Source organism: Chanodichthys erythropterus, chromosome 11 (genome assembly GCF_024489055.1).
Source record: "Chanodichthys erythropterus isolate Z2021 chromosome 11, ASM2448905v1, whole genome shotgun sequence".
NCBI lineage: Eukaryota > Metazoa > Chordata > Actinopteri > Cypriniformes > Xenocyprididae > Chanodichthys > Chanodichthys erythropterus.
The window spans coordinates 24690366-24834544 of record NC_090231.1 but is presented as its reverse complement, the minus strand read 5'-3'; the positions used below and the strand labels follow the sequence as shown (position 1 = coordinate 24834544).

Here is a 144179-nt window from a genome sequence, read left to right as displayed (position 1 = left end):
TGTTCTCCAGGTAAGTGACGCACACACACCCAGCCATCCATGTGATGTAAAAGAAAACGTGAATCATCAGACCAGGCCACCTTCTTCCATTGCTCTATGGTACAGTTCTGATACTCAACGTCCCAACTGGTGGCGCTTTGGGCAGTGGACAGGGGTCAGCATGAGCACCCTGACTGGTCTGCGGCTATGCAACCCCATACACAACAAACTGCACTGTGTATTCTGACACCTTTCTATCAGAACCAGCATTAACTTCCTGAGAAATTTGAGCAACAGTAGCTCGTCTGATGGATCAGACCACACGGGCCACGGTTCACCACTGTTCCTTCCTTGGACCACTTTTTATAGATACTGACCACTGCAGACCGGGAACACCTCACAAGAGCTCAAGTTTTGGAGATGCTCTGACCCAGTCATCTACCCATTACAATTTGGTCCTTGCCAAACTCTCAAATCCTTACGCTTGCCCATTTTTCCTGCTTATAACACATCAACTTCAAGGACAAAATGTTTGCTGCATAATAAATCCCAGCCACTAACAGGTGCTGTGATGAAGAGATAATCAGTGTTATTCACTTCCACTGCAGTGGTCATAATATTATGCCTGATCGGTGTTTATATGTAGAGTCTCAAATGTTTCGTGAACCCTCTAGCACCCCCTTGAGGCTCCCTAGGGATCCCAAGACCCCAGTTTGAAAACCACTGCTCTATATAATAGAAAACATCGATCTCTCCATTTATTTTCCTATGATTTGTCCTATGCAGGGTTGCTGGAATAGAAAACATCTTACTGAGAATATGGTGAAACATTAATCTGCATGACGTGATTTCCATATGGTTGTTTGAACCTTAAACTTTGATTCTCCTCTGTTGTATGTGGGGGTGAGTGTTTGTGTGGGTGTATGTGGCTAACTTTTAGCCTCCGGTGCGACCTCTAATCGATCACGTCTGCTCCTGCCCTTTCATCTGCCGTTTGGCTATAGGCTTGACTGGCCACGTGGGCTTTGCAGAGTTCATCCAAAACGAAGCCCTGACTCAGCAAGTGACCAGAGGGCAGGATACCCGAGGCTGGGAAAGAGCTTTACATTGTGGGATAGAGCCTCAGGATGCACAGACCTGAAGTCTGCAGCTGCCAGCAACCCTGCAACACTGAGGCACTGTTCAGACTCTCCAGGATACTTGTAATTTCTTTCACTGGCTCAGATTTTTAAACCACGATCAGTCTCAGTGAAGTAGGGATGTGTAGTAAGGCGTTTAGGAAAGTAGTTTCCATTATTTGAGAAATTTAAGTCAATATTTGGCTTTGACACTAATGACTCTCATTTGAAAACACTAATGTGGTAAATGAATAAAGGTCGCCTCTATCCTTTAGACTGAGAGACAGTGGAAAGTGAGCTGGCCTGTGCTCCCTTTCACAGTTAGAGGTGTGGTTCAGTACTGTATGTGGGTGTAGGGTTATGGGTGGGTGGAGGTGGGGGTGTAAACCAGAGCTCTGTACTCTGTTCGATTCCTCCTGATCATTCTAAATCCATCACTCAATTTGGGAAGGGTCTCCATTCTTACTCTCATTTGTTTTCTCAAGAGCTGTTTCTTTAGAGGCCTAATATAAATCAACCTCGCCTTTCTTCTTCACCACTGGCCTAAAACTTTGTGCACGTAATAAATTTTGAAAATTAAAATAGATCATTGTTGAACTTTTTTTTTTTTCTTATGGCCCAAGATGCTAATAAGCTCCAGCATCTCCACAACCCTACACATGACAAGCAGTTAAGAAAATGTTAAATATGGATGGATTTATAATAAATTCCTGCCCTTCATATCAACCACATATCTGCAAGTTTTCAAAAAATTACCAATAAGACCATAATATTATGAAATGTCACATTGATAAATACATCTTTAGTATGATGTGATCCAGTGAGCAACAACAGTGGATTAATATTGATTATAATTTTGCTAATTACGTAAATCTGTTTAAAAATCTGTCATAAATGTGTCCTGCCATTTCTCCTTTCCATTTTTCTTCACAAGCCTTAATGTCCTGTGCATTAACAATCCATGTTAAAACCATAATATCATAATATCTGAAAATATAGTGTCAATTTGATTGATAACATAAAATAAATAAACTGAGAGGATAAACCACATTTTCAGTACTGTAAACGTCATTTTACTGTTGACTACAACTGACATGGTGTTTGCCTACACGTCTGCTGCATGTAAATATTTACAGAGTGTAAGATGATGTCATGTCTCGAGTCCCTTGTTCATAATGCTGATTGTCTTTGCTGGGAGCAGCAGACGTGGTACAACTCCAGGACTGTGCGGCCATATCAAAACAGAGTCAGTGATCATTCTGACCAATCAGGGCGGAAAATTGGAGACAAGGGGCCTACATGGATTCTAAAGCCGGGCCAACAAACAGCAACCCACACATAGTAGGTTTCCTTTGCCTAAGAGCCCTTTCAAAGTGTCCTCACAGATCACACTAACAATCCCTATTGTAACAGATCATTGGGAAACAAATGTAATCCCATCAAAATGCAATTATTCATGCTAGAGGGTGGGGTATGATGGGATATGGTTGTTTTCATCACGCCGCCGTGAGGTCTGGTGTGGGGGACAAACTCAAACTGCCATGGAAAAGGGAATGAAAACTAGTCCAAAAAAAATAACAAAACTAAAGGAATAATATGGGTTTAGTACATTTTAAGCTTAATCGGCAACACTTGTGGCATAATATTGTGGCACAATCAATTTGGGTTAGCGAAGCACTTACTGTGGAAGTGAATAGAGACAATTCATAAATGATAAAGTTGACATGAAATCACTGTAAGAAATTATATTCTTGATTTATCACGTTTTTCTTTTGTCAAATCAACTTAGATAAATAATGTGCTTCAGATAAGTTTCTGTTGATTAAACCAATCACCTTCATTGTATTAACTAAATTTTTTTAATTTCAGTGAATTAAAAATTTTAAGGCAGCCAGGTACATTAAGTTAAACTAACAATTTGTTTCTTACAGTGATGGAAATTTACGTTATTTTCTAAATTACTGCTATTGATCTTATTGTGAATGACTGTCATCCATGCATATTATGTATTATTATTATTATTATTTTTTATCAAAATGTCATAACTGAATGTTCTGATCTAATGACATATTTGATGTCTGTTGGACTTCTCCAAATATTTTATTTACATAAACTCTGCCCCTTTCTTAAAATCGACTGCAAGCTTACATTTAGATCTGCCTCCACCCAATAAACAACTGATGCATAGACCTAAGTCCCTGTTGTACATTGTTTCTTTTCCGATAATTGGTTTCACTCGAATTTACATCAAAATATGGAAGAAAAGATCTGCCAATGCTTATGTTTCATTGCGACTTTAAAATAAATAGTATAACTATGTACAAAAAGTTAAAAATGCATGTTAAAAAGATTGCCTTTTCTGTATAAAAAGTGCATGTTTCTCACTATAACCATGATTATTGCAAGGGACAAGTCAATATTATTTTTGTGGTAATCAACATTATGCTGCAAATGCTGTTGATTGAGATTAACTTGTGTTGAACCTGGAAATTGAATATTTAAACAAAATAAAAGGAAGATAAGCTATCACTTACTGTCATCTTCACTGAGCACTCTGACTGTAAGAAACTCCAAAAAAAAAAACCCTCATAAATCTTCATTTCCCAGTATTTTCACAAAGAATAATTGAGGTTGCACAGTCAAGAAAACGAATGCTTGATTAGCTCAGCTGTGGTTTTGCTCTGTGACAGACAGTGGATAATGGGTATTTACAGTAATTACTGCAGACAAACATGTCTGAGCATGTGGCTGTATTGTGCTCGGTCTCCCACAGTGAATGTGTTTTAACGAGGAACAAATTGTCTGTGGATTTCTTAATTGATGACTCTTATATTTACAGAAATGTATTTCCACTGCTCTTCAGGCTCATTTAAATGTGAAAACGAGACGTGAAGTTTGAGATGCTCTGAGGCAAGCCTTCAAGACGTATCGGTATTTTGAAGGATCTGCTTCAACGCTTCTGTTTAGACAAGAGGGATAAAGGCTTTCAGAAAGAGAAATGAAGCTGATGACAGAGTAATATACAGAGTGTGAGTCAGAGAACCAGTTTTTAATCTTCGATGAGGAGATGGATTTATTGTTGATCCCTTGTGCTATTGCGTTAGAAACACCCCTACAACATAAAACGTGCCAGGTGAAATGCCATTATACCCAAAGCTCCTGAAAACTGCAGAAGCAAAACAAACATGCTTGATTTATCACCTGAGAGGAAAGAGCTCACTGTATACACTGTAGAACAAAGTTGGACATAACAAAGCCACATTGCTCCTGACGTTTATCACCCGCTGACTGTTGCAGTGCTGAATGTCTTGATCTGTTTCATTCATTACGTGAGCCTCAGCAGCCACACACCCTGTAGATCAAAAGATTGCAGAGTGAATCAACTATTGTGTAAAACTGTGCTATTGTATATACTTGTATTGTATGTTTGGAGTCACGTATGCTGCGATGTCTGTGTGCTCACTTTAACAGTGCCGACTGTGTTGATGAACAAAATAACGGAATTTTCTCCATATAGTGGAATTCACTGGGGTACGACGGTTAGAAGGTCCAAATTGCAGTTTAAATTCAAAGGGCTGTAGACAATCCCATGTAGCCAAAAAATAAGGGTCTTATTTAGAGAAATGATCTGTCATTTTCTAAAAAAAATTAATATATTTTTTTTATACATTTTAAATGCTCATCTTGCACTAGTTCTGTGATGCACGAGCAAGTGTTGTACCAAGCAAGTGTTTACATGGAGAAAAATCCTGGAGTTTTCCTCAAAAACCATAATTTTTTTTCGACTCAAGAAAGAAAGACATAAACATCTTGGATGATATGGGGGTGAGTAAATTATCATGAAATTTTAATTCTGAAGTGAACTTAGCCTTTAAAGGGATAGTTCACCCAAAAATGAACATTTGATGTTTATCTGCTTACCCCCAGCGCATCCAAGATGTAGAGGACTTTTTTTCTTCAGTCGAACGCAAATTATGATTTTTAACTGCCACCGCTGCCGTCTGTCAGTCAAATAATAGCAGTGATTGGGAACTTGAACAATAAGAGTCGAAGAAACTTCTATAGACAAATCCAAATTAAACCCTGCGGCTCGTGACGGCACATTGATGTCCTAAGACACGAAACGATCAGTTTGTGCGAGAAACCGAACAGTATTTATATAATTTTTTACCTCTAATACACCACTGTGTCCAACTGCGTTCAGCTTCCGGCTAGTGAGGTCTGATGGCGCTCTGACAACGGAAGTGATGTCTTGCGCTCATTGAAGTATATGGGCGAGACATCACTTCCGTCACCAGAACGCGTTTTTTGACCTCACTAACAGGAAGCTGAACGCAGTTGGACACAGTGGTGTATTAGAGGTAAAAATTATATAAATAATGTTCGGTTTCTCGCACAAACCGATCGTTTCATGTCTTAGGACATTAATGTGTCGTCACGAGCCGCAGGTTTTAATTTTGATTTGTCTAAGCAAGTTTTATTTACTTTTATAGTTGAAGTTCCCATCTACTGCTATTATTTGACTGACAGACGGCAGCGGTTGCAGTTAAAAATCATAATTTGCGTTTGACTGAAGAAAAAAAGTCACCTACATCTTGGATGCACTGGGGGTAAGCAGATAAACATCAAATTTTCATTTTTGGGTGAACTATCCCTTTAATAGTGCTCGGCTGGAAGTGTAGATCATGTAGTTACAAAATCTGCTAGCAGGGGCTAACTGGGTCATGCTAACCAGGCAAATTTCGACCCCTTGGTCATGAAAAAAATAGCAAAGCATGACATCTTCTTATTGAGTTTCCTCTCTGTTTCATATCCATGAGATAATTACAGATTGTTCCATTGTTCTGTCTGACCTGGGGATTTTTGTTCTCTTCAAAGAGAGCAGAGAGGATGTTCATGACACACCTCGGGGGAAATGAAGACTTCCTTCACACCACTTTTGGCAATAAGTAAGAAGCCCCAGCCCTATATGAGAAGTGAACAAATGACTTTTGTTTCCAGTGCTTAGCTGAGTTTTTAAAAGGGAAACACTGTGTGTGTCTGTTGTTGGGGGGAGGTTGGCAGAAAGCAACAGGAAAAATCAAGAAAAAAAAAACAAGGTTGAGTCAAGTTGGTGTGCAGGTGCTGTGGAGTTATGAAACACTATCACCTCAGAAGACTGCACCTGAATCTCAGGCTCTCAGAGTAATCATCGAGTCGGTGCAGTGCTCTCTCTCCACTGAGCTTTGTGGTCAGCAACACTTCATCCTCCAACTTGTAGAACTTGGATAACAATTTTACAGTTTCAGCATGGAGTGCTGGCCCAGAACAGAAACCCACTTTTATTTTCACAGAGCTACATTTTCAGTAAAAAGGCAAATGCTTCTAATTCACCCAAAATTTTTGTAGTCTTTTAAATTATATGTAATATTTAAATATTAATATTTATTGTATAATATCTTTAAATAATAATATTAAATATCTAAACATAAATACTGCAGGGACTGGAATAAGTAGTACAGTGACACTTAATATTCAAGAATATTATTGATTTAGGATGAGAACTGAACTGAGCTGGATGATGACATTTTCTGCAGAACTTCTTTATAGATGAAATGAATTCATTAAATAATAACTTTACAACGAAACTAAACAGACTTCAGCTGAACAATGACACAATTTTCTTTTAGAGCTGCTGTACAGCCGAAATGAACACTGTGTGCATCATTGAATCATTTTCCTGTTATCCCTGTAAAGCTGCTTTGTAGCAATCTGTACAGTGCAGAGCAATAAATAAAGGTGACTTGACTGTTCTAAAATTTGTGGTCAGTATAATTTTTATTTTTAAAGAAATTAATTCTTTGAGTAAGGATGCATTCAGTGACTCAAAACTGACAAATTCCTTATGTTACAAAATATTTATATTTCAAACCTTTTTCAATATTGATAATAATAAGAAATGTTTCTTGAGGACCAAATCAGAACAAATCCATCACAGGAATAAAAATGGTAGTGTATGAAAGGTTCTGAATGCATGAGCATTTGATGATTTCAGTGTCTTGGGGTTCGGCAGTTTAGTGGTTCTTTCCAGTGCTTGGTGTTTCTGTTTCGGATAATTGAGATTAGTGAATTGCTCCTTGCAATTGGATTTTGAATCCCATAACTGGAACTTTACGCTCAAACAGGCCTTCCAACTCCCATGACTCCCTCCTCTACTCAGAAAAATTATTGACTTAGTATAACCTATAGATGTCCTCTACAGTCCGAAATGTTTTTATTGATTTTTGGGTTTGAATGAAAACTACCAAAATAAATTTTTGATCGATTGCAGTCATGTTGACATTAGCATCAGGATTTAATTTGGTGAGTATACAATTTTTAGATGGGCCTCTGTTTTAAGTTTCAGTTGTTCAGAAATTTTCCATTTGCAAAAACCTCTGACTGAGATTCTGCAAATTACATATTGACACCCAGAGTAAAACATATTGTTTAGAGTGTGCTTCTGTAACCTCACAGATTCATGTCAGATTAAATATGGCATCTATTGTGACTAAAGCAGGCAAATCTCTGGAAGTGAGCCCTAAAACACTCAACCCCTCTTCAATAATATCTTAAAGCACATGTTCCTTTAATTGAATAATTATAATATAGCTCTCTAATGACATGTTTTTTTCTGCTTTGTGGTGAATAAGCAGAATGTTTAAAGAAACATCAAAGGCAATCACTCCACCCATAGACAAGGCACACCACAAAGTAGAGGAATTATCATAATCAGGGATGAAACCTTTCCTATAGAACAATTCTAAAAATACCCCATGCCAAAAGAAGTTTTCCCCTCAAATTTATTTTTTTTTTTTTTACCTCATGATGTTTACCCTCTAACTTTGGAAATGCTGACATTTTGAGCCCAGACACTGACCAGAAAGAAAGTTTTGAGAAGTGTGTCCTGCCAGTGTGGTGGAAGAATTTAGGCACCCTGAGGTCTGTCACGTCCTCCTGGGTGAAGCACTGCCATGTGGCATAGCCGGCTCACTGAGGTTTTATAGATCCAATTTTTTAATTTCGTTTTTTTTGCTATTTATTTTCACTTTTTCTCTTTCTCTCTCTCTCTCTCTCTCTCTCTCTCTCTCTCTCTCTCTCTCTCTCTCTTTTTGTTGTCATTTTTCCATTTTAACATATTGTAAAATATAATTTGTTCCTATGATGGCAAAGCTGAATTTTCAGCAGCCATTACTTCAGTCTTCACAATACCAGTGTGACAAATGTATATACTTCAAATGCACTGTAAGCTGCTTTGGATAAAAGCATCTGTCAAATACATAAATGTAAAAAAAAAATAAACCTTCTTATGATTTATATCCTGTTATTCACATATTTCTCAACTATATTGTTGCGATTATGATAGTTTGCATCTGTGTTACATAGACCATGTGGTTATTGCACAAATGCACACGAGTATATATATATATATATATAATCGGGTAAAGCCGATTTGGGTTTGGTTATATTAATCATTTCTATCTGGGAGGTTAGCTGCTGTATTTGATACAGAGAGCTCAAGCATTACTCTGTCTGTAGACACACAGCACTAATGAGTGACAGGCAGCTCCCACAGACACAAAGCCCTGCTTATCCTCTTTAAGGCATAAATCCAAATTCATTTGAGTAATCCCTAGCAAATATTCCCCACAGACCTCATGCTCATCAGAGCTTCCGTAGTGATTTCTGGGAGAAAGCCGGTGCATTTGATCTGACCCCATGCCCAAAGCATGCTGATAGACAAAAAGGGGAAAAGTCACACATCAGATGTATTAAAACACATGGGCGAAAGTGAGCTCATGCTATTGCCCATTTCACTGGAAAGACTTTCTCCACATGAACTTTTGGTGTGTGTTTGTGTTTATACAGACGTGTGGGAAGTAAATTATCCTGTCTGCTGTCTCCGAAGTGTGTGTGTGTTTTCTTTGCTTTATTAAGCTTTACAGCCCATAAACCTATAGTTCCCTAGGAGTGCTGGGCTTTGATGGGGTGCTGTTAATTTTCCCTGCTCTCCCTCACTGTTGTGCAGGACTGCGAAACGCCGGTAAAATGACTGGGTTAAGACCTCTCCTATAAAAGCCATTACGTGGCTTGTGAGAACCGGTACGTGATTTACTCCTGGGGTCCCTGTTTATTTCATCCAGTTTTCTCACTCCTTTTCATTGGCATCTACACGACTGTCTGTATATTTTGTTCTGAGACGTGTACCGTATTAATTTCAGCCAAAGATCAGAAGAAATAAAACACAAAAAAACCCAAAGTGGATGGCTGGATGGTAATTTATGGCTTTGTAAATATAGCAACAGATCATGATGTGGTCCAGAGGGCACTGTGGAGCTGAGCTGTTGACAGTGAGCGATAGGATTTGCTGTACCCTCCCATTATTCAAAAATGTAGCCTCCGTGTGCTCTATCAGCTCTGCCTCTACCCATTGGGTCTGTGCTGATGTGGCACGACTGTGTTGGAGTCTGCACTCTTTCCAGGCCATGAGCGACAAGGAGTTTATGATAGTCAGTAACCGTTGGCAAGAGACTGTCCTCCTCCAAAAAATGACCCTATAGGTCGTTTTTTCAAGCACATTATTATGACCTGTATTTACGTTTTAAAGTCATGCGCCCTCTAGCTGGCATAAAAATAATGACAGTGTAGTGTTGCAGTGTGGACTTTTTACACGGTCCCTTACCCGACATTTGTCCTATTTCCATTTAGCAAAACTCAAACTTTATTGACGACTACACCTGCCCCAACCCTAAACCTAAACCCTAAACCTGCCCTTATAGTGCATATACACTTAATGAGCACATGCGTTTCCTGGGATCGAACCCAAGATCGCATGATCACATATTGTTGTATATTGCAATGCTCTACCAATTATGCTACGCAAAACCCAAAATATGATGCCGATAAAAGGGTACAGTGCATTAAAATGAAAGTGTCCTGTTGTCTATAGGGAAGCAACTTTAGTAAACACTCCTATGGGTCTTATTTCAGGTAAGTGACAAACAAGCTATATGGGCGTATTGGTTGGAAAACATGTTGGTTGGCAAAGACCAATTAAATTAATTTATCGCTAAATATTATTGATGTCATTTTTCATAGTTGACTTTAAATTTATCTCACTTCAGAATGAATATATCATGGCAAACAAGTTGAAGATTAGCAGCCAAACAATCTGGCAATTTATTAAGTGATGATCTGTTTCTACGGTGCAGGGGAGCCATAACGGGGGAAGGCTTGGAGATTTTAAGGGCCCTTAACAGTTAGATGGGCCAGCAGAACCTTCAACTTTTCCTGCATAATTTTGTGATTTAAATGCTGTTTGTGCAAGTAAGCTAAAATGAAGATTGTTCCTTTCCTGGACTTGATGATACGAGTGATCTTAAATGTTGGATCCCTCTTAAAGGTTTAGTTCACCCAAAAATGAAAATTATGTCATTAATGACTCACCCTCATGTCGTTCCAAACCCGTAAGACCTCCGTTCATCTTCGGAACACAGTTTAAGATATTTTAGATTTAGTCCGAGAGCTTTCTGTCCCTCCATTGAAAATGTATGTACGGTATACTGTCCATGTCCAGAAAGGTAATAAAAACATCAAAGTAGTCCATGTGACATCAGTGGGTTAGTTAGAATTTGTTGAAGCATCGAAAATACATTTTGGTCCAAAAATAACAAAAACTACGACTTTATTCAGCATTGTCTTCTCTTCTGGGTCTGTTGTCAATCCGTGTTCACGACTCCGCTTCTTCTTCTTTCCTGTTTTACGCCGGTTGGCATCCAGCTTATTGGTGCATTACCGCCCCCTTCTGCCCTGGAGTGTGGTTCACGACTCCGCAGTGACGCTGCTGACGTAAGACGCTGCTGACGTGTTATCAGGTGCGCCAGAGCTTTGTTTACAGTCTGAAGGAGACGCACGCTGTATTCAAGCTACTCTACATTGTTTGTATTTTGGTATTGCTATATTTTTTAAAATGGTGTGTAAGTGTGCATGTCGCGGATGTCCTAATCGGCAAAGACAACCACGGCGACGTAAAAGTGCATTACCAACGCTGACAGATGAAAGGATTCAATGGAATCAATTCAATGGAAAGGATTCTGGAAGAGAAGACAATGCTGAATAAAGTCGTAGTTTTTGTTATTTTTGGACCAAAATGTATTTCCGATGCTTCAAAAACTTCTAACTAACCCACTGATGTCACAGGGCCCAGAATCAGGCACCTGTGCTTCAGCATACTAAACCATCTCCTCCATTAATGTCCTTTTAAACAGAACAGCTTCTGGTAACCCTGTAACATTTTTCTGAGCAGTACCTGAATTTTGAATTGTGAGTATATTTGTGTATATTCGCATATTGTTAAATAAACTTACATATGTAACCTCAATTTTTCTGCTTATCAACTGTCACTTAGGGCTTTTTCTGCTTATAGTCACTTAGGTCTACGAATCACTGACATGTCCACCTAGGACGACAATGAAGTAATGCTCTTTTATTCACTAATATAAAGGCACTCAATGAGAAGAAAAAGGAAAAAATAGGTCATAAACTCATTGTAGGATGGGTAACTGGAGCTCTTCACATAGTCATTGCCAACTTTTTTCTTTTACACACAGACACACACACACACACACACACAAAAAAAAAACTTGAATGGCTGATTGTGGTTAACAGCGGTGGCTTTGCTTTTGATGGAGCCCTGCTAGCTGTCTTCCATTCACAACTGAGTCCATGTCACAACGTGTCCCGTCACGCCTGTCTTGCGCCTCTAAATGTCAATGAAAGTTAAATATTTATCTGCCTAGTCCCTGTTACAGCAACTGTATTGTTTAAGAGCTTGATTGACTTTTGTATTTTAATGTGGAAGAATCTCAGCACTGTGCATTCATCCTCTTTAATGGTTACACTGTATCAAGGCAGAATATTGAATCTTCAATGCTTCAGGATGTTGAACTTCAATTGATCCTATATATTATAAAGGCCTTTGTTATTATATATGTTATGTATATGTAGCTGATAAATTACAGTTTTTTTGGATTGCTTAAGCACGATTTTCAAAACAGGGCCCGTGTTTTCAAAACACTACACACAATTAGCACAAACACACACCCAATTAGCAAAACACTACAGATTCTTTGCATAATTAAACACTCTTGTAAAAACTATACACTTCTTTTTAAAAACCACACTTTGTTACCATATGAAACACACATTTCACATTACTATACTCTGTTTGCACGAGTTACACTCTGCTAAACACTTTTAACACTTCTACTTCCCTATGATTAGAGTAGGCTGCCATCAACAAAGTACAAATATAATGTAAATTCACCAAATACTACACAAGACCAATGTTGCAGACTGAAGAAACTCATTTGTCAACACGCCCAAAATGTTGACATGGAGATTCATAATACTGTAACAAAATGTCACTTTACATATTGTACTGTAAGTTTACTGTAAACAAAAAAAACAAAAACAAAAAAAAAACTAGACATTGTCTCTTCGCCTAGCTGGATCTGGCCAGAGAATTTCATCAACATCGCAGGCAATGTTGTCATTAGCAAGACACCTTGGAAAGAAACGTCTTGAATGACGAATCCATCCTTGCATTGCTGCTACTTCCATCTGGTCACAGGCCTCCTCCATGGCTTGGATGAGGGGTACCTCAGCCTGGAGACGGAGATCATATACCTTCCACCGCCATGCCGAGAAAAACTCTTCTATAGGGTTGAGGAATGGAGAGTATGGTGGAAGATATAGGACAGTGAAATGTGGATGTTGCTGAAACCAGTTCTGAACCAGAGCAGAGCGTTGGAAAGACACATTGACCCAGACAACAATATATTGCATATGATCAATTTGATTTGTTGCTGTTATGTTGTGCAGTTGGTCCAAGAATGTAAGTATGAGTGCTATGTTGTAAGGCCCATATGGGCATGGCGGTGGAGGACCCCATTCTGTGTAATGGCTGCACAGAGTGTTATATTACCCTCACGTTGCCCTGGGACATTGACTATTGCCCTGTGGCCAATGATGTTTCTTCCCCTCCTTCGTGTTCTTGTCAGGTTGAACCCAGCCTCATCTACATAAATGAACTCATGCTGGATCTCCTCTCCATCCATTCGTAAAACTCTCTGAAGAACAGTGTCAGGCAAAATTGTGTAGTTCAGTGTAGATCTAGTATACATATTACAGTACAGTAAAATATAATGAGACAGTATGCAAGATCACACTGCTAAAGTGAATACATACCTCTGCAGAATTATGCCGCAGTCGTTTCACTCTTTTGGAATTGCGCTCAAAAGGCACTCGATAAATTGGCTTCATTTGAATATGTTTTTTTTTTTTAGGATGCGTGCCAGTGTTGATGTTGAGACCTGATGGATATCGTTGAAAGTGGCGTGGTTATTGACAATGTTAGCTTGGAGCTGATTGAGTGTTATAGCATTGTTGGCCAAAACCATGTTTACTATCTCCCTCTCTTGCTGTTCTGTGAACATAGGAGGCCTTCCCCCTTGTCGTTCCCGACCCTCAAAAAAAAAAAAAAAAAAAAAACCAGTATACAATAGTACAGTAATTTCACAGGAAAAGGTAACAGAAGTGCTGATAGTGCATAGAATACAGTACTGTAAGCAGTTACTGAAACCGTGCAGATGTTTTTGATATGATGATATTTTTACAATACCCATTTTCCAGTCAAAATGTTCTTATCACACTTGCCACTGTGTATCGGCTTAGATAGGGCTGTACTCGCAGTCCTGCCTCCCTCAGCGTCAGGCCGTGGTTGACAATGTGGTCAACCAGTGTTGCACGGACCTCAATTGTCAGATTCGGTCCTCTTTGAGCACCTTCTTGTCTTCGTCTTCCTCTTCCTCTTCCTCTTCCTCTTCTGCTACCTCTACCTCCAGCATGGCCTCCTTCTCTTCCTCTTCCTCTGTTGATTCCTCCTCTGTTGATTCCTCTTCCTCCCCTTCCTCCTCCTTGTCCTCCTCCTCGTCTTACTCTTTCTCTGACTCTTTCCATTGTGCTTAAGGCAGATGAACTCACCTGCTGCTTTTTATAGTGCTTATACACCTGATTGGTGTGTCTACAATTAAGCAAACAAGTGTTTGCACACCTGATGACTGTGTTGAACCAATTGGTTGGACGGTGCGGTAATTTGACAGTCAGTGCTTTGGTATTGTAAGGAAGTGACTTCATGATAGATTCTTGTGTGTAGTGTATGTTAAGTGTGTTTAGTGTTTTGCAAATCACTGTGTGTAGAGTTTTGCAACAAGTGGGAGGTTGACAATATGCTTATAGTTGTGCAAATATGGGCTGATGTTTTGCTTCTTGAGTGTAAGGTTTTGCTAATAGTGTACTACTTTTAATTTTAGTGTGTAAGCAATCGTAAAAATTGTAAGTAACTTAATATTCACACATACCCCATGTGGAGGTGCTCATATTAACACGTTACTAAATTCACACCGAGAGCGTGAACTGTGCAGTATTGTGTTCCAGAAGCATCTTGTTGAATGAAATGAAAACCCCTCGCACACATCCCACACATGGATATGTATTCAGTGCCAAAGACAGTGGCTACATCTAAAATCGCATACTCTCTGAGTAGGTACTTCTTTTGAATAAGTAATTATTACTTTGCGACCGTTAAAATAGAATGCTCTGTATTTTAAGAATTGTGTTGCTTCACTGATGATCACTTCAAATTGAAGCTCCTTTCCTGTGACTTCATGGGATAGTAAAGTGTATATTGGATCCTCACTTCAGAATTTTATTGCAAGTGAATTAGTGTTGTTGAAAGAACTGTTTAAATGAATAATTCAATGACTTATTAACTAAAACCGTCACTTGTTTCATTTCTAAGTGTTGGTGAACAAATCGGTTGAATTAATGATTCAATGACTCACTCATAAAGACCATGCCTGCTTCCGGAAGCTGAAAAATCCTGCCTCTGCACGCAGCATACAGAGGTATCGCATCACTGTCCAAAATTGTCTAAAACTCTGTCCGAAAACAGCTTTGTGAGGTACATTCGTGCGCAAACGCTGCCTGCAAAGTCAATGCTTCTGTTAGGGCAGCGAGGCAAGTAGTTAGCTGTCTAAGCTTTCAGATACAGTCCATCACTTATTTATTTAGTACAGAAGTGAATCAGTGTTGTTGAACAAATTGTTTAAATGAATTATTACATGACTCACTAATAAAGATTTTCACTTTGTCACTTGTTTAGTTCCTAAGTGAATCAGAGTTGTTATATGAATCATTTGAATGAATGATTCAATGCCTCAATCATAAAGACAGCCACCTACTACTGGTGTAGCTATTTAACCTGCAGAAAGAGTCACTAAAAACGAATGCATACTGACAGCCTATCTGGATTTCACAAACACAGACAAGTGGAGTGATACAGTGCAGTGCTGTTGGATATTATATACATTAAATATATAGCATATATCAACGTACTAAAACATACTTCTGTTATGCCTACATGTAAAAATAATTGAAATTTGTTTTTGCTGGAGCCTTATGACTTTTATTATAGCATTTTATCAGTGACCCTCTAACAAGGACAACACAAAAATGTCTTGTGTGAAAAGGTGCAGACTTTTCAGCAGAGAGTTTCTTTGAGCAGTGGACAGGCATTGACAACAGTGAATGGGTCAGAGTAAATCGACCTCCTGTTGATGCCCGGAGACGTCTCTTTAGCATCTCTACAGGAAAAGAAAGCCAGTCTGCCACTGGACCCAAAGCTAATGCTGCCTGCAGCTATTTGCAAGCCTCTATGTGAATGTGAGAAAGCAGAGGTGGTGGGGGGCTAATTTGACAAAGTAAAAGCAAATCATCTAAGAGAGTGAAAGGAGCAAGTAAGAGAAAAACCTGTGTGTCAGTGTGTTTTCAAACTATTGACTGGTCGGCCAGCAGGGGGCTACATTGGGAATTCCCAAAGCATGCTGAAACACATCCTCTCCTTTTTCATTCTCTTTAACCTCAGTTCTGTTCACCAGCGATCTTTTTACTTTTATGCCCTTTTCTCATTCATTCTCTCCAACTCTCACTGACCCTTTCTTTGGTAGTAAAATCACAGTGCCAACTTGAGTCATGTAAACTTATAAAGTCTTGAATCATAGCAGGCCTGATCATTACTTAAAGTTTCAATTTAGCCTGATAAATTAAAAGAATGAAATATGTGCATGTCCTCGTTTGTTCCTAAATCTAAACCTCACTGTCCAACATGGGCACTTTAACTCAGACTAACCTTGTACACAGGCTGTCAACCAACTCCTGCAATGCCCATAACAGAATTCACATACCACAAACCTTTTGGCAGCAGGACATGTGTCATAAATTATGTTCATAGATGGACATTATTTTGCAATCTCCTCTTAATAAAATCTAAAGGGAAATGCATGGGGTTTAAAAGGACATTACACTAGAGAAACGGTAAGACATCCAGTAGACATGTAACGCAAACCGGATCTTTAAAGGGTTAGTTCACCCAAAAATGAAAATTATGTCATTTATTACTTACCCTTATGTCGTTTCACACTCGTAAGACCTTCGTTAATCTTCGGAATACAAATTAAGATATTTTAGTTGAAATCTGATGGCTCCGTGAGGCCTCCATAGGGAGCAATGTCACTTCCTCTGTCAAGATCCATAAAGGTACTAAAAACACATTTAAATCGGTTCATGTGAGTACAGTGGCTCAATATTGATATTATAAAGCGACGAGAATACTTTTGGTGTGGCAAAAAAACAAAATAATGACTTATTTAGTGATGACTGATTTCAAAATAATGCTTCAGAAAGCATCGGAGCATTATGAATCTGTGTGTCGAATCTGCAGTTCGGAGCGCCAAAGTCACGTGATTTCAGCAGTTTGGCGGTTTGACACGCGATCCGATTCATGATTCGATACACTGATTCATTTATGCTCCGAATCTACCTGAAGCAGTGTTTTGAAATCGGCCATCACTAAGTAAGTCGTTATTTTGTTTTTTTTTCCGCACTAAAAGTATTCTAGTCGCTTTATCATATATTAATATTGAGCCACTGTAGTCACATGAACTGATTTAAATATGTTTTTAGTACCTTTCTGGATCTTGACAGAGGAAGTGACATTGCTCCCTATGGAGGCCTCACTGAGCCATCGGATTTCAACTAAAATATCTTAATTTGTGTTCCAAAGATTAATGAAGGTCTTACAGGTGTGAAACGACATGAGGGCAAGTAATTCATGACAGAATTTTCATTTTTGGGTGAACTAACCCTTTAAACAGGTTTTGTGAAAGACAATTAGCATAAATCTGTTATTAAGCCATATGTGAGGTTTTTTTTTTTTTTTTTTTGGGCTGAAATGAAATAGAAAAAAATTGCTGCAGAATATAATACTCACCCTACTATGACATTTGCCATTTAGAGACATGGTTAGTCATTAAAGAGGAGCCTAATTAGAAGTTTATTCAGTCTATATTTATGGGCTTTGATTGTGTCCACTGCTGGCGTATGGAACATCGGGTATTATTTTTTGTTGTTGGACTTATGATTCATCATGATTATAAAAAATGCAAGTGTTCTTTCAGATGAAACACACACACACACACACACACACACACACACACACACACACACACACACACACACACACACACACACACACACACACACACACACACACACACACACACACACACACACACACACACACACACAAAAGCACCATCCAGTGAGTCGAAGAGAACAAAATCGTCACTTACTGATGAATTGGCACTAAATATCGCTAAGAAAAATGGAAGTTTGCTGCAGTAAGAGAAGCCACTGTATAGCTAATTAGTCCAGTTATGCAATCCCATTGCAAAATCACGTCTTTTTTGAAGCGCATCAAGGAATTTATTCTGTAAATGTGTTTCCATCATGCAAATGCTTTCTTATTGGATAAAAAATGTATCTGAATCAACATGTTTTTTAGTAGTTTCAAAATTTATGTGCATCTTGGCATTTACATTCAATTTTTTTTCTTTTAATTTTTTTTTTTTTGTGATATCCGAAATGTGTAGTAGTTGGAAGCCACCACTGAACCATATATAATGAAGATCAACAAGGTATTAAAACAAATAGGACTTAGGAAAATCACCCTTACTTCATTCCAACCAACTCAGCAGATGAGAGAGTAACTCCAACAGAAAGATGCTTCTGTGGTGGATAAGTGTCTTTCCCATTGTCTATTTATCCAGTAATCTCCACTCACCTCTCTTAATTTTAACCTCCAGAATGGTTCCCTCAGTAGCCTGCTCAGGGCTGAGATGGGCCCTGCCTCCTGGTGTGTTCAAAGGCAAGCATGCTCCTCTAGAGGGGTGTAGGTTACAGTGCCATTCACTTTATGGGTGGTCAAAGGGTCAGATGTACATGTAACCACATAGGAGATAAATCCTTAGCAAGCCCAGGGTCAGATAGGTTGTGATGTATGAGGTGAGTGGGGATGATATCACATCCACTGCTTTCACAGACCACCACGACTCAGACTCATTGGCAACTTATCTAAACAGTGAACGTGGAGCCTTGAAATCAGACATCAAAACAATGAGAAGCTCCCACATGCACTTAAAGACTCAGAAACTCAATGTTTCTGTGACATTAATAGAATATGTCAGGATTATATATGACAACTAAACCATTCTAAATCATATTTTATACAGTATTTTGATTCTGATTGGTTAACATGAATTGCAATGGTCATTTTATTTAAGGATATGAAGTAGTTCCAGGCTTGTTGACGACTTGAAATCAGTTTGTAATGTTCTTACTGCATTGTTTCAAATGAGTTCCAGTGGCGAGTGCACTTTCTAAGGAAAATGTATGGTTTAAGTAGTTTTAGACTTCAGAAAAAAAAAAGATTTGAGATAAAGCCATGTTGTTTAAATGGAGGAATTTATTCAGAACTTATTGAATTGTTGAAAATTAATGCACAACTGAGGTGTAACTGCCACTCATCTTCACATCATATATGAGATGTGCATTCATTTATAATAATTCAATGATCTGTCATCAATAGGGTGCAACGTTTGGTCTCTGCGAGTTAAAATCCCATTTATTGTTTATTTAGAGTAATTGGGTTTTTACTAAAAAAAAAAAAAAAAAAAAAAAACAGATCAGAAACTGGTTGCCCTAAAAACATTAAGTAATGATTAAGTAATGTGAACTTACAGTTTTTTTCGATTGCTAAATGACAGTGGGCACAACTGGAGTCACATGTGCAAAACTCTAACTACAATCTGCACAGCAGCAGTTCATGTGGACCAAACTCTAGTTCGTTTTTCATTGCTTGAACACAGTTTTCAAAACTCTACACACTTATCCCATGACTTTAACCACAACCTGCACAACACTGTGGATTTACAGCACTTTGTTCAAATGCTAACACACTGCTGTCAAAACTGTGAACCACACATTCAAAACAGAATAGATTTCAGCCTTGTGCCTTTCAAACATTGCAATTTCAGCTGAAAGGCTAAGCAGGTGTCTTGTTTTAGACTTGTTAGTGTTAGTTAACACACACACACACACACACACACACACACACACACACACACACACACACACACACACACACACACACACACACACACATATATATATATATATATATATATATATATATATATATATATATATATATATATATATATATATATATATATATATATATGTAACTCATTACTGTAATTCCGTAAATTACTACAGACTATTGAAGCAAACTGCTAATTTTCATTTACCTTAAAGAATTATGTTCTAAAAATATAAATAAATCATGTGAAAGAATGTCACTCTTTTCTTTAAAGAAAATATTACTTTGTATGAAGTCACTGAAATTGTTCAAACTGTAAATATGAAAAGTTAGTATTTTCTGTGTTGGTGTTTGATGCTAGTGTTTTTACTCTCAGTGTGTTCTGAGTGACAGTGTGTGTTATCTCAGTGAGGGTTGTGCATAGTGTTTGGCTGCACTGAGCCTGTTTTGAGCCATGTGTTAACTGTTTAGCTCAGGTGACTGTTGGTAGTGCAGACTGTAGTTAGAGTTTTGCACATGTAGCTCCAGTTGTGCTCACTGTCGTTTAGCAATCGAAAAAAACTGTAATAATTCGAGTTCATTTAACTTAAAATGTTTTGTAATATTAATTACTTTGTAGTTATTACAACTAGTATATTTAAGTTCAATGTACTAAGCAAGTTAACTTGCCACCAATCAAAATTCATCCATGCCTCCCATCATGCATTGCTGCATGAATAAATTATGAGCTGAATTGTCTTAGTAATTTTCTTTATTCTCACTATTTAAATTTTGCTGTTTTTCTGTGACTTTTTAGTAGTTTGTTTTCTAATGTTCAGAGTTGATCTGTTTATCAGAACATGTTGCTTGTCACCGTCGTTGAGATTCACAGGCTGATTCTTGATGTCTGTGTGTGCCTAAAATATATATATATATATATATATATATTTTTTTTTTGTGATAAGGACAACTTAAAAAAAAAAAAAAAATTGTATTGTAGAAGTTGATCCTCCGCTGTAGAATCACAGTGCTGCAGTAATCAATAATGTAAATCTAACTCAGAGATTGGACTCTAAATGAGTTCAGTGATTCAGATCAAATAATGATTATGTGAAAACATAACCAACACCACCTGATCATCTTTTAACTTTGCTTGTCTGGTTGGTTTTATTGCAGTTAAACCTGCCCAAACAAAATCTAATATTAAAAAGTTAAGGGTCAAGAGCTCAACTAAAACAAACCCTGACCCTTGATGATGATAACTTAAAAATTGTGATTTTCTCCTTTGGTGAAAAACTATAAAAAGGTAAATGTTTGGAAAAAATGTCTGTAGAACAGCCAAAAACAAATGTTCCAACTGCTCATCAACAGCTCCTTGAATTCACACACACCATGACAAAATGGCGTCATTACCTGCCGCAAACCAGTGTGAAGGAGGCGTGGTCAGGAGAAAAACTTCATAATTTAAGTGCATTTAACTTACATTTATTAACACATTCAAATACACCCACAAATTAGTAGAATTTACTTATATTTTATAAGTAATGCAACCAAACCTAAATATTTTAAGTATATTGTAATTATATCTTTAAGTAAATATAAAATCCGGGCTAAGAGTGTAGTGAGCTCTGATGTTGTTAAAAGTGCTAAAAAGGCTGTTTTGTTTTATACATTTTTGCAATATTACTTGAAACTGTCTTTACTAACTGATAAAAGACTATTTATTAGGTGCACTGAAAGGAATAATATTAATATACATCATCTGTGCACGAGGTAGGGCCTTAAAAACATCAGCCAATCGTTTACGCGATCATCGCATAAACGATTGGCCCTCTGGCTTGTCAATCACTGCCATGACGTTCCTTGTGAGAGACGTGTAGAATACTCGTGCACGAGTTTTGGAAGGTGTTCCTTTGAAATGAGCTGTGAAGGAGGGGGGTTGTTCTTATGCATGCAGTCATTTCAAAAACTCAGTAACAGTCTTTGGATTCTCAGTCGATGCAAAAATCCTCTCTATCACTTGTAATTATGTAAATATCAAAATATTTATTCGAGCTTTTCACATTGTGCTGGGTTATTGTCATTCTAAACAACGCTTTTAACCTCGGGTAAGGGATCCAGTGTTATTTAGATCCAGTGTTAGCACCATGCTTTTAACCTGGGGTTGTGAAACCCTGTTCTGGAGCAGGGTTAGCATCGCTTTTGCGGTGCCAACATTGTACAGTGTGAAACGGAGCAGTGTTAGAATGCTCAGCAACCAACATCCAATCGCGTGCCTCATAATAACGTGCTTTGGACAGTCACGGTGTTGTATAAACAGCAGTTTCAGTGTTTGAGGGGAAAAATGTCAAATCACACCAGAAAACGTGACAACTGCAGTAAAGAAGAGTTTCATTCTTACCTTTAAAGTATGAAAAGTCCATTCAGGACTTCATAGTGCAGTCAGTCGGCAAATTCTGCAATATATATTATGAGGATGCGTAATGCTAGAGCCTTTATGTAAACATATCAAGTACAGCGTTCATCAGTGACACTGACACCACAATTATGCAAATAAGGACGTCAACCCAGGGTTTAGGAATGTACAGTGTGAAACGTCAGTTTATAAATATCCAGGAAATATTGTTAACCTGGGTAAAGTATAAGCAGTGTGAAACGTGAAGCAAGAAAACCCAGGATTCCGTTTACCCAGGGTTAACTATTTCAACTGTGAAAAGCCCTATTTTTTGTGTATTTGTATGTCTATATTTTGCAAATTTCTATATGTGCAACTTCAAGTCAATAGTTGTATATTTTTCCAGTATTTTTCACTTGATTAAATCATTCAGAATAGTTCATAGGACTGTAGTTGGGAATGATTATTGGGAATGATTTATCTGTGCATGCTATATCTGAAGAAGAAAAAAATCTTTAATCCAAGTAATAACTTGCTCTTCCTCTGAAATTACTTTGCTTTTGTTATGACATCACTGAGGCCATGCGGGCTATTAGATAATCCTAACAAAGAGCCAAATCGCTAATTATTATTATTATTATTTTATTTTTTTTTAAATCAAAATCATATTCTGCTTGGCTACATTCTGGTGTGTAACCATTTATCTCTTCCAGTCAGTTATTGATGGTTAAAAAGAAGTCCCATCATCATCATCATCATCATTCACCTCAGAGTTGCTTTAGTTTATAGTTTAGAACTCTTTGACAAAGAGGTTTAAAAAAAAAAAAAAAAAAAAAAATCCCTATGCAAACATTAATGGATGAAATATTTCCATAACGAAGACGACATAAAACAAAACTGGGTGTTATATTATTCCTTACTTTTGTCTGATTGTACACTTTTTTTCATTTTCAAGAAAGGCTGATGAGATCTATTTTTAAAGAAGAGGCCAAAAGGTGGTTGTTTGATGCATTGCATAAATTTCTCAGATCTCACCACACTGTAAAATTATGATTTATAAATTACATAGTTATATACTACATGTGCAGTATCTACTTGACACGTCAGGCTGTTTGAGTAAAATGAGCCATAAGCACTGTATCTTTATCTTGATTATTGTATTTGGAGTGTCCTTGGTGCCACTCCTTATCCCCCGGCTCTCTTTGGTCTTTGTGGTAAGTCAAGAAAAAGGCTTCAGAACAAACTTCTGCCTGTTCCTCTAACCTCTCCACTCATGGGGGAAAAAAATAACCAAAACAACAATATTTAGGCTGCAATTATGGGAGAACAAAATTCTATGTCTGACAGCGGATGAAGGATGATGGTTTCGTATGGTCAAACATGCCACTCAGAAGATTCTTCGTGCGCAGACCGCTAAACTAAGAATACACTGAGTCTGGTCTGTTTGCTCACTGCAAACAAGAACACAATGGAGACTTGCTATGAGGTTTACGCTAATTCACTTCAACAAGTATAAATCAGATGCTAATAGGATGTGGTGTTTTTCTGCTTGAGTAGTTTTGTGAGCTTTCATGTACAACAGTAAATAAACATTGACGTTTAAAGGTTGTGAGTGCAACAAATTAAACGAAAGCATGTCACGATAAGTATTTGATAGATCAGAGTGAGAATCCTTTAAAGAAGAATCGTCAGACTCCCAGGTGCCTCGTCTCCCACAAATTATCTTCCTCTTACCTAATGCCTGCAGGGCTAAAGCCCACCTGTAGTGATACCTTACACAGGTACATTCTTTTTTGTGGATTGGAAGAGAACAGAGGGTTGTCATATATAGAGCTGTGTATTTTGTTACATTTACTTTCTCCTTCTGTTGAAGTCAACATGCTAATCAAAATGAGACCAGTTTACTTTCTTAATCCATGTTTCTGGTCTAATTGTGAATAATTCATCTGTGCATGCTCTGGAGAAAAATAAAAGTTTGTCTTTGTAATCTTTAATCCAAATAATACTAATCAATACTTCCTCTGAAATGACGTTCCTTTTCTGATGACATCACTGGGGACATACAGGCTATTGGATAATGCTAACCAACAGCCAAATTGCTATTTGTTCATCATTTTTATGAAAATCGCATTCTGCCTGGCTCTATTCTGGTATGTAACACCATCAGTCATTGATGTTCTCATACAAATTTTCTCGCTTACTTTCTTGTTTGCTCTTTACTGACTTGTATAAAAAAGTCAATCATGGAAATGAGACAGATTTATGGGTCAACACTAATAGCTTTTAACAGAGAATGGAGGAGGGGGCTTTATCCCAGATTAAGCAGTCATTAGCTGCATCTTATCAGATGTTGAGGCATTGTTTAATACATATCTGAGTCTGTTTCTTTTGCCCCTATACCACACAGATTTAACACATATGCGTGCACGCCTACACATGCTAGAAATACAAAGTCTAGGCAAATAGATATTACAAAACAGAGCAGCTACACATATACTAACCACTCTCCCATGTATTTTTTTTATTTATGTGAATGTATTTATATGAGCATTTGACCCTTGTCTAGAGCCCTGTCATGTTGATAGTATTGGAGTTATTTATTGTTATTCCCCTAAACTTCAAGGAGCTTCACTGACAATGTCAAGCTGTTTTTCTAAAACGGAGCTGCTTCTCAGTGCTAACAAACTGAAATGTGCTTGATCATTTATTGAGTGTTGACACTGTTTTGAAGTCTATATTCTGAGGCCAGGTACACAATATCAGGGAATAGTAAACAGACAGTAAACAACATTAAACAGACAATAAACAGTCACATCAGCACCAATTTAACCATTATTTGACCCATAACTTGTGGACACAAGCTTTGATCTCTAGTTAATCCTTTAAAATACAAATGCTTAAGAATTATAACAAACACATATGTAGCCATATTTTCCGTGATGTCTGTGAGAATGCAAGCTGGAAGTTTCCTAATGCCTCCAAGTTATGAGATAACAGATATCAGGGACGTTCTCCAGGGTATGAGCTGAAGTCAAGAGGTCAGGCTTGAAAGGCAGTTATTTCCTAGTTATTTCCTTGACTATTTGGAGTTTCAGTGACACAGTCAAATAAATAGTGGGTGCAACCGCCACTCAAAGGTGCATTGATTCTTGTCATGGATTAAGATTTATGACCTCTGCAGTCAACATCCTAGTCTGGATCCCACATTTACTTCCCACAATGATGGGTAAACAATTATTTTTTTTTTTTAGTTGCAGAGTAGAATGGAAATTGGTCCATACAAGTAGGTTGTTGTGACTTCTACAGTTTAGAAGATCTATAGGTTTATGACCTCCTCAGCAAAATAAATGAGTGTTTACAAAACTGATGTTATCAAATAGAGCTGTGGTGTGCTGTTTTTCTGCATAAATGAATTGAAACCCTCAGATCATCATTATTTGGAGATGTGCTTTGACTGACCGTCAGACATTGCGGTTCCAGTTTTGCACTCTGTTCTCGAAACCCAGCACGGGGTAAATTAGGAGCAGATACGGGCAACCCTGACCTGGCATGGTTCTCCCCAGCTGGAGCCACTGCTGGAAAAGCCATTTCTCCACAACATGCAAACAAATATAAAACAAATGGTGTACGGCCATGTAAAGAGAGGGGGAACAAATGTTAGCAAATATGAGGTCAGAGCCTGAATTATGACCTCACTACCTATTGCATTACGTTAAATTGCGAAACTTTAAACGATCATATGTGCCAATCTTTTGCACAAGGCAAATCTGAACTGATGAAGAAACAGGTTTAAGAGTCATTTCATTTACTCCAGAAGTTTTTACTGGCAAGTATTATATCTGTGCCCCTCCAGGCTTTAACTGCTCATTGGTTGGTTGTGTGACTGATTTTTGGACAGACATCTATGAGTGAACCTTTTGACTATTTTTGACACTCCATTTAACATGTATATATAAACCCATATGCAAGCAAACCATGGTTTTATGGTATGATGTTGCACATTGAGCTACAGTATCTTTGCCCTTTTCATTTAGTGGAGTTAGGGCACCATTTTAAAACCAGAGAGAGAAGTGTTGGCTCACAAATATACGGTAAATAATAACACTGTAGTCAAAGCAAAACCATCTTCCTTTGGGGTTTGATGCATTTGGCTTTGACAAGCTGTACCCCCAGCCAACATTTACTAAAACATCTGACAACACTCTTTCTGAGGACCTTTCAAAATGAAGCTAGAAACTAATGGATTGTAAAGCCCAGTTAAGCTCACTGGATGATTCTTTTCACATGGAGACTTTCTTTGAGCTACTAGTCATATGGTTGACATTGTGTAGAGCACGATAATCTTGGCCTCCTTTTTTAATTAGAGGCAAAATCAGAACCATTGAAAACAACAACAACAAAATAAATAAATATCAAACTACTTTTAATCCACCTCTTATGACATCTTGAATTGATCTTCGATGCTTTAGCTGAACCTAGATTTTAACTTTTATGTGATTCAGAAACATTTTAGCATGAAAATCACATAGTTTTATGAGATTCTTTAATAAACTAGCAAACAGGGAAAACAGTCAAACAAATGAGAGTGCTCAAATGAACCCAAGTCAGGGCTCTTGTCTTAAGACTTTGGAGTCTGAGTCTTATTAACACTGATTAACACTGCCCTCTGTCAATCAAGAACCAGTTCATATTCAGACCTGGTTAAACCTCTGAAATGTGATTGCCTCAATTCGCACGCTATATGCAGGTTTCATGGAGTTCAGGTCACCGAAAGCAACAAATATGAGCTGCATTTTATTGATCATTAGCTAATTTAAAAATAAAAGACTGCAATAGGAGAAAGTGCGGCAACAGCACTGGTAAGATCATTGAGTCTCATTACTTTTAATGAAGATGATTGTGTTATCTATAACGTTATTTAGCCTATAACACATTCTTACATGTTTATTTTTTAGTATTTTCGGAGGAGTTAAATTTATATATGTGGTTTCAACAACCAGATGCATTTAGACCTGTTCAGTTTTGACTGGAATGACCACCTCCTGAAGTGGTTTGAGCGATCGGATTTATATCCGTCTCGAATACGTTTCGGAGGGCATTTAGACCTGATCTTTTCGCGATCGGATATCTATCCGATCAGAGAAAACGCATGAAGTGACCAGGTGTAAACAGGCCCAAAACACATAGAAATCAGTCAAAAGTTCACTGAATTAATCTGACTCATTTACTAAATGTTATTTCTTTGTCATGTCCGACTTGACCAAAACACGTATTGTGTTATGTTGTAGTTTACTTATAGGCTTGTTTGGACTTTTGTTGTTTATTTGATATTTTTTTATTTGAAGGGTTAGTTCACCAAAAATTGAAAATTATGTCATTTATTACTCACCCTCATGTCATTCAACACCCTTAAGACCTTTGTTCATCTTCGGAACAAAAATGAACATATTTTTGATAAAATCCGATGGCTCAGTGAGGCCTGAATTGCCAGCAAGATCTTTTTCAATGCCACTGATTCAAAACAAAAGCTTCGTAAAGCTTCGAAGCTCCATGAAGCAGTGTTTTACTAGATATAGTCAGTATTTCATTTTTTTGCCTCACAAAAAGTATTCTTATCGCTTTATAATATTAAGGTTAAACCACTGTACTCACATGGACTGTTTTAAATACGTTTTTTGGAGCTTTCTGGGCATTGAAAAAGGAAATGATCTTGCTGGCAATGCAGGCCTCACTGAGCAATCGGATTTGATCAAAAACATCTTAATTTGTGTTCTGAAGATGAACAAAGGTCTTACGAGTGTGGAACAACATGAGGGTGAATAATTAATGACAGAAATTTTATTTTAACCCTTTAACCATTTAGGGCCAATGTATTACATGCATGGTGCCTCTCAAAGGTAATTCAAAGTCTGTGTAAACTACTGATCTATAATTGATTCTCTATTATCATTGTTGTAAACAAATTCTGAAAGAATTGTAGCATACTAAATTTATTTCTAATTTATGTATTTTGGCAACAAACAAGAGCATTTCCCTCCAAAATATTTTTTTCCCCCTTAAAAGTTGCCTTGTAAGAAGAGTTTATAGATCTTGTTTGCACAATGTTGAGAAAAGCCTGAATGAGCTGTCACAGTTTTAGAACACTGTAATCACTATATAATCAAACTGCTGTACATTCAATGTAGCCTAAGTGTTAAATATCAGCTGAGCACTTGCAGAACAGATGATAGTACAGTTTTAGGAACAAGACCTGACATGACAGCGCTTCATTATACAGTACAGCGTACAGTTTCATAAATCAACCCGCAGCCCATTCACAACTCTTCAGTTTCACATTGAACACATAAACTCTTTCGACAGCGTGTGTTTACTTGCTCGGACCGTTAATTTAGAGGGAGTGCTGCGAATGCTTCCCATTTCAATGAACTCTGTGCTCTTTTTTTTATGGACGGTCGGACAGTGAGGAGCGCGCACTGAATCGCCCGCAGATGGTCGTCGCTGATTGGTGGAAATATAAACCCCCACCATTTCCCCATCAGCCGGTGCCACTATTGCCGCATATTGCCGTACACACACACACACACACACACACACACACGCACGCACACACACACACACACACACACGCCGACTGTCACAGCTCAGCAGTTCTCTGTGTACCTGCGCTCGCAAACAGAGGCGGTGCACTTTATCCAAATGGACCCGGTGGATTTTACTTGAGGAACGGCAGAAACAGGGCAGTTTAAACAATTAGCAATGTCTCTATATTGCATTGCATGGATTTGCGGATCGTTCTTTTCCCCGTTTTTGAAGAGGTAACAGTAAAGGTGCATGCATGCCAACATGGATTGCCTTTTCCTTTTGCTCTGGAGTTTACAAGTCCCTCTGGTAAACAGCACATCAGTGAGGTTTCTGGCGAGTGTGTCGTTTGGGAACTTTATTAAGGCAGGTGACACACTGATAATTAATTATTTATTACTGTTCTCGCTGTCATTTAGTTAATTGTGGTGAGCTGTTTGCGCTTTTGCAGGCTCTGCAGTTCTGTTGCTTCCACTCTGTGACATCGGTCTCATTTACCGGCGACACCGGCGGCCTCTATCAAGGTTCGTGTCTTTACGCACTGCAATTGTATTTCTATTCTTAATGATGACAATGATTGATGCCAATGCCGCTCTCACGTTCTGGTTGAACCTTACCTGTTCTTATTGGATATACTTGTAGGCTATATAAATATGCTGAAGCATGCTGTATAGATCTGGGGAATTATGGGGGTTTACAGCATAAATATACTCTCAAGATGTGAGTTTCCTGTGCCGGTGGTCGTGCGCTAGCACGCGTACTTGTATGTGTGGGCGCATTAAAGGGATTCCCTAATCTCTTATCTGCCGCGTAATAGCTAGTCACAGAGAATTTGTTTTAATATAATTTACGTCATATTTACACTACCAGTGGAAAGTTTGGAAACACTTCCTCGCGAGATTATGGTTAAATGCTTGACATTAGTTTTGTATATAAATTGTGGCTACATGAAATATAAGTTAATTTATAGCCTATTCATCATTTTCACAGCTTGCACAGGCTACAAATGGCATTGAAATGCTTATAAAGCTCAGAATGCAGAAATATGAGACATGTACATAAGCATCATAAAATAAAGTGTGAACAGTGATATACAGAATGTCAAGAGGTATTATCATTATTGACCATTTCATTGGACACAAGTCTGTGTAGAGTCATCAGTATTTTTGCTCAGATTTTCCTGGAAGAGAAAGACTGACCATTTTAAAAGTGTATATCTGGTAAAATTGTCAGCTTTTAGGAGTTTATAACCACATATAAATAACCACAAAGACAATAGACATGGAATCAAGGTCTCAAAAAAAAAAAAAAAAAAAAAACTCAGCGCCAGCACAGATCCTCAGCAAAGACCACAAGAACCAGCCAAGTCCTCAGCACAGACATATGACCAGCTTCATCTCCATACTGGCTTAGTGAATCCAGTATTCAGTCAAAAGGAACTGGAAGAAATATTTGAATGTTACTGTTCCACAATCTGCAGCCTGAATCATAATCACACATTGTTTGTTGGTCAGAGGAGAACTGGCCTCCCAACTTTTTTTTTTTCTCCATTCTGTAACATGATGGAGTTTAGGTTCTTTGCCACTGTTGCCTCTGGCTTGCTTAGTTGGGGACACTTAATATTCAAGAATATTATTAATTTGACTGCACTGACACTATAGGATGAGAACTGAACTGAGCTGGACAATGACATGTTTTCTGCATGTTTTCTTCTTTATAGATGGAATGATCTCATTTAATAATCAATGATCTTTACAATGGAACTGAACCAACACTGACTTCATCTGAACAATGACACAATTTTCTTTTAGAGCTGCTGTACAGCCATAATGAACTCTGTTTGCATCATTGAATCATTTTCTAGTTATTTTCTAGTTAAAGCTGTTTTGAAATAATATGTATTTTATAAAGTGCAATATAAATAAAGGTGACTTGACAAAACAATCTGTCCCAATTCCTGATGGACAGAACACTGTTGCTGACATTACAATATTAAGTTATATTAGTGAGACTAATGCAGTAATTAACTGATGATGGATTGGTACTGAGTCAGATGATTTAATCTGTGTTTGTCCCCTTCACAGATTACGAATTTACCACACCAGTGCAAGTGGACTCATTTGGAGGCTACATTTCCCATGATGTGTCAAGACATGAACGGAGCAGGAGGTCCTTGTCAGAAACTGGCAGTTCAGTGCACTATCATGTTTCTGCATTTGGCAAGGAATTGCATTTAGACCTGCAGCCATCCCATGTGCTGGCAAAGGGGTTTACCATACAGACACTGGGTGCAGAGGGCATCAACACAGCGACCCTTGACCCTTCTATTCATAACTGCCTCTATCAGGGTTCCATACGAAACCATTCTGAATCCTCTGTGGCTATATCCACCTGCACAGGTCTGGTAAGTGTCTCCTTTTACACTCACTCAGAGATTCACTGACTGCAAAACTTAATGAGCTACATCAATGTCTACTAGTTTCATAGAAAGCTATGAGGCATCCTACCTGAAATGGAACCTCACAAGTGACTGATTTAAAATGTTCTACATGGGCAGCAAACATTTCTGAACATATTTCACCCAGCAAATGTTTTGGTAAAAATATTCAGGTTAATCTTCTGGTTTGAAATTATTTTATTAATTGTTTTCAGTACTGAATGATATCATTTGCTGTGTCCACCATCTTGGATTTTTTCCACTGATCCTCTGGGATTCTCTTGCAGAGCTGCCTTCAAATTTGGCCAAACCATGGCTGCGTCCGAAATCACATACTCTATTGAGTAGGTACTTATTTTGAATAAGTAATTACTTCATGACTGCTAAAAAGTACATTCTATACAGTATGAAAGTGTGTAGTATGAATGTAATTGCTGTCACCTATCAGTGTCAGTGACGTTGCTTCAATGCCATTCACAAATCCTCTCCCGTGGCCTCATGGGATAGTAAAGCGTCCACACTTCAGAATCTCGCTGGATGTTGTAGGTCATCCAGGTACTCTATGCCTACTGTGTACTATAGTAGGGAAGTATGCGATTTTGGATGCAGCCAACATCTTAAGAGGCAGCATAATTAAGTTGCTAACAGGCTTTGTGTCTTGTGCATACTTAGATACTACAATGCCATGTAAGGATGTGGATCAGCATGATAGTTTTTGAGTTTTATGTCTATTAAACTCACTAGTGAGTTTAAGAGAGTGGTTTAAATGATGAATTCGCTTACCTGTTTAACAAAATAAGAATCACTATTCAGGCCTTGTTTTCACCTGGTATTAAGATGCAGTTTGGTCGATCAGATCACAAGTGGACGACGCTAAATACAGGTGTAAACGGGGTGTATAATATTTTGAGATTGTCCACTTTCGACCACTTCCAGAGATAGTTGAAAACGCATTAGACTGGATTGCTTTCGTAGTGGAAACACCAGTAAAAGACCGCCTACTCTCCGCCTACTGAACTAATGCGTAAACATGGGAAGTGCCCTAGCCAGACGGGATTTAAACTTTGTCAGAAGATGAAAAACATACCAAGCACAATGTTCTCTCACCATTTCACAGCGTTCGGTGTGGTATTGTGGCTGTCAGAGCAGAAATGAAAGCTGGTGCTCTCCGTATGTTTTTCCGTCGTCTCCAGGGGCGTTTAAATTGCACAAACTTATTTTGTACATTAGATCAAAACATCTGAAAAAACTCATACATTTACCCACTCATAGACCCACCCCTTGAAGAAATCAGGACAGAAGTGGTTGAAAATAAACAAAAGAAATGGATTAAAACATCAGGTGTAAATGAGGATGTCTCCCTCGCCCTCTTGTGATCCGATTGACCAAAACGCATCTTAATACCAGGTGGAAACATTTGATGACTGAAGCCCTGTTAATGTTTGTTTTGTTTGTTTGTCTTTGTCAGTCTCCTGGGTTTATACCTTTTCTGCTTCTTCGGCTATACGGGTACTGATTCTACCGTGATCTCTGCTGGTAAAACACAACAATAAGTGTGTTCCATTGTTTAATTTTGATTTCATTTTTTCACAAGAAAAACTATGACTATAGATTTAGCTTAATAATTTTTGGAACTTTTGGAAGGTCCATTTCCATTTTTGATTTACTCATTAAGTACGTGGACGTGTTTCAAGTAGCTGCCAATGTCTCAACATGTTTGAGTTATACTTAGTAAAGTATATATTGTGTCTGCTGAAGCTTAGGAAGTATATAGTGTGCCACTAAGCGTATAGCATATAGTGTGCATGATGAGCTTAGTAAAACAGGTTCACTGGAGCACTGAAGTATGAAGTAAACCAAAGTAGAGACATGGCTTATGTGGGATGGAGCACTGAGATTTGACATATCTTGGGTTTTTATGTTTTCCTTCAGTAAGGATCACGTCTCACCTTGGATAGTGGGCTACTGTAAAATCATCCCCAGCCCAGAGTTCTGCTGATGGACTCTGCCTCCACTCCCTGCTCTTTTGTTCTGTGTTTGCCATACTTTCCTGTCTCCCATGTTCTCTACAATTAAAGACAGAGTGAGGTTTCAGACGCTTGGCTGGCAGCGCTAATCTTTGCATTGTCCTTTTCATTAGTGGTAGCTTCTCCACAATAAAACAGCAGTGACCCATTCTTTTAAAACTGTGTGACAACACAATGTGATTTGGGAGCAATTGCATCTGAATAGACTGCAGGGACTCTTTGATCTACTCCCCCCCCTCTTTTGAAGCTCTTTTTTTGAATGATGGCCCGAGCTCTAGGTGATTCTCTCGACGGTCATAAAGGTGCCCCTATTTCAGATATACAGGACGCCAAACAAGACCTGTGTGTCCCTTCGGATTTTGTGCTTAAATGTACAGAAGAAAAAGGAAATGTCTGAGAAAAAAGGGGTCTCTCACACTGTCACTCTGCCTCTTTCACTCTCCCTTTCTTTGTTGGATTGAAAAAGAATGAGTAACAGAGGACTTTAACCCTTCCATGTCATCTCCGCTTGATGAGGAGCTTTGGATTAAGTACAAATGAGAACCCATTCATCCCTCTGCTGATCCGCAGCAACCCCTTGTGCTGTGAAAGGCTGAGGAGGCAGTTGCTTAGAGGAAGAGAGGTTTTGTGTAGCGAGAATACCAGTCCAAAAGTAAAATCAATGCTTATCTGGATGAGAACCCCCACAGTCAAAACATTCAGAGGTAATGTCATTCATTAGGTTACTGAGTTGATGAAAGCCTGATTTGCTTGTACTAGTCCTTTTGCTCACTGTTAAACAGTGCACAACATAGCAGATGGACAGGGATTCTGTTGTTAAATGAATGAAGAACAGGCGGTCCCGGCCTTTAAATCAGGAACAGAGGGATTTATTTGCTAAACCCTGCCTCATTTAAAGTTTTTAATTACTGAGCGCTCTTCAATTGCTATTATCACTTGCTTCAAATGGATTGTGCGGCCTCAGATTTGACGGCATGATCAAACGTCTTCCATCAAACCCTTAAACAACACACATCATCGTAGTAATGAAATGCTAGTTGATTTGTGGATTAGTTTAGTCATGCGTGCTGTTTCTAGGTTGGTTCAAAATCTTCTAGATGGGTTGCATCTGCATGAATGCCAATCCCACAGTGCAAGCTGCTTCGGTTTATAAAAGCAGATTAGCAGGTGGAGCTTCTAAAGTGGCGCTCTGCTACTTCTTGTTCAGAGGTCAGAACTTCCACCGGATCAAGCTTCAGGGTCACATGGTCGTGCAAGTTCAGAGTTGCTTTTCCAGCCTATGCATAAACAAATCCACATCCTCGGGTCTTCTCTGGGTCACTGTTCCATATGGATGGTGACAGGTTCAAGCCCATCCCCCTTTGAATTGGCTGATCCTGCTTTCTAGACGTGTTTTGACTGGCCGGGCCATCATGCTGCCCAGAACTGGATCTAGTACCACAATGAAAGACTTGGAAATCTTTCATAATACTATTCAACTTGGATTGTTGATGGATGAACTATTCTGGCAGTGTTGCTTTACTTAGTTGTTATGATTTGTTTGACACTTGGGCACTAATTTCTGGCTAGTCCAGTTCAGTGCACCCTTAGACCTGTCAGATCAAGTTTTTAAAGCAGGTAATGAAACAGTAGACTTGACATGTTCTTTATCTGTTTATGTTAACTGGCACCATTGTGTGCTAACAATTAGCATGTTAGCAAACACTGCTGGGTAGGATAACAATAGGTTGACTAGGTTACAAATGTTGGCATTGTGAATCAATTAATTATCTCAGTCAACATTTATGAATGGAATATATATATATATATATAAGAATACTTTTATTCAGCAGTGATGCATTAAATTGATCAAAAGTGACAGTAGAAGACTTTTACATTGTTTCAAGATATTTCTGTTTCAGTTAAATGCTGTTATTTGAAACTTTCTAGTCATCATTCAAAAAATATATCACATTTTCCACAAAAATATCAAGTAACACAACTTTTTCACAATATTATTGTTTTAACTGTATTTTGATTAAATAAATACAGTTCTGTGGACCATAAGACACTTCTTTAAAAATTTTTTAAAACTCTTATGGTCCCAAAACTTTTGAATGGTAACATATGTTCTGCTTTGGTGTTCTCTTTAGCTCTCATTTAGAGATGAACCCAAAGTTTTCGTGATTAGGCCAGAAATGTGAATGTAGGCGCTGTGTTTTAGAGTCTATCAAGCAGACAACTGAGTTTAGTTAATTATCATCCTAGTCTTTTGAATAGCTTGTAATCAGGTCTTTTTAGGGCAGGGGGTTCACTTGATTTGCCCTTTCCTGTATTTAGCTCTTTCCAAACATCTCAGACATTACTTTTCCCAAGTCCCGAGTAACTTATTCAAGCATACCAATCTTATGATCTATTACTCATATTGAATGAATCAAATGAATTTTAAGCCTTCATATTGACTGAGAAGCTGGTGTGACATTAAATGTAAATTCGTGTAAATCATACATTTTGTGTAAACTGTGCAAACGAGTAAAAACAAACGGAAACCTGAATCAATTATGCAATATATACAAAGTTATGATGGGATAGTCATTTTTGCTAAACAGGTTTCCCACAGACTCTCTATCTTTGGGGGTTGTGGTGTTTCATCAAGTCTTTTTGATGGCAAAGTGTTCTTTTATCTTTTATGGACACCCCGGCCCATAGTCGAACCTTGTGGGTGCTAGACTGTCTGTGAATGTGTGAGGTGTGTATGTGTGTGAATTGCTGCTGAAGCACTTCAGCTGTGTTTATTCAGTATAAGACCTGCTGGTTCAAGCTGATGCGCTAACGTGTGGGATTGCACTTAGGGACAGTTGTGATGCTAATTCACTCTGACTGGAAAGGAGGAAAGCTGTCAGTGCGCTCAAAGCTTGGATACACTGCAGTGAGAGTAGAGCACCGGGCCATTCAAACATCAATGGAAGAGAGAGGCTGGGAATTACCATATACAGACTCCGAGAGCAGATCTGTAGTGCTTTTTTGACTCAGGAAATTGTGAGAAAATGCTTTGAGGCTTCCATCAGACATGTTTGTTTTGATGATTGGTACTTATGCTAAAATGATTGCTGTTTGGGGCCTCCCAGTTTGAGCTTTTTCCATGCATCCTAATTAAAACATAGATGCATTGGAACTTTTGGGCAGTGCCATTATAATCCTATATCGAGATACTATGATTCTTTTGATTATGATAAAAGCAGGTCATGTAAATCTGAGGTTTTCAAACTGCGGTCCGGGCCTGGTAAAGGTTAACCAATAAGGGTTAAAAAATAAATGTTTGAATCCAAATACGTAAATCAAGAGATTAATCATGATTTTTCTGGTGAGAGCCATAGTTTTAACACTACAAATATAAACAAATCTGCATATATTAAAAAAAAAGTATATACTTACAACATGTTTGTACATCTAGCAGTACATGTAATATTTTTCAGTTAATATTTTCTCAAGGCATTAGAACAATGACAACATAAATGGAAATTATTCAATGTTTAATTGTTTTATTTTATAGTATCACATTTACATTTTCTCTCACAGTATAAAAGTGTGGTCTTATTTTTAATGGAATTTAATGGGCAAAAAAGGTCCTTTGTCTATTCAAATGTTTGGACTACCTTTACTCACTGATTTAGTCTCTATTGTTGTTTGATTTACAATAATGTGTTTAAAATAGCGACAATGCAATGTATTGAATCACAGCATATGTGTCATGATGTATCATATCATGATGTATTTAGCGATACCCTACACATATCTCTACAGGGGCAGGCCTGGGAACAGTCTGGGACTCTTCCTGCCACTATTTGACTCAGTCCCATGTATTAACCACTCTGAGTCTGCTAGCTAAGAGTCGAAAGCGCTGCACCATGGGAGACAATACTCAGGTGACGTGGTGGACATTTATACTTGTCTGAGTTTTGGGAGGGCAGACAGACAAATTGAAACCAGAGTGAATATATGCTGGGCTTCTTTGTAGTTACAAATGTTCTCCACTCCCCCTTTCATAATTCATGGGGTGTTATGCCATGTTAGCACTATAGGAGTTGCCAGGAGCTATTCCCTGGTGGTCGGTGTGGTGACAGTGATGTAGAGGCTGCTTGGGGATGCCAGAGAGAGAGAGAGAGAGAGAGAGAGAGAGAAAGGCTTTGGGAGAAAGTAAGGAAGGGGAAAGGCAGTCTGGTCCTGTAATAGCTCTTGTTCTCACTCACTTGAAGACCTAAAACTAATGAGCAGTAGTGAAGTGGCTGTCACACCAGCTCTAAGAAGCCATAAATATTATAAGGAATCCCATATCTAATGCCTTAGACCATTTGGGACGGGCATTTTAAAATTCTCATTTCTCCATTGAGGTTTAATTATGTTAGTCAAGCTCATGCATCTTTCTGTGAGTAATAGGGTTATGAAAGGATACGTTTTTGTCATTGACAACTTAGCTGTGTGATATCTGAGGCTTGGGCAGCAGCTTTATCTTTTTAGTTACTTCACTTGTTTAGTTTATTATGTTTACACAATAAACCAGCTTTCTTTGTGATTTTGCTCAAGCTTGCTCAATAGATCTTAGTCAGGGTGGCACCATATTTAATTTTTGACAGATGAAAATGAGGCTATGAGAGATAGATGTTCAGTGTGTTTTGTACTGTAGTTTAACAACATGCAGTTTTGTCAACTGACAATACATCTTTCTAAAAAAAAAAACTTTCAGCAGACAAACACTCAGTCAGTTTCGAAAATGATGGGATCTAGTATACTTTATACAGTACCAATGTAAAGACTCTAAGTCTCACAGTCGTTTTCAATCTTGTAAAATTCAATATGGCATCTAACCTGACTAAGGTCTATAGAGAGATTCACAGTGTCTACACTGGACGTGATGGTTGTCGTGTTGTACCGTGCTGCAACAGCTAAGGCTGTCCAAAGTCCCTTTCAAGGAAAGTCTGTTCACTCGGCGGCCATATTTGCCACGCCTTCGCATAGCTGTTTAGGGCATCCAAGACCAAGTCCTATCTTTTTGAATGGGGGAATCCTGAAATCTCAAAAAACTGCTTGGCGAACTCACAATTAAAAACATATTTCAAATCAGCAATGAAATCTGACATGAGCTGTCCCATAAATGTTGTTTCGTATGCTCAAATAGCATTAAAAAAGTTTATTTTTCAGGCTGGACGAGCCAATGCACATGTGCAATCCTAAGCGTGAGTCTTCAGGTTTCTATGGGAAGCGGAGCCAATTAGAAGGCGGGACGTATTCTGCCATATTGTGCATTGCAGTTTCTCCCATGCACAACTAATAGCAGTGAACCGTCTTTGGGCTGTCTAAACTGGATGTGGCAAAGTGAATGTTGCAAATCCATTTGCCCTTTGTGTCAGAAGTTGCATAAGTTTCTGAAGCAGTTTATTTTGCATAATAATCTGCTGACTGTACACTATCCCTTAGCCTTGCCACGGCCCCCCTTTTTAGAACTCTGGACACCCCTACTGCATTAACTCAACAATGTGCTAACACCACATGCATAACATCTATGTAGAGCATCCCAAAACTGTATCAAAGTTGAGCAGTAAATCTAGGCAATGTCCTCTTCAGTGTTAGTATTGTAATTTTACTGTTGTTCTGAAAAAACCCTGAATAAAAATAAAATAATAATGATACAGCACAGTAGTAATTTTTCAATAATAATAATTGTTGGGGGTGGGGTCAGGTTTTCCTTCTTTTCTTTCTTTAGCTGATCACATGCCTGTTAATTGCAGTTTGAAGACATGCTTTTGGACATTTGTTGTTAATTCAGTCATCATTAACCCCAGGTAAACATAGTCTTGTTGCATATATCATACATCATAATGTGTTTACCTGGGGTTAATGATTACTGGATACACTGTATATATAACTCTGAGTTTAACAAGATTCTAGATATCCCAGTGTTAAGTGCAGTTTGTGAGTTTGTGTAGATCTCCAATATACAAATGCCCCTCAAGTGTCCATTATTTTTCTGAGCGCACAAACACACACTCTCACCCCTCTGTAGCCATGTAGAGTTGATGCTCTGGTCAGATGTAACCCAGTGGTGGAATGCAGATGTGTTTTAAAGCAGGGTAATAAGCAGCTTTGGGTTTCTCACTGCTCCCTTGCAGCCTTTAACAGCATGTAAGCACTTACTCATCTAGATTATAATACCATGGTTGGAGGCTTTAACAACACTCACAGTTTACACAAAGAGATGCTAATTACTTTTCATAGAATCACAGAGACAGGCAATAAATTATTTTCCATACTTGCACTGAAGACTCACTAGTGATGTAGTCAAAGACAGATCTCATGAAACCACATAAAACAGACGATCCCTGTGGTTAAGTCATCCATAGAGAGCTGCTTTGAGGATCGTGGTTTATTATTTAACTCCCAACATCTTATATTCCTTTGAATATGTGAAGACTCCGACTCAGTGAGGGGAGTGAGAGTTAAAAGAGCTCTCATGGTTTCTGTTCGCTGTGAAAATGAACGTGTTTATCTGGCAGCAGACAGTGGCCCTCTAATCTACATCCCTTACAAGTGTTTCTTGAAGGAGATAACTTGAAGTCTGGCACATGAATGTGAAACCAGAAGAAGAGACTGTGGTTGAGTGCTTCCCTTCGCTCCCTCGAGTGTAATAGGCTTTAAGTAGTCAGGTGGTTTTTGTAGAAGGCTGTAGTTAGGGACTTGTGTAATTATGTGATCACCCGTCACACATTATTATAAAACACACTGCAGATCAGTAATATATTCTACAGCAGAAATACCCTTTTTTTTTTTTGTCTGCCCAACCACTTTGACGGGAAATATTTAGCTGAAGTGCTCCCTGAGATTTTAAGTGACTAAATCAATAATTTAACAATACATTCACAAATCCACAGTTCTCTGATGTTGATCGATGGTCACATGACATGCAGGTTAACAAATTACAAACAAATATTTTATGTATTTTATTTTGATTTTTTTCATTTAATCCTCTCTCTCTCTCTCTCTCTCTCTCTCTCTCTCTCTCTCTCTCTCTCTCTCTCTCTCTCTCTCTCTCTCTCTCTCTCTCTCTCTCTCTCTCTCTCTCTCTCTCTCTCTCTCTCTCTTTCTCTCTCTCTCTCTCTCTCTCTCTCTCTCTATCTATATATATATATATATATATATATATATATATATTATGATGTAATCAATTAATCAATTTAATTTATTTTTATGATTTACAGTTATTTAATCAACTCATGAACCCCCTGCAGTTCCTTCATGAACCCCTGTTCAGTAGCATCGGATCTGAATACTGAACCTGAATACTGATCTTAATTTCCTCTTTTAGAATGAAATTAGAAGAGAGAGAGAGAGAGAGAGAAAGAAAATTGATGTTGTGATAATAGGATCCCTGCAGTTCTTCAGTTAGTTTCCTCTCTCATGTCTTCAGCCAGCTCCTTTCTTTCTGCATCCCGTCAGAAATAATGGCCAAAAAACAGATGGCCCCAGATGGAATCCATTTACCCCCATTATCGAAGCAAAGCACCTCCATCTGCTAACTGCTGGACTAAGTTGTTAGATATTTGACAGTAAAGTTTGTTATGTCTCTAAAACAAATGGAATACATGTGTGATAATTGTGTGAGGTGGACTTGCAGTGGTCCTTCAGGATGTTGGTTAAACACATGCTTGCGGGGTGCCGTGTACGGGGAGGGCTTCGCTGCAGGAAGCTCATCTCAAATAATGTGCTAACATGGTTTGTTCAGAAAATGCCAGAAAACAAAATCTGTCAGGTTTTTTGAAAATGCCAGCTTTTGGAGCCATTCATCCCCACTCAACTCTGAGGGCAAGTGAAAATTAGTGAAAAGAAATTGTTAATTTTTTTCTGTCAGTGTGGTTTCAAATGCAAACCCACATCACAGCGTCGGGAGTTGTCCAGTTATTTTTGAAAGCGGTGTTTCATAATTTGTGCAGAACGTGGATCAATGGCATTGGCTTTTTGGTTGTGAGTAAAGTTTTAATGCAAAACTACACTGTAATTCCAATACACTAATAATAGGGTGATTCCGCACTATTATCATCAAAAAAGAATCTTAACCCTGTTATTTAAAGAAAGTAAATTACATGCTGCCCTTCTTTGGTAGATTTGTATGTGGCAGACGTTAACTTGCGTCTTGTGTATAGTCTGTATTTGCATTTGATGTTCTTAATGCTTGAATGCAGATTTCAGTTTTACAGTGGCGCACTCTATGACTCCTACATGAATCAAATGAAACCCACACTCACAGACAGTGTGAATGATAATAGATGTCCTGAGGCAGTGGAATACACTTTTACATCCAATATGGTTATGCTCCACAGTGTCCATTACATTTTTACTAGTAGTGGTAGCCTATATGTTTGATTGTGTGTATTTGCAGATTCTACATTTTAATGATTGCTATAATCGCAGGGCTCAGCAGTGTCCTGCAGTAACGTTTTGCATTTAAGTAATATTTTGCATTTAAGAAATTTTTTTGATGATTTTAGCTAAAGTGGTCACAATAGGTTTTTTTTTATTTTTTTTATTATTTTTTTTATGTGGGGCTACAATAAAATAAAGAATAAAGGACACTTAAAGGGTTAGTTTGCTCAAAAATGAATTCTGTCATAATTTGCTAACCCTCATGTTGTTTCAATTAAGATATTTTGGTAACACTTTACAAAAAGGTTCTTTAACTTTAGTAAATGAATTAACTAACATGAACTAACCATGAGCAATACATTTGTTACTGTATTTGTTAATCTTTGTTAATAAAAATACAGCAGTTCATTTTTTGTTTGTTACTCCACACTGTATTGATTTTAATAATGTATTAGTAAATGTTGAAATTACCATTAACAAAGATTAATAAATTATGTAGAAGTGGAGTTCATTATTAGTTCATGTTAATTAACATTGATAAGTAATGTTAAAGGTGCAGTTGGGAAATGCTAATGTTAGCCTGCTAGCATTGAAAGCACCCTACCTGCAAATCGCCGTCCAAAGCCACGCCTCCTCCAAAACACATGAAAAAGACACACTCATAGCTGCTGTCGGTTAAGCACCACAAGAGATGGTGTTAAACTTCCTCATGTCTCAAAGCACATAACATTACAATAAAAATGAATGTAAACAACGAAGAGAGCTTGTACCTGACTGCTGCAGATTTATTTTGGTGTTGATACTGTTGACATGGAAATGTATAATTCTGATTCAGTGTTCAAAGCATTCTAGAATATCAATGAACACATAGAGCACTCAAATTTGGTCAACGGAAACTCATGCTTGCTTGCTTGATGTGATAACCAATCATTCTCATGTGTCACGCCAGCACATTTGAGTTTCCGCCAGAACAACAATTTTTGTTTTTGCGCGTCAGGCAAGTACAGTTGAGCTTCCGTATACCATAGTTGAGCAATTGAGTGATGTTCACTGATCAATGTTTATATATGTTTATAATTTATAATGTTTATAATATTTATTTTTTGGGTGAACTACCCATTTAATATATTTATTATTTTTAGCAAATATAAAAATACACATTTTTTATGTTCAAAATTAAATGCATTGCAAAGTTTCTGCAATGAACTGATATACTGATGATCACTGCTTGAGTTCTCTCTATTTCTTGAGATCATGTTTGTAGATGTTGGTAAAAACTAACTATCTCACATCAGTCATCTCAGTTTTGTTGCCTTCAGTTAGTGGAAGAAAGCTATTAGCCATGAGAGGAGAGGTCAGCGTGGCTGGAGAGAGACGAGTGCCCTTGTTGCCCTGTGTTTAACGGTGGGAGCAGATGCCCCAGATCATTGCGGCAGCCTGCCATGGTTTACCGCTGTTTTCACAGCATGGGCTTTTGCGGGTACCGCCTCAGCCCTGGGAGTGCCCTGTGTTTACTTTGCCACCTGTGAGACGGGAGGGGTTGGGGCATGCGGGATCAAACACACAGGGGCATGAAGAACACAAGAGGGTTAAATCAGTGACTGAATGCACAGCTATTCTGCAAGGATTTGCCTGTTCGTGGAGGGTGGGATTAGGTAGAATTCCAAAGCCAGACGGAATGTGTGAGTTTCAGCAGTTTGGGAGACAGAGGTTAAAGATCTTGTCTTAAAGAGGGAAGATGACCTCAACTCAAGTCATTCAGGAAGACGCACAGTCCCGTGACATATAGTTACTTTACGACACCGCAAGTCTCTAAATATTATGTTTGAATTTGTGTCATGTAGCCAGTATTTAAGAAAACATTCAGTATTTATTTCATCCCCAAGCCAAACTGACAGGACAGACGGGCTCATCTTTAGCACAGTTTGTTTATTATATCTTCATGGTTAAGTAGGTAAAATATTCCTCACACTGCTCACAATAACCTAGAAACCTAGAGAGAGAGAGAGAGAGAGTCAGCTGCCTTCTCAGAAGTTTGTCTCTTTGGTAATAATGGCTCTGCCAGACTGTATATGGTCCTGGCACTGATGACTAGAGTAACGTGACCTATTTTACAACTGCAACACTTCCCACTTAGCAAAGCCGGGCCTGTCAGGAGGTGCTGAGTGTAGTCATTGTTACTGAATTATCGATAAATTAGTGGTCACATTTTATTTGACCATATACAGAGAGTGCAATTATTGAACAGGAAAGAGACAAAAGTCAATAAATCAACAGAGATACACCTATTTTATCATTTACTCCACTCTAGCCTGTCTGCAAGAGCAGTAAAACAGTCATTGATAAAAAAAATTAATTTCACACATGTATTGTGTGCTGTATGTACAGTGTATAAACCTAAAGAACACAACTTTTTACAAAAATTCAAAATCAAATTTGGACAAACAGCATGATTGCAAAAGTGTGATATTTTTAAACAATAAAATCAACAGAAAATGTTAATATTGAGTACCTCGTATTTTTATGTGATATTCCTTCAATACAATTTTAATAAATTATTACTTTGAAAACTATATCCTACTGTACAATAATAATATATTTCTGTCATAATTTCTTGAAGTTAAACCAAACAAAACAAGTGAAGACCTTTGAGTTTCTAAAGAAGTGAACTCACAAAACAGCTCTGAAGATGAAGTGTTCATGTCCTCATATAGAGAGGCGGCAGACACTAAAAACACCATGCGTGCTTCAGTAGGCTATGTGTAGTAGCCGCTCATTCATACAGAGACGTGCAGAATATGCAGACTTCATATTTAAATAGCAGTCTTTTGTGGTTTCATATTCACAGCCACTAGTTCATATTACGATTTTTGTACAGCCCAACTTTTGATTTATTCATCCAAATTTTGTTGGGACATTCTATTTTTATTCCCTCTGCATTTTCCACATTGCAGAAATCGCAGGGTCCTACTGAATACAATGAAAAGATTCATTATGCAAAACTAAGGAAAGGATGAGACCTGAATGTGTAGTACATGTTTACTTAATGAAGCTGGCATATATTGTTTTTCCTTCTCGCAGTACAGTTCTGAAAAGTGGTTCACCCTGGAATATTACTGTATTTTGCTGGAAACAGCATTGTAGAAACACTCACCCAAACCAAATAAATCTGGAGACACATGTATATGACTTATAATGAAGCAATTAAGCTTTGACATGTTTTATTAGAAATGGTTAAGTATGTGCATGTGTTGGCTTGTTGTGGATGTGTCCCAGGGCACCAATGCGTGTCACTATCGTAGCAGACGATAAGCTTTGTGCTCGCCTTTGACCCCACACCTCATTAATCAACTGCTCATGAATATCTGACCTCCTCCACCTACCTCTCAAACATGCCATCTAATTCAGCTCTACAAGATAAATAAAACTCCCCCAAGCAACACAGACAGACACACATGGACGATAGGAGACTGGGTTATGGGATTTCAATCTTTCAATTAATATTAATGTGATTATTCAATGCTATCTCACGACCAATTCATACGTATTTTACGAAATTCATATTTGTTGAAACCCCAGTGACGGGTAGGTTTAGGGGTAGGTCATTCATACGAATTCATACGAATTCGGTAACTAGTATAATACTCACAATTTAGCAAAAAACTTACAATTTAGCATAAAACGAGATCTCACAGGTGGCTAATTCGTATAAATTCGTGTGACCTCACTTGTACGAATTCATACAAATTACCCATCTCGTAAAATACATACAAATTGCTGTGAGATCGGGTTGGAATATGTTAGAAATGGTCAACCAGGTTTGCAGAATTAAAGTTGTCATGAAACTGAAGTTGTGATAGTCTTTTCTTCCCTATTGTGACATATCTGAGGGCAGGACTTTGTCCATCGGTAATTGATTGGAGCGTCGGAGCATTATTGTTTGCTGTTACTGTGATCTCATGTGAGTGACAGGTTGTCCCACCTTCGTGCCAGTAAACATGTAATCAAGAGAGCCCCCTATACCTATTTGAAATAGTCCCTATACGCTCATTCACTATTCCCTACATTAGTCCACTAATATAGTACACTTGAAGGAGCGAATGAAAACAAGTGAGTGAATTCGGACTCTTGTGTTCTGCATAGTTTGTGTTTGCAATTTAATGATCATTTGAAACTTAGAAAACTGGCAGCTCCAGTAGTAATGAAAAGATTTATCTTGAACTCTGTCATGGAAACTAGCATGTATAAACCTTAAGTAAACAATTTAATAATCAATTAAAAAGACATTTATACCTGTATGATATTACGCTGTAGCTACATTGGACCAGCGGTTTGGAAAATGGATAGATAGATAGATGATTCAGCTGTGAGCACCATGTTCTGGCTAGATGCGGGAATTCATTCGGCATGACCCTCACAGTGCATTATGGGTATTCTCTAGCTGTTGAGCATACATCAGTTGTATATTCGTTATCGCAGTGCATTATGGGATTGAATGAATGCACAAGATAACATCAATCATGGTTTCAGGCACTACAAATGGTTGTCCCTTCAAATAGTGCCCTATTGTCGGTGATTTCGGACACAGCCGAGATGTTGTTGCAGGAGGGAGGGGAAATTACTTTGATTAAAGATTACAAGAGCACATTTATAATAAATACTGAAATGTACCAAAAAACAAGAACTGTCTTTTATACTTGACTTTAATAATAACCACACAGCATGGTTATGTACAGTATAGGCTTCCTCACTTTTACTTCTCAGGTTTCCTTTTCCTTCAAAAAAGGGAGTTAATTAGAGATTTTTAAGGGCTGAGTGCTGTTGAGAGAGGATGTAGATATGATAGTCTATCATACCTGTCATGGCTGGCTTGTGGCAATGCTAATCGTCACTGTAAAACAAGCTGGTGAAAGGTTATGTTGCATATGAACTTTCTTCTGCTCTCTGTACTGAAACATTTGATAAATGGGCAGCTCTTTAAGATGCCTTCAGAAGCCCCGGGCTGCTCTACATCCTGCCATGTCATCATTTGTTTATTGTGTACTGACAGCTGTAACTATGGTGATGCCCGTTTTTTGTGACACTGCAACAGCTGTTTTTTAACCACCGTTTGAGCTGGAGGGACCATGAATCCCCCACAACCAGGAATGTTAAAGTCGATGGTCTCCTGGAGGGCTTTTCTTCCATGACATCAAACTCACCTAAATACCTCCATGCCTTTGATTTGATATATTTTCAGTCCCACATCTGTGTGCTCTGATTTTAACTCAGTCTGGAGGGTTATCTCGAGGCTAATGTGTCCTTTTAGGAATATTCCTGGTTAACTAGAAGCTGACCTCCGTTGACAGCATCTGTTGCATGCTGTTGATTACCACTGAGCACAAGCACAAATACACCCTCAGTTTGTCAAAACAAAACAATAAACATGATGACAGTCGTGTCAACATGTTTGCAATGGAAATCTTTTGGGCAATTATTGTATAATGTGCAGAAGATGCTGTCAATGGAGCTCAACTTCAATATTCCCTTAGCCTGCTGTATTGGAAATTAGAGATGCACAATATACCGGTATCAGTTATCAACCTATATTAGAGAACAATTTTGTAAATATTAGATATATATCGGCCAATACTGGATATTTAGTTCATGCTCATTGCCCCCTTTTTTACATTTAGATTACCTTTGCCATTGTCTAACCCTCACTTAAAGTTTATCTTTAAAACACTAAAATCTCAAAATTTATTTTTATTTTTCATACTGTACACAATAATGTTGTGATGCCAAGATTTATATAGCATTTAAAACATTTAATGTATTTTTTATTTTGAATTTGTTTAGACAAAATCATATAGACTTTTAATAACAGTCATCTAACGAGATAATATAAATTAATACTTTTATTCAGCAAAGATGCATCAAATTGATAAAAATGACAGTAAAGACTTCTATAATGTTACAAAAGATTTCTATTTCAAATAAATGCTCTTTTGAACTTTCTTTTCATCAAACAATCTTGAAACAAATGTAGAAATATTAAGCTGCACAACTGTTTTCAACATTGAAAAAAATAGGAAATGTTTCTTTAATACTAAATCAGCATATTATAATGTATAAAATTTGCAGCCTTGGTAAACATTAGATACTAAAAAACATTATAAAACATTAAAAAATCTTGCTGACCCCAGACCCCAGAACAGTAGTGTATATACCTCTGACATGGAGTCCAACCTCATTGTTTGTTATTATATGGTTAGCTTCTCATAACTCCCTCTTCCTCTGTTCTCTGCAGTCAGGTCTGATCCGGTTCTCTGGTGAGGAACTTCTTATCACTCCGCTACCGCAGCATTTGGCTTTACAACACAACTACAGCGCCCCCTCTGGACATCACCCACATGTCATCTACAAGCGATCAGCTGAGCGTAGAGTGCATTCTGATAAGTCTGATTGGACCAGCGGCTTTAAATCAAACAACCCCTACGAGGACCACCACCATCATCACCGTCACCATGACTACCAGCACGGAAAGCTCCAGAGGCAACACTTCTGCGGACGCCGCAAGCAATGTATGTAAGGAAATTTCCTTTGAGCTATATGTAGATGGAAAGCACATCAAACATGATTTACTTGTAGAATTCGTCAGTATGCGTATAACAGCAAAGCTCTCTAAGATACTTGATTCCAAAAGTTACGGTGTCATTATCGTCTTTTGTACGGAAATGAATGAAAGCTCGGAAACAGCATGTGAAGTTTATGATTGTGTATTTCCTGGTCTGTCATCACCTCTCTGGCACTTTTATCAGGGAGCAAGCTTGGAAAAAGGAAAAGCGGTTATATGAGGCGATTTCCAGTTTTTCTCACTCTTTTTCATGAGTTTCCATACTTTTATCACTCTCAACCTCATCCTAACTACAGATACTCCCAAGCCTCCTACAGAGGATCATTTTTTCATGCCTGATGAGTTCGAGCAGCAAAGCCGGGTGAAACGCTCAGAGATTACATCGAGCAAAGAGGGTGGTCTGAACGTGGAAACTCTGGTGGTGGCAGACAGGAAAATGCTGGAGAAACATGGAAGAGAGAACGTCACTACTTATGTCCTTACTGTCATGAACATGGTGAGCAGAGCTATCAGCAGCATTGTTATTGAGAAGACACTTTGATCCGGCATGTTCATTGCAACATTTACTTCTTCCTATAGTTATATGCAAAGTGTTGTTGTGCTAAACAGGTCTCCAGTCTTTTCAAAGATGGAACGATTGGAAATGATATCAACATTGTTGTCGTCAGTCTCCTGCTACTTGAGAAAGATCCGGTAAGATACATACATACATACATACATACATAAATACATACATGGGTACATACATGTACAGTAAACATCCATCCATCCATCCATCCATATGGACATCAATTAAAACAATGCAAGTCAGTTGTTGATTCAGTAACTGCTCTGATGATTTAAACCAGTACCTTGTCTTTTTTAACTATTAACTAAAAATAACTGGCTTATAAGATTGTTTTTGAAAGTTTTTAGTCATACTGTTTGTTTTTGATTAATTAAAAAGTGATTTGTTTGGGAATCATGTTTTTATTCACTGCAAAGAATCATCTCATAAGAGTCATTAATTCAGGAATCACACTATACTGATCATGCTGTATGATTTTGATTCACAAAAAGAATTGGCTTACAAGAGTAGTTTGTTCATGAATGTTTTTGAGTGAAGTCCGTGAGGACAGCTCAACAGAAAGACATTTCTTGACATTATTATTTGCTTTTAAGTTATCTGTACTTAAACATTTAAGTTAATTCAATGAAAAGACCACATTAGGTCAACTCAATTAAATTGAGTTGTCAATTTCCCCATTACTCAATTGAACTGAGGGAATCACTTTTTCTCAAATCTTTTGAGAGTCTCACCTTATTAGGGTTTACAGTGAATAACTGATACGAAATATGATTTAATTTGCTTTTGTGCAAAATAGTGCAGGAAACACCAGTCACTATAGCTAATTTATTACATTTGATGTGTAATGTCTTTTTTTTTTTTTTTTTTTAAAGAATCCCAGTATTTTTTCCATTTCTTTCAAACATGACAGATGCCTGATCATTCATTACTCTCTTATCTCTCTCACCACCCCTCTGAACACTTCATCTGTCTTGGTTTCACTGCTGTCAGCTGGGCCTGTCTATCAACCACCATGCAGACCAATCCCTCAACAGCTTCTGCCAGTGGCAATCAGGCCTGTTAGGTAAAAATGGCAAGCGGCACGACCATGCTATACTGTTGACAGGGCTGGACATCTGCTCCTGGAAGAATGAACCTTGTGACACCTTGGGTAAGACACTTGACATTCACCATCCAGCAGCAGAAATGGCTCATGTGTTGTGATGTCAGTGGCTAATTGAGTTGCAGGAGGCTGAATTACACAATGGCAAGGTTAGAAAGAGCTTGTGGTTGGTGATGTGTGTCCAAGTCTGCCCTCAGGCAGAGAACTTCACCTGAATGAATCCAAGAAAGCTCAAATCCACTTTGCAGTCAGTTGGCAGTTTTTTCGGTTTTTACTATAGAGGCGTCAGCCAAATGTAATGAATTCAGCTCTGAAGCTCCAAACCACAAGTATGCACTCCTTTGAATGTATGGCAAAGGGGAGAGCACTGCTTTTAAATTGCCTCTGTATGATATGAAACTCAAGCCAAAGCTTCTTCTGAGACCATGCAGTCAGAAAAATAGTCTGAAAGTAATTGGATCCTTTTTCAAATTCTATAAGTTTGAAAACATTGTGGTGTGTTTAGCGATACTTAAATCATCCATTATTGTTTTCATCCAGACCTCTTGGATTGTAATGACTGTGTAAGCAATCAATTTGATTCACGTTCCCAACATGCATCAATGTCATTCATATATCTTCTTCTTCCACCCATGTTTTGCTGTTTCTTTCTGTCTGCAGGTTTTGCACCAATAAGTGGGATGTGTAGCAAATATCGTAGCTGCACGATTAATGAAGACACAGGGCTGGGTCTCGCTTTCACCATCGCCCACGAGTCAGGACATAAGTACGTTCACTCATTATTTCAGGTCCCATACAATTTCAGTTTGGGAAACCATATGCTGTGCAACAGGCAAACATTTTGTTTGTGTTTGCCGGTTGCCATTGTGATAAGGGGAAGTTTATGTTGTTCGTCTGAGACTTTGTTTTTATGACAGCCGCATTTTGAGTCCTTTAGTCCTTTGGCGTATTCTCAACATAAACTGGAACAAAATCTATCCTGGAGAACCACCAGGCTGATAACATGTTGTGGGATTTGTTATTCTCAGTGCTTAAAACATTTTGGTCAAATTAAATGGACACGTGCACCTCCAATGTGCTTGGTGTTTGGGGCAAAATCTTCACCGGCCAACAGTCATTAATCATACATTTATTGAGGAGTGGTCATTATTAAAAAAAATGGCACATCGTGCAATACTGTTCGTGTCTGAATTACGTGACTATAGTGCATGTGTTTATTCTGATGCATTAATTGGTCTGATTCTCAAAGGGCTGATGAAAGTTAGCATGTAAATGTGTGAGTGTGAATCACACATTTCAGTCAGTCAGTAGAATACAGAGATTATTGAAGAGGTTTGTGGGATGAAAGAGCTTTCAGTTATAGAGGTAATGTCTCACCTGACTCAGGGAGTGGTTTCTGTCCTGAGGTTGTACATTAATAGTCTCACTGGGTAAAACTCACAATCTCCATCTCTCCCTCTTTTGTTCCCTCCTTTTTTTTTGCCCCAGTTTTGGAATGATCCATGACGGAGAGGGGAATCCCTGCCGGAAGACTGAAGGAAACATAATGTCTCCCACATTGGCTGGGAATAATGGTGTTTTCTCATGGTCTGCCTGTAGTCGGCAATACCTGAACCGATTTTTAGGGTAAACTTTCACTTCACATATAGCATTATATTCACCATCAGACAAAAGTAGTATATTAGTATATTTTAGAAATTTAATTAAACTATAATTTGGTTTATAGATAGATAGATAGATAGATAGATAGATAGATAGATAGATAGATATGCAATATATGTAAATATATCGAAAAAATGCATGTTAATATACAGGGGCGCACATAACTTTTTTGGTCTGGTAAAGGAGCACCTGATGATGTTGCTTGGTACTCACACTTTGCTCTCCTCACTATCTTCTTTTCTCTTGAACATGGTAAATAATGATAATGATGTTTATTTATTTATTTATTTTTTATTAACATTAATGACACAGGAAACAGCAAGAATATTAGGCTGCTGTCACTTTAAAACAGAATACACGCGCACGGACTGAATATACTGACACATACCCGGTTTCTTTCTCAACTGTTTGCTAATGACATAACCAAAAGAATACTTGCTGAGACCGGTATTTTGACATAATTTTGTGGTATATGTCCATTCAAGCGAAAGTAAACGCGAAAGAGGAATCAATTCGGTGCGCACACTTCAGGTGTGGCACAGATAACAGCTCACGAGTCCTGATTTTGGACTCTTCTTCCGCTTTTAAAATCGTTTGAATGTGTTATAATTGGCGAGACAAAACACATACAAATGATAAACTTTCACTCTATGATGGTTAAATTTGAGTTGAGACCGTTGAGTTTTATCCATACGGATCACGGATTAACTGCGATCCGTCGCACCCCTAATAATTAAAGAACACACTTATTATCGTGATTGCTATCTTACCAGAGATATACCCTTAGCAACACATTGTTAAACATGAGTGAAATACCAACACCAAAACCAGATGAGTAAGTAAAGGTGTCCCTGAGAACCGGTCCCCAAAAATGTTGGTACTCAAACGTGCTTCCCTCCATGTTTTCTGGTGCACATATTTTATTTTTACAATGCTTGCGCACCGGTTATGTGCACCCCTGTTAATATATTACATTATTTCATAATATATTTTGATAAATTATTTATATTTAATATTTTATTTAATATATATACTGTACATAATACGATGTTTTCCCCGTTTGAGATACATATAATAGGGTAATTTTTTAATGCCTGTTTCTATTTTCATATTTCTTTGCATGCATTTATGTTCACAGTACAGCTCAGGCTTCGTGTCTAGTGGATGAGCCCAAGCAAATAAGCCAGTACAAGTACCCTGAGCAGCTTCCTGGTCAGCTGTACGATGCCGATATACAGTGCAAATGGCAGTTTGGCTCAAAGGCCAAACTGTGCAGCCTGGACTTTGTAAAGGTAACCCATAGTTCTTCAAAATATGCTTTTAAATCTGTTTGAACACATGTTGGAATCATCAAATGACTCGTTAAACAATTCAGCTTCAATCAATCTTTTTGACAAAACACAATGCCATAACAGAATTCACAGAGATTGAGTTAATTTGGGGTCTCAGATATTTAAATGTGCTCTAACCTGTAATGTTTGTGTATATAGACGTCATGGTCAACACAAACACACATCGGAGCTTTGGAAAGAAAATTAACTACTGAGAGGAAACCCATTGCATCAAAATCTACTCTAAATCTTCATTCACAGTCCATGTACAAAGGTACAACAAAGATGGACAGGGCCCCCTTTGGCATCCGCTGTAGACTTTAGCGTCTAATGCACACATTGATATGCAAATAGTTATGCTTGGGAAATGAACATTGCGAGAGTCTATCTGTGGGATTAGCTCTCATGCTATGGACTTCCTCTTTGAGAGATCTCTGTTGCTTTTGTGCTCTTCTGAGACCTTGTACGTGCGCTGAAACGAGTCTTGAAGGTCGACCTCGATGGAAGGCAGCTGTACATCTTAATTAAGAATGATTGTGGAGATTAAACCCAATGTTTTTGTTTTCTGTCCCACCAAGCCATCCCATCCTTGTCACAAAGTCGTTAAGATGTAATTAGCCGTGGGAGCTAGTAATGTTAGTTACCCGGTGATCCAGAGTCTAGTGTTGCTAGCTTTTGTAAACCACGACTCTCTCTCACTGTCTGCCAGATGCAATCGGGCCGTCGGCCAGGAGTGGCCGGTCTCCCAACCCCTCATCACCCACTATTATCGTTGTATTGTGGGAAGAAACAAAATGCAATGATAATAGCGTGTTTCTTTTGGGCAGCACAGTGATTGATTTTGACAGGCTTTTTTATTTGTTGGGAAAGTTGATTGGCCGTTGCTGTAGAAACAAGAGGTCAGCGTGGTGAGGTGCAAGCCAAGGAGGTTGAAGGGTTCCCAGCGGGAGCAGGCTCGTCTTTGACTGTGCTTTCTGTATGTTTGTACCCACCAGGACATCTGTAAATCGTTGTGGTGCCATAGAACAGGGCATCGTTGTGAGACCAAGTTCATGCCTGCTGCTGAGGGCACCATCTGTGGACTAGACATGGTGAGTGAGTGTTTGTCTGTTCAACCTTTTTCTGTCTGAACTCACTGAACCACCATTAAGGATGAATACAGACTGACCAGTCTCTCTCTGCATCTTTCTTCATGCACACCTGCGGTATTGTTCCCTGCTTTGTGTAAATGTTCCATAAGGATTGGTCCTGCGTGTCTTTCCACTGGTTGATGGGGATGAGGGTTAGAGGTGCTGATGTGTGGGACTGTGTGGCTTGGCTGGGCCTAGTCCTGCTCTCCAGGTGTAACTCTGGGCTCCATCCCAAACCAGCAGGCTCAAGATCTCCTCGGCAGATACACTCTCTCCTTTACTTTACATCCCCTCTCATACCTTCTCTTTTACATGAAAGAGATCAGTTTAAAAATGTAAACACATTTTTATGCCTCAGATACAAATGATTATCTCACTAATTATAAGATAGTGAGATCTGAGCCAAGTCTAAAATGAGATAGAAAGCCACACTATGAGATATAAAGTTGGACCAATAACCAAGAAAAAGTCATAATCGCAAGATTGTGACAAATAATATAACATTGCGAAATTGTAAGGTTGTAATTGCAAGATATAAAGTCACAATGTGAAAAATAAAGAAAAAATGTGGCAGGTTTTTTTTTTATATTGAACTTTTTTTCTTTTTTTTAATCTGAGGATGAAATAGGTTTTCATACATTACTGATCAAGGTGATGGCAAAAGATGGCCTTTCTTTTTCTTTCCCATTATGCAGTGGTGCCGGAGAGGACAGTGTGTCAAATTTGGTGATCATGGTCCTAGAGCTGTACATGGCCAGTGGTCAGGCTGGTCCGAGTGGTCCGACTGTTCGCGTACCTGTGGTGGAGGAGTCATGTACCGAGAGAGATCATGCAACAGCCCCAGGTAACCAACAACTCAAAGTTTCAGACACTGCACTTCAGACTCAGATTCAGATATTGAGACATCATTTTCGTATTTTGAATGAACCATTATGCATTTGAAGAATAGGGTGTTAAATTCAGTTTGTGTTAGAGAGGAAATCCAGATAAACATGGCATTCGATTGCAAAATAAGCTTTTTAAAATATTGTGCTGTGGCAGGTTGTTTATGCTCATTAAAATTGCCACTGCAGTGAGAAGTGAATGGCACTTGTTCATCATTAGGCTGCCATGAATGGTAGATTATCTGTGAGTGGTGGAAGCACATGTGTTATCTGACCAACTGACCCACTGCGACTCGAGATTACGCCCTGAATTTTGACACTTTGCATAATCTTGGATTAAGTGTATTCTGCTATGTCAAGGGTTTTACTGTTTAGTATTCCCTCTAATGAACGCACAAGGTCAGTGTATCTACAGAGTACACAGACACTTACACTATGTAATGATTGCAGCACCAGAAAGAATGAAAACAGAAGGCATTCAAACAAACAAACAAACAATAAAATAAATAAATACTTAAATAATAAATATATAAAATATATAAATAAATAATAAACATTTGGCATATGCTTTTATCCAGAGCAATTTACATTGCATTTAAGGTATATAATACAAAGCAGGATTGTTCAAGATGTGAGTGTCTGTCAAATGGTAGATGTAGTTTTGTGCATTTAGGTTCAGGTGCTTCCTCTCTGTATGTGGTGGCAGGTTTATTTGAGATTGGGTTTCTGTAGACCGCAGGTGACTCTACATGTGGTTTGGTCAAGCTGATGGAACGTGGGATTGTGCTTCATCAACATCTGGCTGTCTAGAGCATCTTAACATATTTCTGTTGGAATAGGAAATACTTATAATACCTTAGACAGCCAGACCAACATGTCTGACATGAACAGTTCCAGTAAAGAAAGCAAGAAAGCAAGAAAGAAACTATTCAAAGTGATGTGATGTGAGATGGAGAACTCAATTAAAGCCCTGCAAATACCCAGCCCAGAAAGGGTACATATGAAATATTAGATTGGGTACACATGATCTATATTATGCATTGTGATCTCATGCAATGTGCTTATGTAGAATCCTGGTTTTGATTTAAAGATCCTTCTCATAGATGCACAACATTTAGAGATGTTGCAAAATGATTGCATTTGGAAAGCACATTTTTCGGACCCAATCAACTAAAGCTGTTTTTCAATTCAGATTATGCTGTATGGAAACATTTACAATTACCTAGATATCATTACATTTTTGATATGTTGTATTTAATTTGGAAAAAGAAATGGTGAGTATATTTTTTACCCCTCAATAACTCAGGGATAGACACTTTCCAAGTGCTTTCCGTGAGAATGTTTTCTCTCTTTTGTTTTGTTTTTGTCCTGATTCTGTTGGTCTGTATTAGTCCAATGGCGTCTGATCCACTAAGAGAGGCTTATGGGTGCAGCGAATCTGTTAGATGGGTTTGCTTTTAAGGCAGAATTTGCACTATAATCTGAGATTTTGGGGAGGTATTAGTCTCCATTTTCTCTGTTTTTGCTATCAGTGTGACCCCCCTTCGTGGTTCAATAAAAATAAGGGGATATTGTGGCTTTTTATCCTGCAGTCAAGTGAACCATGGGCATTGTAACTGACTTTTCTTCTCATCGAGCGTCTGTTTACACATATTTATGAGGTGCACACCATGAACATCTGCCTGCATTCTGTATGAAATTCAGAGTTCATGTGGATCAGAACATTTTATCTGTATCATTTCGCTCGTACATGATCGAGAACACAAAAGAGGCATTTTGATGGATAAACTTCCCTTACGTCTCTCAGACAGCACCTGCAGCAGAATATGTGTTGGTATGTCTTCTGTGTGTGGCGGTGAGGTTCAAGGGGAATCCCCATACTCACCACTTCAGTATAAGGTCCTCAGGAGACAGCTGCTGAAGCCAAAGGCAAGAGATGTCATCTCACTCAAATAACATTTATCAATAAAAATGATCTGATAAATGCGCTCCCTTGACTGTATCCATACTCAGCTGCCAGATTTACAGGTTTGTGTGTCTTTGATATGAGTGTTTGAGAAATATGTCTCTTGGCAACAGCCTAGTGGAGATGGTTGTTGGTGGGATTGCCTTTTTGAAGTTTTAGTGTACAGGAAATATTGTTAACTAGCAGAATATGGGTAGCATTAATGCACCATTACCAGAGGCCAAAGTTGAAAGAGTAGGATGCATGTATAACCACCCTCGGGACTCCGGAAAGCCTCTAACAAACAAACGATTCAATTTCATTACGTCATTGTTTGGTATTGTTTATTTATATGTGGAGGGCTCTGTTTTAATGACTTGACTTTAAAGTGGATACCTAATGGCTAACAGTGTGGGCATAATGAGGGTTTGATTAAAGATGGGAGTCTTAGTGATGGGTGATGTATTGAGAGAGTGGGATTGAGAAGGATGTGGGTCTAGGTGGGGTTTTTTGGGAGGATTCAGGCAAGCAGACAGACATTGTTTGTGGGTGACCTTGTTTCCTCTAAAGTTTGCACCCGGTGCTGCTGCTCAAAGATTTACTGTTCCCCAGTTTCAAAATAATGCTGCAAAGTCTTGTCATCAGAATGAAAGAGAGAATAATGTTCCTTTTTAATTAATTTGAGTGCAGTTGTTTTAATGTCTAATCAGGAAACCTACACTTATCCTTCTCTTTTCTCTCAATCTCTTTCTGTGCTCTGTGTGTTGTTGTAAGTGCTCTACCATATGGAGCCATAGTAAAACTCTAATAGGATCAGCCTGAAAACCTGCTCCAAAAACAAAAGCAGACATGCACAAACAGCCATCTGACAGGACTGTTAGACTATCATTGATCTCATTGACCTCTCCTCTCCTTCACTCTGTGAAGTTTCAGCTCAAAATACCCCATAGATTTTTTTTATTAATTTTTTTAACTGCCTATTTTGGGGCATCATTAACTATGCACTGATTTTTTCAGCACTGCCCCTTTAAGAGATGCGTTCCCTCTGCCCCATGAGCTCTCGACTATATATACATCGCATAACAAAGTTCACACAGCTAATATAACCCTCAAATGGATCTTTAAAAGATGTTCGTCATGCATGCTGTATGCATGCTTCGAATTATGTGAGTAAAGTATTTATTTAGATGGTTACGTTTGATTCTGTGTGAGTTTGAGGCTGTGCTCTGTGGCTAAAGCTAACATTAAACACTGTTGGAGAGATTTATAAAGAATGAAGTTTATGAATTATACAGACTGAACGTGTTTAAAAATGAAAATAGTAACGACTCTCTTGTCTCTGTGAATACAGTAATAAACGATGGTAACTTTAACCACATCAACAGTATTAGCAACATGCTAACGAAACATTTATAAAGACAATTTACAAATATCACTAAAAATATCATGATATCATGGATCATGTCAGTTATTATTGCTCCATCTGCCATGTTTCGCTGTTGTTCTTGCTGGCTTACCTTGTCTGTGCACAGATCCAGACGTTAAAGGGATAGTTCACCCAAAAATGAAAATTTGATGTTTATCTGCTTACCCCCAGGGCATCCGAGATGTAGGTGACTTTTTTTCTTCAGTCGAACGCAAATTATGATTTTTAACTGCAACCGCTGCCGTCTGTCAGACAAATAATAGCAGTAGATGGGAACTTCAACTATAACAGTAAATAAAACTTGCTTAGACAAATCAAAATTAAAACCTGCGGCTCGTGACGACACATTAATGTCCTAAGACACGAAGCGATCGGTTTGTGCGAGAAACCGAACAGTATTTATATAATTTTTACCTCTAATACACCACTATGTCCAACTTCGTTCAGCTTCCTGTTAGTGAGGTCAAAAAACGTGTTGTGATGACGGAAGTGATGTCTCGCCCATATACTTCAATGAGCGCAAGACATCACTTCCGTTGTCAGAGCGCGATCAGACCTCACTAACCGGAAGTTGAACGAAGTTGGACATAGTGGTGTATTAGAGGTAAAAAATTATATAAATACTGTTCGGTTTCTCGCACAAACTGATCGTTTCGTGTCTTAGGACATTAATGTGTCGTCGCGAGCCGCAGGTTTTAATTTGGATTTGTCTATGGAAGTTTCTTCGACTCTTATTGTTCAAGTTCCCAATCACTGCTATTATTTGACTGACAGACTGACAGAGCGGTTGCAGATAAAAATTTGCGTTCGACTGAAGAAAAAAAGTCCTCTACATCTTGGATGCACTGGGGGTAAGCAGATAAACATCAAATTTTCATTTTTGGGTGAACTATCCCTTTAATACTGCCTTTCCTTGTCTAATGCGTCGAATGGGCTGGCATTATGCAAATATTGGGGTCATACATATTAATGATCCTGACTGTTACTTAACAGTCGGTATTATGTTGAGATCCGAGTGTTTTCCGGAAGTCTTTTAAACAAATGAGATTTACATAAGAAGGAGGAAACAATGAAGTTTGAGACTCACTGTATGTCATTTCCATGTACTGAACTCTTGTTATTCAACTATGCCAAGGTAAATTCAAATTCTAATTCTAGGGCACCTTTAACATAATTTGAAGAGCGCAAGTATGAACTCAACAAGGTTGTGAGAGTGAACTAATGAGTAGATGAGTTTTGATTTTTGCCATGATGATGTTTAATGCCCCCAACATTCTCTGTAGTTCTATTTAGTCACGTGTTAAAGGATTCGTTCACTTCAGAATTAAAATTGACTAATAAATTACTCACCCCCATGTCATCCAAGATGTTTATGTCTTTCTTTCTACAGTCAAAAAGAAATTTTGCTTTTTGAGGAAAACATTCCAGGATTTTTCTCCATATAGTAGATTTCACTGGGGTTGAAGGTCATTTTCCCAAAAAAATAAAATTAAAATGTATATACTTTTTAACCACAAATGCTCGTCTTGCACTAGCTCTGCGATGCGCCATGCATCACGTAATCACGTTGGAAAGGTAATGCTTGACGTAGACGGAAGTACCGATCCAGTGTCTACAAAAGTTAACGTACAAAGTCAAATGCCCTTTACAAAAAAAAAAGAAAAAAAAAAAAGGTAAAACAATGATATTGAAGGCGATTTTGAAGTTTAAAGAGAAAATGAGATAGAGTTTTTCGCCCTTCAGTGGTACTTCTGCCTACGTCGCGCATGACCTTTCCAACGTGATTACGTAATGCGTGGCGGATCGCACAGCAGTAAAAGATGAGCATTTGTGGTTAAAAAGTATATCATTTTTAATTTTTTTTTTTAGAAAATGACCCATCGTTTTGCTAGAGAAGACCCTTATTCCTCTGCTGGGATTGTGTAGAGCCCTTTGAAGCTCCATTGAAACTGCAATTTGGACCTTCAACCCGTTGATAGCTGTTAAAGTCCACTATATGGAGAAAAATCCTGGAATGTTTTCCTCAAAAACCTTAATTTCTTTTCGACTGAAGAAAGAAAGACAAACATCTTGGATGACATGGGGGTGAGTAAATTATCAGGAAATTTTAATTCTGAAGTGAACTAATCCTTTAACAACTGCCTTTTTCAAGACACATAAAAGCAAAAAAACAAAAAACAAACAAACAAAAAAAAAAACGTATGGGGTATTACTGCTGTATTTTATGTTCTAAGATAAAACATGAAAATATTTTGAGCCTGTGTTAAAGGGTTAGTTCACCCAAAAATGAAAATTCTCACCCTCATGCCGTTCCACACCCATAAGACCTTCATTAATCTTCAGAACACAAATTAAGATATTTTAGTTGAAATCCGATGGCTCCATGAGGCCTCCATAGAGAGCAATGTCATTTCCTCTCTCAAGATCCATTAATGTACTAAAAACACATTTAAATCGGTTCATGTGAGTACAGTGGTTCAATATTAATATTATAAAGCGACGAGAATATTTTTGGAGCGCCAAAAAAATAATGACTTTAGTGATGACCGATTTCAAAACACTGCTTCAGGAAGCATCGGATCATAAATTAATCAGTGTATCGAATCTGCTGTTCGGAGCGCCAAAGTCACGTGATTTCAGCTGTTGGCAGTTTGACACGCAATCTGAATCTGAATCGCGATCTATCTTAATTTGTGTTCCGAAGATTAACGAAGGTCTTACGGGAGTGGAACGGCATGAGGGTGAGTAATAAATGACAGAATTTTCATTTTTGGGTGAACTAACCCTTTAACCACAGATCTTATTTCAGGCATTTAACTAAAAACCCATTCAAATGATTCATTAAAATAATATAAAACTCTTTAGAGTTATTTGTTCGATAGGTCACTCTGTATGTTTGTTTTCACTGCAGCTGAACGCACCACCATTACACTGACTTTCTTATTCACACTCTTCAACCCACCAGCAGGTCATGACCCACAGTTTGAAAATGCCTGCTCTAGACAATAGAAGTATATTGTAAGTTTTGAGATTAACAGCTATTCGTTTATTTCACTGTGTGAATTTTCCTCATGCTTACTGTGTTTGATCACTGTACGTTGCATATAGATGATGAGTGATTTTTAAGACTCATCTGTTCTCTCTGTGAGCGGTTTCCTAACCTCAAGTGTGAACATGCAATAAAAAGCTAAAGGCCAGAGACTACAAGAACATGCACAGACACACACACACATTGCACAGTCCTTTGCTTTGAGGTTAGGCTACAAGAGGGTACCCAAGAGTCTTCCACTTTAAAACATGCAGCCGTGCCACAAGCATGCCTCCGCTCTCACAGCCTCAGTTACAGGAGCTGCAGGAAAGATGGTGACTGTCTGCTTCATGTGGCACTCGCAGGCATTCCTGTGGCATTGGGAGGAGGCTGCCGCTCTTCTCCAGCCTCCAGCTGCCTCAGGGTGACGGTTCGAACACAGTCCAGAGCCTGAGAGCTGACCTTTTATGATATCCAGCCTTGTGTGCAACAATTGGTCATTACAGATTTCAAAGAATAAAGATGAATGAATGAATTTTCATGCTGGTCCAAGCAGGTTTATGTTAATGTGGTGGTTGTAATTTTGTTGGATAAGCATAGTGATGTTGTTCACCTGAAAAAACGTTCATAGTAGTGCCTTAACAGAACATAGCCTATTACTACTCTAAGGTACAAAAATGCACCTTTTAAGGGTAGATAAGTTGTGAGGTTGTCCTTTTAAGGGTACTGCCCCAGTGACAAGCTGTTGTATTCCTAAAGTTACATTTTTGTACATTTTTTTTCTGACAGTGTAGTTACCAGCATCCAAAACAAAACATTTTCAACAGGTTTCCCATTTGAATGCAACAGGGATCAAGTTTACTCAGATTACAAAATGTGTAAAGTAGATCAGCACAGCTGTGTGTCAGAATTCAAAATTCAAAAATCATTGCTGTTGAAAACACAAGTGAGTCCAAGTCATGAATGAAATTGCATCCCAAACATTTTATATCTTTTACAGCTGTCAGTTGGGATGTGTTTCAGTCAGACACATCACAGATAACGTACAAAGACATTCTCTTAGTGCAGATGCTAATGCACATCATATGAAATGTATCTCACCAGCCCCTCTTCCAAAAAATACTGAATGGCTGTCATTCCACTCGCATGTTGAATGCTTGCTCAGGCACATCTGTTTCTTCTCTTCTTCTCTCTCTCTTTCCCTGCTTCCATGTTCGCTTGTGCTAATTGCTGGTTGTTTCACCCAAGCCCACAGCACAACGGCAAGTTCTGCCAAGGCCCCAGTCGACTGCACCAGCTGTGTAACACCAAGCCATGCCAGCCCAATGGAGTGGACTTCAGAGCTCAGCAGTGCGCCGAGTACAACAGCAAACCCTTCAGGGGATGGTACTACAAATGGAAGCCATACACCAAAGTGGAAGGTATGGGAGATATTTGGGCCTTTATGCATTAATTACAAGCAAAAGCAAATGTCTCATTACCTCTTTCCCCACCAGTGTTTTTTTTTTTTTTTTTTTAAAGATGCCAGCCACCACCAGCATTTTTAATAATTTTCACAGAACTATCATGGCCTCCAGAATATTTTTTATATGATTATCTGAACATGCAATATATCAAAAGAAATAACAGAGCCTCTGCTTAATAAATAAATAAATAAAAATCTAGCTTCATGCAAGCAACATTTAGAACAATACGCTGAGAAAAGCATGTTTTTGTCAAAAACTACGTCCAGATCAGATTCAGAACAATGATCAAAACACTGATGGGGTAGATTGCTTCCATCAACACCCCCAAAGCTTGCACAGTCCTATAGCTTGTCCTGGGTCAACGTTTTATTCAGTAATATTAGGCAGTTTTGATTTATATGCTGTTTAAGGATCATGTTATTTTACATGTGCATAAGCAATGTTTTTATCGCTTTTTTTGCCTGTGTTTTGATCCGGAGATTCTACACTATTTCAGAAGATGCATAATGGTGCCCCTACCATATATCATTGAAAACATGGATTGCTGGAAATTTCCTTTAAAGGGTTAGTTCACCCAAAAATGAAAATTCTGTCATTTATTACTCACCCTCATGCTGTTCCACACCTGTAAGACCTTCATTAATCTTCAGAACACAAATTAAGATATTTTAGTTCAAATCCGATGGCTCCGTGAGGCCTCCATAGGGAGCAATGTCACTTCCTCTGTCAAGATCCATAAAGGTACTAAAAACATATTTAAATCAGTTCATGTGAATACAGTGGTTTAATATTAATATTATAAAGCGCAGAGAATATTTTTGGTGCGCCAAAAAAACAAAATAACGACTTATATAGTGATGGTCGATTTCAAAACACTGCTTCAGGAAGCTTCGGAGCACAAATGAATCAGTGTGTCAAATCGTGATCTGAATCATGATTTGACACACTGATTCATTTGTGCTCCGTGTCAAACTGCCAACGGCTGAAATCACGTGACGCTCTGAACTGCAGATTCTATACACTGCTTCAGGAAGCTTCAGAGCACAAATGAATCAGTGTTTTGAAATCGACCATCACTATATGTCGTTTTTTTTTTTTTTTGGCGCACCAAAAATATTCTCTGCGCTTTATAATATTAATATTGAACCACTGTACTCACATGAACTGATTTAAATGTGTTTTTAGTACATTAATGGATCTTGACAGAGGAAGTGTCATTGCTTCCTATGCAGGCCTCACGGAGCCATCGGATTTCAACTAAAATATCTTAATTTGTGTTCCGAAGATTAATGAAGGTCTTACGGGTGTGGAACGACATGAGGGTAAGTAATAAATGACAGAATTTTCATTTTTGGGTGAACTGACCCTTTAATGCCTGGAAAGTGTTGTGTCATAAATGACGAAGAATTCCGTCAATGGGGAGGAAAGAGTTAATGGTTGGAAGAGAGCACAGGAAGCCTCTGCTGTGGCTAAAAAATTCCCCATGCATCTTTGTTTACTGCACGTGTGAGATAATATAATATAATATAATATAATATAATATAATATAATATAATATAATATAATATAATATAATATAATATAATATAATATAATATAATATAATATAATATAATATAATATAATATAATATAATATAATATAATATAATATAATAAATATAATATATAATACATATAATATTTTATGTTTTTGAGAGTCTCTTTGCTCAACAAGGCTGCATTATTTGATCAATAAATACAGTAAAAACAGTGATATTGTGAAATTTTATTACAATTTAAAATAGCTGTTTTCTATTTTAATATATTTTAAATAAAATTTATTCCTGTGACATGAATGAATTTTCAGCATAATTTTTTCCAGTCATCAGTTTCAGATGATCCTTCAGAAATCATTCTAATATACTGATTTGGTGCTCAAAAAAATAAATATAAAAAATTTAGTATTATTTTCAATGTTTAAAACAGTTTTACTGTTTAATGTTTTTGTGGAAACGGTGATACATTTTTTTTCTGTATTCTTTGATGAATAAAAAGTTCAAAAGAAAATCATTTATTTGAAATAGAATTTCAATCTAACATTGTAAATGTTCTATAAATATAATATGTCCTTGCTGAATAAAAGTAATGAATTCTTTCAAAAAAATCTCACTGACTTCAAAATTTTGGACGATATATGCAACCTTGTCAGACAAATTCTTACAACAAACCTCTAAAAACATTCATCCTAGACCTTGCCTACTTAGGTTTTAATACCCTCTGATATCTGACTCAGCTAAAACAGGTGTGTTTTTAAATAGTAATCATGCCCATTCGTTTCTGACAATATGTCTTGAGATTGTTACATCAGACAAACATATTCCACCCAAGCGAGTCATCTCACCTAATGTGTGTTGACTGAGCTGTGGATGGATTTGGACTGGAAACATGTAGCCACTCGTTCTGTGAGCGCAGTGCACTGATCAACCTGGTAGGCAGGTTTGGACCTGAAAAGGACCCATTGAGTCTGTTTATGTATTTGGGCTTTCTTATGAGTTAGCGGGCTGGGAGTAAAAAAGGGAAAGGATAAGAACATTTAGATACTACCCTGCCAGTTTTCTTAAAACTAATGAGAAGGACTAGCGAGGAGATGCTGAGCTGTCTCCTGGGGTATCCAGGGGTGTCAGTGGGGTAATTGGAGCTCTGTGCTCTAATCAGTAGATCATGTCTGGCCTTGCGATACTTTCAGTGACTAGTACAGGTGTTAGGAAGCACTTACCCCTGTTTGACTGGGATTTTTGGCATTAGATCAAATTGGATTAACCACTGACGTCTTCTGTTGATAAGTTTCACTTGCCGTTTACTTTTAGGGGAATTAATCAGAATTAAGCTTTTGCTGTTTTTTACTATTGTTTGGTTTCCCTTTCAGCTGCACCTTTAAGTCTGTAACATCATTGTGGTTTTACAGAACTCAAATGAAGTGATTTACTTTGAAGTAAAAGCACAAGAATTATGATCCAGTATGTTCCTGATAGAAGGACAAAAATCTAAATCTAACAGTTCAAACTGTGCTGCTGTATTGAATAAGCCTGAGTCTGTTTCTTCTGACTGAGAAGTGTGGATGCAGATACAGATCTGTGATAGGTCCATATTTTTCTCTCGGTGGGAGAGTTGGATAGAGCCGCCCCTCTTGCATTCCAGCTTTATGGGTCCATTTGTAACAGAGTTTTAAATTTTAGTGTAACATGGGTTTTGTGGGTATGTTCTGTACAACATGGTGAGTCTTCCAGTTGCTTCATGGCCAACCACACACAGTTTACACATGCCCAGTAATTAGCACTAGACAGTAGTTCACATTTGCATTGTGTCTGCTAGGAATAGAAGATGCATGATATTTTAATTTAATTTAATTTAATTTAATTTAATTTAATTTAATTTAATTTAATTTAATTTAATTTAATAATAATATAATAATAATTATTATTTTATTATTGTATTTTATTTTATTTTATATTTTATTTTATTATTGTATTGTATTGTATTGTATTGTATTTTATTTTATATTTTTTATTGTTTTTTATTTTATTTTATTATTTTATTTTATTTTATTTTATTTTATTTTATTTTATTTTATTTTATTTTATTTTATTTTATTTTATTTTATTTTATTTTATTTTATTTTATTTTATTTTATTTTTTTATTTGTTTTTTGCAGCAATTTGTACTCCAGTACTCAAACTTAAACTACTCGACCTACTAAATGTGATATATGGTAATCATTAATTTTTCTGGGTTTGTGCATGCGTCTCAAAGAATTGTTTTGTATTTCACATAAATGTCCACCTGCATTTTGTCTGAAAAATGTCTGTAAGATCATATATGTCCTCATGTGTGAAACTTTATAGCAGCATGCTGAGTGTACCAGTGGACAGATCTAGAAGAAGATCTAACATAAAATCACTCTGGAGCTAATGACCCTATTCATCTCCTATCTAGAAGAGGACATCTGCAAGCTGTACTGCATTGCTGAGGACTTTGATTTTTTCTTTGCTATGTCCAGCAAAGTCAAAGATGGGACGTCTTGCTCTGACTACAAAGGAGGCGTGTGCATTGATGGGATATGTGAGGTATGTGAGGAGATGCGGATTCTGAGATATACGAGTCATATATCTGGCATCACATTTACCACTGATTTTTCATTGGTTTTCAGTTGATTGACATGTGCATTTTGTTATATTCATCAGGCCCAATGGGCTAAACTGAGAATGTCAGTTTGAAAATTTCATTTTAATAATTTTTCTTGTGTAGCCGGTGGGCTGTGACCAGGTGTTGGGATCAAAGGCCGCTCTAGATGCCTGTGGGGTGTGTAAAGGAGACAACTCCACCTGCAAGTTCTACAGTGGCCAGTACACCCTTCAGCACAGAGCCAATGGTAAGGTGCTTGTAGAGGGTGTTCTTTTCATACCTTTCATACCTTCTGACCTTCTCAGGCAAATGTTGTGTTGCTTAACATTTTTTGGAAACCTTTTGATGAATATAAAGTTCTTAAGAATAACATTTATTTGAAATACTTTAAATGGCTTTACTGTCATTATTGAACAATTCATTAAAGAACAATTCTTTAATTAAAAAAAAAATAATAATCTTACTGACCCCAAACTTTTGAATGTATATAATGTGAAGAGCCAGTAAAGGGACTGAATTTTGGGTGGGATTGTAATTAGTTGGAATGAAAATCTTGCAGTATATACAAGTCTGTGGGCCACTTTAGAGCTCCTTTCCTCACTCAGACCTAACAGAAGGTGGCAATGAATTTTTTAGAGCACTTACACAGCAAGAGCTCTGCAGTCTGGCACCTCATCGCTCTCTTCTGACTAAAGTATGTGATAATGCATTACCTCAAAGATGTCTGTTCCCTCTGGGCCTAAAAAATGTATGAACTGCAAAAGTGAACAGACATGGCAAACCTATTTCTCATTTTTTCTCTCTCTTCAGAGTATTATCCCGTTGTGATGGTACCTGCTGGAGCGAGGAGCATCAGGGTGCAGGAGATGGAGATCTCTACCAGCTACCTGGCTGTTCGCAGCCTGAAGCGTGGCACTTACTACCTGACGGGGGATTGGACAGTAGACTGGCCGGGCAAATTTCAGTTTGCTGGCACTACGTTCAACTATCAGCGCTCTTTCAACCGGCCTGAGACCTTGTACGCCACAGGCCCCACTAATGAGACCCTGCTCTTTGAAGTGAGTCACCCCCGTCCCCGTCTGGCCTGACACCTGTTAGTGAATTAGCCATGACAGGGTCTTGGCAAGAGCACCATGGCCATTCGGTCAGATGAAAACAAGGCTGAGGGACAGTGGGTGGGCAAGAGAGATGAGAAACAAATGAGGGAAAGATAGAGAGAGAGACAGAAAAGAAGGCACACAAATGAGTCAAATGGGAGACTAACGCCTCTGTTTGGGATTAATTGCAAGCCAGAGCCGACATGGTCATTGTGACTTTCATCTTCAGTATGTGGAGATTCAAGATCAAATGGTGCGACACTGTGAATGGCACTAAGCTTTGAACTCGATGCACTGTGTGCTCTTACTAATGGGCAGCACAGGGCACCTCTTACATGATGAGTATGGGTTGAGAAGACCTTTGAGGTTAAGTCATATTAGGGGCGCTTCATATATCTGCGCAAATCTGAAGTGCGCAGCAGTATATGCACAGCAGTATATATCCATTATATATCCATTACATTTAGAAATGGATTTGGTCCCACTTTATATTAGGTGGCCTTAACTAGTATGTACTAAATTAATTTGATACAATGAACTTATTGTGCACATACAGATTTTTACATTGTACTTATATTTATAAATACCTGCATGTAATTACATCTGTAATTACTTTCTGTAATTACATTTATAATTACACAGTTGACCCATCCCTTACACCTTAAACCTACCCATACCACCAAACCTGTCCCTAACCTTACCTGTATCCCACCTCAATCATCTATAGAAGTGTTTTGCAATACAATATGAACACAGTAAGTAAATACTTATTTTTGATGTAAATACATAGTGATTAATGCCACCTAACATAAAGTGGGACCATGGATTTTGTTACCAGACCAAGAAGAAAATGTGAGAAAACAACTTTTATGTCTATCTCTGAAAAATAACTTTGCTCATATTGAGGTTAAGGGACAAATAAATTGAGATCTTGTCAAGATTTCAAGTTGAAGACGTTTGTTAAATCAAGATGTAGAGAAAATTAAGTTATGATGACTAAAAAAATAGAATAATGAACAATTCAACAATAATAATGCTGCTGAATATTTTCTGAAACCTTTGTTGTAACCATCATAAAATGTCAAATTGAACTCTAAGTAAGGTGAACAATGTTTGGATGTCTTTCTGTTGTTCACTTACCAGATACAACAAATGCAGACACATTAGGTACGCTACATAAAATCTTTGCAATCATATATCCAAATTTCTTTTGTTACCAACACCTCAAACTGTTAAAAATCAATTTGGTCTTGATAGGATTGCAGGTGGTGTTGTGTAAGTTAGCTGTACAAAAGTTAGACATGTACACTTTCATTTTTCTTCACTTTCATCTTGTATACTGGACTTTGATCTGCACTGTACTCCACCTGTGAGTTACGTGCATGTAGCATTCCCCTTTATCCTACATGCCCTCTGTTCATTACATTTTCCCCAGGGTGGGCAGTGGCAGCAGAGGTCTGATTTGCAGATGAGTTGGCATTAATCTCTCTAAGTATGCTCTGTAATTTAAAAAAGAATAGGAGGGTAGAGAGAGATTAAAAGATTAAGATTTCTGCAATTTAACTCAGTAGATCAGAGAGGCTTGGGGTCGTAATTCGAGGGAAGCAGCTGGTCAATTATGCTTGACTGGATCTCTCAGTCTACTCTGCTTCTTCAGCTTCAAGACCCTTATTGAACTCCAAGGAAAATGCACTTTGTGAATGTGAAATGTGAATGAACACTTTGACTTGGTTCAAGAACTTGTAATCGGCTCAGCAAGGTGGATTGAGAGGCACAAGACGAGACATATCAGAACGGTTCCCTTCAAACTTGACATGATTCATGGAAACACCCTTTTAAGATTAATTTAGGTATTGACATTCTTGTAGCAGTCCTGTAGCAAGCAGATCCGGACTGAACAGAAGAAATTACCCAGGGAAGATTTCCACATCAAAGAAGGTGGAACCCTGGAGAACACCTACCTATTGCGTAATAGCCATGGACCAATTGTAGCTCGAAGCACAAACTTTTTAAGTTCAGTGTATTTTAAAATCCCAAAACCAAACTCCAAATGAACTTGAACTCATTAAGGCTTTTCAAACTGCACTTAACTCTGGGTTATCGTCGTTCTAAACACTGCTTTTAACCCCAGGTAAAGGAATGTTTTACACTTGCAATTTAGAAGCAGGGTTAGCACCGCTTTTTACCTGTTGTTAGAATGTTAAAGCTAGATGCTAGCAACGGATAACCAGTAGTGTGCCTCATATTCACATGCTTTAGATAGTCACAGAAACACTGCACACTGTATATAAACAGTAAATTAAGCATTTGAGAGGAAAAATGTCAAATGCTGGAGGAAAACGTGACAATTTGAGTGAAGAAGAGACCGTTTCATTCTTACCTTTATAGTCCGAAATGTCCATTCAGTATAAACTCAATAGGACAGTCGGCAATACGAGGATGCGCAATGCTAGAGCTTGGTAAACAGGTTGTGTGCTGCGTTTATGACACTGACACCGCGAATATGCAAATAAGAACATTAACCCAGGTTTTAGGAATGTACAATGTGAAATGTCAGCTTATGAATACCGAGGATTAATTGTTAACCCCGGGTAAATTATGAGCAGTGTAAAACATGAAGCAAGATAACCCAGGATTCCATTTACCCGGGGTTAGGATGACCCAGGATTAACTATTTCAAGTGTGAAAAGCCCTATTGTATCAGTGGGCAGTTGTGGCCTAATGGTTAGAGAGTCGGACTTAACCCGAAGATTGCGGGTTCCAACAGGAAATGTATGTGGGGGGAGTAAATGAACAGTCATTACCCACAACTGAGGTGCCCTTGAGCAAGGCACCTAACCCCCAATCGCTCCCCAGGAGCCACAGTAAAATGGCTGCCCACTGCTCTGGGTGTGTGTTCACAGTGTGTGTGTTTGATACTCACTGCTGTGTGTGTACACTTGGATGGGTGAAATGCAGAGCACATATTCTGAGTATGGGATACCATACTTGGGTACATGTCACTTTACTTAATTTATTTATTTATTTATTGGGGCCTGATTTTTTTCAAAATTCCATCACACCAGTATATTTTTTGATTTTGCCTGAAGTATATTGGGGCCTTTAGATGTGGTATCCATGCTCCCATTCATCAGTCTTTCATCTACTAATTTTTCTTCATGACGGGAGGAACTTCTACAGGGCACAGATGGATTCTTGTGTAGTAACCCTATACTCGGAGTGCTTGATAATGAACCTGTCTTGGTGCTGTTCAACAGAGTTCAGTAATTGCCCCAGATTTTCCATAATTATTTAGAATGACTAGGGTGAAAGATAGTGAGGGGACATCTAGCGCGAGAATGGGGATAGAAGCATGCAGTGAAGCTTTTATTGCAACGTAAGACAATATAAGATACAAGGAAGCAGTATTTGGACAGGGAATGATGCTTGCATGTTGAGTTGATATTCAAAATTGTGATTCTTGTTGCATGTTAAGACTGAAACTCTAGACTTCCTATATCAGAGCACAGACATGGTGCAATGGATTCATGTGGGTCTTGACCCTGGATCAGAAGAGCTAGAGTTTCTCCATGTGTTGTATTCACAGTCAGATGGCTAGCCGGATCACAGATGGATCAGAGACCTCCTCCTGAGCCTGATTCTGGAATAGCTGCTCTGTATTCAGTGCCAACTGTAAATCTGGACCAGCTTTGAACAGGCTAGCGTGCAGGGTCTCATGGATCGCTTCCAGGGCAATAGATTCAGCCTTGATGCTTGGAAGGAAAGTGAGCCTAAAAGTTTGCGAACTTGCCACTGTCCTTGGATATATACTTGTTTTAGTTCCACTAGAAGTTCTCTAACCTTCAAACACCACCTTTGTTTGATTTACACAATACCTTCTGATGTTCTGTTGATAGATGCTTTGCCTCTCTACAGGTCTCTTGTATCTCATTGAACAAAAAAACATGAATGCACACATATTCATGCGTCTCCACCCTTAATATAAAACATATAGTCACACTAAACTGAACCCAAGTTTGGCAAGTAAAGATATTTGATGGTTTTAGCTAACCTGATAATCTGAATGGTTGAAGAGCATCTATTGTGTTTATTGTGACTGACTTAAGGCTAATCTTCCCACATCAGCAGCAGTCTGCCACACTCTTCCTGTTCAAAACATTAACTCACTGAGGGTAAATCCATAGTAATTAGAGGTTGGGTGGCATCTGCCTAATCCACTACTTCAGTTTGTACTCTTACTTACGAGAAATTTGGGCTGCCATGCAATTACTGTTGGCATGTGTAAACACTGCTGCAACTCTTCAGTGAGTGCAGTGACCCTTAGTATTCAATCCGTTTTTAGCTGATTTGTTTGTACTTTCTATATATAGTTTGGTGGTTTACCAGTTCCAGTGAATTTAGTGTCATTGCATTTTTTATTACAAATAGTCTGAGGAAAATCGCCATGTGGCAAAGCCTAAGTAAAAACAAAGCTCCTCTTCTTGTCTGAGGGCTTTTCCACTCCATTAGAGTTATCCTCAGGCCGTCCTCAATGGCCCTGGGCACAGATTCAGTGTGAAACCTGCTGAACTTCCTCTGTGGTCTAGTCTTACGTGAATGACTATAACATCTTCTCCAGGAACAGCCACCAAAACTATACTATAACCTAATGAAACATAAACTAACTATTACCTAATGAAACATAAACTTTGATGTAAATATGCCCAGGAAATTAAGTCTCACTGAACACCACTATATGAAAATATTCAGATTCACCCAACCCACAGTTTGGTTGACTTGTGCCATTTTCCAAGCTGACAAGCTTCAGTTCAAACACATAGACAATGTAATTCAAACATCCCTCCAGTGTAGCGTCACTAGGAACACTGTGGTGTCATCTCTCAGTCCCAGTGGAGCCACAAAACAGCACCAGACACTCTGGCACCTTCTCCCTTGCTGAAAAACAAGAACATTAACAAGACATTCAGCATCAAATTCAATTTCTTTCAGATGGAAGCAATAATTTAGGTGTTTGAATGACTGATATCACGCAGATAAATGGTAATCAGACTACAAGGGCTTCGGTGTTGTGCCCTTGCTCCGAAAGACGGAGTATTTAATTCCTCAAATATTTTATTTCAGTTTGTTTCATGAATACCACAGTTCAAAAGTCTGGGGTCAGTAAGACTTTTTTATGCTCTTGAAATAAGGTTCTTATATTTACCACAGCTGGATTTATTTGATAAAAATAAAAGTAAAAATGAGTAAAGGTAAAAAATAGTAAAATTGTGAAGTATTATTACAATATATCTAATAATAACAACTGTTTTCTATTTTAACATATTTTTTAAAATGTCATTTTTTCCTGTGATTGCCAAGCTGAATTTTCAGCAGCCATTACTCCAGTCTTCAGTGTCACATGATCCTTCAGAAATCATTCTGATATGCTGATTTGCTGCACAGGAAACATTTCTTATTATTATCAATGTTGAAAACAGTTGTGCTGCTTGATATTTTTTGTGGAAACCATGATACATTTTGATTCTTTCATGAATAGAAAGTTCGAAAGAACAGCATTTATTTGAAATAGAAATCTTTTGAAAAATTGTAAATTACTTACTCTCCTTGCTGAAAAATATTCAGTTTTCCAACTGTTTAAATAGTAGTGCATACTTGGATAGACAGGAACCTGATTATACTGACCTGTGATCATCTCTCCTCTACAGATTCTTCTTCAGGGTAAAAATCCCGGTGTATCATGGGAGTATACTCTACCCCATCCAGAGAAGAAGCACAACTACACCTGGTCTGTGGTGCGCTCTGACTGCTCAGCACCTTGTGCTGGGGGTGAGTTGATGCCAAATGCACTGTAAATGTTTGTTTTGTTGACTAAAGTGTGAGAGAGTGGAGAGTTTCTGTGCTTGTGTGTTGTTGAGGAAGGAAGTGTATGAGTGTGTTTGTCCAGGTCCATCAAACGCACCTTTGTGAGCAGGACAGAAATACAAAAGTGCGCCCCTCCTTCCCTTCAGACCTCCCAATCTCATTGGCTCATCTCTGTGGTGGTGGCTCCTCCATTCACAGTCAGTTGTCTGAGTGTTAGTGGTAGACAGACAGCACTATGACATGCCCAGAGCACAGATCTCTATCTGCGCTCTCACACAGTTTCATTCATGCTTTTCTTTAGAGCAGACCTCTGTGCAGCCCCTCCTGGCCTCTCACACTGACAGAGGCCTGGCTTTGTTTGCCTCAACAGAAGCCACACTACAGTACTGCCATTCATCCTGAGCTCCCATAATCCCCAGAAAGACCATTCACCGACAATGTGCTTCAAGCTTTCCTTTTCAAAAGATTGCTCTGAGGATGCATTAGTTTATCTCATGAGAAATACAATTGTTAGGAGAGATAGATCTCTATAACATGTCCAAAGAGAGTAGATGCAGAGTGTGTGTACTTATCCCTATATATCTCTTTCTAACTCTCTCTCAGGTCGGGTCTCGACGAAAGCAATTTGTCTGCAGGATCAGCACATGCAGGTCAACTCTTCGCTCTGCAACCCTCAGACCAGACCTGTAGTGGGCTCTCACCTGTGTAACACACAGCCCTGCCCTGCCTAGTAAGAGTCTCTGTGTGTGTGTGTGTTGTGTCTGGCTTCCCTGTGCCATTCTTACTTGAAATTTGGCTACCTCTCAGTTCATGAGTTGAAATTTGAATTGAATTGAAATAGTTAAATTGCAATTATTGGAATTGGAACTTAAGAGTTACAATTCATAGAAAAGAAAGTCAGAAAGTTAAAGAGTTAGTTCACCCAAAAATGAAAATTCTGTCATTAATTACTCAACCTCATGTCGTTCCACACTCGTAAAATCTTCGTTCATCTTCGGAACACAAATTAAAATCCGATTGCTCAGTGAGGCCTGCATTGGCAGCAAGACAATTAACACTTTCAGTTCCCAGAAAGCTACTAAAGATGTAATTTAAAACAGTTCATGTGACTACAGTGGTTCAACATTAATGTTATGAAGCGACGAGAATACTTTTTGTGCGCCAAAAAAACAAAATAACGACTTTATTCAACAATATCTAGTGATGGGCGATTTCAAAACACTGCTTCATGAAGCTTCGAAGTTTCACAAATCTCTTGTTTTGAATCAGTTGTTCAGAATGTGTATCAAACTGCAAAAGTCATGTGATTTCAGTAAATGAGGCTTTGTTATGTCATAAGTGTTAAACCTTTCAAGCTTCATGAAGCAGTGTTTTCGAAATCACCCATCACTATATTGTTGAATAAAGTCATTCTTTTTTAAAGTTTTTATTCTCATCGCTTCATAACATTAAGGTTAAATCACTGTAGTCACATAAACTGTTTTAAAAATATCTTCAGTACTTTTCTGGGCATTGAAAGTGTTAATTGTCTTGCTGGCAGTGCAGGCCTAACTGAGCCTTTTTTAAATTTATTTTAAATAAATCCATAGATGAACAATGGTCTTACGGATGTGGAACGAGATAAGCGTGAGTAATTAATGACAGAATTTTCATTTTGGGGTAAACTAACTCTTTAATGTATTAAATATAAAAGATAATAAAACATACATACAAGACTTAAAGTTACGATGTAACAGAAGTAGCGCCATTCCCCCATCCACCAATTCACAATAACAATAATAACATGCATTTAGAAAATATTCATTTCAAATAAGTTTTTTTTTTTAAGTTTAATTTAATTCCACTTCCTTAAATTCATTTGCAATTCTACACCACATTCATAAATTGGAATGGAATTTAAAAAGCATTCTTAGTTCAATTCTCAGTGGTTTAAACCCAGCTCTCCAGCACTATTGGTGCCCTGGTGTGTCTGTCTGAAATCAGCTGTGGTGGCTTCAGCGTGAGCAGAACTCAACGTAAAGCTCTGAAGATTCACGTTCTTCCTCTGGTTCTCCTCTCTGTTTTATTCCCTAAAGAAAACAGGATTAACATAGCCACCAGACAGGGACTGACTGCTCCCTCACTGCCCAAACTCCAGCTCCAAGCCACAGCCTGCCACACACGCACCTCTTAAATTATACAAACACAAGCCCACATACACACATAGGCATCCCAGCTTTCTCAATAAGGGATATATTCACACAAATACTAGTCTTTCGTTCTGTCTTGTCTTTTTGTTGACTACAGTGAAATACTACTCAAATATTCCAACAACTGGAGTCATATTTATCAAAGACTCACACTATATAATGAGTGAAAAGGGTAATGTTATATTTGGAAATGAGGAGGATAAATGAAAAAAAAGGCACTTAACAAAAGACATGCTTAATGATCTTTTTGCATGGAAAAAAAAAGAGAAAGAAAAGCAGGGACTGTCTCACGAGGGACCATGGGAAAAACATTCTCAGCCTAGGTGTCAGAAACCTCCTCTGGGCTCTGGAGACTATGAAAGGAGCTGCTCAAAACAGCCTTTCTCTGGGAGTCTCAAAGCTGAAGTCAATCTGCCGGTCTATCTTCCTTTTGAGAGTCCTGCTGCCATTCTTACAAGAGCAACACTCAACTTGACTTGATTTACTGATCTCTTGCCTTACAGAGGCATCTACATACCCAGCATCCTTCACTTGCAAGGGTGAAAGGCATTGACACACCATTTTGGCACTCAGATAACAAATCACCCCTCCTGGCTTTCCTCCCTCCATCCTTCTCACTCTCTCTTTCTCTCTGGCCTTACATCGTGTGAAATGTTGGCTGCGACCGATTATAATGTGCAGGCTATGGCGAGGCGATGTTAAAAGGGGAAATCAAGACCATATGATTGTTTCCTTACAGCAACAAGCTCTAACCGATTTGGCTTGTCCCATTCAAACCCTGACAAATAGTCCAATAACAGTGTAATTGAAAACAACGGCAAGGGTTGACGGGAGAGCAGCATGTCTGTGGCGGTGCTGGATATGTGGAGACAGACTGCACAGGTTTCCATCACTCACCACCAATGTCTGCCTGTAACCCTATGACGCTTTAACTTGTTGAGCAGAGGTACTTTGATTACCGGTAGAGATTACCAGTGATCCCAGACTCCTTCAGTTGGCGTCACACCTCATTGACATCATCACCATTCTTTGGGTCACACAATGAGTTAGTTACCCTGTCGTACCTACATTTGAAAAGCTCTTAAAGGGTTAGTTCACAAAAAAAAGACATTTCTGTCATTAATTACTCACCCTCATGTCTTTCCAAACCCGCAAACCCATTTTCAGAACACAAATTAAGATATTTTTGATGAAATCTGAGTTTTTTTATCTCCCATAGAAAGCAAAGAAATTACCACATTCAAGGTCCAGAGAAGTAGTAAAGACATGGTTAAAATAGTCAACGTGACAGTGGCAAAAAAAAAAAAAATGACTTTATTCAACAATTTTTTTTTTTTTTTTTGTTCATACAATGAAAGTCAGTGAGCTCCAGTGTTGTTTTGGACCACATTTACTTTCATATGTGAACAAAAAAATGTTAAAACAAAATACCTTTGTTCTGCAGAAGAAATAAAGCCATACAGGTTTGGAACGACATGAGGTTGAGTAAATGATGACTGAATTTTCATTTTCATACATTTAAGAGCTTTTCAAATAAAGGTACAATGGGTTATATAAAAGATATATCTTAAATGGCCGTCATCTCTTGATGGATTTTTTTTTTTTCTCTCCGTCTAGGTCATACTGTAAAGTGTGTTTATTGTTCAGACAGACAGGTCCTAAATCCCACACTTACTAATGACCTTCCCCACTGTATGCAGAGCCGAGTCTGTTTCCCCCGCATACTGAATGACATCATAGCCTTATGATAGTGACTTTAAACTCCTGAATCATTATTTGTTTGAGGCATTATGTACTTTGATTTATGACTGCTGAAAAGAGGAAAACTAAAAACAGGGTGCAGGAAAGGGAAAATAAATAGACCTTTGGAAACACTTCCAGAAAAATTATGGGCATGCATTCAAAACAGGAGAGAAAGACAGAAGCTTCTGCTTATCTTTCCAGCAAATATCTTCACTGTTGACAGGTCTGCCCATGTTTTATTATGGAGCAAGACAGACAGCATCCCTGTGGGGATTGAGCACATCTAGTTGACCAGGAATCGAGCGCTAATCTCCAGACTATGGCCTACAGGACTCAGTCTGACGACGTGCTTCCTGCTGCAAATGCTGCTTCTGTGAAGCGTGGAGCACGGTGACTTCAAACATGGGCCGGGTCCAGAAGCGGCCAGCTTGATTTGTTCCCTAAAATGTCATGAAAAGATTAATGCGCATGCCTTAAAGACTTTTGCAGTGCTTTTCTTAAAGTTTCTTAGCTCTGTTGTATGATTATATGTTTGCTTTTGTCTTCAACTGGCACTCTTCAAGTGCAGACAAGCCTTTGCGTTGATACAAAAACATTTATTTCGACGAAATGCTGTTCTATTCATCAAAGTATCCCGAAAATGAATATATCATGGTTTCGTTTCCCCCAAAATATTAAAGGGATAGTTCACCCAAAAATGAAAATTTGATGTTTATCTGCTTACCCCCCAGCGCATCCAAGATGTAGGTGACTTAGTTTCTTCAGTAGAACACAAATGATGATTTTTAACTCCAACTGCTGCCGTCTGTCAGTCAAATAATGAGAGTGGATGGGAACTTCTACTATAAGAGTAAATAAAACTTGCTTAGACAAGTCCAAATTAAACCCTGCGGCTCGTGACGACAAATTGATGTCCTAAGACACATTCGCTTAGTGAGGTCTGATCACGCTCTGACAGCGGCAGTGATGTGTCGCGCATATACTTCAATGAGAGCGAGACATCACTGCCGTTGTCAGAGCGTGATCAGACCTTACTAAGCGAATGCTGAATGCAGTTGGACATAGTTGTGTTTTAGAGGTAAAAAATGATATAAATACTGTTCGGTTTCTCGCACAAACCGATCGTTTCGTGTCTTAGGACATCAATGTGTCGTCACGAGCCGCAGGGTTTCATTTGGACTTGTCTATGCAAGTTTTATTTACTCTTATAGCAGAAGTTCCCATCCACTCTCATTATTTGACTGACAGACGGTAACGGTTGGAGTTAAAAATCATCATTTGTGTTCTACTGAAGAAACAAAGTCACCTACATCTTGGATGCGCTGGGGGTAAGCAGATAAACATCAAATTTTCATTTTTGGTTGAACTATCCCTTTAAGCAGCACAAAAGCAGCGTATAGAATGGTTTCTTAAGGATCATGTGACACTGAAGCTTAGGAATTAATTACATTTTAAAATATATTCACCTAGAAAACAGTCATTTTAAACTGTAATAATTAATCAAAATAGAAATACAGCCTTGGTGAGCATTAAAGACTTTCAAAAAATCTTAGTGACACCTGATCACTGAATAAACCAAAGACTACTGTAATGAATAACAATAAAGACAATTTCCAATATCGTCCAACTAAACATAGCTAAAGTTGTTAATGCACATGCTTTGGTTTGTTTGAAGTGATATTTTTAGCAAAAGAATTCAAAAAGTCGAGTGGGTTTAGGAAAATACATGGTTCTCTCAGAGCTCTTAAACTGACAAATGCTTCCAAACCAAAAGCATTCCACAGAGAATGCTAAAAAGTGATGTGGAATAAGTATGTATTATGGGTGAATCATTTTGGGCAGACATGGAGAAAATGCCAGCAAAATCAGACCGTATCCGGAAATGTGAAGCAGTCCACAGTATTGTCCCCAAAGATATGTCTCCTTTAATTGTATGGCTTGAAATATGCAAGTTATTGAAAGATTCCAGAAATACAAAATTAAAACAAGAGCCAGCAGTGGTTTGCAGTGAGGCACGGCATGTCAGCTCTTTGACCAATGACACATTGTCATTTATGTGGCAAGGAGAGCACGAGAGGCAGTGAAAAGGCATATTGTGCTGTGGATCGTGTTTCTTTCCTCAATTAAAATAGCTGTTTAACCATCTCCCTCCAATTTGTCAGATGGCTGGAGAGCAAATTAAAGGATTTTTCTCAGCTCCGTGGCTCAGGTCTGTGTGAGTGGTTGGGTGGAACCGGGTCTTCTAAGAACTCGACCCGGGGCGTCTGTCCGGTGTTGCGGCCACGGCTCTCGTCATAGCTGTCATTTGCTCTAATCTCTCCATGGCCTGCCCAGATCTATTTTAAAGCCTCTTTTTATCCACAGCCAAAAGAAGCAAGGACATAGTTGCAATCTGAGCACTGGAAGAAAGCTGCTGTGGCATCACTGTTGATTTAAAAAAACATTTTTTTTTGTCTTTTAGACATAATTTTGTCAGGTCATATCCTTTAAGTATATTTTTTAGTCCACAAAAATAACATTTTATTTGATGGAAAAGTGCAAACAGAAACCAAATGTACACATTTTACTCTACCATTCTAATAAGGTTTGGGGTCAGTCAGATTTGATTTTTTTTTTTTTTTGAAAGAAATTAATACTTTTGTTCAGCAAGGATGCATTAAATTAATCATAAGTGAAAGTAAAAGCAGTTATAATGTTACAAAAGATTTCTATTTCAAATAAATGCTGTTCTTTATAACTTTCTATTCATCACAAAATCCTGAAAAAAGTATCACAGTTTTATTAGCTGCTGAAAATTCAGCTTAAGCATCACAGGAATAAATTACATTTATTTTATTATTAATTATTTTAATAATTTTCATTAATATACAACTATTTTAAATTGCAATAATATTTCACAATGATACTGTTTTACTGTATTTAATTAAATAAATGTAGCCTTGGTGAGCAAAGAAACTTAAAGGTTTTTTTTTTTAAGTTTAAATTATACTGACCCTAAGCTTTTGATTATTATATTTGGTTTTATTAAGGCAATATTAGATTAAACATGCATCAACATTTACAAAAAACATGAAAAATGTCCTTGTTTACATTTACATTTACATTTATGCATTTGGCAGACGCTTTTATCCAAAGCGACTTACATTGCATTATACTATACATTTGTATCTGAGTATGTGAAAACCTGAGCTGAAATTACTTTAAATACATTACTGAAGAACAATATTCCGTCAATTCTTTATGCTTTTGTAATTCCTTTTCCGTGTATCGCGTTTTAATGTGCTACAGAAAACGTGCATTCACAATGTGACTACAAATTCTGACAGATTCTTTTTTTTTTTTTTTTCAAATAGTGTCCAAAAGCAAATTTGACATATTGTGAGTATTCAGAAGGAATTGATCAATTCCAGCTGTTGTTCATCATATTGCTGCAGTGAAACGGATCCATCTATTACAGAACTTTGGAATGTCTAATTTTCTTGCAAAATCTGTGTTTTGTAATATTTTGTCATGTGAAAATTGCATAATTATAAACCATATATCTCAAGATGTCTGCATCCATTGATAATGTTTAAACTCTTAGGCTGGAAACATAAATAAGTTCATATGCCTATATGAGGCCACAGGGAGAGGGTGGGGTGGATGCAGACAGATGTATGTGGTTTCTTTATTAGTCTTTCCATCGTGTTGTTTACAGAGTAATCAGATTGGTCATAATCTAATGATCATCACATTAGGTAGATTTTTTTTAATGAAGCCCTTGTGTGTATTTGAGTGTCAAGTACCTGTGTCGTATGGATGCAAAGTGTCCTCTTCCATGTTAAAATATGCTGAAATGTTCGAACACAATGTTCTCTTCTGAAGGTCAAATCATTTGTCTTGACAGTTGGACGACAGGCAAATGGGGAGTGTGCAGCAGAACATGTGGAGGCGGGCAGCAGACGCGAAACATCCGTTGCATGAGGAAGGTGACATACCAGCGTGAAGAGGTGGCGGCTCACTCCTTATGTCCAGTAATGGCTCCGGCTCAACTACAGCCCTGCAACACACACACATGTCCTCCAGAGTGGAGCACTGGCTCCTGGTCACAGGTATGTTTACATGAACATGCAACCTACACAACAGGATGTCATCATAAGGTACACAACTAAAGTCAATAGAGGAAGAAATGAAACTCAAATACATTTTACCAGGAAAATGTTTGAATAGTTGTGAAACCCAACAGTCACAGTGCAAAACAGTTTTTGCAAATTCTGCTATTCTTTTGTAAAATCCCTAACAAAAGCCAGGTTCTGACATTAGCAGTGGGTTGAATTCTGTGATGTTCTGTGGAATGAGCAAGATTGTCTCACTTTAAAACATTCCATCCTGTTAGATAAAGTTACAGAAATCGGTATGATATTATAAAAAATTAAAAGATGGTTACAAAACATTAAAATTAATGTCAGGTTTCATGTTCACTAAACCTTATGTAATCTAACTCTCATTCCTTCCATGAGGCTAACAATGAGCAATTTTAGCTCTTTAATTTGATCCTGTTCATTTTCTTGCCTTTGTAAAAATAATCAAGTTATAATGAATAAAGTATAGTTGTTTGAGCTTGACCAGAACATGTTTCTGAAATTCTGCTATACCCTTTTATAGAAATACCTACCTAAAGTGTATTCAGTTTTGAAAAGTGCTCGAAATACACTGCATAACAGCAATGACCCAAATATGAGGTGAAGATTTGAGATGCCCAGAACAATATAATGCAAAATCATTCTGTATGTCACATTAGTGCTGAAACACTACTGCCCCCTGCTGTTATTGCACATGTAACACATTGTACTCCATCCCTCTCACTTGCATTGCTCAGGTTAAGAATCTATTCTGGACTTCTAAAATGACCAATCATATCGCCTCTCGCCTCTTTAGATAAATTAGTACTTTAAACATGGTTTAATCTAATATATTGCAATATCTTTTCTTGTTGTTTTTTGTTTGTGTGTGTATATTTGCAATAATATATTTGTGTACACTGAACTTGATCTTTCCATGCACACACACACAAGCCACAGAGAATGTCGAAACACACCACCAGAGTTCATTTCATCATTAGCAGCAATGTTGAATCCTTAATCATTTTTTTTTCTTCAGTCTAATCTTATGCAATAGGTTAAATCATAAATCAGTGTTTTGCATAAACAGTTTGAGATCTTTGAGAAGATTTTGCAGTAGTAGTTGATATTGACTAAATTCCTCCTAAAGGTCAGGATGAGTTCACACCGCCTGTCTCCAGAGTTCATTTCAACTCTTGTTTGAGGTGAACTGCATGCCACTGTGACCTTTACAATGTTTAAACTAACATCACTCAAAGACCACACGAGGGTAACTCTCTCTCTCTGTTTATCTTTCTTTCCTTCCTTCTCTCTAGTGCTCGAAGACCTGTGGGCGAGGGTTGAAGAAGCGCAGTGTTTTCTGCAGGAGCACTGATCCAGGTGCCAGGGCTGTGGTGGTGCCTGACAGCATGTGTAAATTACACCTGAAGCCCAAAGCCCAAGAGACATGTGTGCTGAGCCGCTGCCCCAAGAATGAGCGTCTTCAGTGGATAACTACCACCTGGGGAGAGGTAAGACCCCTCATAGGAATAGCAAAGGTTATGGAGAAGCGCTCACACAAACAGACAGTTGCACATATATTCACCCATTTAACCCTGATGCAGAATCATTAATGTGCACCATATTCAGTCAACATACATGCCATTACTATATGACTGGAAAACATTGCATCGAAGGCTATGTCTGTATAAATTCGGATACATTAAAGGTCCCGTTCTTCGTGATCCCATGTTTCAAACTTTAGTTAGTGTGTAATGTTGTTGTTAGAGTATAAATAAAATCTGTAAAATTTTAAAGCTCAAAGTTCAATGCCAAGCGAGATATTTTATTTAACAGAAGTCGCCTACATCGAACAGCCAGTTTGGACTACATCCCTCTACTTCCTTCTTTAATGACGTCACTAAAACAGTTTTTTGACTAACCTCCGCCCACAGGAATACACAAAAAAAGGGGGGGGGGGTCTTGTTGCGCTTCCACGGAGAAGAGCAAGAGTTGCGTTTGTAGAGTGTGTTTGTCGCCATGTTGTCGAAACTGTGTTATTTTCATCCCGCAGTCCAATCACCTTTGTTTGGCCTTCCCAGGGACGCTGTACTTAGAGATCAATGGTTACAATTTATGTTTAACTCGGTTCCCGAAAATTATAATTGTGGTATCCTTACTGCAATAGTTAATGTTGGACTGCAGTGCACATAATGGCCACAAGAGGGGACTATGTTTATGTATATGGCTGTTTTCCGTATGAGGTACTCTTCTGAGTGAGTGCTAACGTTGTACATTTTCTGTCGCTGCTTGTGGAGATTAAAGAGTTCAGTCTCTCGGGAATTATTGTCTTTTGTGTTCATTCGGCACAACACCACAATAATCCACATGTAAAACTATGTGCAGCACACGTTATGGTAAGAGGCGTGACCTTTCCGGGCAAGGAGCGCTAAGCTGCTGTCGAATCACAACACAGGAACCGCTGGCACAATCAGAACTCGTTACGTATTTCTGAAAGAGGGACTTCATAGAACAAGGAAGCCATCAGCCCGTTTTTATGACAGTGGAAACAGCGGTATACAGATAAGTAAATTATGTGAAAAATTCTGTGTTTTTTTACACGCGAAACATGAACACATGTTATATTGCACACTATAAACACAATCAAAGCTTCAAAAAACATGAAAAACGGGACCTTTAAAAAATGTACTGTGTTTTTGCTTCAAAATGGTCTTTGTTCATACTACCATTTTCAAAAGCTGCTCGTCCGCACTGAAATATCGGAAAACGTTTAAATCATCTTACTGTGCATATGTAACTGTTACTGAGAGACCAGACATAATAAAGTTCTCATGCTATTCCTCTGGCATGATCACTTTATTAGCAAAATATCCCACCTCTTACTGGTGTTTCCAGTAATCGCAATTTTATTGGTGCACAATCATTCATGTCCAACACATGCCCTCATATTTTGACTGATGCAGAACAGCAATTACCATTACATTTTCTTTCATTTTTGAGGGGACGTAATATGAAGATTGTACCAAGTAACATTTATCTTTACCAACAATGTGCAATTGAATAGCACATAGCACAAGAAACGCTGTATCTTTGTGGACAGAAGGCCAAAATGTACAGAAAAAGATGTGTTTTCAAATCTGGATGAATGTTGATGCATCCTAAGATGCACAATATAATTTGAGCAAGTGGTTAGAGCAACATCTGTGCATGAATATCTAAAAACAAGCATTTGATTCCAGACAGCTAAGTGGCACTCTCCGCTCTGCATTTGCACTTAAGTGTCTCTCTCTTCTCCAAACTAGCAGCACTGTTGGCCGTTGCTATGGAGGCATGAGCCGACCTTGTATCAAGGGGTCAGCGGAATATTTATGTTTATATACGTTATTATCTGATTGTCTGGTTGTTTTATGCAGTGTTCGGCCTCCTGTGGAGCAGGAGTAAGGAGAAGAGAGCTGCATTGTGGGGAGAAAGACTCCCAAGGAGGCTACACAGAGTTCCCTACAAGGAGGTGCAGGAACCTACGGAAGCCCCAAGCAGACCTCGAGCAAGCTTGTAATAACGGCCCTTGCCCAGAGCCCCCACCACCCCTGCTCCTCCAGCCTGGTCCAGACAGGGGCGGCACTTCTTTGACTTTGGGCTGGTATTCCTCTCCTTGGCTGCAGGTATGCACAACGAGCTCTTTATAACCAATCAGGGATCTGTTCTGTTTCTATTCTGCCAGACCTTTAAGCTTCCTGTCCTATCCATGTGTCTTTCAGTGCACTGTGTCCTGTGGCGGTGGGGTGCAGACACGGAGCGTTCAGTGTCTGAGACAGGGGCGTCTGTCAGTGGGCTGTTTACCTCATCAGAGACCCATAAGCTCACGAGCCTGCAATACTCACTTCTGTCCTGCTCCAATCCCAGTCCCACCTCCATCACCCACACTTAAAGGTACAAGCTGGTTTGCCTTTGAATTTACGTTTGTTCATTTAGAAGGCACTTAAATCCAAAAGCAACTTCAGTGTACACCACTGTTCAAAAGTTTGAGATCAGTACTTTTATTTATTTATTTTTTTTTAAAGAAATTAATACTTTTATTCAGCAAGGATGCATTAAATGGATTGAAATTGCCAGTAAAGGCATTTATATTGTTACAAAACATTTCCATTTCAAATAAGTCTTTTGAACTTTCTATTCATCAAAGAATCCTGAAAGAAATGTCATGTTTTCCACAAAAATATTAAGCAGCACAATTATTATTAATGATAATATTAAGAAATGTTTCTTCATCAGCAAATCAGCATATTAGAATGATTTCTGAAGGTTCATGTGACACCGAAGACTTGAGGAATGATGCTGAAAATTCCCATCATGAGAATAAATTACATTTTAAAATAAATTCAAATAGATAACAGTTATTTTAAATTGTAATAATAATAATAATAGTAATAAAATCTTGCTGACCCCAAACTTTTGGACGATAATGTATACATTTTATCAGTTTTCCTGAGAATCAAACCAGTGAAGTGAGACAAAGAGAAGTGAAGTGTGAGTTGAGTTTTATTGTGAATGTTGGCCGTGGTCAGCGAGTAGAACATTGCAATCTAGAGTTTTACAAGAGCCTAGATAGGTCTTGTGCTGGAGATTCAAATAGGAACAGCCTGATCTTCTTCATGTCGTACGTAAATCTGCATGACCAGGCTGTTTACACAGTGTGAAGTGAAATGTAGTTAATCTGCTCCCATTGTTAGACTCCTCCCTTCCTTTCAGATTCAGAATAGCACACAGCCGGGAAATTGATTTGCCACAGAACATAGTCATCACCTCTTTGCAGGGACATTATCAATTGTCCTGCTTATAACAACAATGGTGTTGGCTCATGGATCAAACCAGCAAACTTCGGTTGACACCTTGAACACTACACGACGCCACACCACCCCAACTTTTACCTCAGCTGTTATCTCACTTAACAGTACCTGCAATGCCTGAGTAGACATACTGATGAATTTGTTATGAACTCTCATATCTTGTTCTGTAGCTTAACTAGCAGAGCATGATGTTAGTAATATCATGGATTGGATTCTCAGGAAACATATATACTGATAAAATGTTTACCATGAATGTACTTTACGTTGCTTTAGATGAAGCATCTGCCAATTGTGTAAATGCATGTATATTTTCTATAGTGTTAAATGTTATTGTTGCCTTGATTACATATGTATCATAATTATCAAGCTTGATAAACATCACTGGTGTTTACACTTATTTATTATGTAGTAGTAAAAACAATGCCCTTTTTTTTGTTGATTTAAGACCACATTGTAAGGTCAAATGACAATGTGTGCCACTATTTATCAATAATAAACTGGCTTACATTGTGTGATTAAACAATATTGTTTAAATTAACAAATCATGATTGCCATGTTTAATTATAGTGATATTGAGAATGTAAAAAAATCTTTCTCTGGTAGCACATGGCACATAACACAGAGAACAGAAGCGTTTGCATAATTATTTATTCTCATGGGAGAACTGAGTGTGAGGGCCTTCAGAGAGCAGGTCAGGTCCTTATCAGTATGCCAGTGCAGTAATTCCAAGTGGTTTGCAACATCGCCACAATGTCTCTATTTAGAGTAAACAGTACTTACAAAAACACTGAGTACTTGTGTGCACACTGTTGTTTTTAAGGCTCAAAATAAATAATAGTCATTATGTGTCTTCCTAATAACAGAAGACCAGCCTTGCATCGACTTTTTCAGCTGGTGTCATCTGGTGCCTCAGCATGGTGTTTGTAATCACAAATTCTACGGTCAACAATGCTGCAAGTCCTGCTCTGCCAAAAGACAGTAAAGCAGAAGATCTTCACTTCCCACAAGCCTCCTCACTGACTCTTTGAGATCTGTAAATCATTGTGATAAAGATGACCACTACGGACAAGTTGATATTTGCGAGATGTGGCACAGAAAGAGGCATTCCAGTGGAGGCATTCCTTGGACTGATGAGAGATAACGAGAGCCTGGTATCCGAGGAACTCGAGAAACTCTGTACATTGGACAATTGCACCAGATTCTGGCTTCATCGATGACGTATCATAACTAGAATTGTGGTTCTTCAATTACCAATCTGCAGAACATTTATTTTGTAAATACACTGTAAAAAATTGTGCTGTAAAATAACGGTAATCTACTGGCAGATGTAGTTGCTGGTAATGTGCTGTTAATTTGCAGCCCTCTACCATAAATTTACAGTTCTCCTTTTGTACAGTATGTTATCGTAATACTACCATGGAAATGAACTCATTTAATTTGGGAAACTGATCGCTTCAAACAGTTCGAGTTTAAAAACTAGTATTTATACAGCGTTAGTACTGTGAACTTATTTCATTTGAGTCAGCTAAAAATTTCTTAACTGCAAACACTTAATGTATAATAGTGAAACAATTAAAAACATGACTTTAATTCATATCTTTGCAGCTTGTCTAAGCTAGCAATAGCACACATATGTGTTAAAGTACTTAGCAAACAGCTTATCGCTGCATCAGAAGCGACAAAGTTACTGCCTTTCAGTAAAGCAACATGCAGCATAACATCAGTGTTTTTCAGCTCATCACTGACTGAAGCACAGGCTCTACTCTCCAGCATAACGATAAACCCCCAAATTAATTAATTAATTAAAAGATCTCTCCTATATCATTTTGAACAAAAACACAAAACACTTCAGTTCACTATTTACTCTCCTTATCAGTTATTGACTTTGCATAACTTTTTTCTATTAACTTTCACTAACATTTCCGTGAAATTAACTTGTTTCATATAGTAAATCTGACTGTTACGTTTGACAGAATATTACTCTTTTATCCTTTATTTTATGGTAATCTACTGTTAGCAGGGTTGGCAGTAAATTGCTGTTTTTTTACAGTATGTTGCCGTAAATTAATTTACAGTTGATTACTGTTAAATTTCATTTCACTCTGTTTTTTTTTTTAATCTTACAAATTTAACCCTTTTAACCCCACAGCAAAATCTTAAGTTTTAAATGAACACTTGTATGTCTCCACGCTACTAGTGTTAGAGTAACACTGAAGCAGTGTTGAAGTTAATGAGATAATTAAATTATTAAGTGATAATTGAGAATTAGTGATGAACACCTGCTGTTAACAAGCAGAATCACTGAAGGAAAAGAAAAAAGACAAGCAGAAACACAATAACTACAACAGACTTCCAGCCACAGCCTTAGATGAAATCATCTGAGGATAAAAGACATTAAATCTCTCAAGATCTCAGCAGAGGAGGATTAAACAACAAAAACAGCATTACCAGCTTTACTTAACTTACTAACCAGATTGACTTTATTTCTGTCAGACGTCTACAGAAGTTCATATTGAGAATAATCAGAGCTTCAGATGTTGTTTTATTGTTTCATTTAACGTTACCACGATGGAGATCTGTGTTTGCTTTCGTTGGGCTCTTGCATGCTGGGAGTCATGGATTTTTGTACCCAGCATGCATTGCAGCATGAAGCTTATGATTGCCACTATTGTTGAGATTCATATGCCAATTGTTGATGTCTGTGTGACTCTGAGTGATATAGTAATTTAAAATGTTTTTAAAATAGTTTTCAAAATCCTTCATATTATCTGTTTGTCACAACACTGATGGATCTCATGCTGGAGAACCACAGGGATATCATAATAAATAAAAATAAATAAAACAATCTAGATTAGACTTTGATGAGATTAATGAATCTGGCCAATAGATGGTGAGTTTGACCATTAATAATTAGCTAACCTCATCTGATCACATTTTCTTTTGATTTTTTTGCCACAACAAATGTGTTTTAAAAACACTGTTACAGCAGCCAAGGAAAAACTAATGTTCACTAGTCAAGGGTCAAGAGCCCAACTAAAGCAAACACTGATCTCTATCATGGTAACGTCAAACGAAACAATAAAACAACATCTAAACCTCTGTTAGTTCTCAATATGAACTTCTGTAGATGTTTGTGAAGCTGGTAATGCTGTTTGTGGTGTTGTTTAATCAGATCTTGAGAGATTTTATGTCTTCTTTTATCTTCAGTTCTTTTCTGTTCTTGTTGTTTCTCTTTTCTTCAGTGATTCTGCTTGTTAACAGCAGGTGTTCATCAGTGTCTGAATTCACACATGTGTTCATTCAATCTGTCAAGTGGACTACATTAGTGAACTAATATAGGTAATAGTGAATGAGGGTATAAGGTGTGATTTGGAACACAGCCTCCGAGTGTCGACTTTGTGCGCTGTTAATTCACGGTATATTGCTGTAGGCTACTTTCTTGAAAAATGTCAAATATTAGCCAGAATGCATTGTTTTCTACGGTATATTACTGTTTTAATGTAAAACAGCACGTTACTGTCGAAATCTGTCAATTTTTTACAGCAATTTTTTTACAGTGTATCTCTCTTTGTTCTCTTATAACTGGAGATGTGACCATTGGTTAAAGCCATTAAGAGTTCCCTTTCGAAAGGGAACTGTGTCAGAATGCTATAAGGAACGCCTCCGTGTGAACCAGTGAAACACTTATCAAATCACAGCAATGGCATTGACCGGCGACAGCCCATGACATCATCAAGGTGTGACCCGAAAGTATAAAAGGGGTGCCTAGAGAACATGTCACCCTCTTTTCATCTTCAGGGACTGTTTTGTTTGAAGCACTATCATTTCAGGTTACACATGTAACCATGGTCCCCTGAGAACAGGGAAACGAGACACCATGCCTCCTTGCTGTGCCTTGGGGCCGCATGCTGAACAGTCCCCTTCATGTTCTCTAGGCACCTCTTATATACTTTCGGGTCACACCTTGTTGATGTCATGGTCAATACGATTTGATAAGCATTTTAGACAATGGTTCACGCAGAGGCGTTCCTCATAGCGTTATCAGGTTACATGCGTAACTTGAGACATTTTTCCATCATCAGCTCATTTATATGCTACATTGAAGAGCACCAAATGAACATTGGAGCTACTCTGGTTAATGTGCACACCTGAAGTACACTAGAAGTTGTGTTTGCTATTTGAGCACCAGCCGAACCCATAAAAGAGTATGTTTACCAGCAGATCTGGACAGAACTGAAACACTACATCTGTTCCACTCCACTGCTTTTTAACAGTTTTTCTATGTAAACACATACTCAATCTTTGTACGCTTTTTTCCAACGCCTCACACATTAGCACCTCTATAGCAATATTATTATTATTATTTTCATTTCAAAAATAGTAGCTTTCAATTCTGCTTTTTAGATATTTTCAGTTTTGGTTGCAGCACATTTCATAAAATCCTGTTTTGAGATGTTCTTTTTTTTTCTTCTTTTTTTTTTTTTAACTCTTCATTCGCACTGCATCTCACATTTTTCTCGTGTCTGCATTACACAATGCCTGTAATCATTTAGTCTAAAGGTGCAGTCACAGTAGTGAAATTTCTTCAAAATTTTGCAGCAAAAAGTCCATTGTCATGTTAAAACTAAGCACCTTTCTGTTGGTAAATACTCTGAATCCATGTTACCTGTTTCGAAAATCTGTGTGGAAAAATCTTTTCTCGCAGAATTCCTGATTGCATGGATTCCTTATGAAATTACTAGATTTTGTCTGCGAAAATTTGCCGAACAATGGTAAATGTGACCACACCCTAATGCTGCTTAATACTTTACATGACTGCTTTACATTGAATCAATGAATCTGTTGAATCAGTGAATTAGTGTTTTGGATGCAATAAGTAGTGTAGTGCACATTCTCATTCCACTGTGACCTTTTTTTGTTTTTTTTTTCAAAACAACCTACAGTGAATTCAACTTACCGTACATCACAATCTTATGTTTACTTCAGTATAAATCCCCTCTACTCTTGTATGTTTACAAACTAACTTAATCTTTTCCAGTGGTCAAAATCCTCTAGTTAAGAGAGCACCTACATTCCCATCATTCAAGTTTCTGATTTTAACAAACATTAACATGCTCCAATTTTCTCTGTGGAGCTGCTCTGACCTGAAAGTTGAGTCACAATCTCATCGGATCGCCACAGAAAACGAAAGCAGACCAGATAGATTTATCATTAATGAAGATCAGTGCTTCTGCCGAAATATGTAGTGGGTCCATTGGCGGATGAACTATGTTTGTGTATGAGTGCCAGTATGAGTGTGTAATTTGTGTGCAGTTCATGCAGTGCTGTCTCCCACACGGAGTACAAGAGGGCTGTGCTTGTCCCAGATGAGTGTCAAAGAGAGTAAAGAAGGTTGCTCTGTCACTTTGGAGGGACCAATTAGTGTGCAGGAATGAGTGTCATGTTCAGGAGGAGGAGGAGGAGCAGCTAACAAATCCAAGCCTCTCAGGACTTGGGACCTCATCTCAGTTTACTTTGTTAGTGCTCTTCATGTCTTTCTGTTTCTATCTCTCTGTGTGCTGTAGCTGTTGGGCTACTGTCTTGAGCTTAACAGAAGAGTGAAGTCTCACCTTAGTAATCTTTGCACAGGGTTCAGGAATGACGGTCCTGCTCTACCAATAAATATTGGAGCAGATGGCACATGCGGTATAGCACCAGCACTCATTCTGTCCTCGTTTCATTCCAAACACTTCATTACCAATCCCCACTTACTTGAAGGGTTATTTGCATACACTAATAAGTGCAAAAGGTCACTTTTAAAAGTAGATGTTTTTTTTTTTTTTTCCTCCACCTGAACCAGGGGTACTTTGATTTATTTTAGATGTATAACTTCTGGATCTCCATAAATGAACTCTTGGTCTTTGACAGTGTGTTTCATTTGTTCCTCACTCGAATTTAAACGTGTTTCTAATCATGAACAAATGGAAAAATACATTGTTTAGCCTTGTTGTGACATTATGTATGTTGTACAAATGACAAGTCATGTCTTTCATCACTGTCTGAATTGAAAAATTGTGTAATTTATTACTATGTCAAAATAGTTCCTGGGCTACAGTGTTGTCTGGAGAGGGGCTGACTGTATAATAGCACACTGTAAGTGTGATATTTAATATTTCCACTGAAAGTTTTATAATAAAAAGTATCTGATTTACTGTTTTCCTCTAGTGAGGCTTTTTCCTCTATAGTGCTTTTGCAACAGCGGGTACAGAAAGCCCTTGAATGATGAAAATGCTGCAATATTTAAGGAATGAAAAATGATATGCTGTCATCACAACAAATTACTATGAACATCAAGCCAGAAGCATAGTGGATTTTAGACAAAATACTCCCTAGCATATTATCGACAAGGAAAACAGACTTGTTCTTGTGCAAATATGAAATGTTATTTAAAATGTGCCACTAAGGGACAGATGGTATAATAATAATAAGCTATAAACACATGAAAAAACCCTCTGATACAAATAGCAATGTTTCCCAACCAACCGTAACGTTAAATACCCAAAACGTTCATATTCCACAGTTTCCTCTTTGTATTCCAGGCGAAATGTTCCTGTGTGTACTAAATGCCCTAGTAAATCACATAGAGTTTGCTTAAATCCTCCCTTGACACCCTTGAATATCTATTCCTCCTCATAATACGCATACATTTGTCATTTCTTGTCATATTTCTTAATTTCCTGTGTGTACAATTATTTGAGATAATTTCTGACAGCATCGAGAGACTCGTAAAGGAAAGGAGCAATTCCTCATCCGTGTCACTGGATGCACAGACACTGATTATGAAGACTGAATACCAAGCACGTCTGTGGCATTTCTCTATCCTCTTGTGCATGGTGCATACTCTCTTTGTTTCTCTCTCTCCTTGCCTGCTCACACAAACATGCACACAGTCTCTTCACTCTTTGGAATTCTATGTCACTGTGTCACTTCAGCTCCGGCAGTAGCTATTTGCTTCTTTGGAGTACTCCTCAATTCTGACAGGCTTTCTAATCACATCTTAACAGGGCACTGGCCATGAGCGCGCTCTCTTTCTCTCTTTTCCAGCCTTTAGATGAAGTGAGAGCTGTCATCTCTTCAAGACATATCTCCAATCATCAGCTAAAGGGTATCATCCAGCATTCACTCTGTGCCCTTGCGGAGAATCCAGACAATAGATCACTCAATGGGTGAGCAGGATGTACAGGATCGAATAGAACAGTGATTCAGTCAGTTCTGATCATGGGACGGCAGAGAAAATACTAAATACAAATAATAAAATGCAAAAAAAATCACACAATTTCGACACACGTTCCACTTCACATAAGTTTTGTTTGAGTTTATTATCCAAACAGTGTCCTGGCATTAATTCATAAATTCATCTCTCAATAGCAAACAAACAAACACATAAACAAACAAAAACATATTGGTAGTGTCAGGAAACCCCGCCCACATGAGGTATCATTAAAGGTGCCGTAGAACATGTTTTCAAAAGATGTATATAAGTCTAAGGTGTCCCTTGAATGTGTCTGTGAAGTTTCAGCTCAAAATACCCCATAGATTTTTTTTAATTCATTTTTTTAACTGCCTATTTTGGGTCATCATGCGCCGATTCAGGTTGTGGCCCCTTTAAATTCTCGTGCTCCCCGCCGAGAACAGCATAAACAAAGTTCACACAGCTAATATAACTAGGGATGTCCAGATCCGATCACATGATCGGAAATCGGGCCCGATCATGTGGTTTCAGACTCGATCGGAATCGGACATTACCTCCCGATCAGGACTCGGATATATATGTATTAGGGGTGCAACGGTTCTCTGTAAAAAATCGAACCATACGGTTCTCCACTTACGCACTTGCACTGCGGTCCATCTCGAATGACGACGCATCTATTGGTTAATATGGTTTGTTTAAAATAGCAACGTGGAATACAGACAGAGTTCAGATAATGTATGTTTCAGTCGATGGATGCGCAAAACGTTACAACAACGATAATCAGAAAGCGTGGACAAAACAGTCACTCTTTGTAAACTGTTAACTGCGAGTGCCGTCTGCTCTAATGTCCAGTCATTTACTCCGTCATCACCCGGGTGTTGACACACGTTGCTGTCTGTATTTAAACTAACTCGTTTAAGCCTTGCTGATTTAAACCTTAAAGAACAAGACGCGAAAGAGAACTCGCACGCGCTGTGAGAAGATTTCTGTGCGCTCATCCGAAGCGCGCACACGCTTATTCCAGTCAGCGCGCAAATACTGAGTTCTCTTTCACGCCTTGCGCTTCGGCGGCCACATTCATACAAAAATTATGTCAACATGCCCGTCCTAGCGAGTATCCTAGCAAACATAGTCGGTTATGTCTTAAGTGAACGTATATTAGCCGAGAAAGACAGCGCATGTGGAACAGTAGGCTATATGTACTGGATCGTGCATGTCTTAAAGGGAAAACAACTATTCCTGCTGCCTGTATTTAATGTTAAATCAAACAACAAATAACAAAGAAATTACTCACTGCTCTTGACTGAATAGTTTTTGTAACTTCAATAATGATTAATCTTTATTTATTTTATACAGTAAAGATAATATGCAGTGATATTTTATATTTGATTACTATTTGAAAACCGAATACCTGAAAAACCTGAAAAGCACTGTTCCTGGATCTGTTTTTTTGCTCTTCTTTATTCTTTTTTATGTAGGCTATTAAGTATCGGATCGGGACTCGGTATCGGCAGATACTCAAAATCAAATGACTCGGACTCGGACTCGAGGGCAAAAAAACGTGATCGGGACATCCCTAAATATAACCATCAAAATGGATCTTAACAAAGTGTTCGTCATGCAGCATGTTCGTCATGCATGTCTAATCGTGTAAGTACAGTATTTATTTGGATATTTACATTTGATTCTGAATGAGTTTGATAGTGCTCCGTGGCTAAAGCTAACATTACACACTGTTGGAGAGATTTATAAAGAATGAAGTTGTGTTTATGAATTATACAGACTGCAAGTGTTTAAAAAATGAAAATAACAACGGCTCTTGTCTCCGTGAATACAGTAAGAAATGATGGTAACTTTAACCACATTTAACAGTACATTAGCAACATGCTAACGAAACATTTAGAAAGACAATTTACAAATATCACTAAAAATATCATGATATCATGGATCATGTTATTATCGCTCCATCTGCCATTTTTCGCTATTGTTCTTGCTTGTTTACCTAGTCTGATGATTCAGCAGTGCACAGATCCAGATGTTACTACTGGCTGCTCTTGTCTAATGCCTTGAACATGAGCTGGCATATGCAAATATTGGGGGCGTACATATTAATGATCCTGACTGGTACGTAACAGTCGGTGTTATGTTGAGATTCGCCTGTTTATCTGAGGTCTTTTAAACAAATGAGATTTACATAAGAAGGAGGAAACAATGGTGTTTGAGACTCACTGTATGTTATTTCCATGTACTAAACGTGTTATTCAACTATGCCAAGGTAAATTCAATTTTTAATTCTAGGGCACCTTTAAATCACTCCTTGTGCTTTGATAAATTTGATAATTTCCACTTCTGGGTAGGGTTGCACCAGCCGTTCGTAAGTTCTTTCTTAAATTGGAACGTAAAGTCGACACTAGTGGCTTAGTAACTACTAGCTAGTTTGTAACTAACTCTGTACTTTATTCGGTTGCACCATTTATTAGGTCGGAACCGAGAACATTTCCTATAACACTAGATATACCTGTACATCAGAATAAGAATGGCACCTACGCTAATATCTGTCTCTCTGCTTATCCTGAGGTTTGCCGGGTGCTGGATCCAGGCCGTATCCAGATCAGATGGAGAACCTGCGCCTGGACCTGACTACAACGTAGCCCAGGAGACAATGGGCCTACAGACCCAGTTCTGGCTGCATCTATAATTCAGATTTTTAATCCCCGTATCCGCTTACATATATTTATATATAATCTATTTTTAATCTCTATAATAAAAATTCAGATTTTGATCTCCATATACATTTACATATATTATATATATCTTCCAAGGGGTTTTTTCCCTCCTAGGACTTTTTTCCCAGTGCTAGCACGCTGGGTTTTTCTCCTAGGGGTTTTTTTCCACCCCTGGAAGTCAGCCGACACTGGCTTAATGTAGCACCATCTTGTATATGTTACATATTACCACGCTTGTTTGTACAGTTTATTTTTAACCACTTCCCTTTTTTCTGTGCTTCTAATATGTAAAGCTGCTTTGAAACAATTACCAATTGTAAAAGCGCTATATAAATAAATTTGACTTGACTTGACATTTGTTCTTAAGGCAGAACGTAGCTAGTAGCTCATAAGGTCTCCGTAAAGTAATGCGTAGTCGCATAATATGACGTTTACCTTCAGTGATCCTTCAAATACAGGAGCAGAAGTTGTTGAAATTCCATGAATTTCAGTTTATCCTTCATTCTGACTTATTTTGCCTCACGTAGCTAACAGTAAAAATAAGTTCCCATTAAATATAATAGCCTAGGCCTACTACTTAATCATAAATTTTTTTATATGTAAATAACATTCAGAAACTGTATTTGAAACGAAATGAATAAGGATCAATAAATAAATACTGAAACAACAACAACAACAACAACAAAAACAACATAAGAAATTACATTTATTGATTATGACTGATTTTATTTGACATGCACAACACGGAGTGATAGGACCGATGCACACAGCGGCGCGCTGTTTAACGGGTTCGTGTTGAAGAGTGTCTAACAAAGTAATCATGTTCTCTCTCTTAAAATTTAAGAGAGTTTAAATGTTTAATATGTGTAAAGAATGAAGTCTGTCAGGTAAGACAAGAGCTTATTGATGCAGTTCAGTCAATCTGCTATTTTATTCCAACCGTTATTCCTGATAGGAGGCTTCCGTAAATATTTAGTGTATACGTAGAGTTACACTTCAACTAAGTTTAATGGTGCAACACAAAAATATTTAGTCGTGCGTAAGTTGTAACTTAGTGCCCATTTACGTCAAAACTAGTCTACGTTGTAACTTGCGCACAGCTGGTGCAACTGGCCCCTGAAGTCGTAATTACGAACTTATCGTATTCAAGTTTCAACACGAGAGGGCATTGTTGTGCAATTTTTTTACCTAGGAAATTCGTATTTACGATAATTCTGGAGCAAGTGAAGGCAGCACAATAATCAAATATGGACGAGGAGAGACTGTGAAAGTTTCTAATCGGATATTAAGCTATTTGAAACATCCGATTAAGTTCCAATAAAAATGGATCTTGAGAAGCATCCAGAAGTCATGAAAATTCAAGGTATGTGTTTTATGCTTAATATGGCATTAGAAGAGCGAAAAGGCGCCAAAATAGAGAACTGAAGTGATTGATTGTGTAAGCTGAAGCTCGCGCATGATGCTTTTGTGGCATCGCGTAGTTAGTTTGTTGCGCCGGTGTCAAGTACTTTGCTTTTGTTTGACATTATGCAGTTCAGTTCACATCAATCACATTCATTTTGGTATTATGCTGGTGCACACTTCGTCTCCAATTAGGGCTTGATATTATGGAGATATATCACAGAGAATCGACATGTCCGCACAGTTATCGGATATATGGTACGTGCAAGTTGAAACAGTCGAACCATAAGTCGACTATTCCTGTGAACAGTCCATAATGTCTTAAGTGAACATAAAAAAAGCTGGGAGAAAAAATCACAGTGTATCTCAGTAAGCCTATATTGGTTCTGTACATTAGATCTTATGGTATTTTTTATGGAATATTGCATTTATTATAAATGATTTATTTTTTTAAATGTGTGTGCACTTGTAATCTTTAATCAAAATAACTTCCCTCCCTGTTTTGATACTGTGAAATAGGAAAATTTTGTACATTTTACTGTTCCAATAATTTTTATATGAGACAATATAAATATACTGCCCTAACAAAATCCACATTTTTTTTTAAATAATTTTTTACTGTACTTTACTATAATGATTTTTTTCATTAACCATCAAACTTGGCATATGACAATGCACACTGAGCCCATTTCACAACACAGTTTCTTGGCAACCACAAAGTTAAATTTGTTAAAGTGGACAAGGCCTTGAAATATGATGCACTGCCATAATGAAAGCCAAATTTTGAGCACTTTTTACTGTATCAGCCTTTTTTATGGACCCTTGAACTTGGCAAATAGGACAGTTCACACAGCTTTTGACCGTATCACCCACCCCCATGTTCATTGTAAAGTCTGGATCCTGAAGCTAAACCACTCTGATCTAGAATCACATTTGCATTCAGGAACCATATTCACAGAAGCATCTCTCTCTATGTCTGCTCTTCTATTCCCATTTCTTGCTTTTTTACACACGTGTGCGCACACACACACCCACTCACACACACCCTTTCTCATTGCCTCTGTGGGAGAATTTCAGCGTAGGTTATTTTGGGAGGATTAAAACGTCAGTGTGGGTTTAGATGGCTGTGATTGTGTCTAGGCTCAGGAGCGGGGCTCATTTGTAGCTGTCAGTCGGCATTGGCCTTTTCTCAGTAATGTAAAGATGGCAGTCTCTGTTGCCCCGTTTGTCGCTGCAAGAGCGATCTCGCAGATTATCATCTCAAAGGGACTGATAGCGGCTTGCTCCACCTTTGTGTGGCTGCCTCTCCAGCTGAGCGGAAGACCCCCGACCCCCACAGTCTCGACTCCTGGAAGCTCTGTGACTTTGAAAAGTTTTACTGGTGGCATTAAAACCCTGTCAGAAAGTCTATATACGGGAGATTTGTGGAATGCCACCCACGTTTTACAGGCCTTTGGGGGGAAAATAGGGCTGGATTATAGAACTTGACATCTCATAAAACCTGCACTGTGGAGATGGTTTTGTGGTAACATCTCAATTAAGTAGTTTTACTAAAGGCAGAAATAATAGGTCTAAATCAACCCAATTACACTGAATTATACCAACAACAATATTTTAACTGTCAGTTCAGGTAGAAATACAGTTGCTTCCTGTTACCCTAAACAATTTACCAACATTCCTTCCCCACTGGGGTCAGTTGGACACCAACAATTTAAACTTCCAGAATAGTATTTATTTATTTATTTATTTTACAAAGGTATATGTGTCAGGTACCTTGTTTTTCTGTTTACTTAAATATCCCTTTAAATAAACCACTCCCACTAGCCCTGCCCCGCCCCATCCCTTGTTCATCCAGAATATCTATTGCATTTGCAAATCACCATAAAATATCACTGATTGACATATAATTTTTGGTGTTTTAATGGCTTTATATTATTATATTATACAATTTCTGTTATCAAGGATAGTAACATGTATTATGTTTGGGGTCAGTTTGACACTCCCTTGGGACCACCCCACAAATGAATGGTCTCAGGATGCTTCACTGTTGGCACGACAAAGGACTTATGGTAGTGTTCACCTTTTCTTCTCCAGACAATACATTTTCCAGCTGTGAACAGTCAGAAGGGGCTTCATCAGAGAAAATAACTTTGCATCAGTCTTCTGCTGTCCCATCCTTGTAATTCCTGCAGAATTCTGGTCTGTCCTTGATGTTTTTCTTGGAGAAAAGCATCTTTTTTGCTGCCCTTCTTGACACCAGGCCATTGTCCAAAAGTCTTCACCTCACTGTGCAGATTCACTCACACCCACCTGCTGACAATATTGAGCAGCTCTGCACTGGTGGGGACACAAATCTGTAGCTGACACTTCAGGAGCAGACTGTTCTGGCACTTGCTGGACCCTCTGGGACATCCTGAAGCCTTCTTTACTGCAGAACCTCTCTCCTTGAATTCTTGATGGTCCTGGTAAATGGTTATTTCAGGTGCAATATTCTTTGCTTGCTGCAATTTCTTTGCATGTGAAGCCATTTTGATGCAAGGCGATAACAGCTACACATCTTACTTTAGGGGTTAACCTTTGCCAACACAAAACACCATGATAAGAAGCACTTCTTCCCTCCTTTTATAGAAATAGTCTGCTCTTGTTATCCAATCAGAATGCTGGAGTGATTTCACCTGACTAGTACTTGTTCACATTTTCTCACGTGCTGATGATATGATTAGTGAAATTATGCTAGCTGTAGCTTGTCATTTTGTGCCAGGGTTTTTGAGTTTCTTTTTGGCCAATGAAGCTTTTTGCAAATATGTAAAATTGTGCACAATAATCTAGAAACAACGTGAATCAACTGAAGCAGCACACTTTGAAAAAACACAAAATTTATGTCACTGCCAAATAGGGAATCGTGAGAAATTTTCCGGTCCTGGTTCCGGTTCCAGTTCTGCCTGACGATTCCGGTTCCGGTTCTGGTTCCATTAAAATAATTAAACAACTATTAAAAAATAGTAGTAAGGGAAAAATGCACAATACTCGACTCAAACGGTCCTTTTTGTGTAAAATTAATTTAACAAACTGTTAATCTCAACAAATTGGCTAACACTTTACAATAAGGTTCATAAGTTAACATTAGTTAACTACATTAACATGAACTAATAATGAACTGTATTCCTACAGCATTTATAATTAATCTTTGTTAATGTTAATTTCAACATTTACATTATTAAAATCAAGAGTTGTATTTGTTAACATTAATGCACTGTGAAGTAACATCTCTGAACGGCTGTATTTTTATTAACATTGACAAAGATTAACAAATACAGTAACAAAGGTATTACTGATGGTTAGTTCATAAATTAACCTTATAGTGTTACCACAAATTAGATAAGATGCTTTAACAAACATGTAAGATTCAGACAGGTGAAACAGAATATTTTTGTAAGTTGGATTCATAAAGACTTGTTTCTGACAGAATGATTCATTGATGGACACATTTTTAACAGTAAATTTGTTGCCACCTAGTGGCGTAACAATGCAATCGATACAGTCGTCACTTTCAGAACAGAAGGTAATTTATTACACATAAACATCAGCGTTTCTATCTAAATAATAAACTTTTGTATACTTCTGTTATAATTGGAATAGGCCTATTTGTCACACAGAAATAATGATAGCCTACTGTGCTTTTGAAAATACTGTTTGTGAAGCTGTTTATATTACAACTCTCTTAAGATCAACGGCAGTGCAAACGCAGGTTTGAATGTCGCGAATTTTACTTTTGTCAAAGGTTTAATATACAGGGGCGATCATGTGGGTGATGAAATCGAGAACGCGATCTTTTAAAGATTAATCATGCAGGTTTGGGCACGTCTCTTTCTTTCTCTCTCTATTGAAATCTTGCGTAGGGTAGAGTGGGGGAAAAAAAGTCGTAGCTTGTGGGGTAAAACGCCCCCCAGAGGGCATAGTTTCTCTCTATCATAATTACTATAATATCATATTTCTGTCTATCAAATCCTTTGTTTTACACTTAATGCAGTATAACTAGGTGGTAAAATCAGAATATTTAAACAAAATTAAATAAAATAAATAAAAATGACCTCAAGTGAGCATTAGGCTAGCTTGATAGCACAGTTGGCTCACTGATGGAAGGTGGTTAGGTGACCCAATGAAATTGGGTGGCTTTTAATGCATTTATTGGATATATTTCACTACATAAATATACAAATTTATAAGTTTAATATTTATTTAGGGTTTTCGGTTTGTCTTGGTGATAGTGGTGAACAAATACATCAATTATCAATTGTTAAAAATTTGGATATGTTGGATATTCCTCAAAAAAATATTAAAAATATTAAATATATAGGCCTATACATGTTGATACATTATTTGCCTTTTACTTTTAGAGATTAAAAACTAGTCTGTTCATTTTGCTGTTGATCTATGAAGCAAACTGGTTGGTAAACAAAAGGGGGCATTTTACCCCACCTTGGGGGGCGTTTTACCCCAGCGCTGGGGCAAAACGCCCCCTTTGTACAAAAATATTTTCAGTCAAAATACTAATTAATTATGAAGGCTGAGCAATTTTAATATTTGGTGAATAACTCCTGCCATAGTCACTCAAAACCGGGATGGCAATTCTAGTCACATTTATGTTTTGTTTCACTGTAATGTCACATTTTCCTTAAGGGGGGCGTTTTCCCCCACTCTACCCTATATGAGTAGCGCGAGGGCTTTTCAGTGCATTCATTGCTATAATATTCATGATGTGAGACGTCTCTATGAAAGGATACGCTCCCCGCACTTCGACCACCCATCACACCAGAACTGTTTTCGGAACCGAAACTTAGAAATCTTGCACGGTTCTGGTTCTTTTCAAAAAACACTACCGGTTCCGGATGAGAACCGGTTCTCGGTTCCCAACCACTGCCAAAACTTCTGTACTCAAGTGAGGAACAGGACCATAATAAATTTCCAGTTTTGTAAGGCAATGTGTCTGCTTGTGGTTGAGAGACAACAGGAGGGTCAACACTAGGAGTCTCATGCTCATCTGAGGAGGATGCCTCATAATCAGGGTATTCCTCAACATTATTATCTGTCTCAGGCATATTCTCCTATGTGTCACTTTCACTGTCAAAGAACTGACACAAAAACTCATTGACAGAAAACTATCAGTGGTTCTCCCAACACTACAGGTATGGGGCCCCTAAGCGTGTTTTTGAAGATTATAAAATTGCATGTTATAATGACCTCAATATCATCCAATACAACCAAAACAAATGCATGGAAATTTTTTATATTTCTTATGTTTTATATAGCTAATTGAGCCCTGGGTCAAATAGACCCCAAAGATCATACTGATACTCATACTGTAGCAGTTTAAGGAATACTTCACCGCTGGCAAAAAGGGTTTTTAATAAAACTTGGCTGCTTAGAAAAAGAAAAATTGAAATCGGTCCTACCTGACCACAGAAAACTTCCATACCATTTGACTTACTAGAGTCAAATACCATCTTGCTTTAGTAGGAAATACTACTTAGCAAAATTTTAGTCATAATGGTGTCGACTTGTATTGTTTCCGGGGGCACGAATACAAAGAAGTTAGAAGTTACTTTCGGTTTCCAGTGAAGGATCCAGTGTGTTGTAGGCGGTGGCTTAAGGCTGCAAGAATTAATCAATTCTGCCCAACCAAATTCTGTTAATAACTCTCTGTCGATCTGAAATTTTGGTCTGTCTCTCACACAATGCTATTGTATGATGCGCAAAAAGCTTTTATCTTGGATTTTTTTTTTTCTCTATGATTTTTTTTTTTTTTTAAGCTTAAAAGCTCCAGTTTATTCAAATTGCATAGAAAAGATCATTGAAACAAATTGTCTTCACATTTTCTACTTTTGTGTTTCACAGAAAAAGCAAGTCGAGGGGTTTGGAACAACATGAGGGTGAGTAAATGATGACAGAACTATCCCTAACAACTCCCTAACAACCGCACATTTTCACATAATTTGCACAGACAGAGATGAAGGAGCTTAATGTTTTGTGGCACTGAGATTGTATTCTCATCTTATCAAATTATAAAGCATGATGTAGCCCGTCACGTTGACTGAAATGAAATGGACTATTTCTAAAATTTCCTCTCCGCTTTGCTTTTTTGCCCCATATTCCATTGTGAGACTCCAGTGGGAGATGCTGTTCACCGAGCACAGCATGATAAAACACAATTACAATTATTATTTATCTTATTAGCTTCTAATTGCATGTCTCTTTGAGATTTTACAAAGTCCTAATGCATTCCTCCCTTCCCAACTATAGACGGATAAATAGTGGAGCAATGGAAGCGCAATGTTGGCACTTCAAACAGAGAAATCCACAAACACCCACTTCCCTCACTTTTCTGAATAATGCATTTTTCAGTGGTTAAGGGCAAATTTACTGCAGCATGTCTCTGTACATCTCCTCCACAGATCATTGATTAAAATTGTAATTTATTGGGGTTTTTTTCTGTAAGCTATGAATATTATTGATCTGAGTGTTTGTTGCTGTGCTCTCTCATCTATCTTCCTTTGAGCGACTTGTTCAGATTTTGCTCCCCTTGAAATGTAAGAATTGATTACAATTCCTATAGCAGCAGACAGCCGCTGCCTCCTCTTCAGCCTCGCTGACCTTGGCGCAGAGAAAAAGATGCTAGCACACGACGAGAGGAGCGTTCTCTATCCCCAATTCTCTTTCTCTCTCTCCTCCACTTCAAGGCTATTGCGATGCATTTCATGACTCTTAAACTGTCGTAGTGTATTACCTTAAAGACCACCGGCAATCTGAAGTCCTTCCTTTTGACACTCCAGAATTAATCAATTTACTGCCAAAAGCAGCTCCATTTCTTGTCAGTGTATTTCAAGGCGCTGATGTGCCCGATATTGTAAAACAGCCTCGTACCTGCATGCACACACACATACCTACCTACCGACCAACCCTTTTCTCTCTTCTTGCCTCCCCTGAGATGTTGTGTGTTGGAGGACATCGATTTATTTTACATAGTAATACAAACAGTGGGAGGGAACAGGTCACCTCAGCTATTGCCACCTGTGCGTCGGTATGAAGCACATGGCACAGGTCAGTGAAGCCCTTTCTGCTTGAGTGGCTGCTGCATATTTCATAGTACGCGTGAAGAATGCCAGCCGTCCCTATAGAACGGAGACATTCTAGTGGAAGCAGAAGGTGAAGCAGCACTGTTCCGCTTGACTCCAGTAGAGGGAGGTGCTTACCTGCTGTTGAGCTGCAGGCTTTGTCTCTGAGGACAAGGAACCAGAATTAGATTCCTTCAGGGATGAATATCAGAAGCGATGAGCATTTAAGGAGGATCTGCATTTGCAAATGTGTAGATTTAGAGTATAGCTTTCTTTTCTGGTACAAGATCTCTGGACTGATGTATTCCTGTTTGACCACAAATTTTGGTTTAGATGCATCAGATTTAGATCATTTCATTATAGTTCTCCTTTACATATTCTGGTCAATGACACAGAGGTGTATCCATGATAATGAAAAGCAGAAATCTAAATTAAACACAGAAGTTACTCTGAATTTATGTTGGCTTCATTAAAACTTTAATTCGTTTTTCATGAGTTCACACATACATATAATCAGATAGAGTAAAGTGTATGCGTATTTGGTGTGTTGTCTGAGGGGAGGACTCTGAGCTCAGAATTTAGCCTGAACCCAGAGTACCCCCTGTCTGGGATATGAACAGTCAAGAGTGAGGAGTTAGGGTGGTGTATTGATGCTGGAAAACTGATGTGGGACAGGTGGGTCGGGCTATATATAGGCCTCCTCTCGTGCTGAATGGGTTGATTATCTGAACCTCCCGAACTTTTAATTATACCAAACATGTCATGTAGTGTAAACAACATATTTTCATTATATAAAGGACTTTTTTTTTTTTGTTCCAAATATTAATCTTCAATCCATCAGTTTTGTTACTTTTAGACTGCCAGTACCCAATACCCAGTAAGGTTTTAGAGAGTTAGTGCAACCCAAAAAATGAAAATTCTGTCATTAATTACTCACCCTCATGTCGTTACAAACCCGTAAGACCTTTGTTCATCTTCGGAACACAAATGAAGATATTTTTGATGAAATCCAAGAGGTATATGATGCGTAAGGTCCAGAAAGGTACTAAAGGCATCGTTAAAATCGTCTACATGACTGCAGTGGTTCAACCTTAAAGGTGCCCTAGATTGTTTTTTTACAAGATGTAATATAAGTCCTAGGTGTCCCCTGAATGTGTCTGTGAAGTTTCAGCTCAAGATTTTTTTTTATTAATTTTTTTAACTGCCTATTTTGGGGCATCATTAACTATGCACAGATTTTTTCAGCTTGGCCCCTTTAAGAGATGCGCTCCCTCTGCCACACGAGCTCTCGACTATATATACATTGCATAAACAAAGTTAACACAGCTAATATAACCCTCAAATGGATCTTTACAAGATGTTCGTCATGCATGCTGTATGCGTGCTTCAAATTATGTGAGTGAAGTATTTATTTAGATGGTTACGTTTGATTCTGTGTGAGTTTAAGGCTGTGCTCTGTGGCTAAAGCTAACATTACACACTGTTGGACAGATTTATAAAGAATGAAGTTGTGTTTATGAATTATACAGACTGCACGTGTTTAAAAATGAAAATAGCAACGGCTCTTGTCTCCGTGAATACAGTAAGAAACAAAGATAACTTTAACCACATTTAACAGTATATTAGCAACATGCTAATGAAACATTTAGAAAGACAATTTACAAATATCACTAAAAATATCATGATATCATTGATCATGTCAGTTATTATTGGTCCATCTGCCATTTTTCGCTGTTGTTCTTGCTTGCTTACCTTGTCTGTGCACAGATCCAGCCGTTAATACTGCCTTTCCTTGTCTAATGCGTTGAACATGGGCTGGCATTATGCAAATATTGGGGGCGTACATATTAATGATCCCGACTGTTACGTAACAGTTGGTGTTATGTTGAGGTCCGAGTGTTTTCCGGAAGTCTTTTAAACAAATGAGATTTACATAAGAAGGAGGAAACAATGGGGTTTGAAACTCAATGTATGTCTTTTCCATGTACTGAACTCTTGTTATTCAACTATGCCGAGGTAAATTTAAATTCTGATTCTAGGGCACCTTTAATGTTATGAAGTGACGAAAATCCTTTTTGTGTGCAAAAAAAAAAAAAAAAAGACTTTATTCAAAAATATCTTCTCTTCTGTGTCATTCTCATACGTTGTTTACGTCCAGTGCAGAATGCAGACTCATTATTGGCTGGCTCCTGTGTCAGCATCACATGCATGTGTCGTGATGCTCACGTGTGCAGCTTTGGCCAACACTGAGCGGACGTAAACCCGGAAGCCTTCACTTTGCTTACTGCATCACCTGTGTAAGGATAATGACAGGGAAGAGAAGAGATTGTTGAATAAAGTCATGATTTTTGTTTTGTTGCTGTGCACAAAAAGTCGCTTCATATGAGTAAGGTTGAACCACTGCAGTCACGACGACTGTTTTAATGTCTTTAGTACCTTTCTGGACCTTGAAAGTGTTGATTATATTGCTGGATGAGTCATGTACCCAGAATTAAAATTTTTGGGTGAACTAAGAATTTAAGAGGCTTTTACTTCATTATGATATTATCAGGACAGTTATATCATTGACATTTTTTACTTTATTTCTCTGTAAAAATATCAAAATAAACTTTAATTCAGATACTGAAAAAAATCACAGAAAAAAAGTGTATTGCAAATGAATTTTTAATGTATTTTTAAATAAACTACTATATGGGGTCAATTAGCCTTTTGACGAGCCCCGCCCCCCTTAGTTACTGTTGCTTTGTCCGACAAGCCGTGGCGCTGTCACTCCACATGCAGTGAAAAATACATCGCGGAACAAAGAGGATACCGACCACACATCGACAGACAAGACAGAGCAGGTTACTTATGATATTAAACAAAGTCCCAGCTTTCAAACCGTGAAGTTATTAAAGAAATTCAAACAATAAAAAACGTTTTGTAGCTCTTGAATGTGTCGTGACCATGGTCGTGACAGATTGCTGTAGATCCTCAGCTCAACCGCTCGTAAAAACTGACCATCTCTTTCTATTAGTCCATGAACATGAGAATGAATGTTGTTTCAAACGCGGAAAGACGTCAATACACACCATTTTTCAAGTTTAACTCCACCGAGGTTAATCTTTTAACTACTGGCTGCTTTGTCAGACAAAATGGCGGATGCGGCGTTCTGATCGGTTAGATTGCTTGTCAATCAAACTCCCGACGAAAGGTCAATTACATTTTTTACATCTCACAATCATCCAAAAAGAAATGAAAAATCACATTGAGACATTAAAATAGTGAAATCCAGCAGACCTTTCACTTTTGTGGCACCAAAAAGCTGTATTACATTTTAGTGTTATTGGACATGGTACAAACTGGGTACTAAGCTTCAGTAATCAAAAGGAGGGTTTCACATGTGAGCTTTAACCATTTGTGAAATGTAATGGGATATCAGTTTTCAGTATGTATATAGGAGCTGTCACACTTCCATTACTTTAGTTGCTGGTAACTGCTGTGCATCTTTGTTTAAGTGTCTGTTTGGTGGAGCTGACATTGTGCATAGTTTGACTAAAAAAACTCATAGAAACTGACAGAGATGGTGTTCAGCACTCTAAAGGTGAGCTATTTTTACACAGCTGTCTCTGAAGATCCCTCTAAAAGACAAGTGACAGGCAGGTATAACTCAAAACTGGCCTGCCATCTCCAAAGATAACGCCACTATCTCAGCTACCTAGCAACTGTTTTGCTTCAGAGCTGTCAAATTTGTCAGCAGGAGACAGGGGAGTGTCGATGACAGTTACAGCTCACACTTAAGTCGTGTTCTTTCTTTCTTTCATTTTTTTTTAACTCGTCGCCTCTGGTAAAGTGAGCATGAAAGTGGTGAGCTGTGGCAGCGTTGCTACCAGTTGTCGTTATTAAAGCACAAAACAAGCTGTCACTGAAAGCCAAGCCACGCTCCTGACGGGCTCGGGAGCCTTCGCGTTACGCCGTGAAACGCAAAACAAATAAAGCGTGTGCGCCTCTAATAACTTTCGAATAAATAAATCATATTTACAAATCACTCCATTATTAAGGGGAGCGACAGCGAGCGCCACGAGCGCACTCTCCTTCTCGGCATGTGCCCAAAGCCCAAGGCACAGCTGTCAAACACGGTAACAATTACAATAGATATCACAGCAAATGAAGCAAATCAATCACCTCTCCAACCCCCACCCCCCTCCATCACCTTCTCAAAGAGAGAATAAACAATCATTAACATTCTCCAGTGCCAATAAGGTCTGTTTTGCTCTGGGAGGCTCACATTCTCATTTGGGATCCACAATCGGGGGTAGAGAGGGGGATGAGTGCAGTCCCATAAGCCCTTGCTGTGGGAAGTTTACTCTCCTCTGCAGTCTGCCAGATCCCCCCCTAAGAGCCCACCGTCTACCTGTTCACATCCCTGGCATCACATCAGTTAGGGGAGATTTAAAGAATCGTTTCACCAGAACCTGTTCAGGGGGCTGGGGGGCTTAATTAGTCCAAAGCGAGCGGTGCATGCTGGTGGAGAAGTGATTACCAGACCAACCCTCAGAAAAAGAGCTGTGAAGTGTAGTTTTGGAGAACAGCGGGACGCAACGATTAGTTCCACCACAGATGCAACAAGAGGAGAAACAGAGACAGTTGTTTTGACTCTTTAATACCTTCCCACTGTTCCAGGCTGGAGCCTGAACAAGGTGCACTCAATAAAATGGACTTCTCTCGTCGAGTGCATACTGCATCACAGCTGTTGTTATCAGAAGCACAAGAGTGAAAAAATCACCAAATCAGTCAGTCCCCTTCTGATTTTTCCAATAAATATAAAAAATTGTGAGTTTTTGTAATTAATAATATAATATAATAAGAAACATTTGATAGATTTTGATAAATTGATACATTTTCATGAACTTATTTTAAAGGTGCCCCTAGAACTTTTTTTAAAAAGATGAAATAACCCTCTACCGCACGCATTATGATAAATCTAATTTCATTAAAATTTTCATGAATATTATTTAAATTGCAAATGTAGACAGTTAAAAACAAATCTAATACTGTTCATCATGTATCATAAAACATTGACATAAAACCAAAAACATTGCAGTTCATGAAAATTCAACATTACGCAATCTTATGAGAGGAAGGTTATGAACATGAACCCCCCATAATCCTTGAAACTTCACCTTTTTTCTGTACAAAACTTCAAAAAGCATTTTTTTTTTCCAGAGGTGAGACACATGTACACATCACATTTGGTGCACTTTACCCTAACAATACACTTACAACCACTTGCACATGCCTTTTTGAGACACAATAGTAGGCCAGTTTTAGGTCTGGGCCACTGGCTGTGGTGGCAGATCTGATATGATTTAATCCATAATACAAATGTCATGGCAGTCCTTAACATACGACTAATCAACATTATATCACTAGCATTAATGTTTTTATTGTTATAGCTTAACAGACTGCAGCTAAATTTTGCTAGCTATCTAACCTATTATTATAATGTCATTCCATTATTGCGCAGTGTTGCCATATGGCAACACAGACATTTTCTCGATTTACCAAAAACTAATTTCATAACTTTTTTGAGTGGTGAATATGTCATCATACCTTACCTGAGATGATGTTAACATTTTTTTTTGTGAATGTGACATGGGCGGGTCCTTGTTTGTTACTGTGCACGTCGACGTCTTAGTTTGCTTTCAGCAACTACCGACAAGAGACAACAGTCTGTCAGATATCGCGTCACAGAAAAAAACTGCATGTGATGTGACTTAACCAAAGCACATCATTGGCTAAACTAAGGTCTTCTCTTACCAACAAAAAAAACCTAGAATGTTCTCTTAAAGAGACGGTGGCAAGGAAATGAACACAAAAAGTATGTTGCCATATGGCAACACTATGCGATAGAGGGATATAAGTCTTGTAACGAGGCGGGACTCAGGCAGAGATCCATTTGCAAGCTTTATTTAAAGTAAGAGTGGTCGTACAGGCAGGGTCAAAGCAGGGACAAACAGGAACAGCAAGGCTAGGCAAAATCGTGGTCAGGATACAGGCAGTAGATCAGGGCAGGCAGATATCATTCACAGTCCAGGTAACAATAAACAGTCCAAAGGCAGAAGGCAGAGAATCATAAACCGGAAAGAGGCAGGATCAATAACAGACAGGCAAAACAGGATACAAACGCTCAGAATTGACACAGGGTGAATCAAGACCTCGCCCTGAAGTGGTGTGTGAGTGAGTCTTAAATAGTCCAGATAATGAGCTACAGCTGGGTGATTACTGATTGGATGAGTGAGTGCAGGTGATTGTCAGGGTGGATTCTGGGAATGGGAGTCCGAGAATTGACAGGATTCGTGACAAGTCTAAGGTGTCCCCTGAATGTGTCTGTGAAGTTTCAGCTCAAAATACCCCATAGATTTTTTTTAATTCATTTTTTTAACTGCCTATTTTGGGGCACCATTATAAATGAGCCGATTCAAGGCTACTGGCCCTTTAATTCTCGTGCTCCATGCCCACGGAGCTCGCACTTGCCTTGAACAGTGCATAAACAAAGTTTACACAGCTAATATAACCCTCAAATGGATCTATACAAAGTGTTCGTCATGCATGCGGCATGCATGCGTCGGATTATGTGAGTATTTTATTTATTTGGATGTTTACATTCGATTCTGAATGAATTTGAAGCTGTGCTCCGTGGCTAACGGCTAATGCTACACTGTTGGAGAGATTTATAAAGAATGTAATAAAAGATGTAATGTATAAAGAACACTGCAAGTGTTTAAAAATGAAAATAGCGACAACTCTCTTGTCTCTGTGAATACAGTAAGAAACGATGGTAACCTTAACCACATTTAACAGTACATTAGCAACATGCTAACGAAACATTTAGAAAGACAATTTACAAATATGCATATTTACATATGCAAATATTGGGGCGTACACCCCGACTGTTACGTAACAGTCGGTGTTATGTTGAGATTCGTCTTTTAAACAAATGAGATTTATATAACAAGGAGGAAACAATGGAGTTTTGAGACTGAACTCTTGTCATTTCCTGAACTCTTGTTATTTGCCAAGATAAATTAAATTTTTCATTCGAGGGCACCTTTAAAGATATTTTCAACAACATACTTTTACTTAGAAATCAAACTAAAAAAAAAAAAATCTATTAAAACTGTATAAATGTAACTGACAAAACTCCATAAATGTTAGTTCACTTAAATTCATCACTTACTCATCTTCATGATGTTCTTTTTAAAACAGAATATTGATGCTGCCCTTTTCCATAATGTGGATGAATAGACTAACAGAGATGCTCAAGCTCCAAGGATGATAAAAACCACTAAAACTCATGGACTATACTTCTGGTCTTCTGCCATTCAATAGCTTTGTGTGTCTTTCAATAGCTTTGTATTCGCTGATCTTATTAGCTTCCACGTATAATCAAATACATCATGTCAAGAACTATTAGTATGGAAGCTTGTTTTCGCCACTGAATAAAAAAAACAAAGGTAATTGTGAATTTTTAATCTCACAATTGTCCTCGCAATTGCGAGTATCTTGCAGTTTTGAGAAAAAATATCAGAATTGTGCGTCAAAATCAAAATTGTTTTGTTCTGTGGCGGAAACAAGCTTCCATAGTTATGCTATAGGTTTGTTGTCATAATAGCTAAAATTCATCCTCATGTTAAACTGATCACAATACACCAAATTTGAATATGCAATAACATTTGACAGTGTTTCTTTCCCCTTTACTTGAATTGTATGGATGAGCAGTGTGAACATCCTGCTAAACATCTCTTCTTGCGTTCTGGGGAAGAAAGAAAGTGGTTTGGAACAATCTGTGGCTGAGTAAATGAGAACACAAAGACATTTTTTTCTTACCCCTTTGGCAATTTTCTTTCTTTCTTATTTTTTAAGCAATAATCTAACAACATTTAATGAGATTTATGCTTAAAGTGAGAAAATAACAATTTGCCAGCGGGGTAAGAAAAAAAAAATGCACTTAATTCAAAAGATACTGTGTGAAAACAAGTCTTTCTATATTACACACTTTTACTCATCGAGTAAATGTATCTTGTTTTAATGATAGTTCATTTTACAGGGAAACCAGGCAGAATCCTGATTAGAAAAATGATGTTCTGTAGTGTTGAAATTTCACTGCTATTTTAGTCTATTATAATAGAGCCCTTTCTCAAAAATCTGAATATAAGCTTTTAAAGATGAGGGATGATAATGCAGCTCTGTTCTCCCTGCTGCTCTTCAGAACAGAACATTAAACCCAAAGCGCTACTCAGCTTATTTTCAGCCCCGCTTTTAGCTTGGAAGTGCTGGATATTGCCGCAGAGTGTCTGCTGCCTGAATACCCCAGAGCGTCTGTGGCCACTGCAGTCCTCTCACCCAGCATGGGTTATTTATGTCTGTGCCGTGAGAGGGTCAGAGCACAACATGGGCCAAAGCCGTGCAGGACTGAACCCGGAGATGAGGATGTTGGTTTATCCAGAGACACACGAGCCTGCTCATTCCCTGCTGACTAGTAAGATGACAGGTGAGGCGGAGGAGTTTAATTTGTCAAAGACATCTCACTGGCAGTGTTTGTGCCCAGCTGTGCATGTTTGTGTGTATGCATATAGGTGAGGGGGTGTATTTTCAACAAAAACACACATCCTAGTCCAAATATATCCTGACATATTTAGTCTCAGGTGCACAGGCAGATTCAAACAAGCATGTTTGGTTTGGTTTGTGGAGATGAGCTTGTGCACGTGTAGATGGCAACATGTGTGCATATATATACGAACACCCACCGAACGGAAAAGAGGAATGGACATGAACACAAATGCATGTTCCTGTAAACATGGAGGAGGATTTGTGGAGGATGGCGGTATATCAAAGCTAGTCTGATCCATATCCAGCGCTCTGTTTCTAGGTAGCTCAGGGATGATGTTCCCTCCTCTATCCCTGCGCTATTATGTGTCGAAGCTTGCTTCCGCCACGGAAATTTATCTCACAATTCTGACTTTTTTTGAGTTTATATCTCTCAATTTCAAGTTATAAACTCCTAATTGTGAGTTTATGTCTCACAATTCTATTTTTTTTCCCCTCAGAATGGCGAGTTTTTTAAGTTTATAACCCACCTGCCACGGAATAAAAATGTTAAAAGGCAATTGCAGCTTTTTTTAGTCTTTTTTTTCTTATAATTGAAATTTAATCTCTCACAATTTGTATTTTTCTTCAAGTTTGTGTTTGTATCGGGCATTTCAGAATTGCATAAATAGTCGAAATAGTGAGATATAAACTCAGAATTGCAAGAAAAAAAGTTAGAATCGTGAGAGAAAAAGGATTAGTTCACCCAAAAATGAAAGTTCTGTCATTTATTACTGACCCTCATGTCATTCCACATCCGTAAGACCTTTATTTATCTTCAGGACACAAATTAAGATCTTTTTTATGAAGTCGGAGAGGTTTCTGCACCTCCATAGAGATCCAACTGAACTACCATTCCAAGGTCCAGAAAGGTAGGAAAAAGACATCATTAAAGAATGGCTTAACCTAAATTTTATGAAGCGACATGAGTGCTTTATTTGTGCAAAAAAACATAATTTACCACTTTATTTAGAAAAACACGAGAGCATCACGACGCATGATTGTTCAGACTCGCGTCAACTCAAGGCACATCCGCGAGTGTTCACGAGAGCATCACGACGCATGCATTTTGTGTTCACGCGAGAGCTGACGTTGTGTGTGGACATGCTTTGGATAATATTATTTTGAAAATGAAGTGGTGATTTATTTGTTTTTTGCATAAGCAAAGTACTGACGTCACTTCATAAAATTGAATTCAAGCCACTGGAGTCATGGAGTACTTTAATGATGTCATTTTCCTACCTTTCTGGACCTTGGAGTGGTAGTTGCGTTGGATCTCTATGGAGGGACAGAAAGCTTAGAGATTTCAGCAAAAATATCTTTTCAGATAAATTTGTGTTCAGAAGATGAACGAAGGTCTTACGGATGTGGAACGACACGAGGGTGAGTAATAAATAACAGAATTTTCATTTTTGGGTGAACTAACCCTTTAATTTTTTCATTCCGTGGTGGAAACAAGCATCCATAATTATTCTCTGTGATATATGAAGCTATGAAAGTAATAGCATGTTCTAGTACAACTCTCTATCTTCTGTCTTTTACTGTGTATGTGCGGGGGAGTTTTCCTTTTCGAATTATGGAAAGGCTTCACAGCAGGCAGCCCGAAAGGCCTCTAATGGGGGTAAATCTAGAGAGAATGACAGCAAAAGCGTTTTTGTGTGTGTTTATGATGCTTTTTAATGGCTTTGAGCGTCCGGCGAGCTGCTAGAGTTGTGTTTTCCATGCACGCCATGTCCCCATCTCCTAGTCCGCCCTCCCCTTTGGCCCTGTGGGATTTGGAAAAGCACTCTGTTGAGGGCTCATCAGCTGCCTGGCATTTGATCAATTCGGAGGTCCCTTTGTGCAGGTAACCCGCAGATAAAAGACATTGTTATCAACAGAGGATCGCAGGCAGATAGCAGTCTGAGAGAAAGAAAAGGAGAGGATGGGAGAGAGAGGCGGTGGGGGTGGAGAGGGAGACGGAGAGGGACAAGGAGAGTTGCGGATAATGAAAGAGGGAGTGACACGTTGGAGGTCAACACCTTGATATGAGCTGTTACAGCTGTCAGAGGTTTGAGAGTGAAAAGAGAAGGTGAGATAATGCCAATGGTCTGGTAAGTGGTAGGTTGTATAGAGAGAGTAATTATTATCACACAGGTGTAAAAGCAAAAGGTTTCCCGTTCAATCTCCATTGTATTTCAAGGATATAACTGTAACAACCTTGAAAATTATTTTTAATTTGATTGATTTATTTTGCTGTTAATGTTTTATTTTTGACTCTTTGTTCTAATGTAATATGAAGATTAGAAATGAGCCTGGAAGTCTTTTCTCTCTGGTCATTTCAAACCCTGCTCTGATATCATTTTACAATAGTGCTGATGAAAATTGTCCTCAGCTTAATTAAGAATGAATAGCTCTAATGGAACTTCACAGTTGCTTCCAATTAAAAAAAGAAAGTTTTATTATTCTAAAATGGCAGAGTTCCAAAGAGACCAGAGGTAAATAATAAGCTTATGACAAACAGCATATTGACACGACATCCTGCACACTTCGTTTGATCGTTTGATACGCACTGTGTCAAAGACAACTGAGGACAAGCAAACAGTGTGAGCTGTAATATAAAACACTAAACTATGACAGACACATAAAAATCCACATTCTGTGCTTTGTGTGTTATCACTGCATTCTTTCTATTCTCCTTTTTTTTTTGTGTGTGTTGAGGTCAGTTCTGTAGGTTTTGTGAAAAACAGGAAATACACAACAGAATGCTTCTGCTCTGCCCATCACACCCTGAAACTCCACGGCAGTGATGATGGATGAAAATGGCTGCAGATAAAAGAGTGGTTTAGAGAGAGAGAGAGAGAGAGAGAGAGAGAGGGAGACAGAGACATAGAAGCCTCCTTGCAGGGAGAGGTGGTCCGGGCAGAGCTGCCCTGCATGCGCTCTGTATTGTACAAGGCTGTGCTCTAATTGGACGAGCGCTTTTTGCATCATGGCTGAATCCCCAGATACTGAATTCTGCAGCCACAATCCACTGTGAGTTACTCCACCTGTACATTCAGCTTTCTGTCTCTTTCTCTTCCATCCTTCATTGTCTTCTTTTTTATTTGTTCCAAGTGAGAGCTTCCTTTCTACCTTCCTTCATTTGTTAACTCCTTCCTTCCTTCCTTTATTTATTTATCACTTTCCTTGCACTCTTCCATCCTTTTCTTTCTCTTTCTTTCTTTCTTTCTTTCTTTCTTTCTTTCTTTCTTTCTTTCTTTCTTTCTTTCTTTCTTTCTTTCTTTCTTTCTTTCTTTCTTTCTTTTGTTCATTCTTCTCATCCTTCATTCACTCTTTTCTTCCTCTCATCCCTTCTACCTTTCTTTCATTCATTCATTCATTCATTCATTCATTCATTCATTCATTCATTCATTCATTCATTCATTCATTCACTCACTCTTTTCTTTCTCTCTTCCTTATGCCACTTTTACTTTCCTTACATACATACATCCATCATTCCTTCCTTTTTGTTTATACTTTCTTTCTTTCTTTCTTTCTTTCTTTCTTTCTTTCTTTCTTTCTTTCTTTCTTTCTTTCTTTCTTTCTTTCTTTCTTTCTTTCTTTCTTTCTTTCTTTCTTTCTTTCTTTCTTCTCATCCTTCATTCACTCTTTTCTTCCTCTTTTTATTCTTCCTTCCTCCTTCTTTCCTTCACTGTTTTCTTCCTCTCATCCCTTCTACCTTTCTTCATTTACTCTTTTCTTTCTCATTCTTCCTTCCTTCCTTCCTTCATTTACTTTTTTCTTCCTTCCTTCATTCATTTGTTCAGTTTCCTCCCTCTCAGCTTCCTTCACTCTTTCCTTCCTCCTATGCTTCCCTTCTGTCTTCCTTTATTTGTTCACTCTTTACATCCACTTATCCATCCATCCTTCCTTCCTTTTGTTCATTCGTTCACTTTCCTTCCTCTCATCAGTCCTTCCTTCATTTGTTAATTCTTTCCATTCTTATTCCTTTGATACGTTTTGTCTCAATGTCTTTCCTCTGGTTTTTCTTATCCTGTGCTCAAATGGAAATATGTGTGTGTGGTCTATTGGAGGGGCAGGGCTATTCATGGCACAGTGACAGGGCCATCAGCTCAGCAAGACACATCCGGATTTGCAGTCCTCCACACATTCAAAACTATTACCAATGACCTTTTACTGTAGGAGAGACACCCCCCACCAAAAACAAACACACACACACACACACACAAACACAGAGATACACAGACATGCACACACTGCCCAGGCACTGTGTTCAGATTCACCATATATCAACTGCAAAGCAATGCTCAGAATTGCTTTTATGGCCAGAGGAGATGCTGGTTTATCAGGCTAACCAGCTGTTGGTTATCATAAGCTCAGTGCAGGTGGAGACTCTGAAATGGTAATGGCTGGACAGCTGTAGATGCCTTTCTCATCAGCGTTGGAAGTTTGGAAAAGTGACAGAGTTTATCACCTCCTGCCCAGCCCACACCCGCCACACACTGCTTGTGTGACACCGCCTGTCACAGCACTGTCCATCAAACAGGACTCACAACCCATGTAGAGTCACAGATTCCTCGTCCCAGGAGGCTCAGAGGCAAAATATCTGCTGGGTGATATATATCTCTGCTACCACCCTGTCCCCTCTGGCAACACAAACCTTTATTTAACCCACACACTTTGCTTTGCCTACTTTTTTTTTTTTTTTTGCAGCCATAGCGAATGCATGTTTTCAACAGGACAACTTTGCTTTGTGATGTATATCCCAGCTGCACACGGTGATCACAGCTTGCTCTCTTGTTTTTATCTCGCTTATATGATTATATCTATAACATAAAACTGTTTCAATAGGAGCACACCATCCCGGGTTTCTCTGTCATTAGTTCTCCCCTGCTTCATCCACGGAAAAAAGCAACTAATTTAGTCTGAAGAGTGCCGCACTCTTGCCGCTGTTGTTTAGTTGTGCATGTTGCGTGCTGGAGGACTGCATCAAGAGGTTTCGTTAAATGAGTAGATACAGATGCGCGATAAGTGTTGTTTGCATAGGTGGACGAGAGTGAGTTTGCTGTTGAGAGTCTTGGGCTTAGTAGGTCGGCTTTGGCTTAACCTTTTCAACGCGGTTAGATCAATTGGAAGAAATGTGTGAAAAGACTACATTTTAGTTCAGTGCACTCTAAAAAATGCTGGGTTGTTTCAACCCACATGTGGGTCAAATATGGACAAACTCAACCATTGGGTTTAAAAAATTAATTTAAAAATGGTTGCGTTTTTCCATTTTTGACCCAAACATGGGTTGAAACAACCCAGCATTTTTTTAGAGTGAGATTTTCAGGCCATCAGGTGGTGTTGTGATATGTGATATGTATGATATGTGATATATCTATGGCTGTAGAAGTTGCAGATACTCACATTCAGTTTCCCCCAATGTGGCATTTATTGACAAGCAATATAGTATAATACCAAAATATTATAGGTATAAAAGATATATTGTTCAAAATAAAGACATAGTCTTGGACACATTCCGATTGTCAAACTTTGTGGAATATGAACTAAACCAGTGACTATTCTGCTAGGAATGTCATCCATCCAAAACATGTCATCACATGTCATCTAAAAATGAAAATTACCCCATGATTTACTCACCCTCAAGCCATTATTTAACCCTTAAATGCATGACTGTTTCGCCAATCATTCGTACATAATCGGGTCTTTACCGAAAATTTATCGGGTCTATATCTAACACGGAAGGATCTCTACCTGTCGCGATAATATAAAACTCCTCTGTCATTAGAGTAACAATTACAGAAGAATAAAATAAATCATATTTTGTTACCTTTTGGAGCTGGAAAGGGCTCCGTTTGAGCAGATGTTTTATGCCGCAGATGTTTTATGCCATCATCTTTGTCCTTGTCAGAGCTCATTTCCCAGTAAATTCAGCAAATAATAGGCTAGTTTTAAGTTTGAGGTCACGAATATGATCCCATTTGCGATCTCAAACATATTCTCAAAACTATATAATTTTCCACATTTTCAAAATCAATATTTCGATCGTTCACAGCTTCACCAGATTCATCCAGTAACAGTAACATTCATATTTGATTGCGTTCAGTACTTGCTCTGCAGTAAATCGCTGAGCCATTTCATGTTTTGCTTATTCTTTTGTTTTTTTTTGTCTGAATGAATCGTCACTTCATCATTGCGTATCAGACATTGCCACCTTGTGAAATAAAGGTAAATTGCATTTATTCCGTCATCTAAGATTCATTTATTGTTGTGCAGAAAAAAATATATACATACACTGATACACACCTCGGGTTGTTAGTGACCCTATACAATTTTTACAAAAAATGAATACAAAAATAGGCATTCTTTTCTAATTTTATGCTTTTTTTTCTTTTTATATTCTTTATAATAAATTGATTGAGGAATACCAAGAAGGTTGATGTCTAACTTTAAAAAATGAATGAGGAGGAGGGTAGTGAATGACGTCCCGGGTCACTAAAGACCCGAGGTATGCATTTAAGGGTTAATGTAACTCCGATTGTGTTGGTATGAAAGAAGATAGTCATATATACCTAGGATGGCTGTAGGGTGATTAAATCATGGGGTAATTTTCATTTTTGGGTGAACTATCCCTTAAGGAAGAACTGACCTCATGCATCCATCAAAAAAGACAGAAATTATTGGGGTTAATGATAATTGAAAAAAATGTATCGGAAAAGGAATTTAGTTTTGAAAAAAGCTGTAGCATCATTTGTTTGCAGATGCAACTTGGGTTGATATTTTGTATCCGATAATGTATTGTCTGCAATAATATTGCAATTGCAGATGAGCTGATATTATCGAGTATGCACAGTTTCACTACGTGATGTAGCCTTCCATGGAGTTATAATGCAAAATTCGCTGTGCAACACAAAGCAGTTTTTTTTACCCGAATCAGGTGAGTCAATGATTCATTGGCTCGTTCATAAAGACTGTCACAAGTCACTAGTCGCCACCTACTGGCAATTTTTGTTCATATATATTTATTTTTTTACAGTGTCTGTGGGACCACTGTATCTTGTATATGGATGAAAAACTGTACTCTGCTGTTCTCATACTCAAACACACCCCTCGCCGATCTCCTCAGCACCAACCCGCTGTCGTCCCTATGACCTCTAAAGCTCCATCTCAGTTCCATCCCACCGCAGCTGAGCCGTTCTATCCAGTCTTCTCTACACTAGATCTAAAGAGAGCCACTCTCCACCACCAACAAAATGAAGCAATATAAATGATAATTTGTAATATTTCAACAGGGACTGGCTTGACTCTCACTTATGTAGATGAATAAAACATCATTGGTAGTGCTTATTGCCAATCTGAGGTGGCTATGAAATGAGAACATTTTAAACCAATGTTCTTTAAACACACTCTCTCAGTGTGCGCACTTTCTTCATTATATTTACATTTAGGTTTGCCAGGCAAATAGACCCCATTCTGCCGTCTGCTTATTGCATCCACCGCCGCTGTAGCTATATGATCAGTCAATGTTTAAAAGACACATTATGAAATGGATCATTTTCATAATTGTATTGTCTTATGCCCAGGCAGCTCACTTTCCCACCCACAATCCTCAGCCGGCAGCCTTCAGCACTGGACCATAAGCATCAATTTGCAAAGCTGTCACACAAATGCTTATCAGGCAATGCCCCGACCTTGGTCTTCTCATCCCTTAACAATTACAGATAACAAGATGAACACTAGAAATGAAAAGGCAGCAGCTCTGAGTGGGCCTAGATTGGAGCTGTGTATCACCAACTCCTCTTCACATTAACCTTGAGCTGATGATCTCATCGCGGCTTTTCTTTTCATGTTCTGAAGCAAAAACAAAATGCCTAAATTTTAGAGTCCAAGCAAACTGCGACGCCTTGGCAAGATTAATCACTTCTTCCAAATTTTGTTATGATGGTTTGGATCTATTTGATAGTGGGCCCTGCCAAGGAGTGCGTTTGTTGTAAGGCGTAAATATTTATGTGGGTGCAATAAATGTGACCTGTCTATGGCAGGATGAGGCTGTTCATGTAAACAGCCCTGTCGCTGCAGCATTACGTATGGCGGAGAGTGTAATCCTGTGTAAAAGTGTGTGCAGGCCTGTGATAATATTTTGATAGAGTCCATCAGTGGCGTGACTCCTTAAGCCTGATTTACGAAGGTGCTGTGCCGCAGATGCAGGGCAAAGAGAGAGAGAGAGAGAGAGGACTGGATGGAGGGAAGATGGAAAGGGTCGGAAATGTTTAAGCCGTAACATCCCCTCGTTTCCTGTTGAATGGAACCTGATAACTCCGGATCTAATTCCAGTTGGGTTTTTTCCCCTCTCTTGATTTACAAGGAAACGCAATACATCTTATTTATCACCACACATAGACACTACAACATTAACGATTGGGAAATGCCGCCCTTAGAGAACAAGGCAAACATGCGCACTGCATAACCACAGTACTAATGTATGCGTTCGCTCTTTATCTTCTCATTTCCTAGCCACAGCTATTGCCACTCCTGCAAAACATGTAGAAGCTCTAGTGTTTCTTTCATAAAAACCTCATAATGCAGTATCAAATTGAGGAGGAGAGAATGGGAGCAAGATTAGAGGAAAATCCCCAAATGTTTGATGTCTCAAGATGAGATAAAAAAAGAAGGAAAAAAAAAGAAAAAGAAACCAGCACTACAAAAAACTCCAAATGTTTGATGTTACCGCATCGTTCAGCCTATTGTGAGGTTTCAGGTTTTAGACATCTAGAGCAGTTAGAAAGGAATTTAAGAGGTGAACTGCATGTTCTACACAAGATGGCACTGCATCGCCTCGGTGAGAGAGATGACTGCTTCAGGCATGCGATCGTATCTGCAAGGGATCAGCTAAGGGGAAAGAAGTCGGCTTTGATGACTACAATGACTTTAAAGACACAATAACTAACTTCAACCATTTTATGCTACATTTATCAGTAATATCTTACTTTTACAGGCATTACCAAAGCATTGCAAAGAAAGCCATACCAAAAATGAAAATTCTTTCATCATTTACTCTTGTTACAAATCTCTATGACTTACTTTCTTCAGCTGAACATAAAGGAAGATGAGTAAATGACAGAATTTAATGATATTTTTGAATTATTAAAGATATTATTCAAAAAAAAAAAAAAAATCTGCTACAATCCAAAATGTTTTCTACTTTTACATGTAAATAATAATTAGGCAAACAAAATATAGTAGTGAAGATAAAGCTTGCATGCACATATAATATAACAGGATTCATGCCAGGGCTTAACAGGGTCACACTGACTCGCATGCAGGTCATGGTGTAATCAATAGTACGTAGGAGCTGTTAACGACTGAAAAGTTGCCTATAAGCTTCAAGCATGAAAATGTATGAACAATTAACAATTTCCATCTGTTCAGGGTGTTTGGCTGCCTTCAGCCAGAGACGCTGACACCCTACTGTGGATAAGTGGTTTGAAGAATGGATGGATAGATGGAATTAGCAATTTACTTTGTCAGTGTCACATTTTAACATAATTATGGGACTAATAACTTCCTTTGGCATTAATTTGTCCGGTTTATTTGACCCTGTGGTACATCCTCGGGCTTGGGTTACTTCAGTAATTCTTCGAAGTGTAAAATATCTTCCCATCTCTCTCTCTCTCTCAGTTGTTCTTCACTGTCTTTGAAACCCCCCACTGTTTTTTGCCCCATAACTGATATATTGCTCATAGAGTGTTGTTTTTGATGTCAAAAGCATTCATTTTATTCTGACTGTGATGCTATCTTTGGTAACTACAAGTCTTTCAGCAATGTTTGAAAAGACCAGAGACTGTTCTTGACCAGAAAAACATTAAGCGTCGCAGCTAAAAACGGCATGTTTTTTTTTTTTTTTTTCAAAACATATTTGGCCTTGACCAGCGTAGTTTAACAGACATCAAATAACAATGGCAGTTAGATCAGGTGAGATGAGCCCATGACCAGGAATATCAGAGAACAAAGACAAGGCCATGTTTTTGAGGTCAGTTTATTTAGTTGAGCGATGTTTTAGGATAGCGATCTGTCAGCTTTGTAGTTTTTACCTCGTCATGTGCTGAAAATAGGACACATGCTCTTGGCTTAAAACTCAACATGCAAAATGACATGTCCAAATAATGCACACTTCATATAATATGCGAAAACAACAACAGCTTATCTTATAATTTCCTCTTATAAGTCAAAACTCAGTAAAGTACACTTTCATTTTTGGTTAATTGTCCCAATTTAATAGGGCACAAAATAAAAACAAAACAATGCAATGCCTTGCATTACATAGTTACAGTATATCAGTTTAACTGCAGCAAATTTCGACACAATACTTCATAATATTCATACCCACTGACACAAATAATGGTTTTAGGCATGCATCAGTGCAGAAATAAAAGTCTAAAAAATATATTTAAATAAAAGTCTTGAGAAAAGTATATTAATTTATGCATTTGGCAGACGCTTTTATCTAAAGTGACCTACATTGCATTCAGGGTACACATTTTATCAGTCCTTGTTTTCCCAGGGAATCAAATCCATGACCTTGGCGTGGTTAGTGCCATGCTCTAGTGATTGAGCTCAAAAATGTTAATGTAAATGTAGGCTATACCCCTTGATTCATATGAGTTTAATCCCCTATTAAGTATTATTGAATTGTCTTGACAAAATTTACGAAGACCAATACCTCTTTTTTTTTTCTTATATATATATATATATATATTTTTTTTTTTTTTTTTTTTTTCTTACATTTCTCAGTTAAGTAAATTGTGGTGTTAGTTTCTATTTGAGAGTCACTCAGAGAGTTGATGTCTGCAACTTGCCCAAAACGGCCCATGGGTTTGAAAGATAATACACCTAAATGGAGAAAGTCAATCTGTCCCCTGCTTCACTTGTGGTGTTAAAGTGATTCTGTGGTGGATTTTTTAATGCTAGTTTGTTGGTGACACTCACACCGTTTAGTTCCGGTAACTCTTCATTTTTCATATTGGGTCATTTTGTCATTTGAACACATCGACTTTGTCTTTCCTGAAATTTTGCACTGTGGTTTGACTTGAAAATGCGAAAGCCAATTCTAGTAAGTACTGCAGGATAGTTCTGCAGCCTGTTTCGTAACTGATGTAGGTTACTTTTACTGTATCTGCCATATTAGAAACTCAGATTGGGCTTTTACCTATTAATTCAGCAAGGGCATTTCTGCATGGCTGATCTATTGCCCTGTGGAATTTACTGAGACACAATCTAATGAAAGTCATGATGAAGAGACAAGGCTCATATCCTTTTAAAACTAGATTATTATGGCTTTCTGTACTGCTGCTTGGTAAATGTTAGAGCCTAGCCCAGCAAAACTATTTGGAGAAGCTCCTAAACTGACATTTTTGTGTGCAGACTGAGAATGTTGCATTGTTCCTTTACCACATACAGTGATAATATATACATATGAACACACCAGAGGTCACAGTAACCGAATATTTTCCGTCATTGACTTATTTTTTTTTAGCGGTCACAGGAAAAATCTGAATGCTGTCCATCATTTTAACAGATTACACTAAAAGTGATCTATTGTAACTTTTAACTGTAATTCCCACCCCTGTCCAATTGGTGGCAAGTGCTCTCCAGTGTGGCAGCAGGGCCTCCAAAACAAAATTAAAACTGCCACGGGAAGTTGGCTGCATACAACAACTGACCACCAACCAGGGCTGAACTGGGGCTAAAACTCGGCCCTGGACAAATCCAGCCCATCCGGCTCACAAGTTCACCTGTGAATGTGTTGCTGGCGTTAGTGCCTTAAATTAGAGTACATAAATTAATAAATAAAATTTAATAAAACAAAAGATCTTATTGAATACGTGGCAATGCAGTTAACAAACAATGTTGCATTTTTGTCACATAGAAATGGACTTGACAGTAAAGCATTGATTTTGATGCTGTAAAGTAAATTTACTGCTATTAAATACTGTTATTATTTTGTTCCAATATCATTTTGTCATGTTGTTCCAAACCTGTATGTGAAACATAAAGATATTATGGAGAATATTGTAACAAAACCATTTTGGTTACCCTTGACTTCTACTGTATGGACCAAAAAAAATTATGTTCCACAGAAGAAATAAATTCATACAGGTTTGGAATAACATGATGGTGAGTAAATTATAACAATTTTTGGGTGAACATTTTTGGGTGAACTATCCCTTTAAGAACTTTAAGAACCCTAACATTTGCAATTAGTTAACACCTAATTTATATAAGACACTGATATTTATCTTTATATGAATTTTAATTGAAGTAAAAAAAAAAAAAAAAGGCCACTTCTTTTGGACAACTGTCAAGTCAGCAGTCTTCCCCATGATTGTGTAGCCTACAGAACTAGACTGAGAGACCATTTGAAGGCCTTTGCAGGTGTTTTGAGTTAATTAACTGATTAGAGTGTGGCACCAGGTGTCTTCAATGATTATTAATATCGAACCTTTTCACAATATTCAAATTTTCTGAGATACTGAATTTGGGATTTTCATTAGTTGTCAGTTATAATCATCAAAATGAGAAATAAACGTTTGAAATATATCAGTCTGTGTGTAATGAATGAATATAATATACAAGTTTCACTTTTTGAATGGAATTAGTGAAATAAATCAACTTTAAATCAAGAATAAATCAAGAAAGCTTTGTCTTTGTCCTGGGATCCAGGCTTTACAGCTAGTTTGTTCAATTAACTGTAGACTAGTATTAGTAATATGGTGGTCACAATTAAAACCATGCTTCACATTAGTCATTACTATGGTTATGATTTTTCAAAAAAAAAAAAAAAAACTAAACTATGGAATTTATAATAAAAAAAATACCCTAAACATGTAGAAACTACAAAAAACAATCTCTATAAAAGTGATTTATATTCTACAATATTTAATATAAGTAATAATATTAGCATTTATAACAAAAAGGCTACATTTCTGCCAAAACACCATATTTGTACAGTGTTAAATTACTAGGTGCTGAATTGACAAGCCTTTAACACTCTGAGGTCTGACGGTATCGCGGCGATACCACCGTGGTTTTTTTCTTATCAGTGTGAAAGAGACTCAAAATACTCTGTCAATGTTGCACATACAATTAAGAGTTATACACCATTTTAATCTGTGGAATATCTTCTTTTATTTGTGTACACTCAGAGTAAAAACACAATGTTGTGCTTTTTGTAAAATAAAGAAAACTAACATGATGCGTGATCTCTCGTCTCCCTCTGAACGAAGTCCAATCTGATAGTTCTTAGAAAATGAACTGTAACTTAGTGAATACTAATGACAAAAAAATTACACTTATGTCTAAAAAAATGTTAAGATGTCAGGTTTTAAATCATATAAGTCAAATCGAAAACAAACATGCTGTGTTTATGTAATCTGTATGAAAAGAGAACCATGTCAGAAGTCTGTGATTCAGCTCATTATCCGCTGTGTGTATTGCCGTTTTCCAATTTCCATTTTATATGGTCGTGGCTAATTTCAACTAGCATCACTACAGAACCTTTAATGTTCCCATATCACACGACCATTTAACACATTCTGTCAGGGCTGCGTTATCCTAATGGGCAACATGGGCTGCAGCCCAGGGCCCCGAACACTGGGGGACACGAGAATCCTCTTGCATTTTAAAACGCATCGTCGTCACACACACACCCAAAGAGTCAAAGGCGCAGCGGACACGCACGCAGGAATACAACCAGGGCAGAGTTTCCCAAAAGCATCGTAAGCTTAAGTTGATTGTAGCTCCATTGAAACCAGTGGAGCTACGATCAACTTAGGCTTACGATGCTTTTGGGAAACGCTACCCAGGACAGTGGCGTAGCGTCTGGGTATGCATGTGCATATGAGCCTGGGTGGATTGGTGGCCCACTAATACGGGCTTAACACCAAGGTATACTTTGGGCGTTCGCATCTTCCAGCAGCCAAATACTTTTAAAGGCTTCTGTGCGCGAGACAGAAGCCATGTGCATATGTTCATAAAAATGAAGTATAATAGAAATAATGTTGTCAATAACTTGCTAAAGCCTATCTTTGTTAAATGTTACTACTAAAATCATTAAGAAGCTGAATAAATGGACAAAGAATGGGTCCATTACCATGTCTTAACGATGATCTATTGTAAAAAAAATAAACAGCTTTGCTTTCGTTAGCCCACGGCAACGCGAAGGCTTAACGCGGCACTGCATTCTGTGTCAAATCTGAATGGATCTGTTTATCACTTTACAGCATGGCGAAAGCGCAGCACATGTTCATCAGCAATGTGTGGTTGACTGATCCCGCTCTGCTTTCGTGCGGGGCTGGCAGATACATCGGGTCGTGCTGCTTCGTCACACTTGCTTTTTGCAGTTTTGCATACACTTTAATTTAAAAACAACGGCTAATATCGGGGAGGTCTACCTCGCTTCGGCGATCGGGCCACTAGTCGACCGGCCCACCGTAAAAGTCCCGGTGCTCCTGATGGCCAGTACATGCCTGCCACAAATAACTTATAACAATAACTTTCAGATGCCATCTTTATTCTTTAGCTCAACTGTCACCGAATGGAAAGCACAGGATTGTGGGATAGGCTATCAAAGCAGCAACGAATATCTATGCTGCGTTCAAAAATCGATTAGATGAAGGTATCTCAGGAGACAGGAAGTGAATCTAACATTGGATTGGGACGTGCCTTGATGCCTTCCTACCTTGGAATGCATCCTCCAAAGGTATAATTTTTAAGCTTTCAGATGCAGCTGTTGCCTGTGGCAAATACGCAAAATCGAATGAAAATTGCTTCTGCTTTAGTCTCCCTTGATGCCTTTGATTAAGCAGAGGCGAGCATCCAGTTTATTTTGTAATACTGCATTGTTCATATTTGCCTGTTTAGGCACAAAGGTTGTGTTTTAGTGGCGTCCGCTGTCACTGCGAGGGAAAAATAAACATTCATCTGCTTCGTGTGGTGTTGAACATGAAAAGTGACACACATTTTCCATTCATCTGTTGTCTTCTTAAATAAATAAATGCATAACATAGCCTATATGCTTGTCCTGTAAATTCATGATTAAATTTGAAAATGTAAATGATAGCAAAAGCAGTTAAAAATCGTAATATCATTACAATACAAAAATTAAATTGATGGGTAATAAATAATGTTTAAGTGTGGGAGGAGCACATTCAGATAATCTAACAAATCAGTGTAAGAGGTGGCCTATAGAGAGCCGACTTACCTTGGTTCCACAACAGGTTTTTTTTTTTTTTCAGCATCACTTCTCCACCCCAACTCCTCAATCTTGATTATTCTTATCCCAGCCAACATCCGAGCTCGGAGCCCTCCCCTCGGACAGCAAACCATATACGCATATTCTATACTACATTAGTGTTGTCAAATTTTTTTTTTAAATATGACACTTTGAGCACTTGTTGAACAAATTTGTAAACACATCTGATTGGCCTTTGTATTCACATGCTCATCAGATATGTCTGTGATTGGCTACAATGATTAACACTTCAAAAACATGTTGTAGACATCACTGAGGCTCTTCACCAAGCCCTTACAGCGGACCGATCCACTGATAGATGCCCGCTTTCAAACGCTCCCATGCGTTGATCATTGTAGTCAATCACAGACATATCTGATGAGAGTGTTAAAACAAAGGCCAATCAGGTGTTTACGAATCTGCTCAACAGCGCTTAAAGTTGTATATTTAAAATTTCAGTACTGACTTGGTATCGCGGTCAGTACTTTTGACATCACCATACTATGAAAGTGCGCACTAGTGAATAGATTATGACAGAATTTGTATGACCTTGCCCATCAAAGTAACGGACAATGAGAAAGTCTAATGCGACGTATGCACAACAAACCTGGCTAAAGATTTATGCTTAGCTTTAATAGTTTTATAAATAAATCAATGAATGAGATTGTGTCTTCTCTTTTCCTGGTGTGCCGCATTAATTTTAGCATCACATTGTTGTAGAACCAGATACATTGTGTCCAATGTGGGTCAGTATTACAAATGGGATACGAGTCTTTATATACGTTGCGCCAGAATGTATCACTGAGATTTGGTTTTGCTGAACAGATTTAAAGCGTTCCATATGCATACAGAAACAATCTAGACAACAATAACATATGCCTGGCATTCTGAGGGCTAATGCTTTGTGTATTCCCCCCCCCTCCACTAAGTAGGTTTTAAGAGCCTTTAGTGAAATGAGTCTAACGCAGGCCTTTTAGAGCAACACACTCGCTTTGATCATTGCTTTCTCTTGTGTGTATGTTTGTGTGGGTGACTGCAATTCATTCGTTGCTGTATAGCTATAATTAAGCAGTTTGACTGTACGTATATTTTAAATTTGAAGGAGAAAAAGCAGTCTCATGGAAAAGATTAAATGGGAGACTTTTGGAAAGTCCCCAGCTCACTAAGTCTGTAAATGGGCTCTAGCTGTGCTCAGTAAAGTACTACAAAACACCCATAATTAATCCTCTATTCTGAGCTCCGTTTCTCAACTGTTAATAATGACGTACAAGAACAAAATTGTCCATACCGAGAACTAGTTATGCAGGAAAACATGTTTGCATCCAGACGCAAACATGTCTGAAAGCAACAGAGAGGAGAGGAAAGAATAGAATGAAATACTTGAAAGCCAGCAAAGCCAGGGAGACAAAGGAGTGCAACATAAAAAAGAATATGCCATAGAAAAGGTCAAATGTAGCAAAATCCTCCTGTCTAATCGGTTATCATCTTCTTTCATTCCAGATGTTCGGCTCCTGATGTGTTTTAATGAATTGCTGTGGTCTTTTATTCCTGTATCACCAGCACCGGTCAGTTACAATCAATCTCAACTGCAGAGAGAGGAAAATCTATCGACCTTTTCCTGTCACGTTTTTCAGATGCATGCAGGTTTTTTCAGCTGAAATATTTTAGCCTGTAGTCATGAGCTGGGTGGGTTTTATTGATTAAACATTAAAGGGCAAGAGAGGCTCTTGGCCTCCTCTCCATGTGGGGCAGCAGAGGGACTGACCTAAAATCCACTGATGTTTTTTCTGGATACCTCCAAAGCTCTGGTCCACGATCAAGTGCTCGCAGCCCTATAAACCCTGACTCTTTTCAGTGAGATCATCTGGGATACAGTTGTGCTGTGGGCCATCTCTCTGCTCAAAAACACCGCACAGGTCTGCAAATTAACACATTTAAGCTGTGCAGCTGGGCCAAGCGCTATTCGTTTGTGTTGCTTATAGGTCAAATTGCCGTGTTGGATGGTTTCATAATCCTCTGCAGTTTGAAATGGGGCCAATTTGAGCAATAGCGATGAAATGCATTGTTTTTTTTGGAAAATAACACTTTAGCAGACTATCTTTTGCAACCTTTCCGTGCATTCAAAATCAGTTTTGGCCACACATTTGAGAGCAATCTCATACCTGAAGAGTCTGCACTGGAAATGAAAAAAGACTTTATGTGATGAACATGCAAAACCGCAATCAGTACTTTTCAACATTGGATAGTGTGCATTTGCCACACTTTTGGAGAAATAGAGGTGCTAACCTCTGCTGTCTATCAGACTGCAGCCATATTTTTGGCTGTCACTTGGTAGATGCAATCAACCAACAGTTTTTCATCTAGTCACCTTCACAATTTCTGTCAAATCACAGCAGAGAATGGGAGCATGGGTAAAGGTTAGAGATCATTGTCTCTCATTATTTTTGTTCTTTCGCAAAAGTGCTGAACTAATTTGAAAACTTTGAAGTCTTCCTTAAGGGAAGCGGTTACTGTTTTCTCGATGTTATTATTGAAATGACCTACAGATGCACACCGGGGGGCTGAGTTTGTTGTGCAGTTTAACACACTAAATCGTCTGGGCTGTCACTCGGCATCTGTTCAATCGGAGGGAATTTGGTGCAGTGCGTATTCAAGTTTTCATCTGTTTAAAGCGGTTGTCTGAAGTGAAGTGGGCGTTCTACGGCACTACGGCTGCCGTCTCATCATCTGGGTGGATGTGGGACATGCTGGTAATGGTTGAGGAGATTTTCCCCAATCTCTCTCTAAAGCATTCTCAAAAAAAAAAAAAAAAAAAAAAAAAAGTGAAATTGTTCATAAAAAATTATTTTTGCTAAATGGAAATAGGACAAATATTAGGTAAGGGACCGTGTAAAAAGTCCACACATTGAATTTAAATGAACACACATTTTAATTGTTAACGATGGTCATACGTCACTTCATGACGACAGACGTAACACTACAAAAGGTGTTTGAAAAAAACCTATAGGGTCGTTTTTTTGGAGGAGGACGGTCTCATATTAAGACATTAAATGCAGACACTATAAGAGTTTTAAGATTAAATTGAAAGATCAAGTCTTAGACATTTTTAATGATGTATAGTTTAAGATAATAACCTTCTTTGGTCACACTTTAGATTAGGGCCCAATTCTCACTATCAAGTAACTATTAACTACAACTTTTGCCTCAATAAACCCCTAATTACTGCTTATTATTAGTTATTAGGTAGTTGTTAAGTTTAGGTATTGGGTAGGATTAAAGCAGAACTAAGTAACTTTTTTTTACCTTCATAAATAGTTTTCTAAGTCCTTACGATGGTTAATTGACGTGGTTGAGGCGAGCACTAACCCCCTCTGGCATGTCTGCGCCAGAAAACAGCACTTGCAAGTTGAGCTGCATCGACCCGACACAATCTCACGTTCACGTGAGAGTGACAAAATGCTTTACGGTAATTCAAAAGCAATGATTATATTATGACTTTATTAGACAATTTCGAAAATTACCCACCTCCATCGAGTGTACTGTATTTGCAAATTACCCACCTCCTCTTTCTTGTACTGTATTTGCAAAACTACTGCTCTGGTGAGCGTTGTAGTCGTTGTAGTCCAGAGATGCGCTTGGAGTATGTATGACAGTGTGATACACTGAAGGAAACTGTAGGGGGAGCTTCGCAAATCTTACTGAGTTCCGCTTTAAGGGATGTAGAATATTGTCATGCAGAATAAGGCATTAAAGGATTAGTTCACACAAAAATGGAAATAATGTCATTTATTACTCACCCTCATGCCATTCTACACCTGTAAGACCTTTGCTCATCTTCGGAACACGAATTAAGATATTTTTGATTAAATCCGATGGCTCAGCGAGGCCTGCATAGACAGCAATGGTAATTCGTCTCTCAAGATCCATAAAAGTACTAAAAACATATTTAAATCAGTTCATGTGAGTTCAGCGTTATGAATCTTTTGAGTCAAATCAGTGATTCGGATCGTGTATCAAACCGCCAAACTGCTGAAATTACGTGACTTTGATGCTCCGATCCACTGATTTGATTCGTAAAGCTCCGAAGCTTCAAGAAGCAGTGTTATGAAATCGGCCATCACTAGATATTGTTAAAAGTCGTTATTTTGTTTTTTTTGGTGCACAATAAATATTCTGATCTCTTTATAATATTAATATTGAACCACTGTACTCACATGAACTGATTTAAATATGTTTTTAGTACTTTTATGGATATTGAGAGAGGAAGTACCATTGTACCAAACTAACCCTTTAATATGTGCTTTATAAGTACTAATAAACAGCCAATATCCCCATTTTGTTTATATTAAAGCTAACAGTAACTTTGAACTAATGTAAACAACGCTACATGTGCTGGTGTCCTCCTACAGGTCAACAGGTTAATAATTGACTGCATTAGTTAACATGAACTAACAATGAAAAATATATAAAAATGTGTTTATTAATTTTACTTAATGTTAATTTCAACATTTACTACTATCAAAAGCTGTATCTGTTTATATTATTTTATGGATGTGAGCTAACATAAATTAACAATGTACAGTTATATTTTTAATAACTAACATTAACAAAGATTAATAAATACTGTAAGAAATGTCTTTCTCATTGTTAGTTCATGTTAGTTAATTTATTAAATAATGTTAACTAATGGAACCTTATTGTGAAGTGTTAGTATGCAGGGTTTTAACAAGGCAAAATAAGAGAAAACACCACGTTCTGCCTGAATCAGTCTCTGTATGCAGTGATATCACACACTATAAATTTAACGCGTGCAAAAGCGAGGAGTCTGTCGCATCAAATTGCATTTTGTACCGTTCCCCCTTTGATCATGTTAAACAGGGAGGTCCCTGGAGGAGCATTGCATGAGTTTACAGGGTACAGTGGTGTCGGAGAGGCATTGCTGCAGCTTAGTAACAGCAGACATGACAGCCATACGCTCCCACTGTACTGCTATAAATGTATGACACGCCACCGCCAGACTGTCCCCCCACCCCATCCTCCCTTCGCTTTTGATTAAAAAAGTACATCTGAGACATGCACACAAGCATGAAGAACGGCACAGCACATGGGAGATGTAGAAATTTTGATATGCATTTGTTATTAAGCACTGCAGCAATTTACGCTGGGTGGGAAAGGAGAGAATGGTTTCTGTGGTAACCTGCAAAATACAATTTAGTGGTCATTGAGTGCTCTGGGTCAGCTAGTTTTGGCAGTAATGAGCTTCAGGCTAACAGAGATAAATAAATATATAACTAGAATTCTACTCATTTTGCAGTGATCAAAACAGATGACCTATTTTCTCTTCTGGCCGGTTCTTTGATGAAGAACCCTGCACCATGGTTTTTCTTTTTCAGGTAAGCACGTGTAGACAAGCAGCTATACATTTTGAGAACAGACAAGTCATCAACAAACCCAAAATAAAAGAGAAAAAAGAACAAAAATCACTGCTAAGTTGTTTTGACTGAACTCATTAAAAATTGACTATATAGATGGATGCAATGGCATGGCTGCAGCGTTTAGAGAATATAAGTGATGAAGAGACTGCAAATTCATTTGACAAGTGTAAATATTCACAGATAAACAAACCAACTGTAGAATACCTAAACAAGGACAGTGGCTCTGCCATACTGAACTAGTAATCTGCACATTTTAACTTCAAAAGAAGACACTTTCAAAGGATTATTGGTGACCTACAGGCTGTGGAGTGATAAAAATGTATTTTTCTGATTTAGTCATTTGTGATTTTGAATGAAGACCTGAGTGAGTTTTACTATATTTTGAGCAGATTTGTAATTTCCATAGAAAAGTATGCAGCATTACCTTGTTCTAATGACTCTTAAAAGGTCAAAGAGAGCAAAGCTTAATTTCCAGCTGCCTCGCCTACTGTGATATCCAACCATCAAGAGGAAACCCAGACTAAAAACTGAGAGAGCTCTGACACACATACAGTCGTTTCAACATTAATTCAGCATAGAGGTAAAAGACAGACTAAATGAAGATGTTAAACACTTTGACCCCTTGTTAATAAGTGTTCATTACACAAGGAAAATGGCCCATCTGTTCAAGGTTCTTGCGGAAGATAAGACGTAACGAATCCTCAAATAGCACATTTAACCTTCATAAATTCTAATACCGTACATAAATGTCTTATATAGTCACATCCCTCAGAATCATGGCGGCACTCAGCCACTTTCATAACCTCATATGCTAAACCGAATCACTCAAAGGTGAAGAAAAACATCAGTTTGTGGTGATGGGGTTGCAATGAAAGGTTGTGATGACAGAGCAGGTTTATTATTATTCATGTGACTGTAAAATCCCTCTTTTACTACTGAAAAAGCTCCTATTTGTAATGTAAATCTGGTCCACCTTCACTATTGCCTGCATATATCTATGTTGATGAGTTGCTCCATTGGGTCTTAAACTGTTTGAGATCAGCCAAGCTGACTTTGTGATCTCCATCCAGCCTCCTCGGGCGCTCCCCACTCCCAATGGCAGTGATTAACGAATACGCGATCATCTCCATCATTAGTCCTACCCCCCTCTGAGAATATGCCACAAGCAAACCAACCAGAACCTGAATGACCTGCTCTCTCCTCCCACTCCTCTGCCCTAGCTCCCAGTCAGACTCCTCCAGTTCATCCAAGACATCACCATCAGGGTAGCGACAGCAGACGGCCCGGCCTAGAGCCCATGATCCCTGCTGCACTGGGACTGAAGAAAAGTAAAAAAGGACACTATGAAGAGGGACCAGATAGAGTAACTAAGCTTAGTCACTAAAGACAGGCTGAACATTTATAGACAGTGAAAGAAAACTTTCATATCCCTCTGATATCCTAATAGGTATGCATGAAATATTTGTACCATTTTGGTTAATGGCTGATATTATCAGGGCCCGAGCACAGTTGGTGTGAGGACCCTATTGGAATTGCTCAGTTTCTTCTTATTCTTCTCTGAAATTAATCCCATTTTTGAGGGCCTAAACATGCTCAAAATCTCATAAAAAACAATTTATCTCCGATATGGGTTTCAGAATTGGGTGTGGCAAAATGGCTCGATAGCCCCACCTATACATTTTCAACGAAGTGCCCCTTATACAAGTTTCACGTACAAATATGAAATTCGGTACACACATCTAACAGCCCAATACCTAAAAAAAAGTCTCTTGGAGCAAAATCTGAAAACCAACATGAAGTCTGATGTTGAATTTTCTTGGCAAAATTTGTGCAATTTTTTCCATTTCCTGATGTTGTACTTTAACGAACTCTGCCAGGATTTTAATCAGATCAATGTCATATTTGGTCAGTCTAATCTAAAGGCCTTTGCGACGTTACATTGCGAAGATCTAGAGTTTTTGCTGAAGGGCGTGTCTGTGACGGACTGACAAAATTTGATGTTTCGACATGAAACAGGAAGTTGTTGTAACTCGGGTATATGTCCGATCTGCTCCAAAACATCTACATGGCAGTATTAAATTACAGTCATAGCGCCACCTGTGGGCAACAGGAAATTACATGTTTTACACTTTGATTAAATCCTCATTCAGATTTAACCAGAACCACATCATATTTGGTCAGTCTAATCTTAAGGACTTAGTGACGTTAAATTGCAAAGATCTTGAGTTTTCGTTGAAGGGCATGTCCGTGACGGACTGACAAAGTCTGTTATAACTCAGGCACACAGTGTCCGATCTGCCCCAAACTTCACATGCGTAATAAGAGTCCTTGCCTAAAGACATCCATATGCCAATATTCAGTTAGTCATAGTGACACCTGCTGGCAACAGGAAATGGCATGCTTTACAATGTAACTTACTCCCAGAAACACATTTCAATATGCCATGAAGTACCAAACATCCTAGAAACACGTTAAAGGGATAGTTCACCCAAAAATGAAAATTTGATGTTTATCTGCTTACCCCCAGGGCATCCAAGATGTAGGTGACTTTGTTTCTTCAGTAGAACACAAATGATGATTTTTTACACGAACCGTTGCGGTCTGTCAGTCTTATAATGCGAGTGAATGGTAACACAATCTATGAGTCACACACACATTGATGTCCTAAGACATGAAACGATCAGTTTGTGCAAGAAACCAAACATTATTTATATCATTTTTTACCTCTAATACACCACTATGTCCAACTGCGTTCAGCATTCGCTTAGTGAGGTCTGATCGTGCTCTGACAACGGCAGTGATGTCTCGTGCTTTACTTCAGTGAACTCAGTAAGATTTGCGAAGCTCCCCCTACAGTTTCCTTCAGTGAATCACACTGTCATACATACTCCAAGCGCAGCTCTGGACTACAATGACTACAACGCTCACCAGCGCAGTAGTTTTGCAAATACAGTACAAGAAATCTCGATGGAGGTGGGTAATTTTCGAAATTGTCTTATAAAGTCATAATATATACATTGTTTCTGAATTACCATAAAGCATTTTGTCACTCTCACGTGAACGTGAGATTGTGTCGGGTCGATGCAGCTCAACTTGCAAGTGCTGTATTCTGGCGTAGACGTGCCAGAGGGGATTAGTGCTCACCTCAAACACACCACTACAAGACAATTAACCATCGTAAGGACTTAGAAAACTATTTATGAAGGTAAAAAAAGTTACTTAGTTCTGCTTTAAATCATGCAACACTTGGCTAAGTGCTAATGTGTGCGATTAACACCACGAAAGAGGAAGTTGTTGTAACTCAGGCATACAATGTCTGATCTGCTCCAAACTTCACTTGTTTGATAACAGTCCTGGCCTGGAGACATCTACGGCAATATTCAGTTACAGTCAAAGCGCCACCTGTTGGCAGCAGGAAGTGTGGCACTTTGAAATGACTTTGCCATATTTACTTGCTTACATGCATGTCGCCCACTGTTTACTGTTTTCCTAAGGCCAATGGGTGGCGGTGAGCCTAGGTGCGAGGTCCCTTTCATCTCTGCTTGCAGCTTTAATTATTATTATTATTACTGACAATAAATATAATTATTATTTTGTATTGATATGATTTATAATAATAATAATTATTGTCAATAATAATTTTATTTATGTTGTCAGACAATATTGGATTGGATGTTTATTTCTCTTCTTTTTACTGCCTTAACTGTGCCATCATCTAAAGCCCACTTAAAGGTATGAATAAAACAGGAATCATTTTATGTTAATCATATTTATATATTATATGTTAATTTATTAAATAACACTGCAATCTTTTGCAAATTTCAATGAATATCAATTTGTCATACTGTACATTACAATGTAATTAATGCACTTAATTCACTTGTAGCATTTACAGCTTTTTAATGTTTGTATTTTTGTTTTTATTAGTTATTTATTGAAACAAAATTATATAGAATTTAATATTTGACATTTATTGGTCATTTCATCTCCTTATTAGCCACAATTTGTCATTTTGTGCATTTTGTGAACTGCGCTAAAACACCCCATTTCTCTACCACCACAAAACACTAGACCCTTTTATTATTTTATCTCACTTTTGCTGAAATGTTGTTTATCTGTTGCAGGCCAGCATAAAACATCCATATGATAGCGACACTTCAGGGTGGTTATAAACTTTTGCCTTCTTTTGCCATCTATAGGCATGTCTGAAAGCAATCTACTTGCGTCAGCCAAGAGAAAACATACCGTCACCCCTCGCTGGCCAAATAATTACGGACTTTGATTATTCCCATTTTTGTCTGGAGAGCATGTGGCCATTGCTAACAGGCGCACACGCATAAAGACTGGTGCCACTGATGCTCTCGGTTTCAGCTGTAATTGAACCAAATGGGAATCAGCAGTGCCATAGTTCACACACCGTCAGTGTTTACATGCTGATACACAAGAGACCGTCTCATTAGCGCCTCCTTCAAACGGCCCTACCAAAAAAAAAAAAAAAAAAACACACTAGGCCTGCGATGTTGAGATGTGTTGGACTTGGCTAAGGGATGTTCTTGGGGGATGAAAGCACATGTGGAATGCCAACAGCACTGAGGCAGCATTCTTTGGATTTATAGTCATCAATTGTGAGGAACCGATTGGTCATGAAGAAAAAATGGGGGAGTCTGTAAATTGGGCACTGAGCTTCAATAGACCATCTGCGAAAAGATTACAAACTGCTCCTGCATAAATAATGCTTGACAAACAAATTAGGACAGATATTGTAGCCGACAGTCCTGCAGCGGGGTCGTCTAGCCAATTTGTTGATTGAGTTCTTTTATGAGACGTTTCCAGGTTTTTTGCAAGAAATATTCATCTTGACATATCAGCTCTAAATATTAAACAAGGTTTATTGCATGTTGCTAAATGAACCAGTTTCAAAAATGTTAATGGAATGTCATAAAAGTTTCCATTTATCTTAGGTTTCTCTCATTTAGAACAGTCAAACCAAACATTATTCAGACATTTTTGATATATTTTTACTAGTGGGTGCAGGACACTATAGTTTATTTATGTAAGTGAGGATAGCAAAATAAACTGTGACATATTATACCCAAAAATTCTTCATACAGTGGACTACCAGTAAAATTGATAACAATTATTCAGACACTTTGACCTGACCATGTTTTGCTGAAATGTTATCTGACATAATTTTTCATAAAGATATATATATATTTTTTTCTGACACAGTTTAACTCTAAGATCTTGTGATATTTGATTACCATTTTTTTAAAATATAGTGAATAAACTGTATTAATGAATGAAATGTTCAAGGTGTCTGAATACATTTTGGTTTGACTGTATATAACACAATGTGCATTGCAGCAAACTTCAATTGTGATTCTGCAAGTCTGTTTCAATGTGAAAGAGCAGGCTGTTAAACACAAGACTGACTGTTTGCAAAAGGTTTGTTTTTGTGCTGTGGCACCACAGTGTTTCTTTCAAGGCCAATCACCATCTATCAGCGTTCATATTGATGTGGTCTAATTGTAGAGCACACTTGATCCTGATCTTTAAGAATCCCCGCAGGGGGAGTAAGCAAGGCCATTTGTTTCAGTGGTGCCTTCCCTCTAACAGGTCCACCTCTATGGAGGAGCCAGACGTGGTATTCAGAGATGCTTAAAGGACAAGACTGTGTGTTTTTGTGGAATAAAAATAGCATAGATGGTAATGAATGGTTTATGATTGCAGCTCTCTTTCTCTCTACATGAAGGCGATCTATAGATGATGGTAGATACAATAATCCCTTTTAAAGGATGTGGTACAGCCCTAAGGGGGCTTATTGTGTTTATTTAGCCTTCTTTTTGTCAGAGAGTTATCTGCCACAATGAGGAGGCTAGAAGTGTAATTCCTTCATGGCTTATAACATCTCAGTGAAATGACTTTTGTTTCTGTATGCTCTGCAATGCTTTCCCTGCAGCTAAATATGTGGAGATACATGGGTATCATCCACTACAAATGCAAATGCAAGTGTTTCTAAATAATTAAGAATTCTGAATGAGTGCAGTATTACAGCTATAACATACATTAATTGAATCGCTAAGATTAATTATACATCATGAGTTTATACTTCATTATGGATTATGTACCATCATTATGCAACTATCATTACAGTAATGAGACATCATTTCTTCATCTTTGCAAGTTTTGCAGTGCCTATATATATATATATATATATAATATATATTTATATATATATTTATATATACTTATTATTGTTTATTGTAGTTGTAAACATTAGTTGTTATTGTTGTTGTTGTTATTATGATTACACACATGACAACACAAAAGTTTTTACTTCATTATGTACCATCATTATGCAGCTGTCATTATAGTAATAAGACAATCATTACTGCAATGCCTAATATGAGAGAGATATTTTTATTTATTTATTTAATTTTTATTTTTGCCTGGCATGTATAAAGGAATTAATAATATTAATAATAATAATAACTGAAATGTATTATTATTATTATTCATGTACATTATTATTATTATTATACAATATTATACATATTGATACATAATGCATCATCTTTCTCATAGAACAATGAAACAGCAAGGTTATATACTGCTCATCAAAAGAAAAAAAAACTGCATCCTTGTTGTATGACATATACAGAGATGTTGGATTATGAACATCAGGCTAATGGTTTGGCCATCCTTTTATACCTTTGAGAATCAAAAAGACACTTGTTTGTTTTACTCTGGGAAGCCATCTTGCAAATGTCAAACTAAAACAGGAGGGAGTGCAGAAAAAAAAAAAAAATGTTGTTGAGCCTGGTAATTGGAGAGGAACAAGGCACTGCTTCACTGTCAATTCAGCAAGCCAGTCCCCAGACAGTAAAACAACATCCCTGACAGAGAACAATAAACACTTCTTGTGTAACAATTCGTAAACATGGGTCCTGAGGGTCATACTTTATTTTGAGGGCCTTTTTCTGCAGTCGTTGAACTGCTAATATAGACAGCAGGGTTCCTGGTGAAGCCTCCAGCCACAAGAAATAGACAAATCAACTCGTTCTATTCACCATTTCTCGGTCCATAGCAGTGATCACAGCAAATTTCCATTAATCACAAAGCCTTGTGCCTGCTAGACAAGAAAGATGAGTGAACAGAAAACACTCACCCACACTTCCGAGAGTGCTAAATTATACTTTGAAAAACAATACAACTATTTTGTTTCAGTTTTTTGTCTTTTTCATCAAAACCATACGTTTTGTGCAATTACTTTAATGGTATTAAAATTTCTGTCATTAGTTACTCACCCTCATGTTGTCCCAAACCTGTAAGACCTTCGGATCTTCGGAACACAAGTTATCCGAGGGTTGTCATAAGCAGTTGACGTAGTGAACGCAGTTCAGATTATCTGTGTTCTACGTCTGAACGCCGACTTATATTGGCCGGCTCCTGCGTCAGCATCACATGCATGCATGCGTCGTGCTGCTCACGTGTACAGCGTCGGCCAATACTGAGCCGACATTCGGACTGCACTGCATTCACTATGTAAACTGTATGACAACAGTTCAAATTGTTAAATAAAGTCCTTATTCTTGTTTTGTTTTTGCACACAAGAAGTATTCTCATCACTTCATAACAACAAGGTTGAACCACTGTAGTCATGTTGTAGTCACGTTGACTATTTTAATGTTGTCTTTACTACTTCTCTGTAGGTGCAATGACGTTGCTGCCTATATGTTGTTATGAAACCCTTGGATTTCATTAAAAATATCTTAATTTGTGCTTTAAAGATGAACAAAGGACTTATGGTTTTGGGACGACGTGATGGTGAGTACTTGACAGAAATGTAATTTTTGGGTGAACTAACCCTTTAATATGAACAAAACACAAGGTTCCTGCGTTATTCCAATCCCAGTATTTTTTTGTATTCATGCTGCAGCCTGCTGTTCTGTCACCTCACTCGAGGGCAAAGAGATGACAAGCCTTGCCACGATCACCTCCGTCCTTCATGTGAAAACGCAGCCCTACAAGTGTTTACCCAGACACTCCTGAATGCTTTCCATCACAAACTCTCTGACTCCAATCCATCAAGCCAACATTTAGACATCACCAAGTGTAGTTGGCAGGGCAGAGTCAGGGAAATTCAATAGGGGCTGTCCAATGGCTTGACATTCTCCTTAAAGGACAACACATTCAATCATTTCATGTAAATAAGAGGGGCCATTGATGCTGTATTTCATGTCCTTAGCGTTGTCGTGAGTGATGAATGCAGATTGCGCAGTGTTTTATCACATCAATATGATTTCCTCCCATCAAAACGAAGCCGCTTTATCCCCTGACACACATTGCTGGGAAGAGACACCACTGAAATCCACAATTAAGGTAATAAAACTTCATTTTAACCCAAAGCAAAATTACAAATGTTTCAGATGTGCCACCGCAGCAAGTCTATCTTCTGTTTTTTTATCAGAATTTTCAATTTTCTGTTTTTAAATGTGAATGGTGTCAGATTGTTTTTCTGATCCCCTAAATGCAGAATAGGGACTCATTCAGATAACAGCCGAGAAGAGGGCAAGGATTCACTAAATGCAGCCTCTAATTACTCATGAAATCCTTCGCTCAGCAATCCGCAGGCTTAGTTGCAGCAGTTCCGTCTTCACTTTCCGATTATGGCCTCTACTTTCCCTATGGGACCAATAGCAACTCCAACTCTATTAGGTCCGACAGCACTTACCAATATGAACTACTCAATAACAACAGGAGGAAACACAGCGTGCTCTGGTAGCAAAAAAGAAAGAAAGAAAAAAAACTCCAGTATTCTTTCTATTACTCATGTTCTCCTCTCTAATATGTCTGTGCTAGTATGAAGGCACCCCAGTGTAACACTTTGGATAATGATATGAGATGAATCAGTGCTTTACGACCCCTTCGGTCAGGTAAATCACACCACCCTTCACCTTTTTTTTTTTTTTTTTATTACTATATAATTCCTGTACTTCTGTACACACATCAATATCAGCTATGTGATTGGTGAGAGATGAATACGTTTAAATCACTGGTCTCCGAGGGATGGACAGTAACATATGGAAGTCGGTTTGAGCTGGAAAAAAGTTCATGTTGTGAAACCACTCTGTTGCTGTGGAAACTCGGAGCAAAGCCAGGGAGACCTTCCTGCAACTTTATATACTGCAACAACCAAGAGGCTGCTAGACTTGTGGACACACATGCATAACAAGCTGACAGCATCGCTGTCTGTGTCCGCCATGTTTAATTGATGCCTTGTCTGTGTGATAATAGAAAGCCAGACAGAGTGGACAGGTGCCATCTGAATCCTCTCCTGCCCGCAGTTTGCAAAATTCTCTGGGCTCAGGTGCTAATTTATGCTGCCACACCACTTTTCACCCTGACTGCACTATCAGAGACCCTAAGGCACTCTATGGGACAATCTCATTTACTGGTGAGAATATATAACATCACTCTTGCTCTACGCCTGCAAGTGAGGGGAGCACAATAAGGAGATTCTAGAATACTGTAGCACACGTCACAGCAACAGAATTCATGTCTCTATTAAAAATAAATCTCTATAAAAGAAGCTAAATTGTGTCAGATAAATTATTATATTATTAAAGGTGCTAAAGAGGATCTTTTCGTCGACTGAGAAACCAAAGACTGTTAGTGAGTTTTGTGAAATGAATGCATGCGTAAGAACAACCCCCTCCTTCACAGCT

At 38.1% G+C, this 144179-nt stretch overlaps 1 protein-coding gene across 1 annotated transcript; it reads left to right on the top strand.

Moving 5' to 3' along the window:
- Positions 1-28879: 28879 nt before the first annotated feature.
- Positions 28880-87786, top strand: adamts18 (ADAM metallopeptidase with thrombospondin type 1 motif, 18). The gene is made up of 23 exons (XM_067400609.1): positions 28880-28993; positions 29079-29151; positions 30712-31031; positions 47775-48048; positions 48398-48597; positions 48711-48794; positions 49660-49819; positions 50432-50537; positions 51260-51397; positions 52572-52725; positions 53760-53855; positions 54590-54738; positions 62426-62598; positions 66618-66748; positions 66930-67053; positions 67617-67864; positions 73609-73729; positions 74369-74495; positions 81584-81788; positions 83114-83308; positions 85211-85459; positions 85556-85727; positions 87508-87786. Exons 1-23 carry the CDS (start codon positions 28880-28882, stop codon positions 87624-87626), a joined length of 3732 nt encoding a protein of 1243 aa, XP_067256710.1. The 3' UTR covers positions 87627-87786.
- Positions 87787-144179: the final 56393 nt, after the last annotated feature.

Excerpts from the sequence above, each read along its gene's own strand:
- adamts18 (XM_067400609.1), top strand. The coding sequence starts at position 28,880 with ATGCATGCCAACATGGATTGCCTTTTCCTTTTGCTCTGGAGTTTACAA. Across the intron at positions 29,152-30,711 it reads CACCGGCGGCCTCTATCAAG|ATTACGAATTTACCACACCA; the intron begins GTTCGTGTCTTT and ends TCCCCTTCACAG. Across the intron at positions 62,599-66,617 it reads GCCATACACCAAAGTGGAAG|AAGAGGACATCTGCAAGCTG; the intron begins GTATGGGAGATA and ends TCTCCTATCTAG.